This window comes from Salvelinus alpinus, chromosome 14 (assembly GCF_045679555.1).
Source record: "Salvelinus alpinus chromosome 14, SLU_Salpinus.1, whole genome shotgun sequence".
NCBI lineage: Eukaryota > Metazoa > Chordata > Actinopteri > Salmoniformes > Salmonidae > Salvelinus > Salvelinus alpinus.
Genome location: NC_092099.1, coordinates 49,012,555 through 49,156,733, shown reverse-complemented (window position 1 = coordinate 49,156,733; position 144,179 = coordinate 49,012,555). Strand labels below are relative to the sequence as shown.

The 144,179-nt window shown below is 42.3% G+C and overlaps 1 protein-coding gene across 6 annotated transcripts; it reads right to left on the bottom strand.

Annotated features, from left to right (window-relative positions):
• Window positions 1-28,248: 28,248 nt before the first annotated feature.
• On the bottom strand, window positions 28,249-142,932 carry LOC139539009 (contactin-associated protein-like 5). Of its 6 annotated transcripts, none has more exons than XM_071341661.1 (24): window positions 142,730-142,931; window positions 104,967-105,077; window positions 100,309-100,502; window positions 68,902-69,049; window positions 64,952-65,155; window positions 64,062-64,246; window positions 63,764-63,907; window positions 62,333-62,600; window positions 61,313-61,456; window positions 60,973-61,141; window positions 59,029-59,135; window positions 55,198-55,317; window positions 53,946-54,146; window positions 51,408-51,564; window positions 50,779-50,906; window positions 50,452-50,622; window positions 49,365-49,583; window positions 47,017-47,256; window positions 45,940-46,164; window positions 45,724-45,857; window positions 44,184-44,271; window positions 42,040-42,240; window positions 41,712-41,786; window positions 28,249-29,683 (listed from the first exon to the last, which is right to left on the bottom strand). In XM_071341661.1, the coding sequence occupies exons 1-24, from the start codon at window positions 142,902-142,904 to the stop codon at window positions 29,442-29,444; spliced, it is 4,050 nt and encodes a 1,349-aa protein (XP_071197762.1). In that variant the 5' UTR covers window positions 142,905-142,931; the 3' UTR covers window positions 28,249-29,441. The 6 variants fall into 6 exon arrangements, with proteins under 6 accessions (XP_071197762.1, XP_071197761.1, XP_071197764.1 ...); XM_071341660.1 differs by having other exon boundaries at window positions 41,712-41,789; window positions 142,730-142,930; XM_071341663.1 differs by lacking the exon at window positions 28,249-29,683 and adding an exon at window positions 40,228-40,402 and having other exon boundaries at window positions 142,730-142,932.
• Between the last annotated feature and the right edge of the window lie 1,247 nt (window positions 142,933-144,179).

The window sequence follows — 144,179 nt, the reverse complement described above, 5'->3', positions numbered from 1 at the left end:
CTGTAAACCCAGCAGAGAGCAGGACTATGCTACTAGCTGCCTGGATCCTGGAGTCTGCTGCTCCTCTGCTCCATAAAGATGTGTTGTGCTGGATCCCCACAGCTAAACACAGCCCAGCTATCAAGTGGAGGAAACATGATTGGAAAAGAGGTTCATTACTCAACCGCTGTGAGCTGGGGCACAACACCATGGGAGCAGATGAGTGCTGAATATCAAACCACACTCTATCAGGGAGAACATGCAGACCACCCAGGAAATTCCTACCAGTGTGATGAGCAAGGATATTGTGTAATTGCAATTCATTTCACCATGACATGGAACCCATCTATTTTTGTATTTAGACTGAAGGCTGTTGTGCTGGCTTCCTGAGTGGGTCTCAATAAGAGACAAATACAGCAGATGGCAGCATTGCCACGTGGTAGCGCTTGACTTGCAAAGGGCAAAAAGAGGAAGACAATGCTACTATAAATAAGCAATGGAAGACATTATTATGGCAATTCATAGATCTATGCAAATAGCACTTCTGAGTAGAACCAGTATGATACAAAGCACTGCCACAAAATGATTTGTTTGGAGAAAGAGAAGACATGTTTGGTTCAGAACAACCTTTTCTCCAGTAGCTAAGGGAAACCAGTGAGTGCAGAAACAATAGTTACTCCTATACAATGTAAAGCGCTTCTATACCTAGATGCAATAAAAAAGCTATTCATTATTAATTCTCCATTAGCATTATAAAACAATTACTATTCAATGGTTGCATCTTCTATTATGCAAACAAATACAGAAAATGTTTTAATTTAAAGTAACTCAATGTATTACCACTGTCAAGGTTCCCACTGGGCACAGATGTCAATTCAACGTCACTTCCACGTTGGTTTAATGTCATTTCATTTAATTGAAATGACGTGGAAACAATGTTGATTCAACCAGTGTGTGCCCAGTGGGTTGATACTGAAAATAAAAAACACAAGACTGAAATCAACAACCCGTGTTTTCCAGTTCTTGTGTTTTCCAGTTACTGTGTTTTCCAGCTCTTTTGTTTTCAATTTGTAGTGTTTTCCAGTTGTTGTTTTCCAGTTGTTGTTTTCCAGTTGTGTTTCCTTCCAGTTGTTGTTTTCCAGTTGTTGTTTTCCAGTTGTTGTTTTCCAGTTGTGTTTCCTTCCAGTTGTTGTTTTCCAGTTGTTGTTTGTTCTAATTGTTGCGTTTTCCAGTTGTTGTTTTCCAGTTGTGTTTCCTTCCAGTTGTTGTTTTCCAGTTGTTGTTTGTTCTAATTGTTGTGTTTTCCAGTTGTTGTTTTCCAGTTGTTGTTTGTTCTAATTGTTGTGTTTTCCAGTTGTTGTTTTCCAGTTGTTGTTTTCCAGTTGTGTTTCCTTCCAGTTGTTGTTTTCCAGTTGTTGTTTTCCAGTTGTGTTTTCCAGTTGTTGTTTTCCAGTTGTTGTTTTCCAGTTGTTGTTTTCAAGTTGTTGTTTTCAAGTTGTTGTTTAATCTAGTTGTTGTTTTCCAGTTGTTGTTTTCAAGTTGTTGTTTAATCTAGTTGTTGTTTTCCAGTTGTTGTTTTCCAGTTGTTGTTTTCAAGTTGTTGTTTAATCTAGTTGTTGTTTTCCAGTTGTTGGTTTCCATTTGTTGTTGTTTTCCAGTTGTTGTTGTTTTCCAGTTGTTGTTGTTTTCCAGTTGTTGTTGTGTTCCAGTTGTTGTTGTTTTCCAGTTGTTGTTGTTTTCCAGTTGTTGTTGTTTTCCAGTTGTTGTTTAATCTAGTTGTTGTTTTCAAGTTGTTGTTGTTTTCCAGTTGTTGTTTTCCAGTTTTTGTTTTCCAGTTGGTGTTTTCAAGTTGGTGTTTTTTTCCAGATGTTATGTGCTTTCCAATTGTTGTGTTTTCCAATTGTTGTGTTCTGACATGGTGGTTGTGCTGTCGGTCAGCTCCTTTGGCAGGTTGTATAATAGTTTCATTGATAATCTGTCAGCACTGGCCCTTCGATCCTGGGCTCGTATGATGCGTGTTAAGGCCCCCCTGGTCCTATGTCAGTAATCCTGTATACAACTATGACATACATCACCGTTTGTGGCAGGTTAGGTTTCAGGGAGCTTTCAACATGAAATTAGACTGGTTGTTTAATTTCACTTCACAGGCTACTCTGTTGAAAGGAAAAGTTCTAAATAGAATTGTATAAAAAAGCTTTTCACTGCATGGTCAACTAAAAGCTGAGTTTTTGTTTTCGTCCTCAAAGAAACAACTACGTCAAGAATCACGCAGTAGCATCGGCATCAATAATAACATCACACCAGTCATCCCTCTCACCAACACATTACAATTAGTCAGCAGTAATATAAGACCAGGCAACATCAAAAACACCTGAGATAGAGGCAAAGTGGTGTACATAACCTTAACACTTAATTAGATAAGGATTGATTATTGAGAATGGTAAGTGCAAGTTGTACCGAGGGCAGATGCTAAAGCTTCTTCTTGTCCTTCAGTGAGGGATTTTTCAAGGCTACAGGCACATGCAGATTCTTAAGCTTTTGCTTTCAGGAGAAAAATATATATAAAAATGGAGCCGCTGTGCTCTCTTCTAGCAGATATCATCTCACTGTCCAACCTCGCAAAGTTTTATGAAATCCATTTACTTACCATTGAAGTCTACTTTTCACAAAATCAATGATTTAGATGTGCATCTTTGCAGCGCCCCGTGCCAATACAAGTGAAGCAGGGCCATAAATGATTCAGAATTACAACACTTTTCTCTCCGTGTATGGGCATTAGTCACTGTTGTTTTCACTCCCTGACTTTGTGGAGGAGAAGATCCCTCTGGGTGGAGAGGCCAGCATATTCACACGGCTCTGCTCTGACTTCACTGGAGCCTGGGCAGGTTTGGGTATACTGTCTGCAGTCTGTGGGGAGGGATGAAGAACCGTGGCAGTTCTTTGGTGCAAAACCCAGAAGATGAGGGAGAATGAGCTCTCCATAGAGTAATGGAGTCTAATACCATGATACAATGATTGTAGTCTCTATGTATGTCTGTTCAGACAGGAATCCAGGGCATTGGGACATTTCTCATCCCATTGCACATTTCAAAGGATGACTAATCAATATGGTGTCTGGTCCTTTTTGACAAGTGATGAGACTGTGAATGGATTAAGAGCTATAATACTAATGGGGTGAAAGCAATGTCAAGGTGCTGCTCAATAGGAAATGTTTACCTGAATGGTGTGTGCCCTGAGAATAATCTTGGTCTGAAAATGTGTGATCCCTTTCGATGTGATGCAGGTTTAGGATTCAAGTCTCAAAAATACTTGACAATTTTCTGTTAATTATGCACATTGCAATCTTTAAACAGAGCTACTTCACATTCATAACTTCCTGGTCAATCTGGATATGACAAAGATGAAAATGAATAGACGTTTTCCTTATTGTCTTGTGACTGATATGAATGATCACATGGGGAAAATGTCATTTCCTTATCTGTTACGTCTCACCATCTGTCATTAGCTCTCACGCATGAGATGAATGACGATGAAGCATCTCTTTCTTCTGATAATTGGGGCTGTGGGTGGATTTTTCATTTCTCCTCATCTGAGCTCTTAAACGAGGCAGGATCTAACGCTGACTCCTCATTTGTCCTCAAGGACTCTAGAGGGACGTTTGAAAAAAAACGTGCCTGCCTATTGAACGTACTTCTGAAATAAAGAGCCATCTTACATACTGTAGACAGAGAACAAAGCATAGGTTTGCTTCCTGTGGAACAGGAGCACTAAGCTCCATGACTGACAATGTACAGCACTTTTCCCAGCTCCAATGCGTGCTCTCCCAGCTCTTTTTAATTAACCCATCCCATGTGGAGCTTGGGATATTAATGCTGGTCGAGCTGTCATTAGACATAGGAAGAATTGAGTGTGAGGCTTCCCACTGGGCACATTACATAATTTCAATGTGGATAATTGGATAATATTTGGTTGAGACATTGAACAATGAGATTACAACTGATATTCACCCACTCAAAAAGACAGCTTAAAATTAGTTGAATTTCCAATCAACTTGCTTTCAACTATTTCAAACCATAGAAAAGTTATTTTGTATTTATACAACAGATTAATGTACAGGGAACTCAGCTAAATTCTGGAAAGCTGTTAAATCACTTAAGTGTTGTGTCTCCTCTTCTCTCCCCCGAAATTAATTTAGATTCTGGCCTATTACTGACAAAATTTGATATCATTAATGCATTTAATCACCATTTATCTCTGCAGGCTTTATATTTGAATGTATTTCAAAACCAGCTCTTGAAAAGAGTAGTTTGGATGTAGATGGTCAAAATATATTGAATGATTCTGAAAATGCTAGTCAGGAGTTTTCAGAAATTCACTGATATAAAGAAGTCCTGGATGCTTTGTTAACATTAGACAAAAACGGATCCACAGAGGCTGATCATTTGGAGCCTTGTCTGCTTAATGTACAACTTCCTTCCTTTTTATCTGATAATTATATTCTTAATATTAAGCAATCAGGGTTTAGGCCTGGGCGTAGTACTACCACAGGAATCACGCTAGTTGTTAATGATCTTGTCAATGCATCGGATGCTAAAAAGAGCTGTGCTGCCTTGTTCATTGACCTGTCAAAGGCGTTCGACACTGTTGATCATTCTGTTTTGCTGAAGAAATTATCAAGAATATGCCTGGGATATACAGCCTGTTTAAGGTTTCAGAATTATCTTAGCGACAGAACTCAGGCCATCTTGATAAATGGGGTTAAATCCGAATTTCTTGAGATTGAAAAAGGTGTTCCTCAGGGTTCGATTTTGGGTCCATTATTGTTCACTTTGTATATTACTGTCATGGGAAACACTTGTAATACTTGTAACATTCATCTCTATGCAGATGACACAGTTTTGTATTCCTGTGCCACCTCGGTGCAGCAGGCAATTTGTGACTTTGATTCAATTCAAAAACCACTTACAGATCTTAAGTTCGTTTTAGTAAAACCATGCTCATGCTGTTCTCTAGGTCATGAAATGTTGAGCTTGAGGACCTGCATATCTGTGCTATAAATGGAGCCCAAACTGAGCTTGCTTCTCAATATAAGTACCTGGGTGTCTGGATTGACGACAAGTTGTCCTTCGTAACGCATATAAAAATATCTGACTAAGAAGCTAAGATTGTTTTTTTATATCGAAATAAATCATGCCTTAATATTAAAAATAGGAGAAAGATTGTTCAAACAACGCTTCTCCCTGTATTGGATTTTGGTGATATTGTTTACATGCATGCGGCAACCTCTGTTTTAAAACCCTTGGACGCAGTCTGCCATTCAGCAATACGTTTTATCCCAGGGGACAATTTTAGGACTCATCATTGTAGTCTGTATAAAAATGTGGAATGGACCTCTTTGTCTGTAAGAAGAGAGCTGCATTCTTTTATTTATTTACAAAGCAATCTGACAGAAACTCCCTTTATATGTAACATCATTAATTAAGATAAAAATCATCACTTACCAAACCCGTTCACAGGAATGGATAACACTAGAGGTCCCTCCAGTCTCTACGGATTTGGGAAAATCTGCGTTTTGTTTTTATGCCCCAGATTTGTGGAATAATCAGCAAAGCTCACTGCAGTTAGATGTGCTGGTGCCACTCAGGCAGTTTACATGATTGATTGAGGACCTCTATGTAGTTGAATATGATTGCTTTTATACACATGTGTATGTTGTTTTAATATTCTGTTTTTATTGTAATGTGTATAGGGCTCTCTTGTAAAATAGATTTTTATAGATTTTAATCTCAATGTGACTCCCTGTTTTAAATAAAGGTTAAATAAAATAATGTGTTATCACTGTGCTTCATCTCATAGCAAAACCAAATAACTTGGATTGTAGTTGAGATTGCATTAAAGGTACATGGCGCAAGTGAGCAATGTTGATTATTGCAGCAATTGTGAAGATCTCTACAGACCTGTGACTACCTACTGTATGCATGCTATCTTTATTTAACATGCATGCTTTATATGATTACATAACAAGAAATGTGTAGTTACAGTAACCTCAACATGTGACCATGGATGTGTTACTCATTTTAAGGTTGAATGTTACATTAGTTTGTAAGATAGCCTTAACTTTAGTCTATTTACTGTATTACAAAAGTAATCATGAATTGTGTTTGGTTGACAATGCAACCAAATATCAAGGAGATGTATCTACTTAAAGGAGATGTATCTACTTAAAGGAGATGTATCTACTTAAAGGAGATGTATCTACTTAAAGGAGATGTATCTACTTAAAGGAGATGTATCTACTGCTTGGATAGTTCCGTCGCTCAGATGGAACTATCTTAAACTGGCTTAAACCCATTCTGTAATTGTTATTTTTGCTTGAGTTGGAGACGTGATTCCAACAAATAATTTGATAATATATTGACAAGTTAATAGGCTATTTATTGTATTGTGCATGGTTGTCAACACAACCAAATATCAACATTTGAAGGCAATTTAAAATCTGGTAGAGTTCAATCTCTGCCACTGACTTGGTCTGCCATAATTCCAGTTTGTCTACAAATTAATTATTTATATGTTAGATTCACATCTCCTTCTCAACCGAAAATCTTAATCACTAAATCAAATCAAATCAAACTTTAAATGTATCAGTGTTTCACAACCCTGGTCCTTGAGTACCCCCAACAGTACACATTGTTATTGTAACCCAGGACAAGTATACCTGATTCAACTTGTCAACAAATCATCAAGCCCTCATTGAGCTGAATGAGATGTGTTTGTTCAGGGCTACAACTAAAATGTGTACTGTTGGGGCCAGGGTTGGGAAACACTGCTTTAAATACATTTTGATTTGATTTAGTCCTATTATTTAAATAGTATTTTTGGTTTGGATGGAGACGTGAATCCAACATATGAATTATTAATTTGCAAACCTAACTGGAATTAAAGCCAGACTAAGTCAGTGGCACAGATGATACATGTCCTTCAAATGTTAATATTTGGTTGCGTTGACAACCAAACACAACTCAATCTCACTAAATATCATTACACTTTAAATCAACCAGAGCTTGAAACTCTAGGCCTATTTTATTGTATAGTTTTAGTTTAATTATGGGTTGAATTGAAACAATAGCTGTTGATGATTTTGCAAATGTTATATACTGTAGGCCTAAATAGCATCATTGATGATGTATGAGTGATTTAATTTGCTCTGTTATTAAACATAACCTTTGGAAGGACATCTACAGCAACAGTGAATCTATAAAGTGTTTAAGTGGATATTTCTCAACAATCATTCACACGATAGCAAATTGGTAATAGTCAGTGCCAAATATCATAGCTAAGCTGGGCTTCGTTACAACCCTGGATGGGAGACCAAAGAGTAGCTGTGGATTGATCAAATCTCCAGTAGGAGGTGCTGACCAGCCTAATGTTTTTTTATTTCCTGATAGTGGATATAACGTTGAAGATCTGATGTTGTTTTAAAGGTCCAAATTCAAAAGATTTTAAACAAGGTTTGTCTATTTTGAATTGTAATTACCATGATGACATAATCCTGTGGTTGAAATTTCACCCTCAAAACAACAGTTTACATTGATGACTTTATTCAATCCAATGTATTTTCCACATGGATTCTGCATCACAATACGTTTACAAATTACGTTGAAACAACGATGATTCAACCAGTTTTTGCCCAGTGGGTTGGGACTGTGTGCTGATTTAGCACATGGGGATGTGTGCAACTCATTCCTCAGCCTGCATGAAGTGTCCACACTTGCGTCATCAAATAGCTAGCTTGTAGGTGGTGCCGACTGGTAAGACGCTTCGGGAGGGCGGACATGTGTGCAAGCAAGGCAGAGTTCCTTGGTGTGATCTGAATCAGGAGGAAGTGGTACTCGATAAGCAAGCATCGTGACAGCAGTTACAAATGGTGCCGTAACCCACTCAGCCCAACACTGGGGTTGCTGTGGAGTAAGTCTGTGGGGTGAATGTACTGTAGCACATGGGGATTTATGAAACTCACTCCTCAGCCTGAAATGTCCCCATTTGCACCGCCGAATAGCTGGTAAGACGCTTGGGAGGACAAGTCACTTGTGCAGAGGTCTTGGGTTCGAACCTTGGTGTGAGTCGAATCAGGAGGAAGCGATACTCTCTAAGCAAGCAGCATGACGTGATTGAGATAGAATATGGTAGCGCCAAATGTACGTGTTTCACTTACTATACATTATTTAGTATTTCACTTATTTTGATGTAAAGTGTGAGGTCAGAGTTCCTTAGTGAGTTAGGATAACTTTAATCCAAATGTTTAAAATTCACAGATTATCATGATAAATACAATGGCAGAAAGTAGTATGAGAAATGGCAGTCTACCGAGTGGCACTGGGATATCTATAATGGATCAATTTGGCCCGATGCCATTCTCTGATGTCAAATAACGAATCGAAAGCCTATGGAAGCATATCATGTGCTATCTTACATATCTTACATTATTTGACCTTCTCATTCCAGAGGGGATTTAGCAAGGATGGAGGAGAAATATATAGAAAATCAATAAGACATAATGAATAACATAATATCCATCAGTGTATTTCATAAAACAAATCTAAACGTATGCATCATGTTTCTTTTTTATTTTGACACAAAAGAAAGAAAACATTGTCAAAAATATATGCATGGACACTACAGAGATGTACAAATGATGTGTATAAGAGATCAATAAGGAACAAGAGATTGTAATACACTGTGCGCATATAGTCACATCTGAACGTCTAGATTGCCACTAGGCAAACATATTCTTATCTCAATCTGTTTCTCACATTATGTGTTTCAACAAAGTTTTATTCAAATTAACCTTGAATTCAGTTTTCAAACTGAATTTTTATGTCAGGTGATTAGAGACTAGAGAGATGCGTCATACTTTTAGTTGATATGATTGTAAGTTAGTCTAAACATACAAACCCATCGGTTTGGTGAAACATGCAGTGAAACCATCTCTGTCTCTGCTCTCTCCTCTAACCATCTCTGTCTCTGCTCTCTCCTCTAACCATCTCTGTCTCTGCTCTCTCCTCTAACCATCTCTGTCTCTGCTCTCTCCTCTAACCATCTCTGTCTCTGCTCTCTCCTCTAACCATCTCTGTCTCTGCTCTCTCCTCTAACCATCTCTGTCTCTGCTCTCTCCTCTAACCATCTCTGTCTCTGCTCTCTCCTCTAACCATCTCTGTCTCTGCTCTCTCCTCTAACCATCTCTGTCTCTGCTCTCTCCTCTAACCATCTCTGTCTCTGCTCTCTCCTCTAACCATCTCTGTCTCTGCTCTCTCCTCTAGCAGCGTGCTGATCTCGTCTAAAAATACCTGCCTGAGCAGAAGTGATGTGTTTCCCCTCTGGTGGCGATGGACGTCACTTTGTCAAGTTGTCACATTTTCAACAGGGGTGGGGACACATGTGGAGGGCCCACAGAGGTATTGAGTCCTATGCACATTGTGTTTACAAGAGCACTTGGTTGTTGTATGGCCTACCATTTATGGACTAGAATGTACTGTATGGCCTAGCATGTTTGGCCTAGCATGTATGGACTGGTATGTACTGTATGGCCTACCATGTATGGACTAGCGTGTGTGGACTAGCGTGTATGGCCCAGCATGTATAGACTAGCATGTACGGACTAGTATGTACTGTATGAACTAACCTTATATGGCCTAGCATTTATGGACTAGCTTGTATGGACTAGCATGTATGGCCTAGCATGTATGGACTAACGTGTATGGACTAGTATGTATGGACTAGCATGTATGGCCTAGCGTGTATGGACTAGTATGGACTAGCTTGTATGGACTAGATTGTTTGGACTAGTATGTATGGACTAGCTTGTATGGCCTAGAGTGTATGGACTAGTGCATATGGCCTAGCATGTACGGCCTAGCGTGGATGGACTAGTAAGTCTGGTATGTACTGCATGAACTAACATATACGGCCTAGAATGTATGGCCTAGCATGTATGGCCTAGCATGTATGGGACTAGCATGTATGGACTAGTATGTATGGACTAGTATGTATGGACTAGCATGTAAGGCCTAGTATGTATGGACTTGCATGTATGGACTAATATGTATGGCCTAGCATGTATGGCCTAGCATGTATGGACTAGCATGTATAGACTAATATGGACTAGAATGTATGGCCTAGCATGTATGGCCTAGCATCTATGGACTAGTGTGTATGGACTAGCATGCATGGCCTAGCATGTATGGATAATACTGTATGAACTAACATATATGGCCTAGGATGTATGGACTAATATGAACTAGAATGTATGGCCTAGCATCTATGGACTAGCGTGTATGGACCAGCATGTATGGCCTAGCATCTATGGACTAGCGTGTATGGGCCAGCATGTATGGCCTAGCATGTATAGACTAATAAGGACTAGAATGTATGGCCTAGCATGTATGGATTAGCATGGACTAGAATGCATAGACTAGCATGTATGGACTAGCATGTATGGACTAGTTTGTATGGACTAGTTTGTATGGACTAGCATGTATGGCCTAGCATGGACTAGAATGCATTGACTAGCATGTATGGACTAGCATGGACTAGAATGCATGGACTAGCATGTATGGACTAACGTGTATGGACTAGTATGTATGGACTAGTATGTATGGCCTACCATGCATGGCCTAGCATGTATGGATAATACTGTATGAACTAACATATATGGCCTAGAATGTATGGACTAGCATGTATAGACTACCATGTATGGACTAGTATGTATGGACTAGCATGTATACACTAGCATGCATGGACTAGCATGTATACACTAGCATGTACAGTTGTTATTCTGTCTCTCACTGTTCAAATTAACCTACCATTAAAATTATAGACTGATCATTTCTTTGTCAGTGGGCAAACGTACAAAATCAGCAGGGGATCAAATACTTTTTCCCTCACTGTATGGCCTAGCATGTATGGACTAGTATGTATGGCCTAGCATGTATACACTAGCATGTATGGACTAGCATGTATTGACTAGCATGTAAGGCCACTATAATCATCAACAGTCACACATCGCTTGGCAACCGTTTGAGTAATATTATTACAAAGATGACACACAAAATTGGTCACCAAGTTTTGATTAGACTATTGATAGCCTATTGAAAGCTTTAGTCTCTTCATTTCCCTCTCTTTCTTTATCATTCTTTCTCTCCTTCTCTCTCCCCCTCTTTCTCCATCTCCCTCTCTCTCTCTCTCTCTTTCTCCCTCTCCCTCATACATAAACATGAACCATCTCTTTCCATTCTTGGCCTCTATAAGTACATTTATATGCATGTCTGACAACGACAGAATATGAAATTATGACCCAAGGTATAATTACTTTCCCACTTCAATATTGCTGAGCCTCTTTCCACCCCTAGTAAAAGCCTTTTTTATTCAAGTCAAATGAACCTGTTGAAAATGATAAACAATGCAATGAGGCTGAACTTCAACTTGATGAATAGCCCTGCAATCTTCCCTGCTTTAATGTCTTCCAGCTTTAATCAGATGCGATTTTAAAACACCCAAAACAATTAGACCCAGATGAACAAGAGAAGCAGCTGGTACCCCTGACATATAGCTGCCCTGTAACCTACCCTGTACATTACAGATTGAAATGGCTGTCCCCTTTTCATTTGGTCACAAATTTAGTGAAAGTTAGTATATGCATAAAACACCATATAGGTCTATTTACAGAGTGTACTAAAAGGAGTATCTATTTGCATGGCTCGCCTTTTCAGTGCCACTTGATAGTGTGTGCAGGCACTCCTTTGTGTTATTTAATTTCCTTAATTGTAAATATATCAAATGCAGTTCTGACTAAGGATTTGTCCTTTTCTGTCTGACAATTTGGTAGTTGTTATAGCCTGTTGTAGCATGTTTTGTATAGAAGTCCTAATGCTTTTTTTGTCAGAGTATGTATCACTCTGCTGCTAGCAAACTGGTGTTTATGTCAATATACCAATACACTTGATTATCCAACCAACGTTCAGGTTTTTGGCTGCATAATTTTGCCTCATCTGTAGCATTAGTGCAGTCTCCACATGCATTAGATGGATGCTTGTTTATTGCAATGACTGAAAACAACAAGTGCTACATTCCCATGGACAGACAGGCCCCGACAGACCTCTGATTGGCTATCTCAGAGGATTACACACGGATGCACGCACGCACGCACACAATGTTGTCACACCATGTGTGTGTGGGTGTGTGTTTGTTTGTGCCTGCCTGCCTGCCTGCCTGCCTGCCTGCCTGCCTGCCTGCGTGCATTCCACAGCGTGCGTGCATTCCACAGTGTGTGTACATGCTTGTCAGATAGAAACTCATTAACACCTGAAAAGGTATTTAATTGCATGTTGCTCACCCATCTACAACGCTGAATATATTAGTTACATGAATTGTAAATTAACGACAGAATATTTGTAGTTAAGAGTCATTATATGGGATCCTGAGTGGTGCAGGGGTCGAAGACACTGCATCTCAGTGATTGAGGCGTCACTACAGACACCCTGGTTCGATTCCAGGCTGTATCACAACCGGATGTGATTGGGAGTCCCATAGGGCGGCGCACAATTGGCCCAGTGTCGTCCGGGTTTGGCCGGTGTAGGCCGTCATTGTAAAAAATAATTTGTTCTTATATACCATTTAAAATATTGCATGACATAACACTTTTCACAATTCATTAAGTGTGTGCCCTCAGGCCACTAGTCTATCACATATCTACAATACCAAATCCATGTGTACTTGTGTGTTTGTTCTTCACAGTCCCCACGGTTCCATAATGTGTATTTTTATATATTTTTTTTCTCTGATTCTTACATACTATATGTTACATACTATATGTGTACAGGCACCAATCAGATAAAATCATTGTGATTGTGCTACACTTTACGGCATACATTAGAATCTGTTATTTCTGTCTGAGACTCTTCTGCTGCTTTCCATGAGGAGATATTTTATATTTCTTATCTCAAATAAGTCTTTCTCATGTTATGTTGCTACCACAGTGTGTGGAGTGCTTTTCCAATCCCTTTCAGAAAGTGCTACATTTTTCAATTTAGAGGCTGCGGTTTGAATATATGTGATGGTCTCAACACTTTTCCTACAGTGTAATTTCCGGACTTTGTTTAATTGTGTTAGAAAACGTTAAATCTATTATTTAAATAATTGTGGTGTGTGCTAACGTATAATGTAAAACTTTCCATTTCTTTAAGTGCAGACTCAAACATGTCCTTGATATGTTAATGTGACATCAACGGTAACAGTGAAACCACACAGCATTTCTGTCAGAACTCAAAACGTAATTAAATTACATATATAATGGGTATATATATTAGACTACGTCAACCTTATACATATTATTTTAATTGAACCTTTATTTAAAACCTCTTAAGGATCAAACTTTTTTCCAATTTTCACCTAAAATGACCCCAATCTAATTGCCTGTAGCTCAGGCCCTGAAGCAAGGATATGCATATTGTTGATTCCATTTGAAAGGAAACACTTTGAGGTTTGTGGAAATGTGAAATGAATGTAGGAGAATACAACACTATATATCTGGTAAAAGAAAATACAAGAAAAAAATAACATTTTTTGTTCTGTTTTTTGAAATGCAAGAGAAAGGCCATAATGTATTATTCCAGCCCAGGTGCAATTTAGATTTTGAAAATAAAGGAGAGCCGCACACTCTAGGAGCTCAGATGCAAAAAATGTAATATCCAACGTTTCGACAGCCAAGCTGTCTTCATCAGGGTGTAATCACAAACACTGTGGGATGACTCGTTTATATAGTGTCAAAAGACACACAGGTGTCTATAATCATGGCCAAGAGTGGCCTAATATCATTGGTTAATTCTCAAATATTAAAATGGCATACAAAAAACAAATGGATAGCATACGATCATAGATTAATTTTAGACTACACAAGCTTACAAACAATTACAATGGCAAAGTCACAATAATCACAAGAATGGCTTCAGATCAAAGTCTACGTTGAGACCGAAGGGAGCAAGGGTCTTTAAGTTAAAGATCCAAGCAGCCTCTCGTTTTAACAATAAATTATCAAGGTCACCCCCTCTCCTAGGGAGGGTGACATGTTCGATGCCAATATAACGCAAAGACGAAATCGAGTGGCCTGCCTCCAAAAAGTGTGCCGCAACTGGGTAAGTCAAGTTTTTGCACCTAATGGTGCTACGATGCTCTGAGATACGCTTTAATTCGTGCTTTGTTTTACCCACATAATTTTTACCACAAGGACAAGTTATAAGATAAATAACTGCCTTAGTGGAGCACGTAATAACACCTTTGATTGGGATTGATTTCCCTGTTTGTGGGTGTTTGAAGGATCTGCATTTATAAGTGCCATTGCATTGAGCACAGCCATTACACTTGTAATTTCCATCCAGTAGAGGCGCAAATAGACGTTGTTCAGGAATATCTTGGGGTGGTAAATCAGAGTGTACCAATTGGTCTCTGAGATTTCTGCCCCGCGAGAATACGACCAAGGGAAGGTCCGAAAACACATTACCGAGACTATCATCGGATTTTAGAATGTGCCAATGTTTGTGAACGATTCCCTTAATTTGTTCAGAGCGCTTTGAATAGTGGGTAGTTAGAATGCAAGAATGTGTCTTTTTGCGAGACTGCCCTTGAAAAAGGTCATGTCTCGTTTTGTTTTGAATTTTCTCAATGGCAATATTAATCTGATCATTTTTGTACCCCCTCTCCTTGAACTTTCTTTGCGTCTCAGCCATATTTCTGTCGAAATCTGATTGTTTTTTGCAAATTCTTTTGAATCGACAGAATTGGCTGTATGGCAAACTATTTTTCAAGGGAAGTGGGTGACAACTGTCAGCCCTCAACAAACTGTTACGATCAGTAGGTTTCCTGTAAAGATCAGTGTATAGAACATTATTTTCACACAAGATCAGAAGATCAAGAAAACTGATTTGACGTGTATCAGATTGCATAGTAAAACTAAAATGTTCAGAACAGGAGTTTAACTAGGCAAGTAATTTAAGAATTCTTATTTACAATGACGACCTACGGGGAACAGTGGGTTAACTGCCTTGTTCAGGGGAAGAACGACAGATCTTTACCTTGTCAGCTTGGGGATTCGATCCAGCAATCTTTTGGTTACTGGCCCAACACTCTAACCACTAGGCTACCTGCCACCCCATATGTGAAATAGATATGTGTTAAGCAACTCCATGCAAACTTTGCTAAAGTTAATGGGAGCTGCTATTTGAACCATAGCTAATTAATCAGAATATCCGCGTGTGTGTGTATGCGTGTGCGTGAAAAAAAGTTCAATTTATATAAACCTATAAACTGTGTATTTGTACAGCAACAGTTGGTGGTATAACAGATGTAGAAATAGGCATGTCAGCCTTCAGGATTTAATTTTCTAAAGAGCGCCCAGTTGTGCAATTGATTTAGTCTTATTGTGATGTATAGCCTACACCACATAACACATCCTACCAATGCAATCCATATAATATTGTTACTAAGACAGACAAGTTTTAAATACCAAAAATTGCCTTCAGACAGAAATGTTATCAGAGTATATAACGAGAAGTGTGTTTCTTATTTTTGAAATCTGTAATAGAATGCATATAATACTTACTTAAACCCTGAAACAAAACAAACCTAATGGAAAGCATATTTTAAATATTTCACACAATTCTACATTTACAGGCAATCCACCTAATTCCATTCGCCAATCATTTGACTAACACAATCTTGGTAAAACTGAAGGTACTTTAAAACTGTTAGTTCTAAAACAATGTTACATGGGTGGATTTGACATACTCATAACCTACAACAATTAAACATTTTGTACTAAGGTAGAGTGTGTCAACAATAAGGCCACTGTAGACAGCTGCATTGATGTTCCTCCTCACCCAGACGGAGAGCGGTCGCTGGTTTGGGACGATCTTGGTGTGGTAGAAGACGCTGGTAGAAGACACCATACGCACGAGGACATGCAAGCCAACATGACCAACCTCACCAAATATTCCAGAATGTTGTAGTACCGCGCCACAAAGAGTATCACAAGCTCAGACATTCAAAGCACCAAACTGCATCCCACTTCTAAGAAAAATAGGAGTTTCACGGGCTGACGCAAAGTTCTCTCTGCGTCCTTCCCAGCTGCCAGCATAAAGAGGAGATAGAAAACGTTCACCAGAAGACCCATTCTCTTTGTCTCACTTTGTCTCTCAAAAATTCAAACTTTATGACTGAAACCTGGTGGAATTTAGTCCTAACTTACAGTATTTACATACTAATTTACCAAAGACAAACTCTAATATGTAAATCCTGACATCAAATGAAATTCATGAGGCATGTTGTTACACTTCAACTCAACCTGAAGTTTTGCATAGTTTACTACAATAAAAACAAATTACCAGATGTGCCTTCTGTAAAATAAACATACCTTTTTTGTCTGGGCTAGTTCTAATGCTAATACAAACAATCGTCTGTGACTTGCACCCATCACCACAATTAATTACCAAGAAAGTTCATTCATGTACTATTTAGTGCCAATTTCCCGGACACTGATAAGACATAGTCCTGTAGAATCTCCATTGAACATGCTTTTTCATCTACTAGTAGACTTAAACGGTGTCTGGGAAACAGCCCTTTAGAGTAATGGAAATTCTATTCTTAAAATAGAACACAAAACATTTACACATTAAGATTATTACATTGCTTGAAAACTCCCTCTAAAAGAGATACCACCCTCTGTCTGAAGACAGATTGAGAGAATCCCAGGCACACAGAGCTGCACAGGCCAAACAGTGAGGAAACTGTAGTCTGGATGTTATCATTGGGATCAAAGTTATTATAACCTGGCAGACTGTGCGTAACTACCAGAGTAATTATTAACAGACAGTAGGGGAAAAACAGCGCTGCCTGGACTAAACCTGTTACTGTGACCCTCATCTGGCTCTGAAGCTGGGGCTGGGAGAAAGAGCTGCTACTCTCCTCCATCCTCTTCATGTGCCTTCGCAGGTAGATGTAGGTGCTGCTCCAAGACAGAATCATAGTCCCAAAAGAGATGAGGAGATGAAATGAATATATTACAGTGCATATTTTCCCCAGATAGAAAAATACATCCCTATCACTGCTTAATTCTGCAGTGACGTTGAAAGAGGACGATGAATTCAAGGGTTGTTCTTCTGGCCTGAGTGTAGACACATAGTCCAATACCCCTGCAGTTAGAACAATACCCCGGTCTGCAACCAGACCAAAGTACACCACATTCTTGATGTGTCTCTTTATCCAGATGAAAAGTTGTCCGTTGTTAGGCACAATGTTGACGTAGTAGAGGATGCTGAGCCAGGTCACTGAAGACAGGTTGACCACATTGGTGAAGTAGAATAATTGCTTCAGGGTCAAATAAAGTCCATAGACAAAAGGAGCGATTGCAACTTGACAAACAAAGAACATTATCGTTGTTTGGTGTAAAAAACTAAACATCACCATAGAAACCAGGAGGACTTTTAGAGGCTGCTGAAGGTTCACCCCCTGCACACTTGGAGGACATAGGAGACAAAAAGAGAAGACAATGTTCAGTACTATAGCAGAAAAAGAAATGGGTCCACTTATTGCTGCGAAGACATGGTCATCCATCTTCAAACATCTGCTTTCTGGAGATCTCTCTTGAATAACTCAATCATGGAATGAATAATGGCTCTCTCAGTTTACCATCCCAAGGTCTTGATGATGAGATTATTTTACATACAGTGTCAACAGAGGCATGTTTTTTAGGTGGCTAGTGACCTAGTTTACTTATTTTAAACTGACCGTATCGTACTTCCATTGAGCATGTAAAGTGGGGGGTGTTTTGCATCTATTTGTCTGGAGGCCTACATAGCTTGCTAAAGAGAGGGCATGCAGCTACTGAAATATAATTAGCCAATAAGCTATAAACAATTAGCCTAGCATTAGTATTAGCTATCTAGCACACCACATTCAAATTATGGTCCGACCAAGGATGTCTTACTAAAATAAAATAAATGTTGAATACAGTGAACAGTTCATGGCATTACAGTATAACCCTCTTATTACATAGCTTGAAAACTCCCTCTAAGAGAGACACAACCCTCTGTTTGAAGACATATCGAGAGAACCCCAGGAACACACAGAGCTGCATAGGCCAAACACAGAGGAAAATGTGACCGAAATAAAACGACGAGAATCAAAGTCCTAATACTGTACATCAACAAACATCACCCTGATTGTCCATAAAGAGCAGTCTGGACTAAACCTGTTACCCTCATCTGGCTCTGTAGCACTGTGTCAGAAGAAGGCCCCCAAAAATCACCCTGGTCATATACTGTTCTCTCTGCTACCACACGGCAAGCGGTACCGGAACATTCAAGTCTAGGTCCTAAAGGCTCCTTAACAGATTCTACCCCCATGTCATAAGACTGTTGAACAAATAATCAACTGGACACCTGGACATTTTGCATTGACAACACCCCCCCCCCCCCCCCCCCCCTCCCTTTTTGTTTTTACACTGCTGCTACTCACTGTTTATTATCTATGCATAGTCACCTTACCCCTACCTACATTTACAAATTACCTCGACTAACCTGTACCCCCCCACATTGACTCAGTACCGGTACCCCCTGTATATAGCCTCATTATTGTTATTTTATTTTGTTACTTTTTATTTAAAGTTTTACTTTAGTATATTTAGTAAATATTTTCTTAACTCTATTTTCTTAAAACTGCATTGTTGGTTAAGGGCTTGTAATTAAGCATTTCACGGCGGATGTGACAAATACAATTTGATGTACCTTCTCAGGTAGATGTAGAAGCTGCTCCAAGACAATAGTCCCAAAAGAGATGATTAAGAAAATGGCATACATCGCGATGCCAGCTTTCTCCAGATAGAAACATCCATGTATGTATGTTGGTGCCTAATTCTGCAGTGATGTTGGAAGAGGATGAACTGAGCCAGATCACTGAGCTTGATCAAGAAATCTTTAAGATTTGATAGTCTATTTCAGACTTTGTAACATAGATATCGGTTGTTTTTCCTTTCTAAAGTAAGAATGGAAATGACAATCTTTTCAAAATTATAGTTTTTGTGTTCAGCCTTTCTTTCAAAATGGCTGTCCATGTTTTGACCTAAGACTTACAAATTCACAGACTTTTGCTAATATGCTTATTCTCCCTAAAAGATTGTCCACTGTAACAACTGTTGAATTTCATGTTGTATAATTACACACAATGTGAATAGTTCCATGCCCGATATTGCTGTACATTCCCTTTGTTGTTGTAAGTGTCCTTTTTAATGTTGCACATTTCCTTCTCCTTCTGTATTTCCCCTCATCAACATCCTGACCCCTTACCCCTTCCCTGTCTACTGCATCCATGTGGAAGAGAAAAATTACTGTAAAATTGTTCCATGAAATCATAATCAATCCTATGTGTTACACTTACAGTATAATGAGTTGATATGGTCACTGACTGTTTATTATAATGGCCTCCCACCATTAAATTGTGATATGTATGCATTCCAGTCATTTATGAACTTTTTATCTGTTGATTTGTGAATCCTGTACATGCTAGCTAGTTACTGTACTATTCTCTGTACATGCTAGCTAGTTACTGTACTATTCTCTGTACATGTCATCATTGGGCTACATGACGTCTTTCGTTGTTAACTTGTAGAGGAGTTGGTGCATAAAGGGCAGCACAACATTTTAGTTGTGGAAGTCTTTCCTGTCATTCAAATCAAATCAAATCATATGTTATTGGTCACATACACATGGTTAGCAGATGTTAATGCAAGTGTAGCGAAATCCTTGTGCTTCTAGCTCCAACAGGGCAGTAATATCTAACAAATAATCTAACAATTCCCCAACAACTACCTAAAACACAAATCTAAAGGTATGGAATAAGAATATGTACATACTGTATAAATATATGGATGAGTGATGGCCGAGCAGCATAGGCAAGATGCAATAGATGGTATAAGACACAGTATATAGATATCAGATGAGTAATGTAAGATATGTCAACATTATTAAAGTGACTAGTGAGTTTCTATGTAGGCAGCATCCTCTCTGAGTTAGTGATTGCAGTTTAGCAGTCTGATGGCATTGAGAAAAAAGCTGTTTTTCAGTCTCTCGGTGTCACGACTTCTATCGAAGTCGATGCTTCTCCTTGTTCGGGCGGTGTTCGGCGGTCGACGTCGCCGGTCTTCTAGCCATCGCTGATCCATTTTTCATTTTCCATTTGTGTTGACTTGTTTTCCCACACACCTGGTTTAATTTCTCTCATCATGTGTTGTGTATTTAGCCCTCTGTTTCCCCCGTGTCTTTGTGATTGTTTATTGTTAGGTTGGTACGTTTCCGGCTGGTTTATTCCCGGGTGCTGTTTTACCCGTGATTAGTGGCAACCGTTATTTTGTTTGCACATTGGGTTTGTTACTTTGTGCTTTTGCCTTTATTAAAGTGCGTTGTTCACTTATCTCTGCTCTCCTGCGCCTGACTTCATGCACCAGCTACACCCACCGCCTGACACTCAGTCCCAGCTTTGATACACCTGTACTGACCTCGCCTTCTGGATGGTAGCGGGGTGAAAAGGCAGTGGTTCGGGTGGTTGTTGTCCTTGATGATCTTTTTGGCCTTCCTGTGACATCGGGTGCTGTAGGTGTCCTGGAGGGCAGGTAGTTTCCCCCCGGTGATGCATTGTGCAGACCTCACCACCCTCTGGAGAGCCTTGGGGTTGAGGGCGGTGTAGTTGCCGTACCAGGCGGTGATACAGCCAGAAAGGATGCTCTAAATTGTGCACATGTAAAAGCTTGTCAGGTTTTTAGGTGACAAGCCACATTTCTTCAGCCTCCTGAGGTTGAAGAGGTGCTGTTGCACCTTCTTCACCACACTGTCTGCCGGGTGCCCTCACCTCCTCCCTGTAGGCTGTCTCGTTGTTGTTGGTAATCAAGCCTACTACTGTTGTGTCGTCTGCAAACTTGATGATTGAGTTGGAGGCGTGCATGGCCACGCAGTCATGGGTGAACAGGGAGTACAGGAGGGGGCTGAGCACACAACCTTGTGGAGATGTTGTTTCCTACCTTCACCACCTGGGGACGGCCCGTCAGAAAGTCCAGGACCCAATTGCACAGGGTGGGGTTGAGACCCAGGTTCTCCAGCTTAATGATGAGCTTGTATGGTACTATGGTGTTGAATGATGAGCTGTAGTCAATGAACAGCATTCTTACATAGGTATTCCTCTTGTCCAGATGGGATAGGGCAGTGTGCAGTGTGATGGCGATTGCATCGTCTGTGGACCTGTTGGGGCGGTATGCAAACTGAAGTGGATCTAGGGTGGCCGGGAAGGTGGAGGTGATATGATCCTTGACTAGTCTCTCAAAGCACTTCATGATGACAGAAGTGAGTGCTACAGGTCTATAGTCATTTAGTTCAGTTACCTTTGCCTTCTTGGGTACAGGGACAATGGTGGCCATCTTGAAGCATGTGGGGACAGCAGACTGGGATAGGGAGTGATTTAATATGTCGGTAAACATACCAGCCAGCTGGTCTGCGCATGCTCTGAGGACGCAGCTAGGGATGCCGTCTGGGCCAGCAGCCTTGCGAGGGTTAACACGTTTAAATGTCTTACTCAGGTTGGCCACGGAGAAGGAGGGGGGTGCAGTCCTTGTTAGCGGCACTGTATTATCCTCAAAGCGGGCAAAGAAGGTGTTTAGTTTGTCTGGAAGCAATACGTTGTGTCCGTGACGTTGCTGGTTTTCTTTTTGTAGTCCGTAATTGCCTGCAGACCCTGCCACATACGTCTTGTGTCTGAGCAGTTGAATTGCGACTCCACTTTGTCTCTATACTGACATTTCGCTTGTTTGATTGCCTTGCGGAGAGAATAATTACACTGTTTATATTCAGCCATATTCCCAGTCCTCTTTCCATGGTTAAATGCGATGGTTCACAATTTCAGTTTTGCGTGAATAACTCCATCCATCCATGGTTTGTGGTTAGAGTAGGTTTTAATAGTCACAGTGAGTACAACTCACTCACCAAGTCAGCGTATAGATCAACGCTATTCTCTGAGGCTGCCCGGAACATTTCCCAAACTGCGTGATCAAAACAATCTTGAAGCATGGATTCTGATTGGTCAGACCAGTGTTGAATGGTTCTAGTCACAGGTACATCCTGTTTGACTTTCTGCCTGTAGGACGGTAGGAGTAAGATGGAATCGTGGTCGGATTTGCCGAAGGAAGGGTGAGGGAGGGCCTTGTATTCATTGCGAAGTTAGAGTAGCAGTGGTCCAGTGTATTGCACGCGCGAGTGCTGCAATTAATATGCTTATAGAATTTCGGTAGCCTTGTTCTCAAATTTGATTTGTTACAATCCCCAGCTACAATAAATGCAGCCTCAGGACATATGGTTTTCAGTTAACATAGAGTCCAGTGAAGTTCCTTGAGGGTGTATATACACAGCTGTGATGATCACTGACGAGAATTCTCTTGGGAGATAATATGGTTGGCATTTGATTGTAAGGAATTCTAGGTGAGGTGAACAGAAGGACTTGAGTTTCCTGTTTCTTCCCAGAGAGATGTTTATTTCTGTCGGCGCGATGCATGAAGAAACCCGGTGGCTGTACCGACTTTGACAACAATGTTCCGAGAGAGCCATGTTTCCGTGAAACAAAGAATGTTACAATCTCTGATGTCTCTCAGGAAGGCAACCCTTGCCCTAATTTCATGTGCACGCCTTTGAAGCCTGACCAGGAGGCCGCTCCGTCTACCTCTTCTGCGGAGACTTTGTTTTGGGTCGACCTGTGGGATTAGATCCGTTGTCCTGGGTGGTGGTCCGAACAAAGGACCCGCTTCGGGAAAGTCGTATTCCTGGTCATAATGTTGGTAAGTTGATGTCGCTCTTATATCCAATAGTTCTTCCCGGATGTATGTAATAACACTTAAGATTTTCTGGCCTAACAATGTAAGAAATAATACATAAAAAAACTAAATACTGCATAGTTTCCTAAGGACTCGAAGCAAGGCGACCATCTCTGTCGGCGCCATCTTGCCATTATCAGGAATGGCATGTGTTTTTGTTTGTTAAGATATTTTGACGAAATTGGACTGACTGTTAGTTGTTCGTAAGTACACATCACATCACTGTGCATAATGCCTGGCTATCATTGAGAAAGTTGTCAGGCCTACGCCCATACTCATTGAGGGCTTGATAATTAGTTGACAAGTTGAATCCTGTGTGCTTTTTCATGGTTACAATAAAAATGTGTACTGTTAGGGGTCTTTCAAGGACCAGGGTCGTGAAACACTGGGCTATGCTGTACAATTCTATTTCAGACTGTCCATTGCATTTACCTTATAATATTATCTTATGTGAAACAAGATTATTGTTATATTGGGCTCTTTCTACTGTATCCATGTGGAAGAGGAGTAGACGTAAAAGGGCAGCATAGCATTTTTTTTAAGGAAGTATTTCCATCATCAGAAAACTAAACCTCATTAGACCTGATCCTCTGGTCATCTGTTCGCTGATCAAAACACAAAGCAGTGTGTTTTTTCATGTGACTGGCAATCTACGCCAGTCACATGAAGATGGCAAGATGGTGCCGACAGATAGGGCAGCTCTGCTTCTAGCAGACTTTGCAGTATTTATATTTTTTGGTGTTATTTCTTACATTATTAGCCCAGGATTTGTTTTGTTTTATTACATACAGCCGGAAATAACTTATATATTTTTAAATTCCATTCTTTTACTTTTAGATTTGTGTGTATTGTTACATATTACTACACCTTTGGAGCTCGAAACACAAGCATTTCGCTACACCCGCAATAACATCTGATAAACATGTGTATGTGACCAATAAGATTGTTACCTGTTAGGTTTTTACAGGTAATTAGAACCTGTTAGGTATTTACAGGTAATTGGTGCATCATTACTGATTGGGTAGAGTGAGTATCCTCACCCGTCCGTCACTGGTCCCCGTGTTTCTGAATGCTTCTACGCTGCCCTAAAATTTGACATCCATACCGCCTCTTATTAGCTTTATGTCTCTTACATGCCAATGTTAAGAAGTCAGCATTTTGGGGGGTGTATACACTCCCCCCAAAGGGAACTATACACACACCAGCATGTTATTTATACTTGGTTTGTCCATTCTGGGAGACATTAAAGTTGCTGCTTTGCGTGCAAATGTTAATTAGATCAAGCGTTAACAGGGGATAGCGGACAGCCACATAGTGGATTTGTTTTTGGCAGTGTCGGAGGTGTAACTGCAGTGGATCCGTTAAAAATCGCTGAGCAGCTGTTCTTGCGATCACTTGTCAAGAAACCACACCAGTTCCACTTGCGTTAGAAGTCCAGAGTGAGAAAGTGTGTTATATAGAAATAATTACGCTGAAATTGAGCCGCTTGTGGACTTGACATCTCTAATTTAGTTTCACCTCCAACACTGCCAAAACAACTGCCAAAACGACCGCTATGTGGACGTCGGCTAAAGAGGATCTGATTGAATAAAGCCCTAAAGGACCATGTTCAGCACTAACGCATCTTGAGATCTCTCTTGAACTAATCAATCATTGAATGAATGACAGAGCTCTCAATTTATTATCCCAACACAGCCCAACTTTCATCTCGATTAACTTATGCACAGTTCTGACACTGAATTTATGGCGTGTGGAACTGAATAGAAATTAAGAGCGGGCTGACACGGTTGAGAGCTTTGGCTTGACATAAAGGGGGAATTTAGAAAGAGTGGGACATCATATAAACTGGAACAGCGTAATCCTGACGCATTTATTTCTTGGTCTGACCTTGGTCTGACGAGAGAAAATCTAAACTATTGTTACTAATCCCTTGCAGAGAAACCACGTGATCAAAATCACATCACTTCATTAGCGTAACGACAGAGGAGTTTTTTTTCATTTTGATGTTAAACTGTCAGAAATAATGCACTGTGCCAAATTGTGATGTAAATGTGCATACTATGTACTGGTCCCAGTTTATCTAACCTGCTGTCCCAGTCTAACAAATGCGAACTGAAAGTATGGTTTTGCCTATGTGTACACAAATGGGTGTCATGCCCTACTACAAGTTATTCTTCAGATTCATTTTTAGATTCATGCAGAGCATCATCATCCTCTGACCTCTTGTGTTAAAGAAACCTCAACGTTGAAGAAACCTCAACGTTACAAAAACCACAACGTTACAGAAACCTCAACGTTAAAGAAACCTCAACGTTAAAGAAACCTCAATGTTAAAGAAACCCCAACGTTAAAGAAACCTCAACGTTAAAGAAACCTCAATGTTAAAGAAACCCCAACGTTAAAGATACCTCAATGTTAAAGAAACCCCAACGTTAAAGAAACCTCAACGTTAAAGAAACCTCAATGTTAAAGAAACCACAACGTTAAAGAAACCTCAACGTTGAAGAAACCTCAACGTTAAAGAAACCCCAACGTTGAAGAAACCTCAAAGTTAAAGAAACCACACCAATACAAAAACCACAATGTTAAAGAAACCTCAACGTTAAAGAAACCTCAATGTTAAAGAAACCCCAACGTTAAAGATACCTCAATGTTAAAGAAACCCCAACGTTAAAGAAACCTCAACGTTAAAGAAACCTCAATGTTAAAGAAACCACAACGTTAAAGAAACCTCAACGTTGAAGAAACCTCAACGTTAAAGAAACCCCAACGTTGAAGAAACCTCAAAGTTAAAGAAACCACACCAATACAAAAACCACAATGTTAAAGAAACCTCAACCTTAAAGAAACCACAACGTTAAAGAAACCTCAACGTTAAAGAAACCTCAACGTTAAAGAAACCACAACGTTTATTTCACTAAAAATACAAAAGACGTCTTCACGCACCTGTGCAGCGCTGAAGTTGATGTTTGAAACAGTGAATATTATTGGTTTAATGTGTCTTGGTTAACGTGACATGTCTTCCGGTTTCAGAACTCCCTTTTACTAAGGAATCCCAAAACGTCTAATTAAAGCCTTTCTGCAATATCTGAAATAATTGGATAGCCTATTCTGTGATGAATACTGTGTAGCCCATGCAAACCTCACCGGAAAGCATTGCATTCTTAAAAAAACAAACATATTCAATCATTTCACCCACACTGCTCGCGTGTGAATGAGTATCTGTGTAGCTAGGAGCTAAAATATAACTTGGTTCAGTTTGAGCTGTTCTGCAAGTCCTCTATATAACTGGGTTCAGTTTGAGCCATTCTGTGCGCTGCAAGTCCTCTATATAACTGGGTTCAGTTTGAGCCGTTCTGTGCGCTGCAAGTCCTCTATATAACTGGGTTCAGTTTGAGCCGTTCTGTGCGATGCAAGTCCTCTATTGGATATCAGGAAGATACAGACCCACGTGGATACTTGAAAGACCAACGAGGAGAGAATAATTAAAGATAACTAACTAGGTTTCCCTTTTTATCTGTGAATTAATCATTGGAGTAGAGAAACACATATACAAAGAACCAGATACAAAGAGGACCATACTGTATGCGTGTCAGGTAAAATAACACCTCAATAACAACCCATCTCCCAGGACAAACTAACTAGCAATAGCTAGCGAGCTAAATGTCCATGCTGTTTCATGCCTGTTTCGACCTGCTCCCAAATTAATATAGTTGGTTCACAGTTGGTTTTGATATTTTAACCTGCGTGTCATCATTCTATCTGGTGAGGATGGACAAAATCAGGTGGATGCAAGTGCATGGCTGGTGTAGTCAGCATTTGGAAACTGTGTTTCAGATATCTCCTTAAAGTAGTAGAGCTGCTCCTCTCCTCACAGAAGTCCTCCACCTGCAAATCCGAGGCCCTAATTGTGCTTCTGTTGCAGGTGTGGTTGCGAATCAACCTTTATTTGCATGCAATTACCATATACTGAACAAAAATATAAATGCAACATGCAACAATTTCAAATATTTTACTGAGTTACAGTTCAAATAAGGAAATCAGTCAATTGAAATAAACTCATTAGGCCCTAATCTATGTATTTCACATTACTGGGAATACAGATATGTATCTGTTGGTCACAATTACCTTTAAAAACACTTCTAGCACTGAGATGCAGTGCCTTAGACAGCTGTGCCACTGAATTTGCCTAGTTAAATAAAGGTACATTTAAAAAATAAAAAATAATTGCTTACACCTGCCCATACCATAACTCCACCACGACCATGGGTCACTCTGTTCACAACGTTGATATCAACAAGCCGCTCACCCACACGACGCCATACACGTGGACTGCGGTTGTGAGGCCGGTTGGGCGTACTGCCAAATTCTCTAAAACGACATTGGAGGCAGATTATGGTAGAGAAATGAACATTACATTCTCTGATAACAGCTCTGGTGGACATTCTCGCTATCAGCATGTCAATTGAATACTCCCTGAAAACTTGAGACATCTTGACACAGTGTTGTGTGACAAAACTTCACATTTTAAAAGTAGCCTTTTATTGTCACCAGTACAAGAGGCACCTGTGTAATGATCAAGCTGTTTAATCATCTTCTTGATATGCCACACCTGTCAGGTGGATGGATGATATTGGCAAAGGAGAAATGCTTGCTATCAGGGATGTAAACAAATTTGTGCACAAAATTTGAGAAATAAGCTTTTTGTGCGTCCCACGTTCATGAAATGTGGGACCAACACTGTACATGTTGCGTTTATATTTTTCTTCATCGTATATTAACATGCATTGCCATTTCTCCCGACAGTGGAAAAACTGCTCTGGCTCTCTGCATGAAACAGAGGCGTGCTTCCCCCACGCTGAAAGAATGGCAGACGCTGCCGAACTAATAGTCCAAAGTCAGATGAGTATTCTATGGTTTCAAACGGCACTCTATCCCCGCTCTTCGGAAGAGACAGTGATGTATTTTTAAGTTTGGTGCAGCGATAGAGTGGTGTTTGAACTAGGGATTCTTTTACATCCACAGTGACATTTAAGATGACTCATTGTATGGTTCTATTTCCAACTGACTGTTTCATACCTCTATTGAGCATGTACATTGAGTATGTATCTATTTGCCTGAAGGATCACGAGAGGTTAGATGAAGACACAGGGCATTTTAAATCATGCAATTGGACATTGATTTTACAATCAACACATTTTAAATATAAGTTACTATATTTCGGGAAGATCAGATTGACTTGCAAAGCTCAGAATTTTAATTGACATCACAGTCAACTGAACTATTACAAGGATGGGAATAAGCCACATTAAAACATATAATTAATAAAGTCTTCAATTTATTAATAAATATACATCTATACAATATATCTGTACAACTGCAACTATACACAACATAAAGAAGTTAAGGTAAATAAATGTAAAACATTGTTATAAATCAGAAAAATCTGATTATTAGAGATCCTCTCTTCAGACACACCTTTGTGACTTGAACTTTAGCACAACCATACATTGATTAGAATGGCAGATGTATTAAGATAAATTCCAGTCACAGGCATTTCTCTAAAGGATAGGATCTGGTCCTATCAGGCTGTTATGTTTCGTCTTTATTTTGTTATTTTTTTGTGAAACATTTACATCAGTGATTTTAATTGGCGGAACATACTAATCTTTCTACTTTACATCAAAATGTTCACCTTTGAGCGTTATCCATCTTTGAAATATTACTTAGATAAATTACAGCATTGTGTAATACACCAAATTACACTATCCATTTGTTATAGACTTGAACAGAGGATGATTACGGTACAGGTGGTTCATGTTCAGATCTATTCCCTTAGCACATAAAGGAAACACAAATGAACACTAATTCATTAAAACAAAGATGTAAAGGGTTTTGAAAAAAAGAGGTTAAAACAATATATAGAGGCACTCTAACAGAAGGCAGTAAAGTCCCATTCTTTCATTCTCTCATTTCAATGTTCGGTCATTGTCACACGGCAGAGTTCACAGTTCACTTACATGCTTGACCTACATCTTTCAGATGTCATTTAGGACGTTCCACAGAACTATGTGGAAAATCTTGAAGAATATTGGGGGTCACAAGAAGAATGATGTCTTCAGGAGTTTGTACTACACATTCAGACGGTGTGACAGGTGACATTCAATGTTCTCATGGTTCCTTTCCTTCCTTGTGTCGGTCCTTTCCTCTGCCGGTTGAAAGATTGCTCCGAAATCACACCTGCATATTCGCTCCATATTGTCTGACAGTTTTACTGACCACATGATACACCTACAGCCCTAAAAACCTGCTAAACGTGTAGTCCACTACATACATGTTTTGTAATAATCAGACAGTGGGCAAATTCCCGAGCAGAATCCCTGGGGAAGGGTTCTGGGCTCGGCCTCTTGGCTATTTTCTTGTCCGGAATTCTGCAGTGACATCTCCACCTCCCAATCCACATTCAGAGGAGAGGCCTTCCCTGATGACCAGGGGACTGGGACACAGGTGGTCAGATGTAGTACTCCCTGTTGTCCCTGAGGGTGGAGCTATGACTGTCATGGAGGTGGCACTCTGTCCGGTAGGCTGGTTCTGCCTGGTAGGCTGCTTCTCTCCGGTAGGCTGTTTCCAGGTTGGTTCGGTGCTCCTTCTCCTTGATGCTGGCGTCTCTCCGGGCCTGCCGGTGCTGGTACAGGAAACGGGTCATCACCGCCACTACACACAGAGTGATGAAGACTACTGCTGACACAACACCTGCGGGGGAGCAAGGGCAGCCATCTTTATTGGACTATTGAATAAGTTATTTCGTGGATTATATAATAAGTTCTTAGTGGACTATATAATAAGTTCTTTAGTGGACTATAGAATAACCTTTTCTCAATATAGGGGGTGCTGTTTCCACTTTGGAAAATATCGTCTCCAAATTAAACTGCCTCATACTCAATTCTTGCTCGTACAATATGCATATTATTATTACTATTGGATAGAAAACAATCTCTAGTTTCTAAAACCGTTTGAATTATGTCTGTGGGTGAACCAGAACTCTTTCTGCAGCGAAATCCATGACAGGAACTGCGAAGGTCTGAAAACGAGGCTCTGTTCTCAGATCAGTTTAAAGCTCTGTATGTATCCTATGGGTCGACATGAACTGCACCCGCCTTCCCCTGGATGTCAGTAACCAATGAGAATTGGAATGGAGTTTCTACGTAGATCTCAGACTTTATAAAAGGCCAAGGAACGAAGGGAGCTCTCTTTTCGACGTTCGTCATTGCGCAAAGCAAGACCTCAGGATGGCATTTTGAAACGCTCAGTTATCGACCTTAGATATATCCGTCTGTAATTTAATTCGATATAGGTGTTAGAAACATCATAACAAAGTTATTTTAAACCGAGTTATATCAGTTTATGCGAGTATATTGCTATTTTCGGAATTTCCTTAGTATTGCGTTTTGAGGATTTGCGCATGTTGTGGCCACATAGCTATTGTTAGCTGCTAATTCCGAAGTTGAAGACGACGTTTTACAACCAAGCAACGATTCTTTTGGACAAAGGACCACTTGCCCAAGATTCTGATGGAAGCTCGTCCAAAAGTAAGAGCTATTTATTATGATGTTATTCCGTATTTATGTGGAAAAATGTAAACGGATTTGTCCGCCATTATTGCGGCACTAGTCTGGCTGTAACGTTAATTTTAAAAATCTAACTCAGCGGTTGCATTAATAACTAATGCATCTTTCATTTGCTGTCCAACCTGTATTTTTTTGTCAAGTTTACGATTATTTATTGATTAGATTAGGTGCCTTTCCAAGATGGCGCCGGCCAGAATGCATGACCTGTTGCCACTGATCACATTGTATAACCACGATTTGTGCTGCTAAATATGCACATTTTCGAACAAAACCTATATGCATTGTGTAATATGATGTTACAGGACTGTCATCTGATGAAGTATATCAAGGTTAGTCCAAAATTATATATCTTTTGCTGTATTGTTACGATCGCTAACCTGTGCTGCTGGTAAATTGCTTGTGTTTCTGGCTATTGTGCTAAGCTAATATAATGCTATATTGTGTTTTCGCTGTAAAACACTTAAGAAATCTGACATATTGGCTGGATTCACAAGATGTTGGGCTTTCATTTGCTGTACGCTGTGTATTTTTCAGAAATGTTTTAAGATGAGTAATTAGGTATTTGACGTTGGTCTCTGTAATTATTCTGGCAGCTTCGGAACTATTTCAGATTGCAGCTGCAATGTAGAACTGTGATTTATACCTGAAATATGCACATTTTTCTAAAAAAACATATGCTATACAATAAATATGTTATCAGACTGTCATCTTATGAAGTTGTTTCTTGGTTAGTGGCTATATATATCTTTATTTGGTCGAAATTGTGATAGCTACCCATGCAGGAAAAAAATGGTGGAAAAACAAAGTTGTGTCTTTTGCTATCGTGGTTAGCTAATAGATTTACATATTGTGTCTTCCCTGTAAAACATTTTAAAAATCAGAAATGATGGCTGGATTCACAAGATCTGTATCTTTCATCTGGTGTCTTGGACTTGTGATTTAATGATATTTAGATGCTAGTATTTACTTGTGACGCTATGCTAGGCTATGCTAGTCAGCTTTTTTACTGTGGGGGGTGCTCCCGGATCCGGGATGCGTAGCAAGTAGAAGATAAGTTCTTTAGTGGACTATAGAGAAAGTTCTTTAGTGGACTATGGAGGAAATTCTTTAGTGGACTATAGAGGAAGTTCTTTAGTGGACTATAGAGGAAGTTCTTTAGTGGACTATAGAGGAAGTTCTTTAGTGGACTATGGAGGAAGTTCTTTAGTGGACAATAGAGGAAGTTCTTTAGTGGACTATAGAGGAAGTTCTTTAGTAGACTATAGAGGAAGTTCTTTAGTAGACTATAGAATAAGTTATTTAGTGGACTATAGAGGAAGTTCTTTAGTGGACTATAGAGGAAATTCTTTAGTAGACTATAGAGGAAGTTCTTTAGTGGACTATAGAGGAAGTTCTTTAGTGGACTATAGAGGAAGTTCTTTAGTGGACTATAGAGGAAGTTCTTTAGTAGACTATAGAGGAAGTTCTTTAGTGGACTATAGAGGAAGTTCTTTAGTGGACTATAGAGGAAGTTCTTTAGTGGACTATAGAGGAAGTTCTTTAGTGGACTATAGAGGAAATTCTTTAGTAGACTATATAGGAAGTTCTTTAGTGGACTATAGAGGAAGTTATTTAGTGGACTATAGAGGAAGTTCTTTAGTGGACTATAGAGGAAATTCTTTAGTAGACTATAGAGGAAGTTCTTTAGTGGACTATAGAGGAAGTTCTTTAGTGGACTATAGAGGAAGTTCTTTAGTGGACTATAGAATAAGTTCTTTAGTGGACTATAAAGGAAGTTCTTTAGTGGACTATAGAGGAAGTTCTTTAGTGGACTATAGAGGAAGTTCTTTAGTGGACTATAGAGGAAGTTCTTTTTGGACTATAGAATAAGTTCTTTAGTGGACTATAGAATAAGTTCTTTAGTGGACTATAGAGAAAGTTCTTTAGTGGACTATAGAGAAAGTTCTTTAGTGGACTATAGAGAAAGTTCTTTAGTGGACTATGGAGGAAATTCTTTAGTGGACTATAGAGGAAATTCTTTAGTGGACTATAGAGGAAGTTCTTTAGTGGACTATAGAGGAAGTTCTTTAGTGGACTATAGAGGAAGTTCTTTAGTGGACTATAGAGGAAATTCTTTAGTAGACTATAGAGGAAGTTCTTTAGTGGACTATAGAGGATGTTCTTTAGTGGACTATAGAGGAAGTTCTTTAGTGGACTATAGAGGAAGTTCTTTAGTGGACTATAGAGGAAGTTCTTTAGTAGACTATAGAGGAAGTTCTTTAGTAGACTATAGAATAAGTTCTTTAGTGGACTATAGAGGAAGTTCTTTAGTGGACTATAGAGGAAGTTCTTTAGTAGACTATAGAGGAAGTTCTTTAGTAGACTATAGAATAAGTTCTTTAGTGGACTATAGGGGAAGTTCTTTAGTGGACTATAGAGGAAGTTCTTTAGTGGACTATAGAGGAAGTTCTTTAGTAGACTATAGAGGAAGTTCTTTAGTAGACTATAGAATAAGTTATTTAGTGGACTATAGAGGAAGTTCTTTAGTGGACTATAGAGGAAGTTCTTTAGTGGACTATAGAGGAAGTTCTTTAGTGGACTATAGAGGAAGTTCTTTAGTGGACTATAGAGGAAATTCTTTAGTAGACTATAGAGGAAGTTCTTTAGTGGACTATAGAGGAAGTTATTTAGTGGACTATAGAGGAAGTTCTTTAGTGGACTATAGAGGAAATTCTTTAGTAGACTATAGAGGAAGTTCTTTAGTGGACTATAGAGGAAGTTCTTTAGTGGACTATAGAGGAAGTTCTTTAGTGGACTATAGAGGAAGTTCTTTAGTGGACTATAGAGGAAATTCTTTAGTAGACTATAGAGGAAGTTCTTTAGTGGACTATAGAGGAAGTTCTTTAGTGGACTATAGAGGAAGTTCTTTAGTGGACTATAGAGGAAGTTCTTTAGTGGACTATAGAGGAAGTTCTTTAGTAGACTATAGAGGAAGTTCTTTAGCGGACTATAGAGGAAGTTCTTTAGTGGACTATAGAGGAAGTTATTTAGTGGACAATAGAGGAAGTTCTTTAGTGGACTATAGAGGAAGTTCTTTAGTGGACTATAGAGGAAGTTCTTTAGTGGACTATAGAATAAGTTCTTTAGTGGACTATAGAGGAAGTTCTTTAGTGGACTATAGAATAAGTTCTTTAGTGGACTATAGAGGAAGTTCTTTAGTGGACTATAGAGGAAGTTATTTAGTGGACTATAGAGGAAGTTCTTTAGTGGACTATAGAATAAGTTCTTTAGTGGACTATAGAGGAAGTTCTTTAGTGGACTATAGAGGAAGTTCTTTAGTGGACTATAGAATAAGTTCTTTAGTGGACTATAGAGGAAGTTCTTTAGTGGACTATAGAGGAAGTTCTTTAGTGGACTATAGAGGAAGTTCTTTAGTGGACTATAGAGGAAGTTCTTTAGTGGACTATAGAATAAGTTCTTTAGTGGACTATAGAGGAAGTTCTTTAGTGGACTATAGAGGAAGTTCTTTAGTGGACTATAGAGGAAGTTCTTTAGTGGACTATAGAATAAGTTCTTTAGTGGACTATAGAGGAAGTTCTTTAGTGGACTATAGAGGAAGTTCTTTAGTGGACTATAGAGGAAGTTCTTTAGTGGACTATAGAGGAAGTTCTTTAGTGGACTATAGAATAAGTTCTTTAGTGGACTATAGAGGAAGTTCTTTAGTGGACTATAGAGGAAGTTCTTTAGTGGACTATAGAATAAGTTCCTTAGTGGACTATAGAGGAAGTTCTTTAGTAGACTATAGAGGAAGTTCTTTAGTGGACTATAGAGGAAGTTCTTTAGTGGACTATAGAGGAAGTTCTTTAGTGGACTATAGAGGAAGTTCTTTAGTGGACTATAGAGGAAATTCTTTAGTAGACTATATAGGAAGTTCTTTAGTGGACTATAGAGGAAGTTATTTAGTGGACTATAGAGGAAGTTCTTTAGTGGACTATAGAGGAAATTCTTTAGTAGACTATAGAGGAAGTTCTTTAGTGGACTATAGAGGAAGTTCTTTAGTGGACTATAGAGGAAGTTCTTTAGTGGACTATAGAATAAGTTCTTTAGTGGACTATAAAGGAAGTTCTTTAGTGGACTATAGAGGAAGTTCTTTAGTGGACTATAGAGGAAGTTCTTTAGTGGACTATAGAGGAAGTTCTTTTTGGACTATAGAATAAGTTCTTTAGTGGACTATAGAATAAGTTCTTTAGTGGACTATAGAGAAAGTTCTTTAGTGGACTATAGAGAAAGTTCTTTAGTGGACTATAGAGAAAGTTCTTTAGTGGACTATGGAGGAAATTCTTTAGTGGACTATAGAGGAAATTCTTTAGTGGACTATAGAGGAAGTTCTTTAGTGGACTATAGAGGAAGTTCTTTAGTGGACTATAGAGGAAGTTCTTTAGTGGACTATAGAATAAGTTCTTTAGTGGACTATAGAGGAAGTTCTTTAGTGGACTATAGAATAAGTTCTTTAGTGGACTATAGAGGAAGTTCTTTAGTGGACTATAGAGGAAGTTCTTTAGTGGACTATAGAGGAAGTTCTTTAGTAGACTATAGAGGAAGTTCTTTAGTAGACTATAGAGGAAGTTCTTTAGTGGACTATAGAGGAAATTCTTTAGTAGACTATAGAGGAAGTTCTTTAGTGGACTATAGAGGAAGTTCTTTAGTGGACTATAGAGGAAGTTCTTTAGTGGACTATAGAATAAGTTCTTTAGTGGACTATAGAGGAAGTTCTTTAGTGGACTATAGAATAAGTTCTTTAGTGGACTATAGAGGAAGTTCTTTAGTGGACTATAGAGGAAGTTCTTTAGTGGACTATAGAATAAGTTCTTTAGTGGACTATAGAGGAAGTTCTTTAGTTGACTATAGAGGAAGTTCTTTAGTGGACTATAGAGGAAGTTCTTTAGTGGACTATAGAGGAAGTTCCTTAGTGGACTATAGAATAAGTTCTTTAGTGGACTATAGAGGAAGTTCTTTAGTGGACTATAGAGGAAGTTCTTTAGTGGACTATAGAGGAAGTTCTTTAGTGGACTATAGAATAAGTTCTTTAGTGGACTATAGAGGAAGTTCTTTAGTGGACTATAGAGGAAGTTCTTTAGTGGACTATAGAGGAAGTTCTTTAGTGGACTATAGAGGAAGTTCTTTAGTGGACTATAGAATAAGTTCTTTAGTGGACTATAGAGGAAGTTCTTTAGTGGACTATAGAGGAAGTTCTTTAGTGGATTATAGAATAAGTTCTTTAGTGGACTATAGAGGAAGTTCTTTAGTGGACTATAGAGGAAGTTCTTTAGTGGACTATAGAGGAAGTTCTTTAGTGGACTATAGAGGAAGTTCTTTAGTGGACTATAGAGGAAGTTCTTTAGTGGACTATAGAATAAGTTCTTTAGTGGACTATAGAGGAAGTTCTTTAGTGGACTATAGAGGAAGTTCTTTAGTGGACTATAGAAGAAGTTCTTTAGTGGACTATAGAGGAAGTTCTTTAGTGGACTATAGAGGAAGTTCTTTAGTGGACTATAGAGGAAGTTCTTTAGTGGACTATAGAGGAAGTTCTTTAGTGGACTATAGAGGAAGTTCTTTAGTGGACTACAGAGGAAGTTCTTTAGTGGACTATAGAGGAAGTTCTTTAGTGGACTATAGAGGAAGTTCTTTAGTGGACTATAGAGGAAGTTCTTTAGTGGACTATAGAGGAAGTTATTTAGTGGACTATAGAGGAAGTTCTTTAGTGGACTATAGAGGAAGTTCTTTAGTGGACTATAGAGGAAGTTCTTTAGTGGACTATAGAGGAAGTTCTTTAGTGGACTATAGAGGAAGTTCTTTAGTGGACTATAGAGGAAGTTCTTTAGTGGACTATAGAGGAAGTTCTTTAGTGGACTACAGAGGAAGTTCTTTAGTGGACTATAGAGGAAGTTCTTTAGTGGACTATAGAGGAAGTTCTTTAGTGGACTATAGAGGAAGTTCTTTAGTGGACTATAGAGGAAGTTCTTTAGTGGACTATAGAGGAAGTTCTTTAGTGGACTATAGAGGAAGTTCTTTAGTGGACTATAGAGGAAGTTATTTAGTGGACTATAGAGGAAGTTCTTTAGTGGACTATAGAGGAAGTTCTTTAGTGGACTTTAGAGGAAGTTCTTTAGTGGACTATAGAGGAAGTTCTTTAGTGGACTATAGAGGAAGTTCTTTAGTGGACTATAGAGGAAGTTCTTTAGTGGACTATAGAGGAAGTTCTTTAGTGGACTATAGAGGAAGTTCTTTAGTGGACTTCTACACCTGCATTGCTTGTTGTTTGGGGTTTTAGGCTGGGTGTCTGTACAGCACTTCGAGATATTAGCTGATGTACGAAGGGCTATATAAAATAAACTTTATTTGATGATTTGATTTGATGACTACAGAGGAAGTTCTTTAGTGGACTACAGAGGAAGTTCTTTAGTGGACTACAGAGGAAGTTTTTTAGTGGACTATAGAGGAAGTTCTTTAGTGGACTATAGAGGAAGTTCTTTAGTGGACTATGGAGAGAGTTCTTTAGTGGACTATGGAGAGAGTTCTTTCAGTTGTGAAGATATTTATATTATATTTATTAAGTATTTATTCATTTGGCTGTTTAGACTCAGAAAAAGTACATTTCATATATTAATTTAACTGGCACTGAGATAATTGTGAGCTAAAACTTAAAATCCCTTGCCAAATATGATTCTTACACTTTAAGAATTTACGGTAACACTTTATTTGGCACCTAGTGTCAGAACACGTTATGACACGGTCATAACCATGTCATAATATTTCATAAGAGCTGACATAATCTGTCATAACGCTGTCATTATATGGTCATGACACACATTTAGATGTGTTGTGACATATTGCAATATTTTATGGCTGCTTATGACACCTACATAAGAGTGTCAAAGCCCACAAATCCTACCACACAAGGCAAACCATTCCATTCTACTTGTAAATAGTATGTTATATAACATTTCTCAAAATGTCCCATTTTATTACCATTGTAATTGTACACACACTGATGTCAAACATGTGCCTAGCCCAGTGCTGTGTCGCTGATGACGGGGATGAATATCGGAGCAGGACAAAACACCCTTTTTGGGATTTATGACTGATATGTGGTCATGTACGTGATAGGCCTATATGGCTAACAGTATATTATTACCCGTATATTATTACCCGAGTTTTGACTGGACACTATTTAAAAGAGGATTCTAGAATGATCATGCCCCCCGTATTTCTTGCTCAATTCTTAAAATTAAGCACATTAATCCGCTTTACAACGTGTTAAAACTTTAAACATTTAAAACATTTTTTTACATTTATAATAAAGCAATCTATGCATCATCACATTTGCAGACTTATGTAATATAGTCTACCATTCGTAATGTGATGAGTAGATTGCATAGTCATAATTTAGGCTAATAATATAAATTAATCACTGTTCGCAAAAAAAGCATGGCTGAGGCATGTAGCGTAGAGTAGGCCTAGGCTATGTATCAGATACGTTTCTTCTTTATTTGCATTGGAAAAATGTGGCCTTTTATAAACCCATTTCATGGAATACTACAACACTTTATATGACTGGAGACATTAGCAGAATCTTTTTTTAATATGACACATTACAGGGTAGCCTACTCTGCTGACACTTACAAGCAGATCAATAAAAACTATGTTGTCCTTATAATAGGCCTACGAGAAGGGGAGACACAAATATAATATGACGTCCATCTAAACTGGAGGAGGAAATTATTGTCAAACAACAAACGTTTAAGTAGCACTGACCCAACAATGATAAGTAGTGAATATGCAAAGTGCAACACTCAGCAGAGATATTGCCAATGCTCTCTGATGGTGCCAATAAGATTTTGATAAAACAGATTAGGTTTTCATTTTCTTCTCTTTACGGCAATAACCATTTGCTTTCCAAACTAGGTTATCCTGAGATTGTATTTTGAAATATTTTGATATGCCTGGCTTGTCCTCTACTTTTCACAACACAGCACTAATCTCCCCAAATTGCCTGCACCGTCTTTCCTTCTGACTGTAGGAAATACGATTTAAAACAAAGAAGCTAATGATCCTCTGTGGCCAAATCATGCTTTAGTAGCCTATTTTTTTATAATTGTATTTATTTCTGTATAGACAGGAGAAAGCTAATTAGGCTGTATAATTTTGGCAATTTAACTCAATTTACTTTAGCAAAAGTTTAGCTTCCCCTAGCATTATGGACACACTGCCTATGCTTACATATTAAAGAGGTAACCACTCGTAACATCCCTATTCGATTGCAGGCTACGGATTATGTTTTTTTGTGGGCCATTATAAATACAAATTAATCTTGATGGGTGAGAATATTATCAAGTGCATGTCAAATTGTTTATGTTGATGTTAATTAATGGGCAATTACCACAGTTATTTGCATGACAATCACCGGCTGCCAGAATGTCATGACCACCACAGCCCTAGGTGAGCATACATTTATGGGCTGAAGGAGCCTTTATGTGATGGTCAGTCTCAGCGGAGGAAGAAGCCAACAGGGTCCGCCTCTCAACACCCTCTGCTCTCCCTTTCCTCAATGACCATCTTCCAGCTGTTAGCAAAACTTGAGTTGTACCGTATTATTTCTGCTTCACGCACAAATTCATGTTGTTTCTCATATGATCAGAGAAAATGAAATATTCCTCAATAAAAAAAAATACCAAAGCTGATAATAATAACAATGCAAGCTTATCAATACATTTTCCTACTCATTCATTGCAGCTGCAGTGCTTGTTGTAGCGCAAGTGGAAGTAGTGTGAATGCACATTTTATGGCTTAAAAAAGTGTTGAATAGAAAGTGTTGACAGTGCAGAGTAAAAACGTAAACATGAACTCACTCATAAAAACAGCAGCTCTTTGTTGTAATTGTTGACAGTCTCTCTCTAAAAGTTCAGAAAACTCACAGCATCAACTTTGCTGTAGCTGTCTTTTACGCCTGCTACGTTACTGCAGACACAATAATCTGAGCCATCCGATTGGCCAGTGGTAGGCCTATAGTCCACTTGAATTGCTCCCCAACAGGAAGGCTGAGTTTGTGCCTTAAGACATATGAGATGGTTCAAAACGGGAACACGTTTTATACCCGGCACGACACAAATTAAAGAAATAGGAACGCAAGGCTTATCTTTGGGTTTTTCACAGAAATGTTTGGCTATCGACCAGGAATGCCTTGTTGCTCAACCAGTCAATCGCGATCGACCCATTGGTGACCACTTAACTAGATGGTAGCTAACTGTTAGCTAGCTAGCTATATGAATAGTTGAGAGCTAGCTTTAGCTATGTTATGAAAACAATGAGAAAACTGGATTGTAATGTATTTGATAATGTGTGAAAGTGTTTGCTATTGCCATAATATATTTGGTATAACGTTTTAGTTTTCAGCTTTCTTTAGCGGTGTCACTGCATTGTAGCAGACTCTATTCTGATTTCTGTCTATACTTATATTTTTCAGAGAAAGTAATGCATCTACTGCATCCAGGAGTGGAGGTGAAGACCTTGAGGGAAGCTGCAGAAACAAACTTTCAAATGAAAGGAAACTTCTTCACAGGGAAAAAACAGATTTGAATAAATAATACAATTTAGAGTTAAATCCTTGTTGTTGTAATTAATTCTTTACAGTCATGTTTTTTCCCATTTTATTTTGAAAAACTTGTAGAAAATACACTTTATGACAGTGTCATGGAGCATTATGACCATCAGAATCATATAAGCCAGATGGACCTATCACGTACATGCCCTCATATCAGTCATCAGTCACAAAGAGGGTGTCTTGTCCTGCTCCTGAAATCTGCTCCTGCATTCATCCCGGTCATCAGCAACAGAGCATTGGGGAAAGTACATGTCTGAGATCAATGTGTACGCAATTACAATGATTATTTAATATGGTCAATAACAGAAAAAGTTCTATAAGATAAACATACTGTTTACAAGTAGACGATGGTGTAATGGATTGTTTTGCTTTGTGCTGTATGTTTTGACACTCTTATGTAGGTGTCATAACCAGCCATAAAATAACACAATATATGTCACAACATGTCTAAATATATTTGTCATGACAGTGTTATTACCATATTATGACAGGTTATGACATGTTATGTCAGCTGTTATGACATATTATGACACTAGGTGTCAAATAAAGCGTTCCCAAATTTAATTAGGAATGGTAGTCTACTGTTGTAATCTTTATCAAAATCAAGTGTGTGAGGGAAATAAAAGTAGTGATGGAAATTTCACAATTCTTTACCTAGGCAGTTTTACATATTTTAAGAGGCCATTCTACACAATGCAGATTAAAAGTTGGGTTCACAGAAATTGAACAGTCTTCTTTAATTCCCTTTTTTTTATCCATTAGCTTCATTATCTACAAACATATCTGACTTAAAGTCAATTCATAAGACCTTTTAAATCAAATCAAATTGTATTTGTCACATGCGCCGAATACAACAGGTGTAGACCTTACCCGTGAAAAGCTTACTTACAAGCCCTTAACCAACAATGCAGTTCAAGAAATAGAGTTAAGAAAATATTTACTAAATAAAAAAAAAAAATAATAATAATAGTAAAGTAACAAGATATATACATACCAATAACGAGGCTATATAAAGGGGGTACCGGTACTGAGTTAATGTGCAGGGGTACAGGTTAGTCGAGGTAATTTGTAAAGTGACTATGCATAGATAAGGAACAGAGAGTAGCAGCAGTGTAAAAATAAAGGGGGGTGTGAATGTAAATAGTGCGGGTGGCCATTTGATTAATTGTTCAGCAGTCTTATGACTTGGGGGTAGAAGCTGTTAATGAGCCTTTTGGACCTAGACTTACTTTACAGTGCAAATAACAGCCCTTCTGGGTAATTACTTTGGAAGTCTCTCCAGTGCTGACTTACTTTACAGTGCAAATAACAGCCCTTCTGGGTAATTACTTTGGAAGTCTCTCCAGTGCTGGAAATGTCTAAATTGTGGCATGTTATCCTGTCTTGACAGACACACATTATTCCAAGAAAACGTCTGAGGAGAGAGCAAGAGGCAGAGATAGCCGGGGCTCATTTCACAGGACACTGACTTTGGCAATTGAGCACTTTAACAACTCTGAATTGGAAATCTCACCTCCAATTACCGCATAGTTGCTTTGTGAAGCGTTGCTTAATGGCCCCCTGCCTCTGCCGACTGTCTCTGAATGATCTACTGGAAGAGGGAAGAGAGTGCGGTGACATCATGGGGAATGTATTACATCATTGATCTGTCATTTGTTTGAGGACTGGGGACCGACATAAAACAATGAGCAACGTTCCCTTGGGAACCATCATTGTGACAATGGAAGAATCTGTAGACTGAAAACTCTCGGCTTCGGTGTTGACAGTGTACAATATTAAAATGTTAGACGACATCGTCCACAGAAATACACTATATTCTGAATATATTCTACATTCCTCACCTGATTGAGAGTGAAATATTGTTGAGTCAGCCAGCGCACCACAGTTAGACTCCACCAGGTGACCCCGTACACTGACCAATGAGCTGCCACGGTTCAGTAGCGCTGCCTTCAGTGGAGCCATGTGATTGAACTGGACGGAGGACAGGCAGCCAATGAAGCCCTTAGATCCTGCCTGCATCACTTCCTCATCCATAGCACCCACTATGTAAACAACAAGGAAGGTACTAATCAAACTCCCAGATTTACCTGATTAATCAGAATGGTAATAAAGCAATCACACGTCCACCGACTGCCACAACGACGTCTGTATCTCACCTTGACTAATGCACATGTTGGATAGAATCCCTCAAAGCAATCTCTATCTCTTTGTCAATGTGAGATAGCATGGACCACTGAGCAGGCACTCTTGAGACTGTATTGTCCCTGCTTGTTGTGTTCAATGAGACAGTCTGAAAATACATATGAACTCTATACAAATCCAATTAGAGCTCCAGTAAAATCAAATCCAATGTTTATTTGTTCACATGTGCCGAATACAACAGGTGTAGACCTTACCGTGAAATGCTTACTTACAAGCCCCTTAACCAACAGCGCAGTTTTAATAAAAATAAGTTAAGAAAATATTTACTAAATAAACTAAAGTTTAAAAAAATAAAAAATAAAATAACAATAACGAGGCTATGTACAGGGGGTACAGGTTAGTCGAGGACAATACATTTATTTAAAGATTTCTCAGCATTTGCAGGAAATTAATCATAACGACTGCCACATATGTAGATAGGATGCTGGCTGCTTAGAGCACTTGAATATCATTAAATCAGAGATACGAGCTCTGAAAACAATTTGCTATTTTGATTTGTGTTAAGGACAAGAGTAGATGGGCATAAGATACAAGAGAGATCAGTGTGTGCCTGTAATTTGTCTAAAGATTTTAAATATAATGGAGCTAATCAGACCACGAGGGTCAACATTCAACAGCTTCTTCCCTTTAAAGTAATATTGCATCTAATTGGTTTGAAATCTATAATTACCATACTTCCCATAGAAGGCAATTTACTGTACAGGAAGTAGTGTAATTGACCCCCAAAAAGTTTAACGATGATCATCGCCACTATGTTCATCATTGGTCTTTGTTTGTGGTGCTGAAGCATTCCTTTGACTTAATAGATCCCTAGGAGACATAACCCAGCCAAGAATGTATTTCCTTTCATCCTGCAGAAAACACGTTGGAAGTAGTGGATGCTGTTGTGCTGTGCTGGAGTCATATGAATACAGTATGTGTGAAAGATACAGGCATACTAGAGGAAATTGATGTTTTGTCCTATATACACTAACCCAGATTTAGCATACATAATGTTGTTTAGATTTTGTGTGTTTAACTTTACTTTCATGACTTTTCATGAGTTTGATGAACAATTGGAAATCATTTAAAATGATTGATGCTTAGGCCTGCCTATGTTGAGTATTTTTGATTCAAGCCTTCTAAATATCTAATACATCGCCAACGATCAATGTCTAAAAACAGTGTTCTTCTCAAAAGAATGTATAGACAGCATCTATTCGTACATATATGCATCCTCATCCAACAGGAGATCCCCAGTACCATAATGATAAAATGAATACATTTGTTATGAAATGCAAATGATGTTGTTAATTAGCATAGATTTACTCGTTCCCTAAACTATTGTGAATCTCTGTGTTAGACAAATTACGCTTGGTTTACTTAACGGTTCTATTTAGCTCCTGACTAATGTGTGAAGTGATACGCTTGAGTACAACACTCCCAAGATTTGTGATGCGTGCAATATGTGAGACAGATTATTAGACAGATACAATGTCCTTGTGGGGTGGCTGACAACCCTCCCCATCAGCCTGTCAAATCTATACCAGATGCGAGAAGTGATTATTTGACCAAATCTAGTGCTTAGATTGTCTATTCCACGTTATATCACAGACACGTCTCGTCTATCTCTTCCAGCTTACAAGCTTTGCCTTAATTGCAAAGACTGATTCTTCTAAGCCCTGCACTGTGGTAGGCTGTTCATTTCCTCCATTTACAGTAAAAACCATGACTGTAGCCTGCAGTCATTTAATCATTTCAAACTACCTCAAAAAGCACGTCCTAATTTCTCTGGTGGGCTCACCTGTGATCTTCCCCAAGGTCAGTGATTTGATGGAGATGAACTCTGTGTCTGATGACAGGCTGTACTTTAGGTTCATGTCCTTGTCAATCTAGTGGAGGGAAAAAAGAACATGGAGGTGTGAAGAACACACACAACCCCCCTGATCCTCACACTCTTCACCCCCTGCTCCTCACCCTCTTCACCCCCTGCTCCTCAGCCTCCTGCTCCTCACCCTCTTCACCCCCTGCTCCTCACCCCCTGCTCCTCAACCTCTTCACCCCCCTGCTCCTCACCCCATTCACCCCCTGCTCCTCACCCTCTTCACCCCCTGCTCCTCACCCCCTGCTCCTCAACCTCTTCACCCCATGCTCCTCAACCTCTTCACCCCCTGCTCCTCACCCCCTGCTCCTCAACCTCTTCACCCCCTGCTCCTCAACCTCTTCACCCCCTGCTCCTCACCCTCCTGCCCCTCAACCTCTTCACCTCCCTACTTCTCTCTCCCCTGCTCCTCACCCTCTTCACTCACCCCTGCTCCTCACCCTATTCTCTATCCCTTGCTACTCACCCTATTCTCTATCCCCTGCTCCTCACCCTCTTCACTCTCCCCTGCTCCTCACCCTCTTCTCTCTCCCCTGCTCCTCACCCTCTTCACTCTCCCCTGCTCCTCACCCTCTTCACTCTCCCCTGCTCCTCACCCTCTTCACTCTCCCCTGCTCCTCACCCACTTCACTCTCCCCTGTTCCTCACCCTCTTCACTCTCCCCTGCTCCTCACCCTCTTCACTTTCCCCTGCTCCTCACCCACTTCACTCTCCCCTGCTCCTCACCCTCTTCACTTTCCCCTGCTCCTCACCCTCTTCACTCTCCCCTGCTCCTCACCCTCTTCACTCTCCCCTGCTCCTCACCCTCTTCACTTTCCCCTGCTCCTCACCCACTTCACTCTCCCCTGCTCCTCACCCTCTTCACTCTCCCCTGCTCCTCACCCTCTTCACTCTCCCCTGCTCCTCACCCTCTCCACTCTCCCCTGCTCCTCACCCTCTTCACTCTCCCCTGCTCCTCACCCACTTCACTCTCCCCTGCTCCTCACCCACTTCACTCTCCCCTGCTCCTCACCCTCTTCACTCTCCCCTGCTCCTCACCCACTTCACTCTCCCCTGCTCCTCACCCATTTCACTCTCCCCTGCTCCTCACCCTCTTCACTCTCCCCTGCTCCTCACCCTCTTCACTCTCCCCTGCTCCTCACCCTCTTCACTCTCCCCTGCTCCTCACCCTTTTCACTCTCCCCTGCTCCTCACCCACTTCACTCTCCCCTGCTCCTCACCCACTTCACTCTCCCCTGCTCCTCACCCTCTTCACTCTCCCCTGCTCCTCACCCACTTCACTCTCCCCTGCTCCTCACCCTCTTCACTCTCCCCTGCTCCTCACCCTCTTCACTCTCCCCTGCTCCTCACCCTCTTCACTCTCTACTGTTCCTCACCCTCTCCTGCTCCTACATTTCTATTTCATACATCAAATGTAGGAATCCCATTTGTTGTAAACATCCCATGTTAATCCTTTGCTCACCTGTAGGTAGACGTCTTTTCCCTCACGGTGGATTCTGATACGGTGGAGGCGTCCGTCTGCCAGGCTGGAGGGTCTGGGACTGAACACATCTGGTCTCCTGTCCACATGGAGATGGTACCAGATCTGGATACTCCCTGTAGACCACAACACAAGCTGGGTTAAACCGTGAATTCAAAGGGTTGAATCCTACCTTGATAATCCTAGACGTGTCCCTACCGTTGCGTGTCAGGATGACTGCTATGTACTGCTGGCTGAAGGTGCTGACAGTGAGCAGCATGGCAGGGCTCTGTGTGGTCATGAAGATGAAAGCCATGTTCTCTCTGGCCCTGCTGTTCTCTCTGTAGACACTGGAGGCCTGGAAGCTCCTGTTCTGCATCACAGAGAAAGGCTCCTGGGAGGTGTAGGTCACCGACGACTCTGTGTTAAACGACACAGACACCTCTGTATGGACACAGAGAGAGAGTATGGGTTAGGTAATGCATTGTATCATGGGTGACAGTCCAGCACAATATGGTCCTCTCTTACTTGTTGCTAGCCATCAATAGTATCTCCATTCATGCTATAGTAACTGCCCCAGAGGCCCCAGAGGCCATTCTGCTAATATGTTTATGGCCATCTAAAAGTAAAAAGAAAAACGCTAAAAAAAATAACAATATTGTCTAAGTTCTGTGTTCCAGATGCTACAGTAGTGGGATTGGATCAAAGGGAGACTATTGTATTTCAGACCAGTGGAATATTTCAGGCTTGTCTGCTCCATGATAATGGAGGCCTAGATTAGTGTGAATGTGAGAGCAGAGACAGACCAGAGACAGCGGAGGAGGAAGGATCTGTCATCTCATCTCATCCCTCTTTGATCTCTTCTTCAGATGGACTCCAATCTGCACTCTGCCACTGATCTCAACACCTCTACTTCAATACTTCAAGAGCAAGTGAACATTAGGACTGAGGCAGCCTAAGATCTTTGCTGGCATCGAATATTTCACTTGAAAACACTAAATATTCAAGGTTTTCATCACCTCTGAGCGATGTTAGATTTCTGTAAAAGGGCTGTTGTGACATAGCTCTATGTTAATCAACTTCTCCTGACTGCAGCAGATTGCACTTCGCGAGGGAACTTTTCACCCAGCTGTTAAAATGATACTATACAAACTGGAAGTGCATGTTTTGTATGTATACTTGAAGTTAAAGGTTAGAATCATAGATTCAGCATCAGAATGAATAGATGAAACAACATTACAGCTAAATCAACCCCAAGGCTTAACCTCTGTGATGGAGTTACTATGCGTTTCACACCTTCCTTGCAGGAGGGCCCCCCGTAGGCAGACTGAGAGCAGTCACAGACGTAGCCGCTGTTCTTCTCGATGCACCTCCCGCTGTTGTGGCAGAGACTGCTGGAGCCACTGCAGTGGCCGGGGCAGCCAGCGCTCACCCCCGGGGTCATCTTAGCCCGCTCCTCCAGGTTAAAGGTCACACCGTTTATAGTCAGAGTTCTGATGCAACCCAAGAAGCCCCTCTGCCTAGCCGCCGTTCCCCCTGGAGGAGGGATGACAGATTATAACTAGTTAATATGTTTATTACAGTGTTATAACACAATTAGTATATAATGCATCATATTCTACTGAGTACTAGCTGTTGTTCCCCCTGGAGGAGGAACCACACATTATAACTAGTTAATATGTTTATTACAGTGTTATAACACAATTAGTATGTAATGCATCATATTCTACTGAGTACTAGCTGCTGTTCCCCCTGGAGGAGGGACAACAGGTTATAACTAGTTCATATGTTTATTACAGTGTTATAACACAATTAGTATGTAATGCATCATATTCTACTGAGTACTAGCTGTTGTTCCCCCTGGAGGAGGGACAACAGGTTATAACTAGTTCATATGTTTATTACAGTGTTATAACACAATTAGTATGTAATGCATCATATTCTACTGAGTACTAGCTGTTGTTCCCCCTGGAGGAGGGACAACAGGTTATAACTAGTTCATATGTTTATTACAGTGTTATAACACAATTAGTATGTAATGCATCATATTCTACTGAGTACTATCTGCTGTTCCCCCTGGAGGAGGAACCACACGTTATAACTAGTTAATATGTTTATTACAGTGTTATAACACAATTAGTATGTAATGCATCATATTCTACTGAGTACTAGCTGCTGTTCCCCCTGGAGGAGGAACCACACGTTATAACTAGCTCATAATGCTTGTTACAATGTTACAACCAGACCTGGGTTCAAATAATATTTCAGGTATTCAGATAACAATTATTTGAATAAATAAGTAGTTGAATATTGGAATGTATTTGGAAATACACTTGTAAAGTATTTGAAAATACTCAAATACACTCCCACGCATTTAACTCAGTTATTAGAAACTATTATCTGAAAAAAGTATTTTGAAATACTTACAGATACAATTTGGTTGACAATTTTGTAATTATTTTTTATACAAATAACCATTCAAATACAATTTTTTTAATTTAACCTTTATTTAACTAGGCAAGTCAGTTAAGAACAAAATCTTATTTACAATGACAGCCTATCCTGGCCAAACCCGGACGACGCTGGGCCAATTGTGCGCCACCCAATGGGACTTCCGGATGTGATGCAGCCTGGATTCGAACCAGGGACTGCAGTGACGCCATTTGCACTGCGATGCAGTGCCTTAAACCGCTGCGCCACTCGGGAGCCAAACAATTGTAGAGATGCCGGGGATTGAAACCGAGGCCGCATAAATAAAAGTACTTGCTTTGGGCTGTGTATTTGAAAATACTATATTAGTTACAACTAATTTATATGGTTTATATGGTATCACATTTATAACTGCTCTATGCACATATTAATCCACAGAGGGGCTGTTCACCCTAGCCCTACCAACACACAGCTGGCTGTTGAGACTGAGACTATGAGGCCAGTCCTACCCACAAACAGCTGGCTGTTGAGACTGAGACTATGAGGCCAGCCCTAACCACAAACAGCTGGCTGATGATACTGAGACTATGAGACCAGCCCTAACCACAAACAGCTGGCTGATGATACTGAGACTATGAGGCCAGCCCTAACCACAAACAGCTGGCTGTTGAGACTGAGACTATGAGGCCAGTCCTACCCACAAACAGCTGGCTGTTGAGACTGAGACTATGAGGCCAGTCCTACCCACAAACAGCTGGCTGTTGAGACTGAGACTATGAGGCCAGTCCTACCCACAAACAGCTGGCTGTTGAGACTGAGACTATGAGGCCAGTCCTACCCACAAACAGCTGGCTGTTGAGACTGAGACTATGAGGCCAGTCCTACCCACAAACAGCTGGCTGATGAGGCTGAGACTATGAGGCCAGTCCTACTCACAAACAGCTGGCTGTTGAGACTGAGACTATGAGGCCAGTCCTACCCACAAACAGCTGGCTGTTGAGAATGAGACTATGAGGCCAGTCCTACCCACAAACAGCTGGCTGTTGAGAATGAGACTATGAGGCCAGTCCTACCCACAAACAGCTGGCTGTTGAGAATGAGACTATGAGGCCAGTCCTACCCACAAACAGCTGGCTGTTGAGAATGAGACTATGAGGCCAGTCCTACCCACAAACAGCTGGCTGTTGAGACTGAGACTATGAGGCCAGTCCTACCCACAAACAGCTGGCTGTTGAGCCGGAGGCGGAGGTGTCCCTCAGATGGAGCTTCCAGGAAGCGCATGGGTAGTTGGTCCACCTGCAGTGAGGCCTCCTTCACGCTGCGCTCCGCCCTCACATAGTGCCACTGCCTGTCATTCAGGGGCACGTGGGACTTGACGGCCAGGACCACCGGCCCGTTTCCCACGTCAAAGGAGAACGTCACCACGGACGGTGCTGAGGGAACAGAACGGGGACACAAGCTGACAGTCATTCAGGTCAGTAGTGAATCTGAGACTCCTCTTTTCTATGGGTCACCATTTCGTTTTATGTCGATGAGTTGCAATGTGATGCATTGATCTTCAAAGGCTTTATTTGTGACCAAATCTTTATACATTTAGTTATTTTCTTGTTGGGGGGAGGCGGGGGCTATAGGTGCAATACACAAATGAATATCATTGAATAGCTTGCATCCACCTGTATGTAAATAAAAAGAAGTGAGCCTCCACCCACAACCTCATCCTACGTCTCCATCCATCCAACCACCCACAGTGACTTACAGTCATATTATATATGCATACACGCTGCACTTGTTTCAGAGCTCCAAATGGAATATTACGAAAGACTTCAAGATAAGCTTTTACAGACTAATTTTGAACTCGGTGCTAGTCAGTACATTCACAATGTAGTTTGATCATTATTTTCTTCAACAGCCGCTGTTTTTGGCTGCCAAGGAAAATGTTATTAGAGGCTTGACAGCTTGATAACAGAGCACTGTGTGTGTCATTAGTATTAAATTATGCAGTGCAGGTCAGGAGTGACATCTTGCACATTTTTCTAACTGCATGTCAAATGTAGGCTACTGTAGCTGGGAAGTGCTTTCATCAGAAAACAGAATATTTATGATTTCAAACCACTGGCCTCCTCCAAATGGATCCTTGTGTGTGTGTGTGTGTGTGTGTGTGTGTGTGTGTGTGTGTGTGTGTGTGTGTGTGTGTGTGTGTGTGTGTGTGTGTGTGTGTGTGTGTGTGTGTGTGTGTGTGTGTGTGTGTGTGTGTGTGTGTGTGTGTGTGTGTGTGTGTGAGAGTGCGGCTAACAGACTCACAGCTGAGCTCCACTCTGATGAAGTCCTTGAGGCCCAGGTTCTCCAGGAAGACTCCTGAGGGAGCGCTGGTCTTGAAGTAGAAGGAGATGTCAGTGCTGAGCTCTGCCTGGAGGGTGGGGAAGTGCAGGTAGGATGACTCCTGGTAGAAGGACGCTGCATTCCACACAGACTCTAGAAAACAGGAAATACAAGTATTTTCTATGATTTTGAACACAGTCAATATTTAATCAGCATTTTGCCTGGAAAAACAAGGATGTTCAAAGGGACCATCTGTAAGATAAAAATGTTACAAAATAAAAATGTTACAAAATAAAACAGTTCACCTACTGTCACCATAACAACGCAGCGGGCCGATTCTGTAGAGCGCCTCAGAGTCAGTTCTGTTGGTGTCCCCAATCACGATCTCACTCACTGGTAAGTGCTCTTTGTAGGAGAGGACTCCTGTGTCATTAGACCTGCAATAAACAGAGAGAGAGAAGCCTCTTAATTTCACTACAGATAAACTAATCCAATCCTCAGTCAGCATTGAAACTTCAGAGTAAACACTATAAAGATGGAGTGATCGATCAAGGTCTGGACTGTATCTCAGGAGATATGCAAATTAGGTTCCCCAAATGCAAAATTACATGGGGGCACACAGGGTGAGAATAAATGTTAAAAAAAAGAATGTACACAACAGAATTCAAGTTTAAAACAACTTATGTAATAAAGAATATTATCCTAAGAACTGCAGTTGAATATGTTTTATAGTTATTTATACCTTCGTATAGTAAATGTTTTCCAGCAGTTGAATTGTGATGAAGATATCCCTGTATTTAAAGTTCTATATGGAAAGTAAGTAATGCGCCAAAAACATTTTTATTATGATCAAAAAGACAAACGCAAAGGTCTGTACAGCTTTGATATTGATCAATGAACAGCCCAGTAGATACACAGAGAAATATTTGCCTAGTTACCATGAGTCTGTGTCGGCATCACAGTTGCAGAAGTAGTTCATGTCCATGCAGTTCTCATCCAGGCTGCAGGAGCACTGCTGAACACCTGGCAGGAAGCCTCCCCAGTAGGTCCGTCTCTCTCCACCCTGGTCCACCCACCAGGACAGCGGGCTGCCATCTGGACCAGTCACAGGATTACAATTAGGTCCACATTGTAGAGAAACAGAATCTGCACAGTGAATGTGATTAGAGCCCTCGGCATCTTTTGGTATCCCATGGCATTGTGTCAATGAGTCCTCAGTGATGTCAGTTAGACTCGCAGGGCTCATTTCCTGGAGCATCTGCAAGTGGCCCTGCTACAGTCTTCTGTCCCACAACATGACTCTGCCTGAGAGACACTACAGGCCTGCAGGAACTAGATTCTGTTACATTTCAAACCCGCACACATTACAGATGCCCTCTCATGGAACTTACTTTGAGGTCTTGAAATAAACAGAGGTACAATATTGACAATTAAACAGTCTTCTTTGGCTCCAGTGTTGCTTGCTTATTTAATCAGAATACGTTCCAGTGTTGGGCAAACATTTGAGAGCTTAATACTATACAAATTAGTTGTTGTTTATTGTTCTGTTTTTGTAGTCATGACAAATAATGTGCCAATGTGCATCCTAAGTACTGAAACGGTACATTTATACAGTGCATTTGGAAAGTATTTAGACCCCTTGACTTTTTCCACATTTTGTTACGTTACAGCCTTAGTCTAAAAATTTATTAAATATTTTGTTTTTTATCAATCTACACACAATACCCCATAATGACAAAGCGAAAACAGCTTTTTATAATTTTAGCAAATGTATTCAAATTAAAAAACAAGAGTTGCTCTGTGGAGATGGGAGAACCTTCTAGAAGGACAACCATCTCTGCAGCACTCCACCAATCAGGCCTTTATGGTAGAGTGGCCAGACAGAAGGCATTCCTCAGTAAAAGGCACTTGACAGCCCGCTTGGAGTTTGCCAAAAGGCACCTAAAGCGTCTCAGACCAGATGTTTTTCAGCAGCAGGGGCTGGGAGACTAGTCAGGGTCCAGGGAAAGATGAACGGAACAAAGTACTGAGAGATCCTTGATGAAAACCTCCTCCAGAGCGCTCAGGACCTCAGACTGAGGCGAAGATTCACCTTCCAACAGGACAACAACCCTAAGCACACAGCCAAGACAACGCAGGAGTGGCTTCGGGATAAGTCTCTGAATGTCCTTGAGTGGCCCAGGCAGAGCCCGGACTTGAACCCGATCGAACATCTCTGAGAGACCTGAAAATAGCTGTGCAGCAACGCTCTCCATCCAACCTGACAGAGCTTGAGAGGATCTGCAGAGAAGAATGGGGAGAAACTCCCCAAATACAGGTGTGCCAAGCTTGTAGCGTCATATTGAAGAAGACTCGAGGCTGTAATCGCTGCCAAAGGTGCTTCAACAAAGTACTGAGTAAAGGGTATGAATACTTATGTAAATGTTCTATTTCAGTTTTTTAATTTTAAAACATTTGCTAATTTCTGAAAATATGTTTTTGCATTTATCATTAAGGAGTATTGTGTGTAGATTTATGAGGAAAAATAAGAATTTAATACATTTTAGAATAAAGCTGTAACATAACAAAATGTGGATAAAGTCAAGGGGTCTGAATACTTTCCGAATGCACTGTAGATGAAACGTTATAATGAATCGAGAAGACGAGTCAAAATTACAGTGTCATTGTAGATGCTAACTGGCCTTTTCTTGTCATATTACAAGCTGCAGCCTGTGCCCAACACTACAGACACATAATTAAACCAATTAAAATCACAAACAAATTAAAAACAATCAAACATATTAAACTAATGTGAACCATATTCCATCAATGCATGCAGGTTACACATTCATGACGGTGTGATGTATGAGTTCACAAAAATAAACTTTTTAATATCATGCAAATTTACATAAATCCATTTGCCAAATTGGTCTAATAATAAACAATTATTGATCGCTATATTTATTGAACAGCTAAGTAACATGGTGTGTATGACAGAGGGGTTGAACATCATTAATCTTCTATAGAGAGAATATATGGGTTGAAGCACGACAGCCAGCAGAAAACAACCTACAGTATTCATGTTCCATCTGACACTGTTCATATATAGCCCATGAAATGACTTGTTTCCTGTCTCTTATTGATCCACTGTGAAAATTAACTTGTTTGTTTGCGCACACATGACAGCCAGGGAATCAGGGAATTCAGGACTTCATGAATGTTTCATGATTTAGGAGCAAATGTGGGATGCCTGGGAGACCGTTTGCTCTCAAAGCAATTGAAGATTGATGCTCAGAGACATGCTGGGCGGTAGCCTTTCAAGTTATTGCAAGATAATGGGATCAATGTTTAGAGGATTGAGCGTATATTAACACGCTCAGGTCAGAGTCAGGTTCATTCTTAGAATACTAACCAGTCATATTACGGAACAGGTCCATCTGGGAACATGTCTAAGTTTGACTTCATAAGGTGAACAGGACGCTATCAACCCAACTCACCTCTGGTGTTGAAGAGGCGGGACTTCCTGCAGCTGTACATAACTTCCTGTTGACACTGCTCTGACCTGGCCACGAGGGCCATCAGTTGTTCAGGTGAGGCGCTGTAGTTAAACTTCATAATGTAGGGCTTCTGTAGTGTCGAACCCTGGACCCTGACTGGATCTGTGCTGTTGTGGGTCACTACTGTCCACACCTTGTTCTCTACAACACAACACAACATAGAACAAAACACAAACCTGAAGACATTTTGACCTGTAACATGCTGTACATGATGTGCAGAGCCGGTTGGTTGTGTAATTTTGAACTTTTTGATTATAAACCCTTGGATACATTCACAAGCTTTGACTTAGTACAAGCCAATATCCAAATAAACATGTTGAATTAATTATTAGATTGATTAAAAAGGGGCTTCCTGCATGTACAGTAATCCACAGTCAAACATAAGACTTCCTGTAGGCTCTCTAACCAAGGGTGAATAGTTTGTATGATTCAATGAGGTGAGAACTTCTATTCATTACCATCCCCCTATTTGATGTACTATGGGGGAATTGGTGTTTACCTTGCCTGAGAGAAAATCCTCTTCCACTTTGTGATTATTCACATCCCAGGTTGTCAAGCTGAGAGTTATTTACATCTCTAATAGATTCCTTAATTGAGGTCAACCTGAGGCGACTCAATGCAAAATTATTAGGATTTGTGGAGGGCAAAAAAAAAGGCAAACATTGTGATCTTGAGCCAGACTATCAACAGGCAGCAGCCAGACTATCAACAGGCAGCCAGCCACCCAGCCACCCAGCCAGCCAGCAACCTCCGTAATTACTTAAATGTTGCATTTACCTCCGGAAAGGTCAGAGCTGAAAGCTCATGACAGCAAGTGATGGATATTGTCTTGAGTGCCAGCGTTGAAGCATCAAGCTCTCATTCCTTTACTCTGTCTGTCAAAAGTCTAAAGCCCTGAAGACATGAGACACAGACTTGAATCAGAGCCTTGATCATTTTGTGGATTCACTTTTGTTTTTGAGTAACTTTGCACACTTTTACACAAATAATTTCTTATTTACAGCAGAGATTTACCCAAATATTTACTTGAAGCTCTCATTGTAACCAAAGGGCGGGTCCATATCGAGTAACCCTAATGATTTTCCACATGATAGCTTGGCTGTCAGTTGTGCTGTGGGTCAAAGCAATGTGATCTGTCAGTGACTGAATCGGATATTGCTTACCAAGACTGGGGGCTCCGGTGGCAGCTCACCTGTCATGTTGCAGTAGACCTGTGTGGGCGCCAGAGGACCACTTCCATCTGGATCAATGGAGAAGAGGCCTGAGGAGCTGCCAGTCAGCCGGTAGGCCTCACATGATGCCTCATAGATGGCTACAGAGGAACACAGGGAAACATGATGCCTCATAGATGGCTACAGAGGAACACAGGGAAACATGATGCCTCATAGATGGCTACAGAGGAACACAGGGAAACATGATGCCTCATAGATGGCTACAGAGGAGCACAGGGAAACATGATGCCTCATAGATGGCTACAGAGGAACACAGGGAAACATGATGCCTCATAGATGGCTACAGAGGAACACAGGGAAACATGATGCCTCATAGATGGCTACAGAGGAACACAGGGAAACATGATGCCTCATAGATGGCTACAGAGGAACACAGGGAAACATGATGCCTCATAGATGGCTACGGAGGAACACAGGGAAACATGATGCTTCATAGATGGCTACAGAGGAACACAGGGAAACATGATGCCTCATAGATGGCTACAGAGGAACACAGGGAAACATGACGTCTCTTAGATGGCTACAGAGGAACACAGGGAAACATGACGTCTCTTAGATGGCTACAGAGGAACACAGGGAAACATGACGTCTCATAGATGGCTACAGAGGAACACAGGGAAACATGACATCTCATAGATGGCTACAGAGGAACACAGGGATACATTATGCTCTCAAATGTCTGACAGAAATTTGATGAGAAAGTTTTAAAATGATTGTATTGACTAGCATGTAACATAATTGAAAGTGGCTGGAAAATTTGCGATAGTTCTGAGTGGATATTAGTTGAGAAACTCTAAAACACAGACATCTACCTTTGAAAATAGGAATATAATATATGGTACATAAATATACATGCTTTATACATGCTTTATATGAACCATAGTAATTTTGAATTTCGTAAAGTTAGTGTGGAAGAGGTGAACAAATTATTGTTGTCTATCAACAATGACAAGCCACCGGGGTCTGACAATCTGGATGGAACATTACTGAGGATAATAGGGACGATATTGCCACTCCTATTTGCCATCTCTTCAATCTAAGCCTATAGGAAATAGTGTTCCCTCAGGCCTGGAGGGAAGCAAAAGTCATTCCGCTACCCAAGAATAGCAACGCACCTTTCACTGGCTCAAACAGCTGACCAATCAAATCAACCTGTTACCAACACTAAGTAAACTTTTGGAAAAGAATATGTTTTATCAGATACAATGCTATTTCACAGTAAACAAATTAACAAGAGATTTTTCTGCATGCTTATAGGGAAGGGCATTCAACATGTATGGCACTTACACAAATGGCTGATGATTGGCTGAGAGAAATTGATAACAAAAAGATTGTGGGAGCTGTTTTGTTAGACTTCAGTGCAGCTTTTGACATCAGCAATAATAATCTGATGCTGGAAAAACGTATGTGTTACGGCTTTACATTCCCTGATACTGTATGTTGTGGATCAAGAGTTACCTGTCTAACAGAACACAGAGATTTCTTTAATGGAAGCCCCACCAACATAATCCAGGTAGAGTCAGGCATTCCCCAGGGCGGCTGTCTAGGCATCTAACTTTTTTCAATCTTTACTAATAACCTGCGACTGGCTATGAGTCAAGCCTGTGTGTCTATGTATGGTGATGACTCTATACACGACACACGTCAGCTACCACAGCAAGTGAAATTACTTAAAGAGCTGCAGTCAGTATCAGATTTGGTGGCAAGAAATAAGTTAGTGCTAAATATTTCAAAACCTAACAGCATTGTATTTGGGACAAGTCATTCACTAAATCCTAAACCTCAACTACATCTTGTAATGAATAACGTGGAAATTGAATGAATAATGTGGAAATTGAGCAAGTTGAGGAGACTAAACTGCTTGGCATAACCCTGGATGGTAAAACTGTTATGGTCAAAACATGTTGATGCAACAGTAGCTAAGATGGGGAGCTGAGAACTGTCCATAATAAAGCGCTACTCTGTCTTCTTAACAATGCTATCAACAGGGCAGGTCCTAGGCCCTAGTTGTGTCACAACTGGAATACTGTCCAGTCATGTGGTCAGGTGCAACACAGAATAGGGCAGAACAGGGCAGCACGGCTGGCCCTTAAATGTACATGAAGAGCTAACATTAATAATATGCATGTCAATCTCTCCTGGCTCAAAGTAGAGGAGAGATTGACTTTACTACTATTTGTATTTGTGAGAGGTATTGACATGTTGAATGCACCTAGCTGTCTGACACCCATGCATACCCCACAAGAAATGCCACCAGAGGTCTCTTCACAGTCCCCAAATCCAGAACAAACTATGGAAGGCGCACACAGTACTACATAGAGCCATGACTACATGGAACTCTCTTCCATATCAGGTAACTGATGCAAACAGCAGAATCAGGGGGGAAAAAACAGATAAAAAAACACCTTATGCACTGCACTCTACACACACATACACATGGATTTTGTGTTGTAGATATGTGGTAGTAGAGTAGTGGCCTGAGGGCACACACTTAATGTGTTGTGAAATCTGTTGTGAAGTTTTTAAAATTGTATAACTGCCTTGATTTTTTGGGGACCCCAGGAAGAGTAGCTACTGCCTACGTAGGAACTAATGGGGATCGATAATACATAGAAATACAATTGGACCTTGTCCTAGCCTTCCCATATTGCATGTCATATTGCACACATACGCATACTGTAACTAAGAAAAGGTAGCAAGCCAGGCACCATTATACATTAAAAAGAGTATGTTCGAAGTAAGTGGGGGCATTTTCAATCATGTGGTGCACATTCATATCAAAGTGCACTGCATCCGCTGGCGAATAAACAACAAATCAGTATTCAGGAGCAGAGGGTTCTGAGAGCGCTCAGTGGTGAATATCGAAAAGGGTATCTGTACATGTCTGGAGACGACAGATGAGAGGAGAAACTTCCATGTGTCAGACTGAGGATCTTGATGTACAACTAACAGGGATTACCTGAGACCCAGATAGTTAAGCCAGGGGACTGATCACTACAGGTTCACTCTGGCTTTAAACCATCTCATGTTGTTACCCCTTTGAATTACACTTTATAAGGAGGGCAGCACATGTATAACAGCTCTATGTGATTGTGAGATGCATTTTAATATAGTGCATATCCCGTCATGGGGTGTATTGTGCAGTATCTGTCATGTTTTGTCTTTGATCATCATGTCTTGTCCCTGTGCTTCCCTCTGCTGGTCTTATTAGGTTCTTTCCCTCTTTCTATCCCTCTCTCTCCCCCTCCCTCTCTCCCTCTCTCGCTCTCTCTCTCTATCGTTCCGTTCCTGCTCCCAGCTGTTTCTCATTCTCCTAACTACCTCATTTACTCTTTCACACCTGTCCCCTATTTTGCCCTCTGATTAGAGTCCCTATTTCTCCCTCTGTTTTCCGCTTCTGTCCTTGTCGGATTCTTGTTTGATGTTTGCTGTTCTGTGTCCTTGTTCCGCCCTGTCGTGTTTTTGCCTTCTTCAGATGCTGCGTGTGAGCAGGTGTCTATGTCAGCTACGGCCTGTGCCTTCCCGAAGCGACCTGCAGTCTGTGGTCGCGTCTCCAGTCGTTCCTCTCTACTGACGAGAGGATTTCAGTTTCCTGTTTTGGATTTACCTATGATAATATCCAGGAGTATCATTGTTTGTTTAAGACTGGAATAAAGACTCTGTTTCTCTTAAGTCGCTTTTGGGTCCTCATTCATCAGCATAACAGTATCGTCAAGAACACATTTGAGAAAGGAGTGGTGAGTGTTATATACTGTATATAGTGTAGCTAAGAAGAGCAGGTGGGGACTCACAGTTGTGGCAGGTGGCTCCAGTGTATCCTGTCCCAGAGCAGTCGCAGTAGAAGCGGCTCCAAGACTGGGAACACTGCCCTCCATGTTCACAGAAGTTGGGCAGACATCTGGAGATAGGCAACAGCAGAAATATACATGACGTTATCATGTATATAAATATCTATACTATGCATGAGCAAATGTCAGGGTGTACATAATAAAAATAATAAAACATTCTAAAGATTTGATAAGGTAGAAAATCAACTGCAAATCTGTTTTTACAATCTCAGAGATTTATGATATATACATATACTAGTTATTTATTTGAAAGATTCTGAACTTGTTTCCCCAGTAATAAACACAAACAATCACACAATGAAAAGTCTCAGAAGGATAAAGTGTTGGCAACCAAAGAAATGCAATCAAAGCCCAAACACGTATCTGTAAGATCTCACAATCCTTTTTGTAAAGAAGGGTAAAAATGTGCTTTGTCTTTGTGTCGAGGCCTACTATCCTGAACCTTGCATTATCTGCTAAGGAGACTCCCTCCCAATATATTTTTCATTTCCTTGTCATTATCAAGGCACGGTCTGACACGCAAGTACTCAAGAGGTGAGACGACACAGTTTGTGCATTTTTCTTTTGCCGTTGTTTATTTATGATTTACAAGACTGCTCGGTAAATCCCAAATTAATTGGTACCCCTCCAACTCAGATTGTTTGGGCAACTGGTAAACAAACACAGTACTGTGTTATTATGTTTGAAAAAAATAAACGGCGGCATAATCACATCAAACCCGGAACATGTGTTTATGGGATTTGAACACCCAGCGCTTCACAGCAATTCCTCTGCTAACCACAATTTCCTGATTAATAGTATTTTCCTCAAGCCTCCTTCAGTTTTGCGTAATTGCCCGGCTTCCAAGCACGCAGCTATACAAGCAGGCATCTACAATGTCATACACTTTCGTCTTTCTACCATGAATTGCTATGGAGCGGAGTGACCGCGGCGTGGATAAGGTAACAAGCCATGGTTTCATCACCATACTGCTGTTTCTATTGTTGTGTTCACGGCTGCCCTCACAGGTCATGGAATTAGAACCCGCGGCACAGAAGTGAACACTTGAAAAAAAACTGTAGTCATGAAGTTTGATTGGACACAGAGAAAAGAAGATTAGCACTCGTAAAGGTTAACCTTCCAATCCTTTAATGAAGCATAGTTCTGGTAGTTACATCAAGACACGCCACTCCGATGGACGATGACACATTTCCAACGGACTGCTTGCACTAGCCTCCCTAAATAATATTGCATGGCAGTGAAATCTACAACACACTCAGCGTACTCTTTGTGGAAGGCTCCATGAGACGCAGCCAATTACACACAGACATCTGTTTTGTTGTCACCAAGCATCTAATTTCCTCTTTTTACACATTCCATCGCTTTAACTAACATCAACTAACATTTAATCTGTAAATGTTGCACACACTCCAACATCATCTCAATCTGCCGGGTCGCATTCCGAACAGAACAATCAGGTATAGCTGTGATCTGACATCAGAGGATTCCCCTCAGGGTGAATACAAGGAGAAACGCCTGCTCTCTTGTTAGTCTCTTCCCTGTAAGTGTTCCGGGTTTCCACAACCTTGCCATGACATCCATTCAGCGTGTACTAATTCCACCCATTGGTTCCACAACAGAGTGGGGCAATAACGGAATGAGAGGACGCCACGCCCCACACAGGAAGCAGCTTGTTAGTAGGGCCCTCGACCAGGATGATGAGGCTACAGTACCAGGCTCCATTGCATGGTCTAATTGGCCGAGCCTAACTGTAAGCCTATCTCTATTGGCTGTGGTGGAGAGAATAACTGCCGTTTTGTTTTAGTTTGTCATCCAAACACACCAACATTTGGGGATTGGAGCCCCACCTTACTTGGTATAACGTCTGCAGAAACCCTAAAGTCCAACCTGTCATGGATGCTACATGTGTCAAACTGCAGCTCCTTGTAGTCTCCTAGTCGTCCTTGGTGCACCAGGTTCAGGTCCATGGGCTGGCTGTTGATGGAGAAGAGACGCATGCACCCCTGGAACGCCAACGTGGGGTTCTCACAGCCCGAGACGTTCAGAGACGGACAACCTGTGACACAGATTGAAAAACTGTTGCTAAATCGTCGTATTTTCATCATCCAGCATTTCCTGTATACATCTCCAGATAATGTCTTCAGAAGCTGCAGCAAAACCTGACCACCAAGACCTGGTCTCATGAGACAGTTATGCAGACAAAAAGACTCATTGTGTGTGGCCTTACCTCCGAAGTAGAGGGTGTCTCCTGCCTCCATGTGGTCTCCCAGCTCCATAGTTGAGGACGGCTCGTTGTCCAGAGTCATGGTGACCTGGAGACCTCGGGAACTGAGACTCGCAGAGTGCCACAGTCCATCATTCACTCTGTGACCTGTGGACACAGCGAGGTGTCATTTCTGTGCACGTCACATTTCAATGAGACACCACCAATCTCTATTACAGGCTTATCAAACATCACTTGCAGGTTTTTTCAGGGACTGTTGGGATTGTGATCTCCAACATGGGTCATATTTCAGATTACATTGTTTGTGCTAGGCCTACATATTGCAAATCAGAGCCTGTCATTGGCTGTGTAATCTATGGTCACGCGCTACGACATACTACACTGTACTAAGAAGGGAAGAGGACATGGAAATACAAATGAATGACTATGTGGTTGGTCAGATTGAAGCTAAATCATTGCCAGAGGACAAAACGTAATGCTGTGACTGTACTGGTAGTTATTGTTGGATGAAACATTGATTTGGCCGTCGGTTCCAACTCCAAATAGACGTACAGTAACAGTGGATTGTGGGATATTAATTTTGATTGTCCTTTATAGTGAAGGGCTTCCAAGCTGTGGCAGTCTTTCTGTGGGTCTATAATTCCCTCTGTGCCTGCCATCTGCTGAAAGTCTGGGCTCTGCAATCCAATATTAATTCTACATGTTATTTCTGTCTGACTGCAATCCTGCAGAACTGGCATCCAAAATACAAGATATAAAGGATTGCATTTTAACTCAAGCCATTCAAAGAAGATGAAGCGTCCTCTGAGTTTATAGGGGGCAAAAGGTAATAGAAATGATGTAGATGAAATGTGCAAAACCAAACACAGACGGTCTCTGCCTAGATGATGGATGAGTTTTTCACTGTCTGCCTGTTTCACTGGAACAAAGAGCCTTTTCTACTCTGAGTCCCCATAGACAGAACCACTGATTCCAGCTTAGAGTGGGTCTGGGTCAGCTAGACTAGGGGCTGTTGGTCCTCACCGGTGGAGACCTCTTCTTTCTGCTGGGCTGACATGTGGTGGGTCAGGCGCAGCCGACTGTTACTGATCTGCAGCTCCAGTCTCTGGGGCTCCAGGGCCAGCCGGGTGGAGAGCAGTAGCCCGTCTGGGTTCCACGTTCTGAACTGGAAACGCACAGCGAAGCCCCCCGAAGCAGACGGCGTGGCCGGGAGCGACAGGAAGCTGCTGCTGGAGCTCAGGAAGGTAGTGGACACCAGCTGAGGCTCAGAGCACGAGAAGGTCACATTGCCCTGGTGACACAAATGGAACACAGTCTTACAGTCACCTTGCCCTGGTGACACAAATGGAACACAGTCTTACAGTCACATTGCCCTGGTGACACAAATGGAACACAGTCTTACAGTCACCTTGCCCTGGTGACACACACAGAGCACACAGATGGCAGAATGATTTACTCACACCATCATCAACATGATGAATACATAATGAATCTCATGTTGGGTTTACTGTACGTTCATCTGAGCAGAATGACAAACAGTGGGCTGGTAAAGGAAGGTATCAACTGAATATGGTACTTAGATAACTAAATTGCCTGTAAGAACAAAATAAATCCTTGAGAATGCCATATAAAGCCAAATGACTATCTGAAATTCAAAAGGTGCATTACAAGACCACCACAAATGCAGAAATGTAATACAATATCAAACTATGACATTTCTGAGTTTCTCCGCTCCAATCTAGGTCAGCCGTCAGGTGGGCAAAGAAAGAACACACTAATTCCAAGTGGTCCAGAGGCCTTGTGTGGTACATGGAGCTAAAGAGCAGCCATGTCAATTGAGGTCAGCAGCCCATCAATCCCAGAGCCTCAGAAGCAGGGAAGAGCAATCGGCAGCACTTCACTCTCAATGTGATCCCTCGCCACCAGACCACCACCTCAGGTACTATTCCACATTGAAATTCCATTACGGATTCCATCATGGCAGTCAGTGAGCAAAATTGCTCACTTTCTCAATTGTAAGTAAAGGCCTTTTAACATAGCAATCAGAATTTCAAGGGAAAGAAATGTGCCTGTGATGCAATTATGTGGCACTTAGGCTTCTGTCTGATTTGATGGGGGGGGGGGGGGAGGGGGGGGGGGGTCTATTCATGTGTTTAGAATTAAAGACATAGTAGTGAGGGTCAGATATAACTTAAACGGTAGAGAGAATATAGATTGGTTTTCTCACTCAATGTTTTCCTCTACGGACAGAAAGCTATGTGACTAACTCAAATACAAAATGTGATTAAACATAGTCGAATCACATTGTAGGCAAACGTGAAATCTCACTGCAACAGTGCAATTAAAACAGTCTGAGTTCACAGAGGCCTTGGTTGATTAACTACTTTGTCCCCATACTATTTTAAGGATGTACTAATAATCTATGGTACGTTTGGATGAGACTGGTTGTCTTACCACGCTGTAGATCTGAGGCTTGCGTCGCTTGGCTAGGTCGATGATGTTGATCCCATTGTAGTAGAGGTTCTCAATGCAGCCATGGAAGTTCTTCCTCAGGAAGGTACCAGGCTTACCTGGCAGTGGGATGCCCCCGAAGCTGAGCTTTGATGAGGAAAAAGGGTGAAACGTTGACATCATTATTAAACGTATACAGGATTAATTCAAATTGCCACAATTAGTAAGATAACTTGGTTGAACTATTTACTTGGTCTGAAGTGTCTGACTATTCTACAGTAAGGTGTTTGGATAGACACACCTCATAGTCCACCTCCAGGGAGTCTCCTTCCCCCTTGGTCCTGAAGTGCTGTGTGTGGGTGTCCACGGTGAGGTTGACCTGCTTGTTGAAGCGCTCGATGAGGACAGAGTGCCAGTGCTGGTCATCCAGAAGACTGCTGAGAGTGACCGCAACACGACCACTGCTGAACCGCAGCCTTGTGTCATCTGAAGACAGAGAACAAGATAATATGGTTACTTTGATATAGATCATAAAGCAGTCCAGTATATTGAGGAAAGAAGAGATCTGAAAGAATGTGCTCACAAGACATTCCCAAAACGGAGCACTAGAACAGTCTTCCCCAGACTCAGCTGTTCACGATGTGGATCTTTATGGTTGATAACATTGATCGTTATACAGTTGCCATAGGGACCGTATTGATTTGATTGGTATTGAAAGAAGAGGTGATCTCATAGGAAGTGTAGACAAGACAGTCATTTAAGAATCCTCTTTCCCAGCTCAGCTGCTCACAATGTGGATCCTTAACAGTCTGAGTCTATTTTGTAAATGGAGCTCAGGATCAGTGGTAACTGGAAGGGTATCAGAACACAAACATCCAGTTACCCTCCCAGACTGCACCCCAGTCTGCTTTTAAATAGTTCAAATGACTATTTAATCCTTACCCAGAAACCCTTGTGTCCTGTTACACATGACCTTTGACTCATTGACCTCTGCGAGATTACCTTTACCAGGTTGAGGTAGAGGGCCAGCCTGGCCCGGTGTGGCTAACTCACCCAGGTTGAGGTAGAGGGCCAGTCTGGCCCAGTGTGACTAACTCACCCAGGTTGAGGTAGAGGGCCAGTCTGGCCCGGTGTGACTAACTCACCCAGGTTGAGGTAGAGGGCCAGTCTGGCCCGGTGTGACTAACTCACCCAGGTTGAGGTAGAGAGCCAGCCTGCCCCGGTGCAGCTCCAGTGTGATGTAGTCGCCCCTCTGACCCTCTCCATGGAGCAGCACCCCCTCAGCCTGGCGGCTCTTGAAGCTCAGCGAGATCACATCCTTCACCGTGCTCATGGACTTCTGGTTAAACCGGTAGAGCAGCGAGCTTCTGCCATCAAAGTCTGCCACGTCTGATTCTGAAGGCAATCAACAGACAGTTAAATGGTTTGGCATTGGATTATTTGCTCCCTGTCACAAAGAGCCTATTATGAACAGACTGCTATAGCTCTCAGCACTTCATACCTATGAAGGAAATTCTAGTGTCTACATCAATGGTAGTATTTAAATGTACACTGAACAAAAATATAAAAGCAACATGTAAAGTGTTGGTCCCATGTTTCATGAGCTGAAATAAAAGATCCCCGAAATGTTCCATACGCACAAAAAGCTTATTTCTCTCAAATCTTATGCACAGAATTGTTTACATCTGTCAGGTGTGGCATATCAAGAAGCTGATTAAACAGCATGATCATTACACAGGTGCGCCTTGTGCTGGGGGAAAAAAGGCCACTCTAAAATGTGCAGTTTCGTCACACAACACAATGCCTCAGAAGTCTCAAGTTTTGAGGGAGTGTGCAATGTGTCGTGTGGGGGAGCGGTTTGCTGATGACAACGTTGTGAACAGAATGCCCCATGGTGGCGGTGAGGTTATGGTATGGGCAGGCATAAGCTACGGACAACAAACACAATTGCATTTTATCTATGGCAATTTGAATGCACAGCGATACCGTGGTGAGATCCTGAGGCCTTTGTTGTGCCATTCATCCGCCGCCATTACCTCATGTTTCAGCATGATAATGCATGGCCCCATGTCGCAATTCCTGGAAGCTGAAAATGTCACAGTTCATCCATGGCCTGCATACTCACCAGACATGTCACACATTGAGCATTTTTGGGACGCTCTGGATTGACGTGTACGACAGCGTGTTCCAGTTCCTGCCAATATACACCAACGTTGCACAGCCATTTAAGAGGAGTGGGACAACATTCCACAGGCCACAATCAACAGCCTGATCAACTCTATGAGAAGTGTCGCGCTGCTTGAGGCAAATAGTGGTCACACCAGATACTGACTGGTTTTCTGATCCATGCCCCTACCCTTTGTTTTAAGGTACACTATACAGTATATACAAAAGTATGGAGACACGCCTTCAAATTAGTAGATTCGGCTATTTCAGCCACACCCGTTGCTGTATAAAATCGAGCACACAGCCATGCAATCTCCATAGACAAACGATGGCAGCAGAATGGTCTTACTGAAGAGCTCATTGACTTTCAACATGGCACTGTCATAGAATGCCACCTTTCCAACAAGCCAGTTTGTCAAATTTCTGCCCTGCTAGAGCTGCCCCGGTCAACTGTAAGTTATGTTATTGTGAAGTGGAAACGTCAAGGAGCAACAACGGTTCAGCTGCAAAGTGGTAGGCCACACAAGCTCACAGATGGAATCGCAGAGTGCTGAAGAGCGTAGCGTGTAAAAATCGTCTGTCCTCATTTGTAACACACTACCGAGTTCCAAACTGCCTCTGGGAGCAATGTCAGCATAATAACTGTTTGTCGGGAGCTTCATGAAGTGGGTTTCCATGGCCGAGCAGCCGCAAACAAGCCTAAGATCACCATGCGCAATGCCAAGTGTCGGCTGGAGTTGTGTAAAGCTTGCCCCCATTGGACTCTGGAGCAGTGTGAATGTGTTCTCTGGAATGATGAATCATGCTTCACCATCTGGCACTCTGACGGATGAATATGGGTTTGGCGGATGCCATAAGAACGCTACCTGCCCGAATGTACAGTACCATCTGTAAAGTTTGGTGGAGGAGGAATAATGGTTTGGGGCTGTTTTTCATGGTTCGGGCTAGGTCCCTTAGTTCCAGTGAAGGGAAATCTTAATGCTACAGCATTCAATGACATTCTTGACGATTCTGTGCTTCCAACTTTGTGGCAACAGTTTGAGGAAGGCCCTTTCCTGTTTCAGATGCCCCCGTGCACAAAGCAAGGTCCATACAGAAATGCTGTTGAGATCGGTGTGGAAGAACTTGACTGGCCAGCACAGAGCCCTGACATTAAGTACATCGAACACCTTTGGGATGAATTGGAAAGCCGACTGCGAGCCAAGGCCTAATCGCCCAACATCAGTGACCGACCTCACTAATGCTTATGGCTGAATGGAAGAAAGTCCCCGCAGCAATGTCCCAACATCTAGTGGAAAGCCTTCCCAGAAGAGTGGAAGCTATTATAGCAGCAAAGGGGGGACCAACTCCATATTAATTCCCATTATTATGGAATGAGATGTTCGACGAGCAGGTGTCCACATACTTTTGGTCATGTATTGTACTTGGTTTTTACCTGCATTAAGTACCAATTTCAGTTCAACAAAGGCTTTCTGCAGGGCAATAAAGGCAGATTGAAACTCTGACAGAGCTTTATCAGCTGTGGGAGCAATAGCATACACCACAGTGTCATCTGTATACAGTATAAAGTTACAATTTTGTACAGATAAATGAATATTGTACATTTAAATATTGAAAAGAACCTGACCAAGAATCGATCCCTGTGGTACACCTTTTGTTATGTCCATAAAACATGATTTAACACCATCAGTAAATACTCATTCACATACATGTTTGTTTGAACTCATCCAAGATTGATTTAGACTGTATTTTTCTTTCAGGCCACATACTTTTATTGTTGTAGTGTATCTGTGACCAACAGATGCATATCTGTATTCCCAGTCATGTGAAATCCATAGATTAGGGCCAAATTAATGTTTAAATTGACTGATTTCCTTATATGAACTGTAACTCAGTAAAATCTTTGAAATTGTTGCAAGTTGCGTTTATATTTTTTTTCAGTATATATTATGCTGGAAGCCATTTCCATGTGTAACTGGATAGGGAAAATCTCTGACATAGACGTGTTATTTTTCTTAGATAATTGCAGTATCTAGCTCTTGTGCTCACCCCTTTCGGTCATACACAATTGATTCCTGTAAGTGCTCAAAAAGGCAAGTTATTAGTTTGCCATAGGGGGAATTGTCAGCCTTACCCATTGAATTTATTCACTGAGAGACCTGGAGGACTCATGCATAGATACATTCATCTGTACTTACATATCCATTAATGTAATGACGTGAACATTGCAGAACAAAACTCTTTTTCATCTCTCTCCCTCTCTCCCTCACTCGCTCTTTTCTCTCTGTGTCATGAATTGATCGACCTATTTTATAGTTCAACATTAAGATGTCTATTGTCCCTCCTTTTATTTATTTTTACTTTGAGCTGTATTTATTAGCAGCGCACACACGCATCCACCATGAATACAGGGATCATGCTGTGGAACCATTCGGCATGATGACAAGTGCTCACTCAGGGATAATTGTAACTGTCCAGTAATACACTAAAAATATATATATTAGTAGTATGATAGTAATTCACTTGTTGATCAGAGTATTTTAATTTATTGTTGGAGCATTTTGCTGCACCTGTTGTAACACCTGCAAAATCTGTGTACACGGCCAATAAACGTTAATTTGATTAGATTGATTAATTTAGCATTACCCTGGATCTCAACTGGCACGCCTGCCTGGCTGTTACTGTCTATCTCTATTGGTCGGCATTTTTCTTTAATCATTTGTGATAAAAGAGAGAATTGCATCAATATCAAAATCCTATATACTATATTTTTGCAGTTGTCCTCAAACATCCTGCTTTCATTAAAGGTTATACACAGAAGTAGGGTGTTCTGGATGTAATGGGTGGAGGGGCCACTTACTGTAGGCATTATATTAGCTGAACGTGTTTGGTCTGACTGTAAGGGATGGTGGTCACTTTAATGTAGTCACTGTCTATATGGTCTGAATGTAAGGGCTGGTGGTCTGATCACTCACTGTAGGCACAGCCGTAGACTTCCACTCTGAGTCCCACCCAGCCACTGGGGTTCCAGTCCAGGGGGACGAAGCGCAGGAAGCGGCTTCTGATAGAGTGAGACAACTTGTGGTGGACGACACTGTCAGCATTCACATTCCCCACAAACCTCTGCAGACAGATAGAGAGAGGAGGAAGCGAGTAGGGAGAGGACGAAGAGAGGAAGGAGGGAGACGAGTAAGAGGGGAGGGAGAGGAGAACAGGCAGCAGGGCAACGCCAAGCATAAATATATCAATTATTTTATATGTATAAATACGTATATAATATATACACTATGGTCAAAAGTTTAAGAACACCTACTCATTCAAGGGTTTTCATTTTCTTTATTTTGACTATTTTCTACATTGTAGAATAATAGTGAATACATCAAAACTATGAAATAACAGGGCCTCCTGGGTGGCGCAGTGGTCTAGGGCACTGCATCGCAGTGCTAGCTTTAAACCCCAAATCTATTTTGCATGAAGAAACAACCTGTCATTCATCACAAACTTTGTGAATATCTGGGTTGTCCCTCTTCACAATGCAGAAAGACTGCATTTAAATCAGTGGAAACCACTTTACTACAACACATCTGTTATGATTGTTTTCTTTACTAAAGCAGAGGTTTATTATTATTATTGCTATTATTATTATTATTGCATAGGTGTAAACATACATTTTTTTAGTAAGAGAGCACTTGTATAGTCTAAGAAAGTAGCAGAAATTTGCAAAAAGTAGTTTTAAATGCATTTTATTGAAGGGAAACAATAACAGTCTTGAACTTTATTTGGCAACATAGCGATATATTCTTATATACTGTACAATGAGGAATTCATCTACAAAATACTAGTCTTCTCCCATTTTTTGAGCCATTGCTCACACCCACAAGGTGTATAAAACAACAACAATAAACAAGAATAAAATAATATAGATACAAAACAAAAACGTGAAGAACATAAATCAATCAACTCTAATTAGCACATGTAGGACAATATGCAAGTGTGTGTGCATGGACTTTGCAGATGTATTTCTCACATGTGCAGCACATATTTGTTTTCCAGTCCTTCTTTGGGGGACATAATTGGCATCTCCTCCTCTTGCCTACCCCAGCTGCAGCCTCAGGTGGATCAGGACAAGATTCAGCCCCCTGAACAGATTTCATAAGCACTGCAGAGGCTGATGTGCAGGGGAGGCGCTCCCTTCTTTGAATGTGTGGGGTTACAAGTGCCTTTCCCAGCTGTTCCATGAACACCCTCCTCTTTTTCCAGCAATTTTTTTCAGGCATCCAGGTAGGGTTGAACTTGTTCCATATCACAAAGTTATTGTATGAGGACACATCAATGATGTTATGGAAGATAACCAGAGGCCAGTCATCCTCCTGCAGCTGTAAGTTCCAATCACCTTGTCCAGGTTGTCCACGCCTCCTTTGTTGTGGTTGTAGTCCAGGATGATGGCTGGCTTCCTGTCCTCACGATCACTGATCTCAGCCATTTTGTGCAGTGTGCTCAGGAGGACCACATTCTTGTTCCTTTTTGGAAGGTAAGAAACTAGAGTGATGGTGAAGGCAAACTTAGATGAGAAGGCCTCTCTCCCCCTTGTTGCGAGGAGTGCAGGGGGGAGCTCAGGCTTGTTCTTTCTAACTGTGCCAACCATTGTGATCTTCCTCTTCAGGAGCTGCTGGCTGAGTTCAATCAGTAGCACACATAATCTCAATGTGTGTGTGTGGTTTTTGTGGTGTGTAAATGATTTTATAACTGCTGGGTCAAAAATGACACTAAGACAATCTTTGTACCCTGGTGGTGTACAGCTTTCATGGAAATATGAACAAAGGCAAAGTTTCACTTTTTCTAATGTTGTGGGTCACCCTAGGAAAAGTCATCAAACTTCAAGTTGAAAAAAATATAATTTATGGGGTTTTCTCTGATGATAAACATAGTGGCGGGTCATTTTCTACCCCTAAGACAGCACAAGGGTTAATGCGTTTGAGCCAATCAGTTATGTTGTGACAAGGTAGGGGTGGTATACAGAAGATAGCTCTATTTTGTAAAAGACCAAGTCCATATTATGGCAAGAACAGCTCAAATAAGTAAAGAGAAATGACAGTCCATCATTACTTTAAGACATCAAGGTCAGTCAATTACGGAAAATGTCAAGAACTTGAAAGTTTCTTCAAATGCAGTCGTAAAAACCATCAAGCGCTATGATCAAACTGGCTCTCATGAGGACCACCACAGGAATGGAAGACCCAGAATTACCTCTGATGCAGAGGATACGTTCATTAGAATTACCAGCCTCAGCAATTGCAGCCCAAATAAATGCTTCACAGAGTTCAAGTAACAGACATCTCAACATCAACTGTTCAGAGGAGACTGTGTGAATCAGACCTTCATGGTCAAATTGCTGCAAAGAAACCACTACTAAAGGACACCAATAAAAAGAAGATACTTGCTTGGGCCAAGAAACACGAGCAATGGACATTAGACCAGTGGAAATTTGTCCTTTGGTCTGGAGTCCAAATGGATGATTTTTGGTTCCAACCGCCATGTCTTTGTGAGACGCAGTGTGGGTGAAAGGATGATCTGTATTTCCCACCATAAAGCATGAAGGAGGAGGTGTTATGGTGTGGGGGTGCTTTGCTGGTGACACTGTCTGTGATTTCTTTAGAATTCAAGACACACTTAACCAGCGCAGCTACCACAGCATTCTGCAGCGATACGCTATCCCATCTGGTTTTGGCTTAGCGGGACTATCATTTGTTTTTCAACAGGACAATGACCCAACACACCTCCAGGGTGTGTAAGGACTATTTTACCAAGAAGGAGAGTGATGGAGTGGTGCATCAGACGACCTGGCCTCCATAATCCCCCGATCACAACCAAATAGAGATGGTTTGATGTGAGTCAGAACCCAGAGTAAAGGAAAAGCAGTGGGAACTCCTTCAAGACTGATGGAAAAGCATTCCAGGTGAAGCTGGTTGAGAGAATGCCAAGAGTGTGCAAAACTGTCATCAAGGCAAAGGGTGGCTATTTGAATAATCTCAAATATAAAATATATTTTGATTTGTTTAACACTTGTATGGTTACTAAATTATTCCATTTGTGTTATTTCATAGTTTTGATTTCTTCACTATCATTCAACAAAGTAGAAAATAGTAAATATAAAGGAAAACCCTTGAATGAGTAGGTGTTCTAAAACTTTTGACCAGTAGTGTACATATATAATATACAGGAAATATATGATATTCAGGAAATGTATAATATAAATATATACTATCCAGGAAAAATCGAATATATATATATATATACACACACACATATACAAATATATAGAAATATACACAGGAAATATATTTAAGTGATAATGCCCGAGAAGCCGGTGTTTGGATATATATTGACACAAATGTTGCATTATCACTTTGATCCCATTTGATCTTCAAATAATGATAGACATACACTGCTCAAAAAAATAAAGGGAACACTTAAACAACACAATGTAACTCCAAGTCAATCACACTTCTGACCTGCACATTTGTGACCTGCTGGAGGTCATTTTGCAGGGCTCTGGCAGTGCTCCTCCTTGCACAAAGGCGGAGGTAGCGGTCCTGCTGCTAGGTTGTTGCCCTCCTACGGCCTCCTCCACGTCTCCTGATGTACTGGCCTGTCTCCTGGTAGCGCCTCCATGCTCTGGACACTACGCTGACAGACACAGCAAACCTTCTTGCCACAGCTCGCATTGATGTGCCATCCTGGATGAGCTGCACTACCTGAGCCACTTGTGTGGGTTGTAGACTCCGTCTCATGCTACCACTAGAGTGAAAGCACCGCCAGCATTCAAAAGTGACCAAAACATCAGCCAGGAAGCATAGAAACTGATAAGTGGTCTGTGGTCACCACCTGCAGAACCACTCCTTTATTGGGGGTGTCTTGCTAATTGCCTATAATTTCCACCTTTTGTCTATTCCATTTGCACAACAGCATGTGAAATTTATTGTCAATCAGTGTTGCTTCCTAAGTGGACAGTTTGATTTCACAGAAGTGTGATTGACTTGGAGTTACATTGTGTTGTTTAAGTGTTCCCTTTATTTTTTTGAGCAGTGTATTTTCATGAAGAATGTTATTTTGATGAATTTATTCATACTATTTCATCATTCTGCAAGATATAGTCCCGACACAAATCTACGGTTGCTACCCAAGCCGGATGGTCATTCGTTCTATTGGTTTGGTTGCCAGAGACGTAACCCAGTTATTCAGTATCTATGGACACAACCCAGTCATTCGTTTACATTTTTCATTACCATACTGGCTGGCAACGTTCTTATTCCTTGCATGCTAGCTTGCCGACTACAGCTAACTTACAGTCATGTCAATAGCCAGAATAACAGCAAGTAGCTGCACTTGCACTTGTTTAAGCTTAACAGCTAGTAACATTTATTTGGACATATCCATTACAATGATCTAATGAGGCGCGATTTCGCCTGGCATAGAAAATGTGCTCAATCATAAGGACACTGTTGTTCAGAGGAGCTAGTCAACAACACAGCAAACACAATGACTTCAAACTGAAGCTGGAAAGATTGCAAACTAGCTGCAATTTGTTTCGTTTAACTTTTTTTTCAATTGACATTTCTTTGTATATATCCATAAAAATTATGCCAGATAATTCATGATTTTGACAGGTTGAGAATTGCCAGTAAAGCTCTGAGACATGAATTTGTCGAGGCACAGATTTGGGGAAGGGTACCAAAAAATCCTGCAGCATTAAAGGTCCCCAAGAACACAGTGGCCGCCATCATTCTTACAGTGGCTTGCAAAAGTATTCACTCCCTTGGCATTTTTCCTATTTTGTTGCCTTACAAACTGGAATTAAAATAGATTGTTTGTGGGTTTGTATCATTTGATTTACACACATGCCTACCACTTTGAAGATGCAACATATTTTTTATTGTGAAACAAACAAGAAATAAGACAACAAAAAATAAACTTCAGCATGCATACCTATTCACCCCCCCAAAGTCAATACTTATGCATCAATTACACCTGCAAGTCTCTTGGGGTATGTCTCCATAAGCTTGGCACATCTAGCCACTGGGATTTTTGCCCATTCTTCAAGGCAAAACTGCTCCAGCTCCTTCAAATTGGATGGGTTCCGCTGGTGTACAGCAATCTTTAATTCATACCACAGATTCTCAATTGGATTGAGGTCTGGGCTTTGATTAGGCCATTCCAAGACATTTAAATGGTTCCCCTTAAACCACACGAGTGTTGCTTCAGCAGTATGCTTAGGGTCATTTTTCTGCTGGAAGGTGAAGATCCGTCACAGTCTCAAATCTCTGGAAGACAAACAGGTTTCCCTCAAGAATTTCCCTGCATTTAGTGTCATCCATCATTCCTTCAATTATGGCCAGTTTCACAGTCCCTGCCGATGGAAAAACATCCCCACAGCATGATGCTGCCACCACCATGCTTCCCTGTGGGGATGGTGTTCTCGGGGTGATGAGAGGTGTTGGGTTTGTGCCAGACATAGCATTTTCCTTTATGGCCGAAAAGCTCAATTTTAGTCTCCTCTGACCAGAGGACCTTCTTCCATATGTTTGGGGAGTCTCCCACATGCCTTTTGGCGAACACCAAATGTGTTTTCTTATTTATTTATTTTAGCAATGTTTTTTTTCTGGCCAGTCTTCCGTAAAGCCCAGCTCTGTGGAGTATACGGCTTAAAGTGGTGCTATGGACAGATAATCCAATGTCCGCTGTGGAGCTTTGCAGCTCCTTCTGGGATATCTTTGGTCTCTTTGTTGCCTCTCTGATTAATGCCCTCCTTGCCTAGTCCGTGAGTTTTGGTGGGTGGCCCGCTCTTGGCAGGTTTGTTGTGGTGCCATATTCTTTCCATTTTTTAAGAATGGATTTAAAATGGTGCTCCGTGGGATGTTCAGAGTTTATGATATTTTTTTATAACCCAACCCTGATCTGTACTTTCCACAACTTTGTCCCTGACCATTTTGGAGAGCTCCTTGGTCTTCATGGTGCTGTTTGCTTGGTGGTGCCCCTTGCTTGGTGGTGTTGCAGACTCTGGTGCCTTTCAGAAGAGGTGTGTATATATACACTGAGATCATGTGACAGATCATGTGACACTTAAATAAAGTCCACCTGTGTGCAATATAACTAATTATGTGACTTCTGAAGGTTATTGGTTGCACCAGATCTTATTTAGGGGCTTCATAGTAAAGGGGGTGACATTTTTTATTTTTTTTTAAACAGGTTTTTTTTTTTCATTTCACTTCACCAATTTGGACTATTTTGTGTATGTCCATTACATGACATCCAAATAAAAAATCTATTTAAATGACAGGTTGTAATGCAACAAAATGGGAAAAATGCCAAGGGAGATTAATACTTTTGAAAGGCACTGTAAATGGAAGAAGTTTGTAACCACCAATACTCTGACTAAATCCGGCCAAAATGAGCAATTGGGGGAGAAGGGCCTTGGTTAGGGAGGTGACCAAGAACCCAATGGTAACTCCGACAGAGCTCCAGAGTTACTCTGTGGCCATGGGAGACCCTTCCAGAAGACAACCATCTCTGCAGCACTCCACCAATCAGGCCTTTATGGTAGAGTGGCCAGACGGAAGCCATTCCTCAGTAAAAGGCACATTACAGCCCACTTGGAGTTTGCCAAAAGGCACCTAAAGGACTCAGACCATGAGAAACAAGATTCTCTCGTCTGATGAAACCAAGAATGAAGTCTTTGGCCTGAATGCCAAACATCACGTCTGGAGGAAGCCTGACACCGACCCTACGTTGAAGCATAGTGGTGGCAGCATCATGCTGTGAGGATGTTTTTCAGCAGCAGTAACTGGGAGGCTAGTCAGAATCCAGGGAAAGAGGAACGAAGCAAATGAGAGAGATCCTTGATGAAATCCTGTTCCAGAGCGCTCAGGACCTCAGACTGGGGCGAAGATTTACCTTCCAACAGTACAATGACCCTATGCACACAGCCAAGACAATGCAGGAGTGGCTTCGGGACACGTCTCTGAATGTCCTTGAGTGGCCCAGCCAGAGCCCGGACTTGAACTCGATCGAACATCTCTGGAGAGACCTGAGAATAGCAGTGCAGCAACACTCCCCATCCAACCTGACAGAGCTTGAATGGAGCTGAAGAGAAGAACGGGAGAAACTCCCCAAATACAGGTGTGCCATGTTTGTAGCATCATACCCAAGAAGACTCGAGGCTGTAATCGCCGCCAAAGGTGCTTCGACAAAGTACTGAGTAAAGGGTCTGAATACTAATGTAAATGTGATATTTCTATTTTTTATTTGATAGATTTTCAAAGATTTCTAAAAACTATTTTTGCAAAAGGGTTTTCTCATGATCAATTAGCCTTTTAAAATGATAAACTTGGATTAGCTAACACAACGTGCCATTGGAACACAGGAGTGATGGTTGCTGATAATGGGCCTCTGTACGCCTATGTAGATTTCCATTAAAAATCAGCCGTTTCCAGCTACAATAGTTATTTACAACATTAACAATGTCTACACTGTATTTCTGATCAATTTGATGTTATTTTAATGGACACATTTCTTTTGCTTTTCTTTCAAAAACAAGGACATTTCTAAGTGACTCCAAACTTTTGAACGGTAATGTATACTATACAGGAAAAACAAAAATCTTGAGGGAACTGTGTTCATTAAACAAAACCGGAGCGCAATTACAGCTCTGTTATCAAGGGAGTCAATGTTAACCACGTATGTCTGAACTGACCTTGTGTCTTGTCTAGGAAAATGCCTTTCAGCAAAGAGTTGAAAAGGGTTTTGTGTCTTCCAGGACAAATGTTTTGGATCATAAATATAAATGGATGTAGTTCCCACGAAATGTGAAAGGTATGAAACATTACTATGTTGCGACAAAACAAAACTCTCTCCAAATGACTCTGCTTTAAGATGAAAAAGATCAAATGTGTTGCATGGGTCATGTTGCGTGGGTTGGAATGGTGAGAATTTCCACCAGTGCTACTCAGAGGGAGAAAAGAAAGCACAAAAAAACACTACTCAGAGGGAGAAAAAAAAGCAGTATGTGGCAAGTAGTGACTGAAGAAAAAAAAAAAATGGTACCACATATCGTCTGCTTCCAGGGAGATAAAAATGACCTTTCTCTGAGAATGTGAGATGTCATTATTCTTCTTCATTTCCATCCCCCTATCCCTGTAACCTCCACTGCATCAACAATCTGTATTGGGAGGCTGAGGGTGATGAACGGAGTGAAAGAGAACGAGAGAGTAGAGAAAAAAAAGAATAGAAACTGGGATGACAGATCACAAGCGACCGTCATAACGGATTCAAGGCAGGTGACGAACTAAATGGATAATGATGTGTATCACAGAGTAAAGGAAAGATGGATTGTTGACACCGGAGCTCCAGACTTTGTGAATAGTCCAACAGGGTCATTAATTCACTTCTCCCTGCAGTTGAAAACACAAAATCACATGGAGAGGTAGTATAAGAGGCACAAATTACACACACATGGAATGCATGCAGTAGAATGGAGGTGGAGTGTTACCTCTCTGAAAGAGAGTGCATAAAGACTGGTCTCTTGGTAGACAAAGAGACAGTCCTGCAAGTTAACTATTTAGGCTGTTATTGTGATTTATGCACATGCTTTTCTGAGTCCATTTAAGTGGAGCCTGGTGACAGTATTTTAGAAGAGGTGCAAGCTAAGCACTTACAAATGCATTCTAACTCATGTCTATGCAAGATAAGCATTTGGAAACTCGCTAGGGTTTACTCATCCATTCAGACCATGCAGGCTACTGCAATGCATATCCTCCACAATGTAAAGTAACTTATTTAGCAAATGAAATTAGAAAATTGTTTGCTTCACCAAAATATGGCATACATATTCATTACTGAGAAAAATATACTTCTCAATATCCATGAGATGATTACAGCAATTTACCACAATAACCCCCAAACACAGGCCTACTATTATTAGAGAGACAAATCTGCTAAACAAACCCTTATATCCTGCAGGCAGGCAGTATACAGTAGCTCAAACTATAATAGTTGAGGTTTTCTGCACAGAATATCGACCAGGATAAAGCCAGAGTTTAGAAGAAATAGTGAAATAGTATTTGATGACAAATACATGTCTCCTCTTTATTGCAATTCCAGATAATTGCTTTCCAGGGAGGTTGTTTGAAAAGTGTGTAGACCTTTTGTTCTTCGGTATTTATATAATACCTGTGAGGAAGCAACAAACGAATGGACCCTGAAACAATTCCTATTTTTTTAAAGGGAAAATAGCTGAAACTGAGCTCATCCAGTCAAAACAATTAAATCTCTAATTTCCCAAAGGTAGTTTGGGAAATACATTTTGACTGTACATTAAATATTAAATAGTACCCTTTATTGCAATCAATAGTTGAGTTGTACTTCATAAGGTGTCAATATATCCATTTCCTATGTAGATGGACACCGCACTTCAAAGATGACATGTTCTTTTCCAGGTTAGAGGTTCCGTCCAATTACTGTGCAGATGTAAACCAAAATATCTGGAACTCTTGAGAGGACAAAAGACCTCCCATTGGACCAGAGCTTCATGTTAGTCACAGTCCACATAAACAGCTCCTAACCCCACAGTGACTTCATTATTTCTATCCTGTATCCATTCTGAACCGACGGCCTCCCTCCCTGTTCATTACGACTCTACTCTTCCTCGCTCATGACGAGGTCCCTAACGTCACGTACGTCAGCTAAGAGTACATACACTCCAATGTGAAACATCCCTATTGAAGGCTTGAATGCCAGGAAATCAACATTAATTGGTGATCAAGTACATATACAGTACCAGTCAAAAGTTTGGACACACCTACTCATTCAAAGGATTTTCTTTATTTTTACTATTGTAGAATAATAGTGAAGACAATGAAATAACACATATGGAATCATGTAGTAATAAAAAAAAAGTGTTAAACAAATCAAAATATATGATATATTCTTCAAAGTAGCCACCATTTGCCTTGATGACAGCTTTGCACACTCTTGGCATTCTCTCAACCAGCTTCACCTGGAATTATTTTCCAACAGTATTGAAGGAGTTACTACAAATGCTGAGAACTTGTTGGATGCTTTTCCTTGATTCTGTGGTCCAACTCATCCTAAACCATCTCAATTGGGTTGAGGTTGGGTGATTGTGGAGGCCAGGTCATCTGATGCACAACTCCAACACTCTCCTTCTTGGCCAAATAACCCTTACACAAACAGTGTGTTGGGTCATTGTCCTGTTGAAAAACAAACGGTAGTCACACTAAGCGCAAACCAAATGGGATGGCGTATTGCTGCAGAATACTGTGGTAGCCATGCTGGTTAAGTGTGCCTTGAATTTGAAATAAATCACAGACAGCATCACCAGCAAAGCACCCCCACCATGCTTCACGGTAAGAACCAGAGATACGAACATCATCCGTTCACCTACTCCGCGTCTCACAAAGACACGGCGGTTGGAACCAAAAATATAAAATTTGGACTCATCAGACCAAAGGACAGATTTCCACTGTTCTAATGTCCATTGCTCATGTTTCTTGGCCCAAGCAAGTATCTTCTTCTTATTGGTGTCCTTTAGTAGTGGTTTCTTTGCAGCAAATCGACCATGAAGGCCTGATTGATGTGGTCTCCTCTGAATAGTTGATGTTGAGATGTGTCTGTTACTTGAACTCTGAGAAGCATTTATTTGGGCTCCAATCTGAGGTTCATTTAACTCTAATAACTGTATCCTCTGCAGCAGAGGTATCTCTGGGTCTTTCTTTCCTGTGGTGGTCCTCATGAGAGCCAGTTTCATCATAGCGCTTGATGGTTTTTACGACTGCTCTTGAAGAAACTTTCAAAGTTCTTGAAATTTTCCGAATTGACTGCCCTTCATGTCTTAAAGTAATGACGGACTGTTGTTTCTCTTAGCTTATTTGACCTGTTCTTGCCATAATATGGACTTGGTCTTTTTTTTATTTTTTTTATTTCACCTTTATTTAACCAGGTAGGCTAGTTGAGAACAAGTTCTCATTTGCAACTGCGACCTGGCCAAGATAAAGCATAGCAGTGTGAACAGACAACACAGAGTTACACATGGAGTAAACAATAAACAAGTCAATAACATGGTAGAAAAAAAAGAGAATCTATATACAATGTGTGCAAAAGGCATGAGGTAGGCAATAAATCGAATAATTACAATTTAGCAGAATAACACTGGAGTGATAAATCATCAGATGATCATGTGCAAGAAGAGATACTGGTGTGCAAAAGAGCAGAAAAGTAAATAAATAAAAGCAGTATGGGGGGTGAGGTAGGTAAATTGGGTGGGTAGTTTACAGATGGACTATGTACAGCTGCAGCGATCGGTTAGCTGCTCGGATAGCAGATTTTTAAAGTTGTTGAGGGAGATAAAAGTCTCCAACTTCAGAGATTTTTGCAATTCGTTCCAGTCGCAGGCAGCAGAGAACTGGAAGGAAAGGCGTCCAAATGAGGTTTTGGCTTTAGGGATGATCAGTGAGATACACCTGCTGGAGCGCGTGCTGCGGGTGGGTGTAGCCATCGTGACCAGTGAACTGAGATAAGGCGGCACTTTACCTAGCATAGCCTTGTAGATGACCTGGAGCCAGTGGGTCTGACGACGAACATGTAGCAAGGGCCAGCCGACTAGGGCATACAGGTCGCAGTGGTGGGTCGTATAAGGTGCTTTAGTAACAAAACGAATGGCACTGTGATAAACTGCATCCAGTTTGCTGAGTAGAGTATTGGAAGCTATTTTGTAGATGACATCGCCGAAGTCGAGGATCGGTAGGATAGTCAGTTTTACTAGGGTAAGTTTGGCGGCGTGAGTGAAGGAGGCTTTGTTGCGGAATAGAAAGCCGATTCTTGATTTGATTTTGGATTGGAAATGTTTGATATGAGTCTGGAAGGAGAGTTTGCAGTCTAGCCAGACACCTAGGTACTTATAGATGTCCACATATTCTAGGTCGGAACCGTCCAGGGTGGTGATGCTAGTCGGGCGTGCGGGTGCAGGCAGCGAACGGTTGAAAAGCATGCATTTGGTTTTACTAGCGTTTAAGAGCAGTTGGAGGCCACGGAAGGAGTGTTGTATGGCATTGAAGCTCGTTTGGAGGTTAGATAGCACAGTGTCCAAGGAAGGGCCGGAAGTATATAGAATGGTGTCGTCTGCGTAGAGGTGGATCAGGGAATCGCCCGCAGCAAGAGCAACATCATTGATGTATACAGAGAAAAGAGTCGGCCCGAGAATTGAACCCTGTGGTACCCCCATAGAGACTGCCAGAAGACCGGACAACATGCCCTCCGATTTGACACACTGAACTCTGTCTGCAAAGTAGTTGGTGAACCAGGCAAGGCAGTCATTAGAAAAACCGAGGCTACTGAGTCTGCCGATAAGAATATGGTGATTGACAGAGTCGAAAGCCTTGGCCAGGTCGATGAAGACGGCTGCACAGTAATGTCTTTTATCGATGGCGGTTATGATATCGTTTAGTACCTTGAGCGTGGCTGAGGTGCACCCGTGACCGGCTCGGAAACCGGATTGCACAGCGGAGAAGGTACGGTGGGATTCGAGATGGTCAGTGATCTGTTTGTTGACTTGGCTTTCGAAGACCTTAGATAGGCAGGGCAGGATGGATATAGGTCTGTAACAGTTTGGGTCCAGGGTGTCTCCCCCTTTGAAGAGGGGGATGACCGCGGCAGCTTTCCAATCCTTGGGGATCTCAGATGATACGAAGGAGAGGTTGAACAGGCTGGTAATAGGGGGTGCGACAATGGCGGCGGACAGTTTCAGAAATAGGGGGTCCAGATTGTCAAGCCCAGCTGATTTGTATGGGTCCAGGTTTTCCAGCTCTTTCAGAACATCTGCTATCTGGATATGGGTAAAGGAGAAGCTGGGGAGGCTTGGGCGAGTAGCAGCGGGGGGGGTGGGGCTGTTGGCCAAGGTTGGAGTCGTCAGGAGGAAGGCATGGCCAGCCATTGAGAAATGTTTGTTGAAGTTTTCGATTATCACGGACTTATCAGTGGTGACCGTGTTACCTAGCCTCAGTGCAGTGGGCAGCTGGGAGGAGGTGCTCTTGTTTTCCATGGACTTTACAGTATCCCAGAACTTTTTGGAGTTAGAGCTACAGGATGCAAATTTCTGCTTGAAAAAGCTGGCCTTTGCTTTCCTGACTGACTGCGTGTATTGGTTCCTGACTTCCCTGAACAGTTGCATATCGCGGGGGCTCTTCGATGCTATTGCAGTTCGCCACAGGATGTTTTTGTGCTGGTCGAGGGCAGTCAGGTCTGGAGTGAACCAAGGGCTATATCTGTTCTTGGTTCTGCATTTTTTGAACGGAGCATGCTTGTCTAATATGGTGAGGAAGTAACTTTTAAAGAATGACCAGGCATCCTCAACTGACGGGATGAGGTCAATATCCTTCCAGGGTACCCGGGCCAGGTCGATTAGAAAGGCCTGCTCGCAGAAGTGTTTTAGGGAGCGTTTGACAGTGATGAGGGGTGGTCGTTTGACCGCGGACCCGTGGCGGATACAGGCAATGAGGCAGTGATCGCTGAGATCTTGATTGAAGACAGCAGAGGTGTATTTGGAGGGCAGGTTGGTCAGGATAATGTCTATTAGGGTGCCCATGTTTACGGATTTAGGGTTGTACCTGGTGGGTTCCTTGATGATTTGTGTGAGATTGAGGGCATCAAGCTTGGATTGTAGGACTGCCGGGGTGTTAAGCATATCCCAGTTTAGGTCACCTAACAGAACAAACTCTGAAGCTAGATGGGGAGCGATCAATTCACAGATGGTGTCCAGGGCACAGCTGGGAGCTGAGGGGGGTCGGTAGCAGGCGGCAACAGTGAGAGACTTACAGTGGGGAGAACAAGTATTTGATACACTGCCGATTTTGCAGGTTTTCCTACTTACAAAGCATGTAGAGGTCTGTAATTTTTATCATAGGTACACTTCAACTGTGAGAGACAGAATCTAAAACAAATATCCAGAAAATCACATTCTATGATTTTTAAGTAATTAATTTGCATTTTATTGCATGAAATAAGTATTTGATACATCAGAAAAGCAGAACTTAATATTTGGTACAGAAACCTTTGTTTGCAATTACAGAGATCATACATTTCCTGTAGTTCTTGACCAGGTTTGCACACACTGCAGCACGGATTTTGGCCCACTCCTCCATACAGACCTTCTCCAGATCCTTCAGGTTTGGGGGCTGTCGCTGGGCAATACGGACTTTCAGCTCCCTCCAAAGATTTTCTATTGGGTTCAGGTCTGGAGACTGGCTAGGCCACTCCAGGACCTTGAGATGCTTCTTACGGAGCCACTCCTTAGTTGCCCTGGCTGTGTGTTTCGGGTCGTTGTCATGCTGGAAGACCCAGCCACGACCCATCTTCAATGCTCTTACTGAGGGAAGGAGGTTGTTGGCCAAGATCTCGCGATACATGGCCCCATCCATCCTCCCCTCAATACGGTGCAGTCGCCCTGTCCCCTTTGCAGAAAAGCATCCCCAAAGAATGATGTTTCCACCTCCATGCTTCACGGTTGAGATGGTGTTCTTGGGGTTGTACTCATCCTTCTTCTTCCTCCAAACACGGCGAGTGGAGTTTAGACCAAAAAGCTATATTTTTGTCTCATCAGACCACATGACCTTCTCCCATTCCTCCTCTGGATCATCCAGAGGGTCATTGGCAAACTTCAGAAGGGCCTGGACATGCGCTGGCTTGAGCAGGGGGACCTTGCGTGTGCTGCAGGATTTTAATCCATGACGGCGTAGTGTGTTACTAATGGTTTTCTTTGAGACTGTGGTCCCAGCTCTCTTCAGGTCATTGACCAGGTCCTGCCGTGTAGTTCTGGGTTGATCCCTCACCTTCCTCATGATCATTGATGCCCCACGAGGTGAGATCTTGCATGGAGCCCCAGACCAAGGGCGATTGACCGTCATCTTAAACTTCTTCCATTTTCTAATAATTGCGCCAACAGTTGTTGCCTTCTCACCAAGCTGCTTGCCTATTGTCCTGTAGTCCATCCTAGCCTTGTGCAGGTCTACAATTTTATCCCTGATCTCCTTACACAGCTCTCTGGTCTTGGCCATTGTGGAGAGGTTTGAGTCTGTTTGATTGCGTGTGTGGACAGGTGTCTTTTATACAGGTAACGAGTTCAAACAAGTGCAGTTAATACAGGTAATGAGTGGAGAACAGGAGGGCTTCTTAAAGAAAAACGAACAGGTCTGTGAGAGCCGGAATTCTTACTGGTTGGTAGGTGATCAAATACTTATGTCATGCAATAAAATGCAAATTAATTACTTAAAAATCATACAATGTGATTTTCTGGATTTTTGTTTTAGATTCCGTCTCTCACAGTTGAAGTGTAACTATGATAAAAATTACAGACCTCTACATGCTTTGTAAGTAGGAAAACCTGCAAAATCGGCAGTGTATCAAATACTTGTTCTCCCCACTGTATTTCTGGAGAGATTAATTTTTAAAATTAGAAGTTCGAACTGTTTGGGCATAGACCTGGAAAGTATGACAGAACTTTGCAGGCTATCTCTGCAGTAGATTGCAACTCCTCCCCCTTTGGCAGTTCTATCTTGACGGAAAGTGTTATAGTTGGGTATGGAAATCCCAGAATTTTTGGTGGCCTTCCTAAGCCAGGATTCGGACACGGCAAGGACATCAGGGTTGGCAGAGTGTGCTAAAGCGGTGAGTAAGGCAAACTTAGGGAGGAGGCTTCTGATGTTGACATGCATGAGGCCAAGGCTTTTTCGATCACAGAAGTCAACAAATGAGGGTGACTGGGGACATGCAGGGCCTGGGTTTACCTCCACATCACCCGAGGAACAGAGGAGTAGTAGGATGAGGGTGCGGCTAAAGGCTATCAAAACTGGTCGCCTAGAGCGTTGGGGACAAAGAATAAAAGGAGCAGATTTATGGGCGTGGTAAAATAGATTCTGGGCATAATGTGCAGACAGGGGTATGGTGGGGCACGGGTACAGCGGAGGCAAGCCCAGGCACTGGGTGATGATAAGAGAGGTTGTATCTCTGGACATGCTGGTCTCAATGGGTGAGGTCACCGCATGTGTGGGGGGTGGGACAAAGGAGGTATCAGAGGTACGGAGAGTGGAACTACGGGGTCCATTGCAAACCAAAACAATGATAATGATAACTAGCCTGAACAACAGTATGCAAGGCATATTGATATTTGAGAGAGACATACAATAAGGCATAAAGTGATTGCAGGTCTTGATTGGGAGAGCTAGCTAAAACAACAGGTAAGATAACAGCAGCAATAACAGGGTGCTAGTCTAACACAGCAACAACAGGTAAAAATGGCGACGACTAGGCAGAGAGGGTCGGATTAACTACACACAGATCCTGAGTTAAAGCACAGAGCCGACAGATAAAACACAAATAAACAGAATGGAGTACCGTGAATTAATGGACAGTCAAGCAGGCATCAGCTATGTAGCCAAGTGATCATAGTGTCCAGGGGGCAGCCGTAGATGGAGCAGGGAGGCCTCCACTAAGCTAGCACGCAGCGTTTAAAGTTAGTAGCCCGGGGGGTGGTCTGCTCAGACGGAGGGGGTCTGCTCAGACGTGGTCGTGTCGACAGAGAATCCAAGCCGGATGGCGATGGCGAAAGAGAGGTTGTGAATTGTAGAATTGTGTTTGCTAACTGGTGCTAGCTTCGTGGCAGTGGCGCTAGCTGCGCTAGCTGCAAGCTAGCTGTGAGGATCAGAAGTAGTGGCTCAGGGATTACGGCAGGAATCCGGCGTTGTTGTCGAGAGACAGTCCGATGCTGGTAAATTGGTGAGTAATATCCAGGCTAATAACAGGGCTGGTGTCTGTGCAGAAGGTAAAAGCTGCTAGCAGCGGCAAAAAATGGCTAAATTAGCTTGTAGCTGATTTAGACCAGTTGTGATGGATTGGCAGGGCTCTGTGTCGGCAAAAAAAGGTCCAGTCCAATTGGCAAAAGAGGTATTGTAGCCCAAGAATTCGCTGGTAGACCTCTTCGGCTAGCCGGCAGATGGGCCTAGCTCGAGGCTAGCTCAAGGCTAACTGGTGCTTGCTTCGGGACAGAGGTGTTAGCCAGTAGTAGCCACTCGGTTGCAGCTAGCTAGCTGTGATGATACGGTGTAATTGTCCAGAGCTTGCGTCAGGAATCCGGTGATGTGGTAGAGAAAAAGCAGTCCTATATGCTCTGGGTTGATATCGCGCTTGCAGACTGGCAGGTATTGGCCCGAGCTGAAGCTGGCTGTGTCCGAGTTAAGGGTGAAGACCGCAGCAGTGGCTAACTGACTACTAGCTAGTAGCTAGTTATCTGGCTAGCTTCTGATTGGGGTTACGGTTCTAAAGTATAAAAAATAGCAGGTCCGTACCACATTGGGTGAGGCGGAATGTAGGAATGTATATTCAGTTCCTAGATGGAAAGTGAAATTAAAATATATACGAAATGTATACGAAAAATACGAGGACTATTTACACGGGACAAGACAAGACAAACACACGTCCGACTGCTACGCCATCTTGGATTATAACCCTATTTTACCAAATAGGGTTATCTTCTGTATACCTTGTCAGAACACAACTGATTGGCTCAAACACATTGAGGAAAGAAATTCAACAAATCAACTTTCATCAAGGCACACCTGTTAATTTAAATGCATTCCAGGTGACTACCTCATGAAGCTGGTTGAGAGAATGCCAAGTGTGTGCAAAGCTGTTATCAAGGAAAAGGGTGACTACTTTAAAGAATCTCAAATATATTTTGATTTGCTTAAAACCTTTTCGGTTACTTCATGATACCATATGTGTTATTTCATGATTTTGATGTCTTCACTATTATTCTACAATGTAGAAAATAGTCAAAATAAAGAAAAACCCTTGAATTAGTAGGTGTCCAAACTTTTAACTGGTACTGTATATATCTCCCTGATAATCTTCCTATTGCAATGGGTTCTTGTATTAGCAAATCAGCCTACATTTTAAAATCACACATTTTACATTACACAGTAGCTAATCAAGCATCTTGTAATTTACTCAACATTCACTTACATTCTGTTCACCAAAGTATTTAGACTATAGAGAAGATATGGCACAAGGGCAATTTCATCAATTACCCAAATGTTACAGAATCCTTCTGCCGAGGGCGCTGTTCGATTCATTTCCAGTGTGTGTTGTTGTTTATACCAGGCTGTGTGTCAGTGGGTCACAAACCAGTAAAATACATAGAGCCGGGTGGCTCTTTTTCACCAAATTTTGACTTAATATTCATAGCTAACAGGCATGTCAATCAATGATTAAAAATACACTGAGAACACAAAACATTAAGAACACCTGCTCTTTCTATGACATACTGTACGCTGACCAGGTGAATCCAGGTGAGAGCTATGATCTCTTATTGATGTCACTTGTTAAATCCACTTCAATCAGTGTAGATTAAGAAGGATTGTCAAGCCGTGAGACAATTGAGACATGGATTGTGTATGTGTGCCATTCAGAGTGTGAATGGGCAAAACAAAATATTTAAGTGCCTGTGAACAGGGTATGGTAGTAGGTGACAGGCGTACCGGTTTGTGTCAAGAATTGCAATGCTGCTGGGTTTTTCACACTCAACAGTTTCCCATGTGCATCAAGAATGGTCCACCACCTAAAGGACATCCAACCAACTTGACACAACCGTGGGAAGCATTGGAGTCAACATTGGCCAGCATCCCTGTGGAACACTTTCGAACATCTTGTAGAGTCCATGCCCCGACAAATTGAGGCTGTTCTGAGGGCAAAAGGTAGGAAGGCGTTGTTAATGTTTTGTACACTGAGTGTATATACGGCAGGAAGTAAAGAAGGATACAAAAACAGCACCTCAACAGCCTCTTCCTGAAGGATCGTAGAGATGATATCTGAATAAGGTTTATATCCCCTCATTACTGTGGAGCAGCTGTAACAGTGTGTTTTCAACAGCACAACACACCAAGCTCATTAGATTGTGTTCTACACATTGTTTCACTCCAGGGGTAGAACAATTGGCAAATTGATGGAACAATTCTACTTTCTTAACAAGCTCACAGGGGTTTACGTGAACATACATTAACATTAGAACTGCACACATAGCTTTATGCTATAATGCACATTTGGAGCAGATGGCATACATTTTCTCTGAAAACCAAAGACTGTACTGAGCTTACATCCTCAAATGAACGGATTGGAAACACAAAAACCAAAAGTGAACTAATTTCCAACACACCACAGGTACAAATAATATCATTAGACCTTATTACACAAAATAATACAAGATTTCATCACCTAATAGCTAGCTGGTCACTCACAGTCAGTCTTTCATTTTCTTTTCTCCCTGACTTTTTCTAATAGGATCAATAGCAGTTGGTTCATGAGTGCCATCCTGTTGTTCCTAACTTTAAGAACTATACTCCGTGTTGTGCCATTGCGGTGCTGGCCTGGCTGTGTGACTCTAAAAGACAATGACAGCTGAGAGTAGCAAGAATAGATAATCATGTTGTCCTTGTGACCTGGTCTGGCACAGGGCAGAGATAAAAGGACTGAACCTTTGTCTCTGTCTTGTGGCTGCGGGTGTTGGTGTGGTTGTGTACGTGCGTATGTGTGTTTCTGCAGTGCATGCACGTTATTATGTGTGTGTCACAGAGAGTGAGAGAAAGGAGAGATTGAGAGTGTTGAGAAAGTGCCTATGTCAATGTGTGTATATCTTTAGTGCTGCTATTTTCATACGCAGCACATAATACCATCTAAAATTACAGGTGCAGAGTTGCTGCAACCTGGCAGACGCAGGCAGCTGCTGGTATCTCATTAGCCCTCTCAGCCAGCACCACCATCAGCAGGCCATTACCTTTCAACTTCCCTTCCCAGACGGATGTCAATTCTCTGTGTGGAGTACAGTGTCAAACTGTGGTCGCCCACCTTTGGTCCGCTTTCATTAGGGACGTCTCACTAATTAGCTGCCACTGCTGTTTCTGTAGGCAGTTTTCAAAACCAAATGACACCTGTTGTCTTCTTACATTAACAAAGAAGTGAATGGCATGACTATTCAACAGATGTCTCCTCTGTGTCTTGTTGATTGACACCAGGCAACTGGCATGTTCTTAGTTTTCAATTAACTAACTGAAAAATCATTAAAAACTATGACTGATTTCAAAGCAGCACATTGCATTTACAACAAGAGTAGAGAGGTTAGGGGTAGGTTTGATGGCTAAAAATCTATAGGCTGCATAAAAGAAATGGAACAGTTATCATCTATTTTGCTAGCATAGACTGGAATATGTTCCTTGATTCATCCAATGGTATTGAGGAGTATACCACCTCAGCCTTCATCAAAAAGTGCATCTACGACGTCGTCCCCATAGTGACCATACGTACATATCCCAACCAGAAGCCATGGATTACAGGCAACATCCGCACCAAGCTAAAGGCTAGAGCTGCCACTTTCAAGGAGCAGGACACTTATCCGGACGCTTATAAGAAATCCCGCTATGGCCTCAGACGAACTATCAAACAGGCAAAGCGTCAATACAGGACTAAGATTGAATCCTACTACACCGGCTCTGATGCTCGACAACTATGAAACAGCCTATAGGAAGGAGGGCAGAGACCTGACAGTGTGGTTCCAGGACAACAACCTCTCCTTCAATGTGAGCAAGAAAAAGGAGCTTATCGTGGACTACAGGAAAAGGAGGGCCAAACAGGCCCCCATTAACATCGATGGGACTGTAGTGGAGCTGGTTGAGAGTTTCAAGTTCCTTGGTGTCCACATCAACAACAAACTATCATGGTCCAAACACACCAAGACAGTCGTGAAGAGGGCATGACAACACCTTTTCCCCTCAGGAGACTGAAAAGATTTGGCATGGGTCCGCAGATCCTCAAAAAGTTCTAGAGCTGCACCATCGAGAGCATCCTGATCGGTTGCATCACCGCCTGTTATGGCAACTGCTAGGCATCTGACCGTAAGGTGCTACAGCGGGTGGTGTGTGCGGTCCAGTACATCACTGGGGACAAGCTTCCTGCGATCCAAGACCTATATACTAGGCGTGTCAGAGGAAGGCCCAAAAAATTGTCAAAGACTCCAGTCACCCAAGTCATAGATTGTTCTCTCTGCTACCGCACGGCAAGCGGTACCGGAGTGCCAAGTCAGAGCCAAAAGGCTCCTTAACAGCTTCTACCCCCAAGCCATAAGACTGCTGAACAATTAATCAAATGGCTACCCGCACTATTTACATTCACACCCCCCTTTGTTTTTACACTGCTGCTACTGACTGTTTATTATCTGTGCATAGTCACTTTACCGCTACCTACATGTACAAATTACCTCGACTAACCTGTACTCCCGCACATTGACTAGGTACCGGTAACCCCTGTATATAGCCTCGTTATTGTTATTTTACTATGTTAGTTTTTATTTAAAAAAATTACAACACCTGTTGTATTCGGCGCATTTATCCATTATTTTTTTTTTTTTACTAGGCAAGTCAGTCAAGAACAAATTCTTATTTACAAAGACGGCCTAGACCGGCCAAACCCGGACAACGCTGGGCCAATTGTGTGCCGCCCTTTGGCACTCCCACTCACAGCCGGTTGTGATACAGCCTGGGATCAGAACTGTCTGTAGTAACGCCTCTAGCACTGAGATGGAATGCCTTAGACCTCTGCGCCACTCAGGAGCCCCAACATGTGAGCTCTCATTCTTATTCTATTGGCTCCACATAAACTTCATGTAACTCACTCTACATCCACTTCACGTAACTCCCTCTACATCCACTTCACGTAACTCACTCTACATCCACTTACTGTAACTCACTCTATATCCACTTACTGTAACTCACACTACATCCACTTCACGTAACTCACTCTACATCCACTTACTGTAACTCACTCTACATCCACTTACTGTAACTCACTCTACATCCACTTACTGTAACTCACTCTACATCCACTTACTGTAACTCACTCTACATCCACTTCACGTAACTCACACTACATCCACTTCACGTAACTCACTCTACATCCACTTCACGTAACTCACTCTACATCCACTTCACGTAACTCACTCTACATCCACTTACTGTAACTCACTCTACATCCACTTACTGTAACTCACACTACATCCACTTCACGTAACTCCCTCTACATCCACTTACTGTAACTCACTCTACATCCACTTACTGTAACTCACTCTACATCCACTTACTGTAACTCACTCTACATCCACTTACTGTAACTCACACTACATCCACTTCACGTAACTCACACTACATCCACTTCACGTAACTCACACTACATCCACTTACTGTAACTCACTCTACATCCACTTAGTGTAACTCACTTTACATCCACTTCACGTAACTCACACTACATCCACTTCACGTAACTCACACTTCATCCACTTCACGTAACTCACACTACATCCACTTCACGTAACTCACTCTACATCCACTTACTGTAACTCACTCTACATCCACTTACTGTAACTCACTCTACATCCACTTACTGTAACTCACTCTACATCCACTTACTGTAACTCACTCTACATCCACTTACTGTAACTCACACTACATCCACTTCACGTAACTCACACTACATCCACTTCACGTAACTCCCTCTACATCCACTTACTGTAACTCACTCTACATCCACTTACTGTAACTCACTCTACATCCACTTACTGTAACTCACTCTACATCCACTTACTGTAACTCACTCTACATCCACTTACTGTAACTCACACTACATCCACTTCACGTAACTCACACTACATCCACTTCACGTAACTCCCTCTACATCCACTTACTGTAACTCACTCTACATCCACTTACTGTAACTCACTCTACATCCACTTACTGTAACTCACTCTACATCCACTTACTGTAACGTACTGAAGAAGCATTCCAATTAACACCGCACACCCTTTGTAGCCCGTTTTGCTGGTAACGCCAGGGTAGTGGGAGCATGGTGCTGGTAACTCCAGGGTAGTGGGAGCATGGTGCTGGTAACTCCAGGGTAGTGGGAGCGTGGTGCTGGTAACTCCAGGGTAGTGGGAGCATGGTGCTGGTAACGCCAGGGTAGTGGGAGCATGGTGCTGGTAACACCAGGGTAGTGGGAGCATGGTGCTGGTAACGCCAGGGTAGTGGGAGCATGGTGCTGGTAACACCAGGGTAGTGGGAGCATGGTGCTGGTAACACCAGGGTAGTGGGAGCATGGTGCTGGTAACGCCAGGGTAGTGGGAGCATGGTGCTGGTAACACCAGGGTAGTGGGAGCATGGTGCTGGTAACATCAGGGTAGTGGGAGCATGGTGCTGGTAACGCCAGGGTAGTGGGAGCATGATGCTGTTAAAGCCAGGGTAGTGGGAGCATGGTGCTGGTAACGCCAGGGTAGTGGGAGCATGGTGCTGGTAACTCCAGGGTAGTGGGAGCATAATGCTGTTAACGCCAGGGTAGTGGGAGCATGTTGCTGGTAACGCCAGGGTAGTGGGAGCATGGTGCTGGTAACTCCAGGGTAGTGGGAGCATGATGCTGTTAATGCCAGGGTAGTGGGAGCATGGTGCTGGTAACTCCAGGGTAGTGGGAGCATGATGCTGGTAACGCCAGGGTAGTGGGAGCATGGTGCTGGTAACACCAGGGTAGTGGGAGCATGGTGCTGGTAACTCCAGGGTAGTGGGAGCATGGTGCTGGTAACTCCAGGGTAGTGGGAGCATGGTGCTGGTAACACCAGGGTAGTGGGAGCGTGGTGCTGGTAACTCCAGGGTAGTGGGAGCATGGTGCTGGTAACTCCAGGGTAGTGGGAGCATGATGCTGTTAATGCCAGGGTAGTGGGAGCATGGTGCTGGTAACTCCAGGGTAGTGGGAGCATGATGCTGGTAACGCCAGGGTAGTGGGAGCATGGTGCTGGTGACGCCAGGGTAGTGGGAGCATGGTGCTGGTAACGCCAGGGTAGTGAGAGCATGATGCTGGTAACGCCAGGGTAGTGGGAGCATGGTGCTGGTAACGCCAGGGTAGTGGGAGCATGATGCTGGTAACGCCAGGGTAGTGGGAGCATGGTGCTGGTAACGCCAGGGTAGTGGGAGCATGATGCTGGTAACGCCAGGGTAGTGGGAGCATGGTGCTGGTGACGCCAGGGTATACTTTCAGAATGTACTGTATAGCATATAAACTCTTCAAATGCACTCTGTCTGAAAACAGAAAAGCTATGGGACTATTCCAAGGCCCAACCTAACATTCACCCAACAGTATGTTAGAGTACAACAAAAAATACAATGCACTTCACTACTATATCCCAATTCAGTCACAATCAATCATTGAGAACAATTGCAAAGCATGTCAAGTAGGGTTCATACACTACACCATTATTTCTACATTATCCCACATTTGAGTGTAAATAATGTATTTTTAAAGACATAGAAGAGAATGAATAATTCAATACATATTGCCATAGTGGACTGGACATGCTGTCTGCACTTGTAACTTCAACTACTGTAAATTATACACCATGTGATAGAAACTCTTGAGTATTGCTAATGTGCAAACACATTTGTCCCCGAGACATCTCAAGAAAAATTCTGAATGGCAGAAAATGCAAGAATGTTGAGTTGTATTTGACAAAAATGGAGTGAACACAACAGCTTTTAAATAATGTATGTCCACTAAAACATCATGAACAGTCTACTTTTTGTTGTTGATGTTAATTCAATTATGTACACATGCTAACCAAGCACTAGCGATACAATCATATTAGAGGGCGAATAGGATGAATGCGGAGTGAGTCAGTGAGTAGAGTACAGCCACACTTCCCACACTACCGTCAAACTTAACAAAATGTCTCCTTCACAAGGATTTTAAACAATGAGATAAAAAGCAAGATACAGTCTGAATTCTCCTAATGGTTTTCCCCACAAAGCATCTCTGATGAGAGCAGAACAAGAACAGAGAGGTTTAACCTTCCGCTCGCTCTCACACCTCAGAGGCTAAGGACAAAAAGGGCATTTTCACACCTCTTTCTGAGCTATAGTTCAAATCAGAACTTGATTATATGTTACACTGTATTTTTTAAATTTTGTCCTGTTGGTTTCACATTGCCAAATGTCAAACGAACTAAAAGGCCTGAACAATACCATATGGTCATGTGACTAATTTATTGATTGGAGAAAAATGAATCCATCTATGATTATCAAAAAGCATGACTTGTCCCAAACATCATATTACTTTGGTCTTCAAATCAAATCAAAGTTTATTTGTCACGTGCGCCGAATACAACAGGTGTAGACCTTACAGTGAATTAACTAACCAATAGTGCAAAAAAGGTGTTAGGTGAACAATAGGTAAGTAAAGAAATAAAAACAACAGTAAAAAGATAGGCTATATAGAGTAGCGAGGCTATAAAAGTAGCGAGGCTACATACAGACACCGGTTAGTCAGGCTAATCGAGTTAGTATGTACATGTAGATATGGTTAAAGTGACTATGCATATATGATGAACAGAGCGTAGCAGTAGCATAAAAGAGGGGTTGGCGGGTGGTGGGTAGGACACAATGCAGATTGCCCGGTTAGCCAATGTGCGGGAGCAATGGTTGGTCGGCCCAATTGAGGTAGTATGTACATGAATGTATAGTTAAAGTGACTATGCATATATGATAAACAGAGAGTAGCAGCAGTGTAAAAAGAGGGTTTGGGGGGGGGGTGGGGGGAGGCACACAATGCAAATAGTCCGGGTAGCCATTTGATTACCTGTTCAGGAGTCTTATGGCTTGGGGGTAAAAACTGTTGAGAAGCCTTTTTGTCCTAGACTTGGCACTCCGGTACCGCTTGCCATGCGGTAGTAGAGAGAACAGTCTATGACTGGACTGGCTGGGGTCTTTGACAATTTTTAGGGCCTTCTTCTGACACCACCTGGTGTAGATGTCCTGGGCGGCAGGCAGCTTAGCCCCAGTGATGTACTGGGCCGTACGCACTACCCTCTGTAGTGCCTTGCGGTCAGAGGCCGAGAAATTGCCGTACCAGGCAGTGATGCAACCAGTCAGCATGCTCTCGATGTTGCAGCTGTAGAACTTTTTGAGGATCTCAGGACCCATGTCAAATCTTTTTAGTTTCCTGAGGGGGAATAGGCTTCGTCGTGCCTTCTTCACGACTGTGTTGGTGTGTTTGGACCATTCTAGTGTGTTGTTGGATGTGGACACCGAGGAACTTGAAGCTATCAACCTGCTCCACTACAGCCCCGTCGATGAGAATGGGGTATGCTCAGTCCTCCTTTTCCTGTAGACCACAATCATCTCCTTAGTCTTGGCTTCGTTGAGGGATAGGTTCTTATTCTGGCACCACACGGCTAGGTCTCTGACCTCCTCCCTATAGGCTGTCTCGTCATTGTCTGTGATCAGGCCTACCACTGTTTTGTCATCTGCAAACTTAATGATGGTGTTGGAGTCGTGCCTGGCCATGCAGTCGTGGGTGAACAGGGAGTACAAGAGGGGACTGAGCACGCACCCCTGTGGAGCTCCAGTTTTGAGGATCAGCGTGGCAGATGTGTTGCTACCTACCCTCACCACCTGGGGGCGTCCTGTCAGGAAGTCCAGGATCCAGTTGCAGAGGGAGGTGTTAAGTCCCAGGATCCTTAGCTTAGTGATGAGCTTTGAGGGTACTATGGTGTTGAACGCTGAGCTGTAGTCAATGAATAGCATTCTCACATAAGTGTTCCTTTTGTCCAGGTGGGAAAGGGCAGTGTGGAGTGCAATAGAGATTGCATCATCTGTGGATCTGTTTGGGCGGTATGCAAATTGGAGTGGGTCTAGGGTTTCTGGGATAATGGTGTTGATGTGAGCCATTACCAACCTTACAAAGCACTTCATGGCTACGGACGTGAGTGCTACGGGTCTGTAGTCATTTATGCAGGTTGCCTTAGTGTTCTAGGGCACAGGGACTATGGTGGTCTGCTTGAAACATGTTGGTATTACAGACTCATTCAGGGACATGTTTAAAATGTCAGTGAAGACACCTGCCAGTTGGTCAGCACATGCCCGGAGCACACGTCCTGGTAATCTGTATGGCCCCGCAGCCTTGTGTATGTTGACCTGTTTAAAGGTCTTACTCACGTCAGCTACGGAGAGAGTGATCACACAGTCGTCCGGAACAGCTGATGCTCTCATGCATGCCTCAGTGTTGCTTGCCTCGAAGCAAGCATAGAAGTGATTTAGCTCGTCTGGTAGGCTCGTGTCACTGGGCAGCTCGCGGCTGTGCTTCCCTTTGTAGTCTGTAATAGTTTGCAAGCCCTGCCACAGAAGACGAGCGTCGGAGCCGGTGTAGTATGATTCAATCTTAGCCCTGTATTGACGCTTTGCCTGTTTGACGGTTCGTCGCAGGACATAGCAGGATTTCTTATAAGCTTCCGGGTTAGAGTCAAGCACCTTGAAAATGGCAGCTCTACCCTTTAGCTCAGTGCGAATGTTGCCTGTAATCCATGGCTTCTGGTTGGGGTATGTACGTACAGTCACTGTGGGGACGACGTCCTCGATGCACTTATTGATAAAGCCAGTGACTGATGTGGTGTACTCCTCAATGCAATCGGAAGAATCCCGAAACATGTTCCAGTCTGTGATAGCAAAACAGTCATGTAGTTTAGCATCTGCTTCATCACTGGTGTCACTGGTGCTTCCTGCTTTAATTTTTGCTTGTAAGCAGGAATCAGGAGGATAGAGTTGTGGTCGGATTTACCAAATGGAGGGCGAGGGAGAGCTTTGTACGCGTCTCAGTGTGTGGAGTACAGGTGATCTAGAATTTTTTCCCCTCTGGATGCACATTTGATAGATTTGGTAGAACTGATTTAAGTTTCCCTGCATTAAAGTCTCCGGCCACTAGGAGCGCCTCTGGGTGAGTGGTTTCCTGTTTGCTTATTTCCTTATACATCTGACTGAGTGCGGTCTTAGTGCCAGTATCTGTCTGTGGTGGTAAATAAACAGCCATGAAAAGTATAGCTGAAAACTCTCTAGGCAAGTAGTGTGGCCTGCAATTTATCACAATATACTCTACTTCAGGCGAGCAAAATCTAGAGACTTCCTTCCAACAACATGCGAGAGGAAACAGGGCAATAGCCCCTCTAACTGCCATGTGAATAGCCTATATTCAGTAGCCTATGGGAGAATCTCAATTGCAGACTCCTCACATCCTCATCTCCTTCTCAAAACCCATCCAACCAATGGGGAAAACACACCAGAGGTAAGAAAAAACACTCCAAAACAAAGCCTCCTAATTCATGTCTAATTTCCTTGCAGCTTTGCCGTACTCTGAGTTACAGCTCAATACTCAGCTACTCTCTCATCCCAGTGTGCCGAGTGAAAAGAAAAGTCAGAACGTAGATGCCTTTACATTTTTAAATGTTTTATTTATTTATTTAACCTTTATTTTAACTAGGCAATTCAGTTAAGAAAAAAAAATCTTATTTACATTGACGGCCTACCCCGGCCAAACCATAACCAGGGCGACGCTGGGCCAATGTGCGCCGCCCTATGGGACTCCCAATCACGGCCGGTTGTGATACAGCCTGAAATCGAACAAGGGTCTGTAGTGACTTCTCTAGCACTGAGATGCAGTGCCTTAGACCGCTGCGCCACTGATTAAGTTAAAGTTCATGTGACCGACTGGGTTGAAACCCGGCTATCCTGCGCTTCTGTATTAGCCCATTAAGCTATAGCCAAGGCATTTCCTCAGGAAATAGCACAGCAGTGAAAACAAGTCTACAGTGGATGGTGTTCAGTGATAGATGAGAGGGGTTGAGTGGAGCTGAAGGATGGGACTAAAAACAAAGAAAAGATAACTATTATAAAATATACTCTCTTTGTAAAATGCATATAGTATGTATAAGCTGGAAGTAGAAGCCTAAGAGTTGTTGTCCATTAGTTTACTCCAATTAGGGGAGGGATGGTAGGGTTAGGGGAAAATAATAAACTAAAATATATTTAAAAAAAATATATATATATAAACTCAGCAAAAAAAGAAACGTCCCTTTTTCAGGACCCTATCTTTCAAAGATAATTTGTAAAAATCCCAAAAACGTAAAAGATCTTCATTGTAAAGGGTTTAAACACTGTTTCACATGCTTGTTCAATGAACCATAAACAATTAATGAACATGCACCTGTGGAACGGTCGTTAAGACACTAACAGCTTACAGACTGTAGGCAATTAAGGTCACAGTTATGAAAACGTAGGACACTAAAGAGGCCTTTTTACTGACTATGAAATACACCAAAATAAAGATGCCCAGGGTCTCTGCTCATCCGTGTGACTGTGCCTTAGGCATGCTGCAAGGAGGCATGAGGGCTGCAGATGTGGCCAGGGCAATGAATTGCAATGTCCGTACTGTGAGATGCCTAAGACAGCACTACAGGGAGACAGGATGGACAGCTGATCGTCCTCGCAGTGGCTGACCACGTGTAACAACAGTTGCACAGGATCGGTACATCCGAACATCACACCTGCGGGACAGGTACAGGATGGCAACATCAACTGCCCGAGTTACACCAGGAACGCACAATCCCTCCATCAGTGCTCAGACTGTCCGCAATAGGCTGAGAGAAGCTGGACAGAGGGCTTGTAGGCCTGTTGTAAGGCAGGTCCTCACCAGACATCACCGGCAACAACTTTGCCTATGGGCACAAACCCACCTTCGCTGGACAAGACAGGACTGGCAAAAAGTGCTCTTTACTGAATTGTCACGGTTTTGTCTCACCAGGGGTGATGGTCGGATTCCCGTTTATTGTCGAAGGAATGAGTGTTACACCGAGGCCTGTACTCTGAAGCGGGATCGATTTGGAGGTGGAGGGTCCATCATGGTCTGGGGCGGTGTGTCACAGCATCATCGGACTGAGCTTGTTGTCATTGCAGGCAATCTCAACGCTGTGCGTTACAGGGAAGACATCCTCCTCCCTCATGTGGTACCCTTCCTGCAGGTTCATCCTGACATGACCCTCCAGCATGACAATGCCACACTTCTTTACTGCAAGACAGGAATGTCAGTGTTCTGCCATGGCCAGCGAAGAGCCCGGATCTCAATCCAATTGAGCACGTCTGGGACCTGTTGTGTCGGAGGGTGATTGCTAGGGCCATTCCCCCCAGAAATGTCCGGGAACTTGCAGGTGCCTTGGTGGAAGAGTGGAGTAACATCACACAGCAAGAACTGGCAAATCTGGTGCAGTCCATGAGGAGATGCACTGCAGTACTTAATGCAGTTGGTGGCCACACCAGATACTGACTGTTACTTTTGATTTTTGACCCCACCTTTGTTCAGGGACACATTATTAAATGTGTTAGTCACATGTCTGTGGAACTTGTTCAGTTAATGTCTCAGTTGTTGAATCTTGTTATGTTCCTACAAATATTTACACATGTTAAGGTTGCTGAAAATAAACTCAGTTGACAGAGAGAGGACGTTTCTTTCTTTGCTAAATTATATATACATATATGCGGCGGCAGCGTAGCCTAGTGGTTAGAGCGTTGGACTAGTAACCGAAAGGTTGCAAAATCTAATCCCCAAGCTGACAAGGTACCAATCTGTTGTTATGCCCCTTAGCAAGGCAGTTAACCCACTGTTCCTAGGCCGTCATTGACAATTAAAAAAAATTCTTAACTGACTTGCCTAGTTAAATAAAGGTAAAATAAAAAAAAATGTACAGGTCAAGTCGGAAGTTTACATACACCTTAGCCAAATACATTTAAACTCAGTTTTTCACAATTCCTGACATTTAATCCTAGTAAAATTCCCTGTTTTAGGTCAGTTAGGATCACCACTTTATTTTAAGAATGTGAAATGTCAGAATAATAGTAGAGAGAATGATTTATTTCAGCTTTTAGCCTTGCACAAGCTTCCCTCAATAAATTGGGTGAATTTCTGCCCATTCCTCCTGACAGAGTTGGTGTAACTGAGTCAGGTTTGTAGGCCTCCTTGCTCACACACGTTTTTTCAGTTCTGCCCACACATTTTCTATGAGATTGAGGTCAGGGCTTTGTGATGGCCACTCCAATACCTTGACTTTGTTGTCCTTAAGCCATTTTGCCACAACTTTGGAAGAATGCGTGGGGTCATTGTCCATTTACTTGTGTCATGCACAAAGTAGATGTCTTAACCGACTTGCCAAAACTATGGTTTGATTACAAGACATTTGTGGTGTGGTTGAAAAACGAGTTATAATGACTCCAACTGTTCTCTCTCTCTCTCTCTCTCTCTCTCAAAAAATCAGGGAAATGATGGAGACAATTACATTGATTGAAGCCACAAACAATATGCAATATTAAAGCTGATCGACCCCCTCACAAGTAACAGTAAATCTACAGTATGATGCAACTCACCCCCACCCCGTCCTCCTGTCGGTACTGCTTCCAGGCTCGGCCTGTGTCACTGAACAGGAGCAGGTAGCCGCTGACCCAGTCTGAGCCTCCGTAGCGCCCCTGTGTGGAGATGGCCGTCACCTCTATCCTGTCCCTGAGGTCCAGCTGCAGCCACGGCTGCCTGTCTGTCACCTGGGGAGACCAGCCTCCCGCTCCTCGGGAGACCAGAGAGAGAAACATTCCTTTTAGAATTCAGTCAATGAACAGTTTGGATCGAATTATTCTGTCTTGAGTCAAGATAACCTTTACCCCTGTGGGCCTCCCCTAACTGCAATGCAATTGCTGCTAAATTCTTGCATTGCTGTCTGCATGGAGAGTATCATGTGTCTGCTAGGATCCTCTGTATAGCATGTGAAGTGATTGTTGTGCAATATGAACTAACCCCCTCTATCACGCGGCATAAACTAATCCCCTCTGTCACGCGGCATAAACTAACCCCCTCTGTCACGCGGCATAAACTAACCCCCTCTGTCACGCGGCATAAACTAACCCCCTCTGTCACGCGGCATAAACTAACCCCCTCTGTCACGCGGCATAAACTAACCCCCTCTGTCACGCGGCATAAACTAACCCCCTCTGTCACGCGGCATAAACTAACCCCCTCTGTCACGCGGCATAAACTAACCCCCTCTGTCACGCGGCATAAACTAACCCCCTCTGTCACGCGGCATAAACTAACCCCCTCTGTCACGCGGCATAAACTAACCCCCTCTGTCACGCGGCATAAACTAACCCCCTCTGTCACGCGGCATAAACTAACCCCCTCTGTCACGCGGCATAAACTAACCCCCTCTGTCACGCGGCATAAACTAACCACATCTGTCACGCGGCATAAACTAACCCCCTCTGTCACGCGGCATAAACTAACCCCCTCTGTCACGCGGCATAAACTAACCCCCTCTGTCACGCGGCATAAACTAACCCCCTCTGTCACGCGGCATAAACTAACCCCCTCTGTCACGCGGCATAAAAGAACCCCCTCTGTCACGCGGCATAAACGAACCCCCTCTGTCACGCGGCATAAACTAACCCCCTCTGTCACGCGGCATAAACTAACCCCCTCTGTCACGCGGCATAAACTAACCCCCTCTGTCACGCGGCATAAACTAACCCCCTCTGTCACGCGGCATAAACTAACCCCCTCTGTCACGCGGCATAAACTAACCCCCTCTGTCACGCGGCATAAACTAACCCCCTCTGTCACGCGGCATAAACTAACCCCCTCTGTCACGCGGCATAAACTAACCCCCTCTGTCACGCGGCATAAACTAACCCCCTCTGTCACGCGGCATAAAAGAACCCCCTCTGTCACGCGGCATAAACGAACCCCCTCTGTCACGCGGCATAAACGAACCCCCTCTGTCACGCGGCATAAACTAACCCCCTCTGTCACGCGGCATAAACTAACCCCCTCTGTCACGCGGCATAAACTAACCCCCTCTGTCACGCGGCATAAACTAACCCCCTCTGTCACGCGGCATAAACGAACCCCCTCTGTCACGCGGCATAAACGAACCCCCTCTGTCACGCGGCATAAACGAACCCCCTCTGTCACGCGGCATAAACGAACCCCCTCTGTCACGCGGCATAAACTAACCCCCTCTGTCACGCGGCATAAACTAACCCCCTCTGTCACGCGGCATAAACTAACCCCCTCTGTCACGCGGCATAAACTAACCCCCTCTGTCACGCGGCATAAACTAACCCCCTCTGTCACGCGGCATAAACTAACCCCCTCTGTCACGCGGCATAAACTAACCCCCTCTGTCACGCGGCATAAACTAACCCCCTCTGTCACGCGGCATAAACTAACCCCCTCTGTCACGCGGCATAAACTAACCCCCTCTGTCACGCGGCATAAACTAACCCCTCTGTCACGCGGCATAAACTAACCCCCTCTGTCACGCGGCATGAACTAACCCCCTCTGTCACGCGGCATAAACTAACCCCCTCTGTCACGCGGCATAAACTAACCCCCTCTGTCACGCGGCATAAACTAACCCCCTCTGTCACGCGGCATAAACGAACCCCCTCTGTCACGCGGCATAAACTAACCCCCTCTGTCACGCGGCATAAACTAACCCCCTCTGTCACGCGGCATAAACTAACCCCCTCTGTCACGCGGCATAAACTAACCCCCTCTGTCACGCGGCATAAACTAACCCCCTCTGTCACGCGGCATGAACTAACCCCCTCTGTCACGCGGCATGAACTAACCCCCTCTGTCACGCGGCATGAACTAACAACTCTGTCACGCGGCATAAACTAACCCCCTCTGTCACGCGGCATGAACTAACCCCCTCTGTCACGCGGCATGAACTAACCCCCTCTGTCACGCGGCATGAACTAACCCCCTCTGTCACGCGGCATGAACTAACCCCCTCTGTCACGCGGCATGAACTAACCCCCTCTGTCACGCGGCATGAACTAACCCCCTCTGTCACGCGGCATGAACTAACCCCCTCTGTCACGCGGCATGAACTAACCCCCTCTGTCACGCGGCATGAACTAACCCCCTCTGTCACGCGGCATGAACTAACCCCCTCTGTCACGCGGCATGAACTAACCCCCTCTGTCACGCGGCATGAACTAACCCCCTCTGTCACGCGGCATGAACTAACCCCCTCTGTCACGCGGCATGAACTAACCCCCTCTCTCACGCGGCATGAACTAACCCCCTCTCTCACGCGGCATGAACTAACCCCCTCTGTCACGCGGCATGAACTAACCCCCTCTCTCACGCGGAATGAACTAACCCCCTCTATCACGCGGAATGAACTAACCCCCTCTATCACGCGGAATGAACTAACCCCCTCTATCACGCGGAATGAACTAACCCCCTCTATCACGCGGAATGAACTAACCCCCTCTGTCACGCGGCATGAACTAACCCCCTCTGTCACGCGGCATGAACTAACCCCCTCTATCACGCGGCATGAACTAACCCCCTCTATCACGCGGCATGAACTAACCCCCTCTATCACGCGGCATGAACTAACCCCCTCTATCACGCGGCATGAACTAACCCCCTCTATCACGCGGCATGAACTAACCCCCTCTATCACGAGGCATGAACTAACCCCCTCTATCACGCGGCATGAACTAACCCCCTCTATCACGCGGCATGAACTAACCCCCTCTATCACGCGGCATGAACTAACCCCCTCTATCACGCGGCATGAACTGAACTACTCTATCATGATGCATGAACTAACCCTCTATATCATGCTGTATGAACTAACCCTCTCTACAATGCTGCATGAACTAACCCCCTCCATCATGCTGCATGAACTAACCCCCTCTATCTGGAGAGATATGGAGTGTGAAAACACACCATTAGGCTTAAATAACATTTCAGATGCATCAGTGCACTTCATACACTGGTGAATAAAAAAACGGAAGCTACTTCCAAACACTAATGTGAAAGTGTGATATGGCAGTGCTGTGTACAATTAGTAGAGTCAGACCCCACAAGCCACCCAGCTATCGAGCTGAAGAAACAGGTTAGCTCTGGCAGGAAGGTTCATTACTCAGCTGCTGAAGGCTGGTACACACCACCATGGGAGCAGATGAGTGCAGCATATCAAACCAGAGTCTGAGCCACAGAGGAAGCATCGTTTACGGACCCCCACCCCCCCTCCCCAAGAGAGCAGGATCATTCTGGTTGTTATAGACACACGTACTGTAGCCAAGGTCCAAATAACCTGGGTTCAATCACACTCCAAGTCATTGAAAATCTAGTTACAGAACGTAGATTTATATGCAGATTAATTTACTGACCTGTGAGCCTTGTTGTTAGAGCTAAGAGCAACATTTTAAAATTGTCTAAAACGGTGCTGACGTGCAAACAGGACCGCATCAGGGATTTATCTGAAAATATCTCTTTATAAGATGCCCATGAGGTGGAGATAGTTTATCTCCATCTTAATTCAATAATAGCATTATAGTTAACTAATCCTGGATGAAGATCTTTTGAATATGATCTCCTAGTATTACAGCCAACAAAACTACCCGGCGGCTCTGAAATCAGTAACACTTTATTTTATTTACCTTTTTGTAATACAAGTAAATGGTTTTAATTCGCCAAATTAAGCATATATATATATATATATATATTTTTTTTTACATATTCATAGTAACATTTGATGTTTAAAAATGGTGTCATCTGACTTTTAGCTCTAACTATGGAGCGTGATGGGCTATCAACTCAGTTCCAACTGCATCTGAAAGAGAAGACTCCCGACCTGGTATAGACTATTGACTGGAAGGTTAATATATATATATATATATTATTATTTATTTTTTTATGTTGTAGTTATAGTGGCTGCCACGCCTCCCAGGGGGCAAATCTGGGGTGGCTCCATATATATATCATTTTTTTTCAGGGTACATAGATCTATCTACCTCTGGTGCTTATATCACAAAGTGCATTATTGTTTCAATATTTTTAGCTTTGTATATAAAAGAGAGCATTTTTATTCCTCAATATTAACACAGAAGTAATTTTTTTGTCGGTAACTAGTTACTGAACAAAGTCCTAACATTTTTGAAGGATAGCGCATTCAGGGTTAAGACTGCTACAAGAAATTAAAAAAAGATAACTTTCCATTGTAACTCACCATCTCTTCTGTTGATCTTGGAGAAGTGTGGAGCATAACTGACAGAGGACTGAGAGGAGCTCACAAAAGAGCCCTGGGGCAGCATGGATACCAACGGGCCATTGCAGATATCTGTAAGAATAAAATAGAGAGTACATTAGTTCATGGTTGGGTACAATATGTAGAGCTTTAGGACCAGCATCATCTGATAGAGCAAGGGTGACAAACATAAAAAATGTATATATATACACACAATGTGTGTATGTGAAAAACCCCTTGGCGTTTTTCCTATTTTGTTGCATTACGGAAAAGTGGTGAGTGTATATGTATTCACCCCCTTTGCTATGAAGCCCCTAAATAAGATCTGGTGCAACCAATTACCTTCAGAAGTCACATAATTAGTTAAATAAAGTCCACCTGTGTGCAATCTAAGTGTCACATGATCTGTTACATGATCTCAGTATATATATACCTGTTCTGAAAGGCCCCAGAGTCTGCAATACCACCAAGCAAGGGGCACCACCAAGCAAGCGGCACCATGAAGACCAAGGAGCTCTCCAAACAGGTCAGGGACAAAGTTGTGGAGAAGTACCAACCAGGGTTGGGTTATAAAAATATATCCAAAACGTTGAACATCCCACGGAGCACAATTAAATCCATTATTAAAAAATGGAAAGAATATGGCACCCCAACAAACCTGCCAAGAGAGCCGCCCACCAAAACTCACAGACCAGGCAAGGAGGGCATTATTCAGAGAAGCAACAAAGAGACCAAAGATAACCCAGAAGGAGCTGTAAAGCTCCACAGCAGACATTGGATTATCTGCCCATAGCACCACTTTAAGCCGTACACTCCAAAGAGCTGGACTTTACGGAAGAGTGGCCAGAAACAAAATCATTGCTTAACTTCTCTGCGCTACGGATCCCTTTAGCGGGATAATTTTCCTAAACAACCGCTGAATTGCAGGGCGCAAAATATTACTAAAAATATTTATAATCATGCAATCACAAGTGAAATATACCAAAACACAGCTTAGCTTGTTGTTAATCCACCTATTGTGTCAGATTTTGAAAATATGCTTTGCAGCGAATGAAATCCAAGCTTTTGTGAGTTTATCAATCAATGCTAGAACAGCTAGCCCCAAATTAGCGAAAGTCAGAAAAGCAATAAAATGAAATCGCTTACCTTTGATAATGTTCGGATGTTTGCACTCACGAGACTCCCAGTTACACAATAAATGTTATTTTTGTTCGATAAATATTACTTTTATAACAAAAAAATGCCATTTGGGTTGCGCGTTATGTTCAGAAAACCAAAGCCTCGTTCCGTTCGAAGAAAATTCCAAAAAGTATCCGTAATGTTCGTAGAAACATGTCAAATGATTTTTATAATCAATCCTCAGGTTCTTTTTAACAAACATAATCGATAATATTTCAACCGGACCGTAACCTATTCAATAAAAGAGAGAAAGAAAATGGAGAGCTACCCCTCTCGCGCGCAGGAACTAATCAAAGGACACCTGACTACTTTTTAAAAATATCGCTCATTTTTCAAAATAAAAGCCTTAAACTATGTCTAAAGCCTGGTCAGAAGCCATTGGAAATGGCTTAATCGGAATGGCCGATTTAAATCGGGGCCGATTTCAAGTTTTCATAACAATCGGAAATCGGTATTTTTGGGCGCCGATTTGCCGATTTTTTTTATATATTTTTTATTTATATATATATATATATATATAAAAATATATATATATATTTTTTTTTACACCTTTATTTAATCTTTATTTAAGGAATCTGGTTGATACCCCTTTAAATGGAAGAAAGACGGGCAAGGAAACACAGATTTAAAAAAAGAAAATCACGTCCGGGTTAGATTTCCTCAGGTTTTCGCCTGCAGAATCAGTTTTGTTATACTCACAAAACAATATTTTGACAGTTTTTGGAAACTTTGGAGTGTTTTCTATCCTAATCTGTAAATTATATGCATATTCTACGATCTGGACCTGAGAAATAGTCAGTTTACCTTAGGAACGTTATTTAAAAAAATAAGAAGAGGTTAAAGAAAAAATTAGCAAACACGTTTGGTGTTTGTGGGAGACTCCCCAAACATATGGAAGAAGGTCCTCTGGTCAGATGATACTAAAATGTAGCATTTTGGCCATCAAGGAAAATGCTATGTCTGTCGCAAACCCAAAACCTCTCATCACCCCGAGAACACCATCCCCACAGTGAAGCATGGTGGTGGCAGCATCATGCTGTGGGGGTGTTTTTCCATCGGCAGGCACTGGGAAACTGGTCAGAATTGAAGGAATGATGGATGGCGCTAAATACAGGGAAATTCTTGAGGGAAACCTGTTTCAGTCTTCCAGAGATTTGAGACTGGGACAGAGGTTCACCTTCCAGCAGGACAATGACCCAAAGCGTACTGCTAAAGCAACACTCGAGTGATATAAGGGGAAACATTTAAATGTCTTGGAATGGCCTAGTCAAAGCCCAGACATCAATCCAATTGAGAATCTGTGGTATGACTTAAAGATTGCTGTACACCAGCGGAACCCAGCCAACTTGAAGGAGCTGGAGCAGGTTTGCTTTGAAGAATGGACAAAAATCCCAGTGGTTAGATGTGCCAAGCTTATAGAGACATACATCAAGAGACTTGCAGCTGTGATTACTGCATACGGTGGCTCTACAAAGTATTGACTTTGGGGGGGATGAATAGTTATGCACGCTCAAGATTTCCGTTTGTTTTGGTCTTATTTCACAATTAAAAATATTTTGCATCTTCAAAGTGGTAGGCATGTTGTGTAAATCAAATGATACAACCCCCCAAAAATCAATTTTAATTCCAGGTTGTAAGGCAACAAAATAGGAAAAATGCCAAGGGGGTGAATACTTTCGCAAGCCACTGTGTAAATATATATATATATATATCATTGTTTTTTTAAGGGAAAAATGCAAACAATCTAAAATGACTAAAACCAAATCGAAACTGTGTATTAATGATAATGGACCTACAGTACCAGTTAAAAGTTTGGACACACATTCTACATTATAGAATAATAGTGAATTGAAATGCATTTCCCGGTGACTACCTCATGAAGCTGGTTGAGAGAATGCCAAGAGTGTGCAAATCTGTCATCAAGGCAAAGGGTGGCTACTTTGAAGGATCTCAAATATAAAATATATTTTAATTTGTTTAACACTGTTATGGTTTCAAGAATGATTCCATATGTGTTATTTGATTGTTTTGATGTCTTCATTATTATTCCACAATGTAGAAAACAGTAAAAATAAAGAAACATCCTTGAATAAGTAGGTGTGCCCTAACTCTTGACTGGTACTGTACATTTATACAATCTTAAAATAATTGACTCTGTCCTGCTAACTAAAAATCACAGAAATGACAGTCAGAGAGCGTCAAATATAAAACCAAATATGGATAGAGGAATATTTTTAGTAAATATTGATGGCTAGAAAATATTAACAATTATTACAGACAGGACCTTGATTAAGACTGAATACAGCAAAAAATGAGGTTGACACCCTTGTACTAGAATATGATTTGCCTGCAAAACTGCACCGCTCAGTTCATCTACTACTTGTTAGACAGAGCATTTTAACAATAATGCTACTTTAAGAATAATAACTGAAACGGAATTATCATCTTGACTTCTGTTCACCATTTTGTGGAAAAGAATGTTTGACTGCAAGTACAGCACACTATGGGGTCTAAAGCCATGTATTGCTAAAATAGGGGGGGTTGCCTCACTTATCCACTTCATAAATCTCTCCCCAGCAGTCCATTAACTCAAGCAGTGACCCTTCAAAAGAGGACAGTAGAATTCACAACACAATCGGCAGCCCTGTGTGTATGTGTCTGTATGTCAATCGTGTTCCCCTAATCCATCAGTGTGAGATTAGAGTACTTCCAACAGGCAGAAGGAGATTAAGAGGCCAGTGATCTGAACGTGTCGGCCTCATCTTCCACTGATACAGCCTTGCCCGCCAGGCCCCAAAAAGAGCAGTGAGCGAGGCTGAGCTAGCCCTGCCCGCCAGGCCCCAATCATCCCCCTCTTCAAATGGGGAAACACTCTAGACCCAAACTGTTACAAACCTATATCGATCCTGCCCTGCCTTTCTAAAGTCTTCGAAAGCCAAGTGAACAAACAGATCACCGACCATTTCGAATCCCACCGTACCTTCTCCGCTATGCAATCTGGTTTCCGAGCTGGTCATGGGTGCACCTAAGCCACGCTCAAGGTCCTAAACGATATCATAACTAGAGGTCGACCGATTAATCGGAATGGCCGATTTAATCGGGGCCGATTTCAAGTTTTCATAACAATCGGAAATCGGTATTTTTGGGCGCCGATTTGCCGATATTTTATATTTATTTTTAATTTTTATATATATATATTTTTTTTTTACACCTTTATTTAATCTTTATTTAACTAGGCAAGTCAGTTAAGAACACATTCTTATTTTCAATGTAGGCCTAGGAACGTTCTGCCTCAGATTTTTAACCTTGTCAGCTCGGGGGATCCAATCTTGCAGTTAACTAGTCCAATGCTCTAACACCTGATTACATTGCACTCCACGAGGAGCCTGCCTGTTAGCGAATGCAGTAAGCTAAGGTAAGTTGCTAGCTAGCATTAAACTTATCTTATAAAAAACAATCAATCAATGACTGTCATTGCTCCAATGTGTACTTAACCATAAACATCAATGCCTTTCTTAAAATCAATACACAAGTATATATTTTCAAACCTGCATATTTAGCTAAAAGAAATCCAGGTTAGCAGGCAATATTAACCAGGTGAAATGGTGTCATTTCTCTTGCGTTCATTGCACGCAGAGTCAGGGTATATGCAACAGTTTGGGCCGCCTGGCTCTTTGCGAACTAATTTGCCAGAATTTTACGTAATTATGACAGCATTGAAGGTTGTGGAATATTTAGACTCATGGATGCCACCCGTTAGATAAAATACGGAACGGAATAAACGTTTTGTTTTCGAGGTGATAGTTTCCGGATTAGTCAAAGGTATATGGTTTAGAGAGAAATAGTCGACGCGTTATAATTCCTGTAATAACTTGCGGCTGAATTTGAAAGGGGTTCCTTCGTTATTTTACCGTTCATGTCTTCCATAGAGAATGTCTTGATCTACTTCAAATAAGGTCTGTGTTTCGTGCAGGCTTAAACCGCCTCGACGTTTTGATACCCGTGTAAATCTCACTAGGATAAGGTAACGTTTGTCAACATATTTTCATAAATCCACTCTACAATTTTTTTTATCTTCGCTTATATTTAGCCAATATTGATCAGAGTTACCTTGTCCTATGGATATCTACACAGTTATAAAATTGGCACGGTGATGTAAGCCTACACGAAACACAGACCTTATTTTAAGTGAATCTAGAAATATCCTATGGAATAAATGAAGGAACCGCTTTTCAGATTTTGCTAAAAGGTGTCATGGGAATTATGACTCGCACTTTGGTTGTTAATTCTTACCTGCATATAGAAATTAAAGTTTTTGTTTTCAACATTCATCACAGGTAACTTAAACTCTATTTTTATTCAAACAGTTGAGAGTATTTGTCTCCTAAGCAGACTCTTCAGTATCATTGTCACTTCAGAGCTGTGTGCGTGTGTGTATTTATGTATTATATTAAGTTAAAATAAAAGTGTTCATTGTTCATTCAGTATTGTTGCAATTGTCATTATTACAAAAATGTGTGTGTGTGTATGATATATATATATATATATGTATTTTTTTTTATAAATCGGCCGATTAATCGGTATCGGCTTTTTTTGTCCTCCAATAATCGGTATCGGTATTGAAAAATCATAATCGGTCGACCTCTAATCATAACCACACTCGATAAAAGACAGTACTGTGCAGCCATCTTCATCGACCTGGCCAAGGCTTTCGGCTCTGTCAATCACCATATTCTTATCGGCAGACTCAACAGCCTTGGTTTCTCTAATGACTGCCTCGCCTGGTTCACTAACTACTTCTCAGACAGAGTTCAGTGTGTCAAATCGGAGGGCCTGTTGTCCGGAACCCTGGCAGTCTCTATGGGGGTGCCACAGGGTTCAATTCTTGGGCCGTCTCTTTTCTCTGTATATACCGCTCTTGCTGTGGTTCATTCTTTGATCCACCTCTACACAGATGACACCATTCTGTATACATCTGGCCCTTCTTTGGACACTGTGTTAACAAACCTCCAAACGAGCTTCAACGACATACAACACTCTTTCCGTGGCCTCCAACTGCTCTTAAATGCTAGTAAAACGAAATGCATGCTCTTCAACCGATCGCTGCCCGCACCCGCTCTCCCGACAAGCATCACTACTCTGGACGGTTCTGACTTAGAATATGTGGACAAATATAAATACCTAGGTGTCCAAAGTTAAATCCAGAATTGGCTTCCTATTTCGCAACAAAGCCTTCTTCACTCATGCTGCCAAACATACCCTCGCAAAACTGACTATCCTACCGATCCTTGACTTTGGTGATGTCATTTACAAAATAGCCTCCAACACTCTACTCAGCAAACTGGATGCAGTCTATCACAGTGCCATCCGTTTTGTCACCAAAGCCCCATATACTACCCACCACTGCGACCTGTATGCTCTCGTCTGGTCCTCGCTACATATTCGTCGCCAAACCCACTGGCTCCATGTCATCTATAAGTCTTTGCTAGGTATAGCTCCACCTTATCTCAGCTCACTGGTCACCATAGCAATACCCACCCATAGCACGTGCTCCAGCAGGTATATTTCACTGGTCATCCCCAAAGCCAATACCTCATTTGGCTGCCTTTCCTTCCAGTTCCCTGCTGCCAATGACTGGAATGAATTGCAAAAATCACTGAAGTTGGAGACTTATATCTCCCTCACTAACTTTAAGCATCAACTGTTAGAGCAGCTTACCGATTGCTGCAGCTGTACACAGCCCATCTGTAAATAGCCCATCCAACTACCTACCTACCTCATCCCCATATTTGTTTTTGTATTTTTCTGCTCTTTTGCACACCAGTATTTCTACTTGCATATCCTCATCTGCACATATATCACTCCAGTGTAAATTGCTAAATTGTAATTACTTCGCCACTATTGGCATATTTATTGCCTTACCTCCTGACTTCATTTGCACACACTGTATATATATACTTTTTTTATTGTGTTATTGACTGTACGCTTTTTTTATCCCATGTGTAACTCTGTGTCGTTGTTTTTGTCGCAATGCTTTGCTTTATCTTGGCCAGGTCGCAGTTGTAAATGAGAACTTGTTCTCAACTGGCCTACCTGGTTAAATAAAGGTGAAATACATTTTATTTTTAAAGAGCGGGGTGGAGCTAGCCCTGCCTGCCAGGCCCCAATAAGGGCAGTGAGCGGGGTGGAGCTAGTCCTGCCTGCCAGGCCCCAATAAGAGCAGTGAGAGGGGTGGAGCTAGCCCTGCCTGCCAGGCCCCAATAATGGCAGTGAGCGGGGTGGAGCTAGTCCTGCCTGCCAGGCCCCAATAAGGGCAGTGAGCGGGGTGGAGCTAGCCCTGCCTGCCAGGCCCCAATAAGGGCAGTGAGCGGGGTGGAGCTAGCCCTGCCTGCCAGGCCCCAATAAGGGCAGTGAGAGGGGTGGAGCTAGTCCTGCTTGCCAGGCCCCAATAAGAGCAGTGAGAGGGGAAGAGCTAGCCCTGCCTGCCAGGCCCCAATAAGGGCAGTGAGAGGGGTGGAGTTAGTCCTGCCTGCCAGGCCCCAATAAGAGCAGTGAGAGGGGAAGAGCTAGCCCTGCCTGCCAGGCCCCAATAAGGGCAGTGAGAGGGGTGGAGCTAGCCCTGCCTGCCAGGCCCCAATAAGGGCAGTGAGAGGGGTGGAGCTAGCCCTGCCTGCCAGGCCCCAATAAGAGCAGTGAGAGGGGTGGAGCTAGCCCTGCCTGCCAGGCCCCAATAAGGGCAGTGAGCGGGGTGGAGCTAGTCCTGCCTGCCAGGCCCCAATAAGAGCAGTGAGATGGGTGGAGCTAGCCCTGCCTGCCAGGCCCCAATAAGGGCAGTGAGAGGGGTGGAGCTAGCCCTGCCTGCCAGGCCCCAATAAGAGCAGTGAGAGGGGTGGAGCTAGCCCTGCCTGCCAGGCCCCAATAAGGGCAGTGAGAGGGGTGGAGCTAGCCCTGCCTGCCAGGCCCCAATAAGGGCAGTGAGAGGGGTGGAGCTAGCCCTGCCTGCCAGGCCCCAATAAGAGCAGTGAGAGGGGTGGAGCTAGCCCTGCCTGCCAGGCCCCAATAAGGGCAGTGAGAGGGGTGGAGCTAGCCCTGCCTGCCAGGCCCCAATAAGGGCAGTGAGAGGGGTGGAGCTAGCCCTGCCTGCCAGGCCCCAATAAGGGCAGTGAGAGGGGTGGAGCTCCTTCACTGCACCACAACTCTTCTTTGTTTTTCCACAGAGCAGTGATCACTCCTGGATCATCATTCTGTGGCTGCTAAAGAGGATCCCAGGCCATAATAAGAACTGGTAACATCTTGATTACAATAATCACTGTAGTCTGTCCATCATTTTATTATCCATCACCATACCCATCAGTGGTGGAAAAAGTACTAAATTGTTCTACTTGAGTAAAAGTAAAAATGCATTAATAGAAAATGACTCAAGTAAAAGTAAGTCACCCAGTAAAATATTACTTGAGTAAAAGTCTAAAGGTTTTTGGTTTTAAAAATACTTAAAGTATCAAAAGTAAATGGAATTGCTAACATGTACTTAAGTATCAAAAGTAAAAGTATACAGAATATCTAATTTCTAATATTAAGCAAACCAGACAGCAAATTGACGGATCGCCAGGGGCAAAATCCAACACTCAGATATAATTTACAAATGAAGCATGTGTGTTTAGTGAATCCGCCAGATCAGATGCAGTAGGGATGACCAGGGATGTTCTCTGTTTAGTGAGTCCACCAGATCAGATGCAGTAGGGATGACCAGGGATGTTCTCTGTTTAGTGAGTCCACCAGATCAGATGCAGTAGGGATGACCAGGGATGTTCTCTGTTTAGTGAGTCCGCCAGATCAGATGCAGTAGGGATGACCAGGGATGTTCTCTGTTTAGTGAGTCCTCCAGATCAGAGGCAGTAGGGATGACCAGGGATGTTCTCTGTTTAGTGAGTCCGCCAGATCAGATGCAGTAGGGATGACCAGGGATGTTCTCTGTTTAGTGAGTCCTCCAAATCAGAGGCAGTAGGGATGACCAGGGATGTTCTCTGTTTAGTGAGTCCGCCAGATCAGATGCAGTAGGGATGACCAGGGATGTTCTCTGTTTAGTGAGTCCGCCAGATCAGATGCAGTAGGGATGACCAGGGATGTTCTCTGTTTAGTGAGTCCGCCAGATCAGATGCAGTAGGGATGACCAGGGATGTTCTCTGTTTAGTGAGTCCGCCAGATCAGATGCAGTAGGGATGACCAGGGATGTTCTCTGTTTAGTGAGTCCTCCAGATCAGATGCAGTAGGGATGACCAGGGATGTTCTCTGTTTAGTGAGTCCTCCAGATCAGATGCAGTAGGGATGACCAGGGATGTTCTCTGTTTAGTGAGTCCGCCAGGTCAGATGCAGTAGGGATGACCAGGGATGTTCTCTGTTTAGTGAGTCCGCCAGGTCAGATGCAGTAGGGATGACCAGGGATGTTCTCTGTTTAGTGAGTCCGCCAGGTCAGATGCAGTAGGGATGACCAGGGATGTTCTCTGTTTAGTGAGTCCGCCAGGTCAGATGCAGTAGGGATGACCAGGGATGTTCTCTGTTTAGTGAGTCCGTCAGATCAGATGCAGTAGGGATGACCAGGGATGTTCTCTGTTTAGTGAGTCTGCCAGATCAGATGCAGTAGGGATGACCAGGGATGTTCTCTGTTTAGTGAGTCTGCCAGATCAGAGGCAGTAGGGATGACCAGGGATGTTCTCTGTTTAGTGAGTCCGTCAGATCAGATGCAGTAGGGCTGACCAGGGATGTTCTCTGTTTAGTGAGTCCGCCAGATCAGATGCAGTAGGGATGACCAGAGATGTTCTCTGTTTAGTGAGTCTGCCAGATCAGATGAAGTAGGGATGACCAGAGATGTTCTCTGTTTAGTGAGTCTGCCAGATCAGATGCAGTAGGGATGACCAGGGATGTTCTCTGTTTAGTGAGTCCGCCAGATCAGATGCAGTAGGGATGACCAGGGATGTTCTCTGTTTAGTGAGTCCGCCAGATCAGATGAAGTAGGGATGACCAGGGATGTTCTCTGTTTAGTGAGTCCGCCAGATCAGATGAAGTAGGGATGACCAGGGATGTTCTCTGTTTAGTGAGTCCGCCAGATCAGATGCAGTAGGGATGACCAGGGATGTTCTCTGTTTAGTGAGTCCGCCAGATCAGATGCAGTAGGGATGACCAGGGATGTTCTCTGTTTAGTGAGTCCGCCAGATCAGATGCAGTAGGGATGACCAGGGATGTTCTCTGTTTAGTGAGTCCGCCAGATCAGATGCAGTAGGGATGACCAGGGATGTTCTCTTGATAAGTGTGTGAATTGGACAATTTTCCTGTCATAAAGTAATGAGTACTTTTGGTTGTCAGGAAAAATGTATGGAGTAAAAAGTACATTATTTTATTTCGGAATGTAGTGAAGTAAAAGTAAAATAGTAAAGTAAAGTACAGATACCCCCCAAAAATACTTAAGTATTACTTTAAAGTATTTTTACTTAAGTACTTTACACCACTGATACCCATTACATCACATTTTGTTTTGGATGACGTCCATGTTGGAGCTATCCTCCTAGAAACATTTCCACTGACTAATGACCATTCATTTGGTAGACAACAACGTCATGTTGAAAATGACATCAGAAGGCTGTTTGATACTTTGGAAGTGTCTTTGAGGGCAGCCCACTGCATTTCATCTGACCTACATTTGCAGCACTTAGATCACTTGCGAGCAAATTTTGCTGAATGTTGATTTACAGATTGACTGAAGTGGATCAAGCTGTTTTTTTAGATATAAACATGCAGCGCTATAGCCACAGATGCTCAACATCAGAGAAAAGTCCCAACATAACTTCACAAGGAAATATACATTAAAGTTTTAATCTCAATGTTATTAAACATTTTGTGACAAATCTGTTAAATGTTATCAGTTTCGAGTTTCATTCTTACTTGACATTTTAATCCATGCTCACTACTCACTCTAAGCATGACTCTCTCTCTCTCTCTCTATTGATATCTCTATCTATTTATCTATCTATTGCATCTATGTCTATTTCTATCTATCTCTCTCTCTATATCTATTTATATCTCTATCTATTACATTTCTATATATTTATATATCCATCTATATCGCTATCTATTTATATAGATATCTATATCTCTTATTATCTCTCTCTATCTATTAATATCTCCATCTATTTATATCTCTCTCTGTATCTCCATCTATTTTATTCTCTATCTCTCTAGCCATCCATGTCTTTTCATATAATCTCACACAATCCATCAGGCTCTGGGGGTCATGGGGCCCCTTCCACACAAAGCCACCACCTTTGATCCTGATGGCCTTCTCACAATCCAGGGACTTGGCAACATCCTCATAAATGTCAGGTTAGTCTTTCACCTCTGTAAAAGGACCTGCTCCATTACACCAACATATAAAACACATGCAGTATGAGACCTTGGTACAGTGCAAAGGGTAAACCAATACAACTGTTATGCCACAGCAGCAAACGTAAAGCAATCGGTAAGGACATAACTCTTACAGGTACCTGAATACAAAGACAATATCGGTAGTTCACTTATAATAATACTTGTTTTATGAACAGTGTTTTTGTTTATAGCCTCCATCTAGTTTTTTCCACTGAGATAAAATGCTGGGTTGTCAATCAGGAAGAATTATGGTCAAAGGATGATTTGCCTGTAAAGCTGCTCTGCTCGGTGCCTCCTTGCCCTTGGATAATTTAAAATCTCTCCAAGCTATGAATGTGATCGTGCCACGGCAAACTCGCTATGCAAAGTGGATGAGGTTTAAATCTTAAACCACACACACTCATAAGCGTGTTTGTGCACACACACAATTTGAGAGAAAGGACATAAACATACATAAAGAAAGCCAGGCCTTTCTATAAACTCAGAGCTCAGATCCTGACAGGGCATACTGTAGCAGCACTGTGTGATGTGAGAACGCACAACAGTCAGAGACATCTTGATACCTCCAGGCTAGTAGAACATAGCTGGGGTTATCAGTGATTGTGTTTGGGATAAAAATAAAAGAAGCAGCACTTCTCTTCACCCCCCTATGTTCCCCAAGGTGTGCCATCATGCAGTTATGCATGGTAAGATGGATGGCTGTGAACACATTTAGATGCACACAGTGAGCTCTCTCCTTCCTCTTTGGCCTATACGCTGTACACCAATTAATAACAAGGACCATAAAGGACATATTTTGTCATGTAAAACAATGACCCGTATCTCATTTAGTCAAATCAAATCAAATGTAATTTGTCACATGCTTCGTAAACAACAGGTGTAGACTAACAGTGAAATGCTTACTCGCAGGCCCTTCCCAATAATGCAGAGAGAGGAAACATATAGAAATAATAGAAAAATAATAACTTGGCTATTTACACGGGGTACCAGTACCGAGTAGATGTGCCTGGGTACGAGGTAATTGAGGTAGATATGTAATCTGCTTTACGTTTTAATGTACAGAGTTGCTGGAACACAATTCAAAATACATTTCAATTTGATGTTCTGGTGCTGTTCAGGCAATTTAAAGTATTGATTGGGAACTTATTTGTGGAGGAACATAACTGTTTTTCTGGATGATTTGTGATGTTTTATTTGTGCTTCCCATGACTGTGGTTTTGTATTTAGATTAGATTGATAGATTGATAGATAGACAGATAGGATATAGTTTGGGTATAATGTGTATATTTACGTTGTATATACAGTGCACATTTGTAAAAGAGACCTAGGTCTCAATAAGTCTTCCCTGTTAAAGGTTAAAAACAAATATTAGGTAGGAATAAAGTGACTAGGCACTTTATAGCAGCAGTGTGTGTGATGAGTCAAAATACACAGATAGTTAAATAGTTAACTAATAGCTACCCGGACTAACTATTTAGGTGTCTTCTGGCTGGGGAGTAGAAGCTGTTCAGGCTCCTGTTGGTTCCAGACTTGGTGCATCGGTACCGCTTGCCGTGCGGTAGCAGAGAGAACAGTCTATGACTATTTAAGTGGAAGGATGTTAGGCTATTTGGATGTTGAAAACATCAATATGACTGCAAATGACAGTACAAAAAAACATATTTTGTGAGTTTTACCATCAGGGTTGGAAAAACAACCCCATTATCCAGCAAAATTTGTTGGTCACATTTCGCTCATTAAAATCCACTAAACACTGCCCTTAATTCTACTTTTCACACTATATTTTGTAACTTTTTTTCGGTGGATCTCTATGGTGGATGATGAATTTGGAAACTAGCTTGCTCTCTTCAAAATATGCAAATACTTTTTACAACAAATGCCCCTGAATTGACTTCCATCCCTAACGCGGCTCATTAGCCTGCATTCCCTCCAAACTCTTTGTTCTAAACAAACTGTGCTCCACAAAGAAATCAACAAACTGCAATTTGTAGCGTATGCGGCTGTAATATTTTTTGCTCCGTTTCAGGCCTCTGTCCACCTGACAATGTCTAAGCAGCATGGTGGGAGTGGAGGATGGAGAGCTGTTTAAATACTGACACTAAACAGAAGGAACAACACTATACTGTCTGTTAAGATGCAAGTGAAAGTGTCTCTGTCTCAGTATTATATCTACGGAAGTATAAAGAGAGACTGTCCCCCCTGAGACTTAGACGCTCAAAGGAGCTTCCAGGGTGTTAGGCACAGCAGGTGCTGTCTACCTCCTGTCTACGGTTTCTGTCCACCCCTGTCTCCCCCATGTCCACCCCAATGTCTACGCACTCGTCTACGCATCCACCTACCTGCCCGTCTACCACCCATCTACACCTGTCTACCCCCTCCTCGTCTACCCGGCTACCCCCCCTCCCCATCTACCCCCGTGTCTAGCCCCCTGTCTTCCCATAATGCCTCACTCCCACCAGGATCCAGAGGAACAACGGTATAATCCAGTACAGAATGTGTGTATGCCTCCGGTTGATATCGATAGAGCAGCATCTGATACGTCACATGGATTAATAGACTGGTCCATCTCATCTCTGTTCTGGCAGAGCCACGGCTGAGGTATCAGTTGACAATTAGGCTAGCTACAGACACAGGCTGAATTCGAGAAAGTGCAGGTCGATACATGTGATTGAGAAACACAGCACTGTACTGTATCACTTTATATCCAATAATGTGTTGAATAGAGCGAGCTGCAAAACAGTTCAGAGCGAGAGAGAGAGAAAGTAACGATAACTGATCTGAGGGCTGACATGTGTAGGATTACTTATAGACCGACAGATCACATGACTATCACACACTTCATTAATTTCAAGTAATTTTTCACAGGTGGTGAGAATTCTCAATCAATGCTCAAAGCAGAAGTAACACAGAGGGTTCTATTTTCAGCTGGCGGTAAGGAGGAGCAAAAAACACGTCAATTTGGCAATTTACCTGTCAAACATCAGCTCGTATACGCTGAGGTGGGAGAGGTGGAAATATTTTAGGTGTCCTTAAAAAGTCCTTGGTACCAATATACCAATTTCAGTTAGCGCAAGTAGGGATATTTAAGACCGACCAAAAGCTGGTCGTAGTGGTAACGCAATTGGTTATGACATTGATTTAGCCAGCGTAGGCCCATACAGTAGCCTTATGTATATCACCAATGTTTTATTAAATATCACGAGCAGCAAAACAGACATGACATTTTTTATTAATATTGGACATTATTTTTGTCCAGCTTCTGTGAAAAGTTTGGACTCATTATCAGTGATGCCCATTGCATGAAGAGGTTTCTGTCACATTTAATCCCTCTCCGGCGCTCTAGGTCACCAGGCTGCTCATAATGGCGCAAACCTGTCACCATCATTTACGCGCACCATCATCCTCACCTGTACTCCATCACCTCCCTGATCACCTTCCCTATATACAGTTGAAGACGGAAGTTTACATACACTTAGGTTGGAGTCATTAAAACTTGTTTTTCAACCACTCCACAAATTTCTTGTAAACAAACTATAGTTTTGGTAAGTCAGTGTAGACACTGTTAATGTTGTAAATGACTATTGTTGCTGGAAACGGCAGATTTTTTATGAAATATCTACATAGGCGTACAGAGGAACATTACCAGCATTAGGAACATTACCATCAACCATCACTCCTGTGTTCCAATGGTCCCGTGTGGCTCAGTTGGTAGAGCATGGCGCTTGCAACGCCAGGGTTGTGGGTTCATTCCCCACGGGGGGACCAGGATGAATATGTATGAACTTTCCAATTTGTAAGTCGCTCTGGATAAGAGCGTCTGCTAAATGACTTAAATGTAAATGTTAAATGTAGCTCATCCGTTTATCATTTTAAAAGGCTAATTGATCATTAGAAAAACTAAGCATCAGCATTTGTGGGTTCGATTACAGGCTCAAAATGGCCAGAAACAAATAACTTTCCTCTGAAACTTGTCAGTCCATTCTTGTTCTGAGAAATGAAGGCTATTCCATGCGAGAAAATGCCAAGAAACTGAAGATCTCGTACAAAGCTGTGTACTACTCCCTTCACAGAACAGCGCAAACTGTCTCTAACCAGAATATAAAGAGGGGTGGGAGAACCTGGTGCACAACTGAGCAAGAGGACAAGTACATTAGTTTCTAGTTTGAGAAACAGATGCCTCACAAGTCCTCAACTGGCAGCATCATTAAATAGTACGCGCAAAACACCAGTCTCAACATTAACAGGACTGTATAGAGGCGACTCCGGGATGCTGACCTTCTAGGCAGAGTTCCTCTGTCCAGTGTCTGTGCTATTTTGCTACAGAGTAGCTAACAAATTGTCAGCCAACATAACGTGTAAGGTAACATATTTGAAAAGTCATTACTTTATTACATTGAGTAGCAAGCTACTGCGAGGACGCGCTCTATCGACTCTGAGGTTTGAGCATGCTTTTGGTGCATGCTTTTGGTGCGAGCTGGACTCCGGGCAAGAAGGTTGAGGGTTCGAAACTTGCTCCCTGCTTGTTTCATTTGAAGTCGTGTACAATTATTTGTTTATTATTTAGTGGATGGAGTCGGCAGAAATGGATGGCCTTAAAGGTAAATATTGATACAGTAGAATGAAAAAAATAATTACTTGGATTATGCATATTGTAACGAGTTACTTTCTGTATACAAACCCTTGACATCTCCTCATCAAACCTCCTAAGGCTGCTTTCTGTGCTGTATTGACGTATACTGAAAATGACATCTGCTGCTTTAGAATGAACGGTCATATCTCCGTTATTGTTTGTATATTTTCTTACTTTCAGAGTGCGAGCTGATCATGGGGTCAAAAATGTAGATATTGCCAGATCTATGGTTACTGTCCAAGGAACAGGCCATGGAAGCTTTATTGCTGGCAAAAGTGTCCATAACCAGAGGTAATTAAACTGTTCTGTGTTGTTTTTCTCGCTTCCTCTCTGCCTGTCTTGTTGTACATGGAACCTGTCTCACATGCATTAATTTAAAAGAAACTTAAGATGTCAGCTGCTAATTTTAATATTTACACCACATAAACACTCAGCCATTTTCACTGGACTATCAAGCCCCTGTTGCTGCCAAGTCATGATTTCCCTGGGGGAAATAACCAATAACCAAGTGGTGAGACACATAGCCCTCTATATTTAAATGTTTCAGGTACCCTCAGATAGGTGTCTGCGTCACATACAGTCAGTAACCACTCACAGAGCCACACACAACTTGCATTTCTATAACCTCAGTGTTCACTATTCATGGAGGAGATTAGGTTCCCCCCCCCCCACAAAACCTTTTCTTTCTCTCTGTTAGAGTGGCACGCTTATGGAGAGATGTTTAGAGTGCTGTGACATGTCAGTACTACTGTACTTGCTGCACAGTTTGGAAGAATAAGGCTACCTTGACCTGTCAAATTCTATCCACCTCTTCTGATATGGGATATGTGTTCCTACCTCAACTGCGGGCAGATCTGCAACATTTCACAGAGAGTTGGAATAATCACTCTTTAAGAACAGAGGCAAACCTGACACCTCACCAGCTGTGGCATATCGGAATGCTCCAAAACACCTGTGTCTGAGCCAGACTATGCAGAGGTATGTGTCTGTGTGACATCAAATCAACGTTTATTTGTCACGTGCGCCGAATACAACAGGTGTAGACCTTACAGTGAAATGCTTACTTAGAGGTTCTATTAGGTGAACAATAGGTAAGGTGAACAATAGGTAAGTAAAGAAATAAAACAACAGTAAAAAGACAGTAAAAAAAAACAGTAGCGAGGCTATATACAGACACCGGTTAGTCAGGCTGATCGAGGTAGTATGTACATGTAGATATGGTTAAAGTGACTATGCATATATGATGAAAAGAGAGTAGCAGTAGCGTAAAAGAGGGGTTGGCGGGTGGTGGGACACAATGCAGATAGCCCGGTTAGCCAATTTTAATTATTTATTTCACCTTTATTTAACCAGGTAGGCTAGTTGAGAACAAGTTCTCATTTGCAACTGCGACCTGGCCAAGATAAAGCAAAACAGTTTGACACATACAACAACACAGAGTTACACATGGAATAAACAAACATACAATCAATAATACAGTAGGAAAATCTATATACAGCATGTGCAAATGAGGTAGGATAAGAGAGGTAAGGCAATAAATAGGCCATGGTGGCGAAGTAATTACAATATAGCAATTAAACACTGGAATGGTAGGATGTGCAAGTAGAGATACTGGGGTGCAAAGGAGCAAGATAAATAAATAAATACAGTATGGGGATGAGGTAGATTGGATGGGCTATTTACAGATGAGCTATGTACAGGTGCAGTGATCTGTGAGCTGCTCTGACAGCTGGTGCTTAAAGCTAGTGAGGGAGATAAGAGTCTCCAGCTTCAGAGATTTTTACAGTTTGTTCCAGTCATTGGCAGCAGAGAACTGGAAGGAGAGGCGGCCAAAGGAAGAATTGGCTTTGGGGTGACCAGTGAGATATACCTGCTGGAGCGCGTGCTACGGGTGGGTGCTGCTATGGTGACCAGTGAGCTGAGATAGCAAAGACTTGTAGATGACCTGGAGCCAGTGGGTTTGGCGACGAGTATGAAGCGAGGGCCAGCCAAAGAGAGCATACAGGTCGCAGTGGTGGGTAGTATATGGGGCTTTGGTGACAAAACGGATGGCACTGTGATAGACTGCATCCAATTTGCTGAGTAGAGTGTTGGAGGCTATTCTGTAACTGACATCGCCAAAGTCGAGGATCGGTAGGATGGTCAGTTTTACGAGGGTATGTTTGGCAGCATGAGTGAAGGATGCTTTGTTGCGAAATAGGAAGCCGATTCTAGATTTAATTTTGGATTGGACATGTGCGGGAGCACTGGTTGGTCGGCCCAATTGAGGTAGTATGTACATGAATGTGTAGTTAAAGTGACTATGCATATATGATAAACAGAGACTAGCAGCAGCATAAAAGAGGGGTTGGGGGGGCACACGATGCAAATCGTTCGGGTAGCCATTCGATTACCTGTTCAGGAGTCTTATGGCTTGGGGGTAAAAACTGTTGAGAAGCCTTTTTGTCCTAGACTTGGCACTCCGGTACCGCTTGCTATGCGGTAGTAAAGAGAACAGTCTATGACTGGGGTGCCTGAGGTCTTTGACAATTTTTAGAGCTTTCCTCTGACACCGCCTGGTGTAGAGGTCCTGGATGGCAGGCAGCTTAGCCCCAGTGATGTACTGGGCCGTACGCACTACCCTCTGTAGTGCCTTGCGGTCGGAGGCCGAGCAATTGCCGTACCAGGCAGTGATTCAACCAGTCAAGATGCTCTCGATGTTGCAGCTGTAGAACCTTTTGAGGATCTCAGTACCCATGTCAAATCTTTTTAGTTTCCTGAGGGGGAATAGGCTTTGTCGTGCCCTCTTCACGACTGTGTTGGTGTGTTTGGACCATTCTAGTTTGTTGTTGATGTGGACACCAAGGAACTTGAAGCTCTCAACCTGCTCCACTACCCTATAGTCCACAATCATCTCCTTAGTATTGTGAATCGCCTGACAGATCTTCCTTTATATATGTATCATCACTAATACAGATGTTTATTTTGAGCATTCCAGATTCAGCAGGTGGAGGACCTGCTTTATCAGGAGGATAATGTGGAATCTTGAAACACTGACAATGGGGTCAATGTTCCTGACATCCCATGCCCCCTGTCTACTGAGAATCTTGCTGTGGTGCAACGTCAAGTGAACCCTACAGTACCACTGACTCCTCATCTTTTGGTCAGGACATATACATGGATGCTCTTCGATTAGTTATGAGTCTCCAGCCTTTTTAGGTGCAGTCCTCCCACACTATGTAGGATATTGTTTTAGCCCCAGTGCAACACTTGATAATGGCAACCAAAAAACAATTTTGGGAGGAGGATGAAATGGGAGCAGGCCCAGCTGTCAAAGTGGCAACGTAGACTATTCTGGATAGAGCAGGTACTTTTGTGTAATCTATTTCTTGTGAGGTTTTCTGTCCACAAATACAGAGAGCTGTGAAAGCCTGTGTGCAGATTAAGAGGTCCCAATGAAGAGCAGCTGTTCTCAGTCCTGGTCCTTGGGATTCAGAGGGGTGCACATTTCTGGTTTTGCCTTATTACTACACAGCTGATTCAAATTATCAAAATTTGTGACACTATCCTTGATATGATCCTGCTATTGTCATATGCTACACATGCACATGTATTCCAATGTTATCATGATTTGTTATAAGGGATATCATACAGGAAGTATTATTAAAGAGATACTTTACATTGAAATACAGATAGAGATGTAGTAGTCCCAGAGTTAATGATCCAAGGTCAGTTTTCCATTTCACCTCCTGATGATTATGATGACTGACCGTGTTAGAATAAAAAAAACTAAGCTTAATCATGCTCTCTCTCTATCTATCTATCTGTCTCTCGTCTGCAGGTATGTTTTGATGTGAGAGAGGAAGCCAGTCCCGTCCCTCATCTGCTCTTAAGATACCCTTCGGGCTGTCTGGGAGCCCAAGGCTGGTTAGGGGACACCGCTAGAGACACTATGTAATTGTGATGAACTGAGAGAATATTAGGGTAGCACTGTAATTCATTAATCATATGCTGTCTTCCCTGATCCTCTGTTTTCCCTCTTTCCTTTTCTGTCTTCTACACCTCTCTCCCCACCTCCTCTTTCTTCCTCTCTTTTTATAATGCACACCACATGTGCATTGAAGTACAGATTGAACATGTATTTATAATATACTTTTACAATTATAATATTTATAATGCATTTATAAACACCTGGATAATGAACTTTCAATAAAGCGTTTCACTTTCTCTACTGGTTGAAATTAAGTATCTCATTGAAATACTACACCTATCCTGTGTCCTCAGATTAATGCAGATGAAGGGAGTTAGATATGCACAGGAAGTGTAGTGTACTGTTTTTTTCTCTCTATGTATGAATTACAAATCAGCCTTTACTTAAATCATGTTTCTAGTCTATTGCATAGTTACAATGTGTCCCAGGAGCAGGAGTGGTAAACACTGTTGAAGTGTATAATTGTAATACATACATGCAGACACAGCATCATTCAAAGAACGGAGTTTGATTCACCTGGTATTGGATATGACTGAAAGAGAATGTCTCACAGAGATTCATACCTTATGTAGCCTCGCTACTTTTATAGCCTCGCTACTGTATATAGCCTGTCTTTTTGCTGTTGTTTTATTTCTTTACTTACCTAATGTTCACCTAATACTTTTTTTGCACTATTGGTTAGTGCAAAGTAAGCATTTCACTGTAAGGTTGTATTCGGCGCACGTGACAAATAAACTTTGATTTGATTTGATAACCAACTAATACCCAGGGGCAATCAGGCCTTAGAGAAAACAACAGCATAATAATAACACTTACAGTAGTAACAAAGACAACATATAGGAAAGACAGTTGGCTGACTGAGCTAATTGAGACGTGATGACAGACACTGACATGGTTTTCGATCACAGAGCAGTTTCTCAGAGGAAAATGTATCTCTGCCCAAATATTTCCCAAGCACTACAGTCTCGTTTCTGCAACACCCAGAATACATTGTTGTTTGTTATTAGGCACCTGTGGCTTGTTTTTTACTTTTTCCCCAAAAATCCCAAGGTTAGCCTGCATACTATCAGAACAGCTGCAACAATGCTTTCTCTGTATGATACAGTTTACAGACATGATGAGTATTGTCTTCTGTCTAATGTCCAAACGTCATTTATATACATATGGCCTTCCCACCGTTCTATATTAACCAATCAAGTGGCAGTCTTGTGTGACAATCAAAAGAGGAACTCTCTAGGACCTCCTCCTAAATCTATGTGTTTATACTACTCCGTCATTATCATCCCAGTGTGTATTTTCCTGCGTACATCGTGGTACTAAAGAAGTTTAAGTAAAGTTGTGATTTACTTTCAGTTTGGATGTGCGTACAATCCTCCATAGGGCTTTAATTAAGCAATAAGGCAAATATACCACGGCAAAGGGCTAATCTTATGTACAACGCAACGCAGAGTGCCTGGACACAGCACTTAGCTGTGGTATATTGGCCATATATCACAAACCCCTGAGATGCCTTATCGCTATTATAAACTGGTTATCAACGTAATTAGAGCAGTAAAAATAAATGTTTTGTATACGGTCTGATTTACCACGGCTGTCAGCCAATCAGCATTCAGGGCTCGAACCACCCAGTTTACAATCTTGCTTATCGACAATGTTTGAAATGTGCATGGCTCAGACAAATGTATTTTACAGTAGGCCTATATCAGCGTGAATGCTATGTTCAGAATATTATTTCCACATCGAAGCCATGCTACTATTGTTGAAAAACATATTTTACATATTTAGCAAATATGGGATAGACCTACATTTTGTTATTTTGTTTCAGGTTGGCATACACGGTACTGTCGCCACTCTTTTGATTCAAATCTCTCCTGATTAGTCTTTCTGGTTGCATCACCTCTGTGTGACAGGCTTCTCCACACTGAACTCATCATTAGCCAACACTGTGTGTCACTATGCAAAGAAACCAGAGGTTACTGGCTGATTAGCCCCTGGTGAATACCAGACTGGAGCCAAAAAGGCTCCCGTTGGACGAGAATGACAGCTTGGCTTCCATATCCCAGCAGCCCCAGATGGTGGGTCTGATACGGTTGCCCTCTCTCCTGCCTGTGGAAATGTCACCAGACCACTCACATTAAATACAGGCGTATTGAAGACTCAACTCCATTAGAACTGGGAAATAACTCTTACAATACTGTCTGGAGAAACAGTTTAAAGAACGGCAGACTGTCATAAAAAAAGACAACTGGTTTCCCAATCCCAGATGCACTTATTTGGTTACAGAAACTATGCTGTTATAGCTACCAGTCTGGCTCAATTATGGGTCCTGCTCAAAATGTTTGCAGGATCCACCCTAATCCCTGTATCATCAATAGAATCTGCAGAGTAATAGCTGCTTACAGAAAATGCTTGGCGGTCTTCCCAAGTTTAAAACCTTGCTTCCTGTCTGGTCGGTCTACATTGGCGATGAAAAGTAAAGAAACATACCTTGTTATTCTTGTGACTCAGACAAAGCTCCTGCATCATAGCTCTCTTAATGGCATTGTCAATATTAAGTGGGCGTTTGTAATCCTTTGCCAGTAACACCAGAAATAAATAGAAGATGGAACTTACGGACTTTACTGCTATTTGTAGCATATTTCATTTCACTCTATAAATAGGGAATTCTGTTGCATCAGTGTGTGAGCGATACGATTGGAAATGCAAATGCCTCCACTGGCACCACATTCATCAAATAGATTTTTCCTCTTCTATGGGGCTCCCGAGTTGTGCAGCAGTCTAAGGCACTGCATTTCAGTGCAAGAGGCGTCACTACAGTCCCTGGTTCGATTCCAGGCTGTCACATCCGGCCGTGATTGGGAGTTCCATAGTGCGGCACACAATTGGCCCAGCGTCGTCCGGGTTTGGCCGGGGTAGGCCGTCATTGTAAATAAGAATTTGTTCTTAACTGACTTGCCTAGTAAAATAAAAGTCACATAAAAAAATATACAATTATTTCTCTAAATAGCCTTATATATCTTAAAGTTGTTGCTTTGTTTGTTTGGTTTTAGCATTGACCAATACCAGTTAGCTGACCTCTCCAGACAAAATTAAATATCTTATGATAAACAACCAAGGATAATACAATTTTGACACAATCTGCAGAGAAACATTGGAGATGAATTTACATTGATACATTTGGGTTCATTATCACTCCAGTATTCAGAATATACAGCATACACTATGGGTGGTTGTGAGGAGATAACATAAACAAGCACAGGTGTATGGCAGTAGAACAAAAAAACGACCTTTTACAAAGATAAGGGGTATACTGTCACATAACGGGGTGTACCACAGACATACCTAGGAGGGTACGCCAACATACATAATTGGTTTAATACTGCAATACCCCTTTCCTCATCCATTATGTATAGGGTTTCTCTTTAATGACACCCGTAGCAAGGCATGCCTCTCATCTCTACTATCTCTGAATACGTAAGGCTACATTCAAGGGTGAGTCATTTGTTGACTCCTGTACTAAACGGAACCCGCGTCTACAACACAAGCTGGAGGTTGCCAAGAACAGCTTTCTAAAATGTGAAGAACCAAAGCCTTTTTCCCCTCACATTTCAAATTAGCAACATGCTCCCTGAAGTCACACACCAGAGGAAGTGTAAAACAGACTCCATCCACCCATATCCATCCATCCACATATCTATCCATCCATCCATCCATCCACCCATCCACATCCATCCACCCATTCATCCCTCCATCCATCCATCCACATCCATCCACCCATCCCCCCATCCATCCCCCCATGCATCCACCCATATCCATCCATCCATCCACCCATCCATATCCATCCACCCATTCATCCCTCCCTCCATCCATCCCCCCATCCATCCCTCCATGCATCCATCCACACTCTAAATATAACAAACGACAGAGAAACCTGTTTCATTTCATCAACGCAGTAGTAATTGAATTCTTCAAGGAAACATTTGGAATCTGTATGAATAAGGCGTACTGAAAAGAAAATCAATTGTAATCAACCTGATTCGTTGACTTCTTGTTGCCATTGTGATGTCTTGACTGTGTGTGCCTTCAGAAGGTATTCACACCTCTTTTCCCACATTTTGTTGCATGCGGAATTGAAATGGATTAAATTGAGATGGTTTGTCATTGGCCTACACACAATACCCCATAATGTCAAAGTGGAATTATGCTTTTCAAAAATATTACAAATTAATAACAAATTAAAAGCTGAAATGTCAATACGTTTTTAACCCCTTTGTTACGGTAAGCCTAAATAACTTCAGGAGTAAAAATTTGCTTAACAAGTCACATAATAAGTTGCATGGACTAACTCTGTCTGCAATAATAGTGTTTAACATGATTTTTAAATGACTACATCATCTCTGTACCCCACAAATTATCTGTAATGCAGTGAATTTCAAACACAGATTCAACCACAAAGACCAGGGAGGTTTTACAATGCCTCGCAAAGAAGGGCAGATGGGTAAAAATAAAAGAAGCATACTTTGAATATCCCTTTGAGCATGGTGAATTATTAATTACACTTTGGATGGTGTATCAATACACCCAGACACTACAAAGATATAGAGATCCTTTCAGAGAGGAAGGAAACCGCTCAGTGATTTCACCATGAGACCAATGGTGACTTGAAAACAGTTACAGAGTTTAATGGCTGTGATAGCAGAAAACTGAGGATGGATCAACAACAGTGAAGTTACTCTACAATACTAACCTAAATGACAGAGTGAAAAAAAAGGAAGCTTGTACCGAATATAAATATTCCAAAACGTGCATCCTGTAAGCAACAAGGCACTAAAGTACTACTGCAAAAAAATTGTCAGAACAATTAACTTTATGTTCTGAATAGAAAGTGTTGTTTTGGGGCAAATCCAATACAACACATTACTGAGTACCACTCTCCATATTTTCAGGCATAGTGGTGGCTGCATCATGTTATGGGTATGCTTGTAATCGTTAATGACTGGGGAGTTTCAGGATAAAAAAATAAACGTAATGGAGCTAAGCACAGGAAAAATCCTAGAGGAAAACCTGGTTCAGTCTGCTTTCCACCAGACACTGGGAGATGATTTCACTTTAACAGGACAATAACGTAAAACATCACATATACACAAGTTGATCACCAAGAAGACAGTGAATGTTCCTGAGCAATGATCAACAACAAATTTGACAAAGCTTGAAAAATGTTGAAAATAATAAAATGGGCAAATGTTACACAATCCAGGTGTGGATAGCTCTTAGAGACTTACCCAGAAAGACTCATAGCTTCTAAAGTTGATTCACTTTGTCATTATAGGTTATTGTGTGTAGATGGGTGAGAGAAAAATATATTTAATCAATTTTGAATTCAGGCTGTAACAATAAAATGTGGAATAAGTCAAGGGGTATGAATACTTTCTGAAGGCTCTGCATGTCCACACAGTGAACGATGCATCATATGGATAAGAGCACCTTTGCCTTGAGGACTTTACCAGTCCTGCCAAGCCATGCCAACTCAAACATTCAATAACCCCATCACCAGAGTACCTCATACAAGGCAGGCTTTATCAGTGGCTGCCCTTTTATTTGGGTATTTGGTTGAATGTCAATGTGTTTTGCTGTATGCCATCCATATTGATCTGCCTTTCTACATCTAACTGCCGGTGTGCTGTCCATCTCTGATCCATCCAGATAATCACCAACAGCAGTTATGACTGCACTATACACTGTACAAAATGATCAGAATTGATCCATTACATGACGTCAGATATATGAAGGAAATCCAGAACCATTACCAACAGGGGAAAAAAGAAATTGGATCATTATAACTCAGAGTAGGCTGGTGGAACGAGCTATATGAGAATGGGCTCATTGTAACGGCTGGAATTGGATAGATGGAACGGAGTCAAACACATCAAACATATGAAAACCACGTTTGACTCCGTTCCATTTATTCCATTCCAGCCATTACAATGAGCCCATCCTCCTATAGCTCCTCCCACCTACCTCCTCTGAGTGAATTACATACTTCTACTCCCTCCCATTGCCTTTCCATGTTATTATACATGCACTTTTCATCGACCCGTTCATGTGAGGTGCTTTTGAACATTCATTGCCTATGGTGGTTTGTATATACCAGGTTCTAGCTAGCTGAGATTTTTCTCCATACTGGAGACTTGAGTCTAAACAGTGGAGGTAGCCTTGTACTGCTGTGTTCTGCCTCATGTATCTCTTGATAAATTCATCAACCTTTTATGAATCTCAACAACAGTAGGAGTTCCTTACATTCTAGAGACTGAGTGAGAGCCTGCATTGCATGAATCATCCAGTAGAATATGTTGAGGATTCAGGACTGTTTTCACACCTGCATGCGTCGACAATACGATGCTGTCATCGCAGCTGCATTGTGGGTGGTGCAGTACGAAATGTACTGCAGTAAGTGCCTCAGTCAAGGGATGTCATTTATTCTGAAAGGTCTGTTCAAAGAGCTAATACAAACTGAAACCGAATGGAAAACCAAATCAAATAAAACATAATATGGTGTTGTCCGTGTGACAGTTTATATACGTAGTAGCTGTGATAGAATCGCTGGACAACTGGAGCACTATTCCACCCACAGAACACGTTTTCCTTGGGTTTCCTTGTGTTTCATACCATTCTATTCACTTCATTCCAGTCATTATTATGAGCCGTACTCCACTCACCAGCCTCCTGTGCCACAGAGGCATGGTGAAGTGTGTCACATCAAGAGATAGCCCTGGTAATGAAAGTCCCACTGTTTCCAGCCTGGTAAAGAAAGTCCTGCTGTTTCCAGCCTGTTAATGAAAGTCTCGCTGTTTCCTTGCCTGGTAATGAAAGTCCCACTGTTTCCAGCCTGGTAATGAAAGTCCTGCTGTTTCCAGCCTGTTAATGAAAGTCCTGCTGTTTCCAGCCTGTTAATGAAAGGCCTGCTGTTTCCAGCCTGTTAATGAAAGGCCCGCTGTTTCCAGCCTGTTAATGAAAGTCCCGCTGTTTCCAGCCTGTTAATGAAAGTCCCGCTGTTTCCAGCCTGTTAATGAAAGTCCCGCTGTTTCCAGCCTGTTAATGAAAGTCCCGCTGTTTCCAGCCTGTTAATGAAAGTCCTGCTGTTTCCAGCCTGTTAATGAAAGGCCTGCTGTTTCCAGCCTGTTAATGAAAGTCCTGCTGTTTCCAGCCTGTTAATGAAAGTCCTGCTGTTTCCAGCCTAGAAATGAAAGTCCTGCTGTTTCCAGCCTGTTAACGAAAGTCCCGCTGTTTCCAGCCTGGTAATGAAAGTCCTGCTGTTTCCAGCCTGTTAACGAAAGTCCCGCTGTTTCCAGCCTGTTAATGAAAGTCACGCTGTTTCCAGCCTGGAAATGAAAGTCCCGCTGTTTCCAGCCAAAGCCAAAGTCAACCTTCAAAATCACACTTTCACTCCCGGCAGGAAACTTTCCTTTTCAAGCACAATTCAATAAGATCAAACAAATGATAAAGTCCAAACGCCTGCCGAGCTTCAATGTGTACCATGTGAAGAGGAGGGCCCAGCAGCATAAGCTGATAATCATTGGATGAATTAGGTTATATAGATGCAGGACATTGTGGATATTCAGTATAAATGATGAAGATTTGCTTGTGGAGCCAGATCAGGTAGCCTTCATAGGGCACCAGACCTAAGAGTGCCCCCTTGTTATCTCTCTGTGATAGAGGATTGCATGAGGACATGCTCCTCTGAGAGAATGTGGCTGCCATTATCTCTGTCACCTGACACAGGGGCCACACAAACCTCCCATGATAGATCTATGGCTTCTCCTTTTGTTTCTCAAAGGTAAATATGAGAACAGTCATTTGCTTGTCCTCTAGAAGAATCTAGCCATTTCATCTCTGAGCAGCATGTCAATCCTGATCACTGGATACATTTGAGAACCACAAGAAAGTCATAAATGAATAATGCAGCTGTCAGTTTAGCTCAGTTCACTGGGTTACATGACTAGAATAAATTGCCCATCTTACTGGCGCCAGGTCTCAGAGTAAGCTGCCACCCACCAATTCTATGTTTTAGACAACAATCATAGACTACCAGTATTTTGGTCATGCCTGGTTCTGAAGTTGGATAACACTGAATAAACCGACCATCAGTCATTAGGATAAATAACCTATAGGGCCATAGCTGTGGGAGTTAGGGGTGCTGGAGGTGCTGCAGCACCCCTGGTGGTGAGATGGTCAAACTGCAGTAATTAGTGTTGAAAACTATTAAACTATAAAACTATTTTCCCGTTGCATTATTGATAATGGGATTGGGGTAGGGGAAAGACAAAAACATGGGATATTTATAAATGGACCCCATTGTGCATGGAGAGCTCTCAGCTCTGTTTCGTAAACGATGTGCTATGATATGATATGATATGCTATTATTTGTATTTGTATTTATTACGGATCCCCATTAGCCAAGGCAGCAGCTACTCTTCCTGGGGTACAGCAAAATTAAGGCAGTTATACATTTTTTAAAAACATTACGATACATTTGTACATCAGGCCCCAGATTTCACAACATATTACGTTTGTGCCCTCAGGCCCCTACTCTACTACCACATATCTACAACACGTGTGTGTATAGGTTGGCTATTTGAGCAAGAAAAGTTTTTTTTACTGTCCTTAGGTAGGGGAATGACTTTTGCTTCCTTCCAGGCCTGAAGGCACACACTTTTTAGTAGGCTTAAATTGAAGACATGGCAAATAGGAGTGGCAATATAGTGTGCTATTATCCTCAGTCATTTTCATTCCAAGTTGTCAGACCCCGGTGGCTTGTCATTGTTGATAGACAACAATAACTATTTCACCTCTTCCACACTTACTTTACAGAATTCAAAAGTACAATGCTTGTCCTTCATAATTTGATCAGATATACTTGGATGTGTAGTGTCAGCGTTTGTTGCTGGCATGTCATGCCTAAGTTTGCTATTCTTGCCAATGAAACAATTATTAAAGTAGATGTCATTGGGTTTTGTGATGAATGAGCCATCTGATTCAATGAATGATGGAGCAGAGTTTGCCTTTTTGCCCAAAATTTCATTTAAGGTGCTCCAAAGCGTTTTACTATCGTTCTTTATGTCATTTATCTTTGTTTCAGAGTGTAGTTTCTTCTTCTTTTTATTGAGTTTAGTCACATGATTTCTCAATTTGCAGTACGTTTGCCAATCGGTTGTACAACCAGACCTATCTGCCATTTATTTTGCCTCATCCCTCTCAACCATAACATTTTTCAATTCCTCATCAATCCACAGGGATTTAACCGTTTTTACAGTCATTTTCTTAATATGTGCATGATTATTAGTAACTGGGATAAGCAATTTCATGAATGTGTCAAGTGCAGCATCTGGTTGCTCCTCACGACACACCACAAATATTCTTTACATCAACAACATAGGAATCACTACAACACTTATTGTATGACCTCTTACACACTATATTAGGCCCAGCCTTAGAAACATTGGTTTTCCTAGATATGGCTACAATATTGTGATCCCTACATCCGATGGATTTGGATTATGCTTTCAAACTCATTTCTGAGGCATTAGTAAAGATGCGATCAATACATGTTGATGATTTTATTCCTGTGCTGTTTGTAACTACCCTGGTAAGTTGATTGATAACCTGAACCAGGTTGCAGGCCCTAGTTCCAGTTTGAAGCTCTCTCTGGAGTGGACAGCCTGATGAAAGCCAGTCAATATTTAAATCACCCAGAAAATATACGTCACTAATGATATCACATATATTATTATCAAGCATTTCACACATGTTATCCAGATACTGACTGTTTGCACTTGGTGGTCTATAGCAGATTCCCACCGGAATGTGCTTCAGGTGAGACAGATGAACCTGTAGCCATATTACTTCAACAGTAGTTAACATGATATCCTCTCTAAGCTTTACAGGAATCTGGTTCTGAATATAAAAACAGCGACACCTCCACCTTTGGCATTTCTGTATTTTCTTTAGATCTTAAAACCATGTATTGCTACAACTGTATCATCAACAGTATTATCTAAGTGAGTTTCAGAGATTGTCAGAATATGAATGTAATCTATTACTAGCAAATTATTGATTACATGAACCTTGTTTGTTTAGTTACATATGTTAAGGTGGCTATTTTTAACACCTTTCTGTGATGCTTAAATGTTTTTCTTGCTTTACTGGGATGCTTAGCAGAGCTAGACATGCTCAGGTTTTTTGTGTTAGTGCAGGGTGAGCTGCACACAGTGGACTTCCTGCTTGGGTGATGTAGAGGTTAATCAAATCAAATTTATTTATATAGGCCTTCTTACATCAGCTGATAAATCAAAGTGCTGTACAGAAACCCAGCCTAAAACCCCAAACAGCAAGCAATGCAGGTGTAGAAGCATGGTGGCTAGGAAAAACTCCCTAGAAATGCCAAAACCTAGGAAGAAACCTAGAGAGGAACCAGGCTATGAGGGTTGGCCAGTCCTCTTCTGGCTGTGCCGGGTGGAGATTATAACAAAACATGGCCAAGATGTTCAAATGTTCATAAATGACCAGCATGGTCAAATAATAATAATCACAGTAGTTGTCGAGGGTGAAACAAGTCAGCACCCAACAAGTCAGGTTAATCCAGGACCTGCAGTGCCTAGCTCCCCTCCTACTCCCCAGGTGCTCTCATTTGTTGACTTCTGTAACCGTAAAAGCCTTGGTTTCATGCATGTTAACATTAGAAGCCTACTCCCTAAGTTTGCTTTATTTACTGCTTCAGCACATTCTCCCAACCCGGATGTCTTAGCCGTGTCTGAATCCTGGCTTAGGAAAACCACCAAAAACCCTGAAATTTCCATCCCTAACTAAAACACTTTACACCAAGATAGAACTGCCAAAGGGGGCGGTGTTGCAATCTACTGCAGAGATAGCCTGCAGAGTTCTATCTTACTATCCTGGTCTGTACCAAAACAATTCGAGCTTCTACTTCTAAAAATTCACCTTTCCAGAAACAAGTCTCTCACCATTGCCGCTTGCTATAGACCACCATCTGCCCCCAGCTGTGCCCTGGACACCATATGTGAATTGATTGCCCCCCATCTATCTTCTGAGCTCGTCCTGCTAGGTGACCTAAACTGGGACATGCTTAACACCTCGGACATCCTCTTTCCGGCGCCGAACAGGATGGCTGCCTCGCTTCGCGTTCCTTGGAAAATATGCAGTATTTTGTTTTTCTATGTGTTATTTCTTACATTGGTACCCCGGGTGATCTTAAGTTTCATTACATACAGCCGGGAGGAACTACTGAATATACGATTAACGTCAACTAACCACCCTTCCTACCAGGAATATGACTTTCCCGAAACGGATCCAGTGTCTTGCCTTCCACCCAATACAATGGACCTGATCCCAGCCGGCGAAGCTACACGACGCCGAAAAAGGGGCAAACGTAGCGGTCTCCTGGTCAGGCTTCGGAGACGAGCACATCGCGCTCCACTCCCTAGCATACTACTCGCCAATGTCCAGTCTCTTGAGAATAAGGTCGATGAAATCCGAGCACGGGTAACATTCGAGAGAGACATCAGGGATTGCAACGTGCTCTGCTTCACGGAAACATGGCTAACTGAAAAGACGCTAACGGAGTCGGTGCAGCCAGCTGGTTTCTTCACGCATCGCGCAGACAGAAACATACATCTTTCTGGTAAGAAGAGGGGCGGGGGGGTATGCCTCATGATTAACGAGACGTGGTGTGACCATCATAACAACACTCAGGAACTAAAGTCATTCTGTTCACCTGATCTAGAACTCCTCACAATCAAATGTAGACCGCATTATCTACCAAGGGAATTCACTTCGGTCATAATCACAGCCGTATATATTCCCCCCCAAGCAGACACATCGATGGCCCTGAACGAACTCTATCTGACTCTCTGTAAACTGGAAACCACACACCCTGAGGCTGCATTCATCGTAGCTGGGGATTTTAACAAGGCTAATCTAAAAACAAAACTCCCTAAATTCTATCAGCACATCGATTGTCCGACCAGGGCTGGCAGAACTCTGGACCATTGTTATACTAACTTCCGCGACGCATATAAGGCCCTCCCCCGCCCTCCTTTCGGAAAAGCTGACCACGACTCCATTTTGTTGATTCCAGCCTACAAACAGAAATTAAAACTACAAGCTCCCGCGCTCAGGTCTGTTCAACGCTGGTCCGACCAATCTGAATCCACGCTTCAAGACTGCTTTGATCACGCGGATTGGAATATGTTCCGCACGGCGTCCAACAACAACAATGATGAATATGCAGATTCGGTGAGCGAGTTCATTAGGAAGTGCATTGACGATGTCGTACCCAGAGCAACGATTAAAACATTCCCAAACCAGAAACCGTGGATTAACGGCAGCATTCGCGTGAAACTGAAAGCGCGAACCACTGCTTTTAACCAGGGCAAGGTGACCGGAAACATGACCGAATACACACAGTGTAGCTATTCTCTCCGCAAGGCTATCAAACAGGCTAAGTCCCAGTACAGAGACAAAATTGAATCGCAATTCAACAGCTCAGACACAAGGGGTATGTGGCAGGGTCTACAGTCTATCACGGATTACAAAAAGAAAAGCAGCCCCGTCGCGGATCAGGATGTCTTGCTCCCAGACAGGCTAAATACCTTTTTTGCCCGCTTTGAGGATAATACAGTGCCACTGACACGGCCCACTACCAAAACCTGCGGGCTCTCCTTCACTGCAGCCGAGGTGAGTAAAACATTTAAACGTGTTAACCCTCGCAAGGCTGCAGGCCCAGACGGCATTCCCAGCCGCGTCCTCAGAGCATGCACAGACCAGCTGGCTGGTGTGTTTACGGACATATTCAATCAATCCTTAGCCCAGTCTGCTGTTCCCACATGCTTCAAGAGGGCCACCATTGTTCCTGTTCCCAAGAAAGCTAAGGTAACTGAGCTAAACGACTACCGCCCCGTAGCACTCACTTCCGTCATCATGAAGTGCTTTGAGAGACTAGTCAAGGACCATATCACCTCCACCCTACCGGACACCCTAGACCCACTCCAATTTGCTTACCGACCCAATAGGTCCACAGACGACGCAATCGCAACCACACTGCACACTGCCCTAACCCATCTGGACAAGAGGAATACCTATGTGAGAATGCTGTTCATCGACTACAGCTCAGCATTTAACACCATAGTACCCTCCAAACTCGTCATCAAGCTCGAGACCCTGGGCCTCGACCCCGCCCTGTGCAACTGGGTCCTGGACTTCCTGACGGGCCGCCCCCAGGTGGTGAGGGTAGGTAACAACATCTCCACCCCGCTGATCCTCAACACTGGGGCCCCACAAGGGTGCGTTCTGAGCCCTCTCCTGTACTCCCTGTTCACCCACGACTGCGTGGCCATGCACGCCTCCAACTCAATCATCAAGTTTGCGGACAACACTACAGTGGTAGGCTTGATTACCAACAACGACGAGACGGCCTACAGGGAGGAGGTGAGGGCCCTCGGAGTGTGGTGTCAGGAAAATAACCTCACACTCAACGTCAACAAAACAAAGGAGATGATTGTGGACTTCAGGAAACAGCAGAGGGAGCTCCCCCCTATCCACATCGACGGGTCAGTAGTGGAGAAGGTGGAAAGTTTTAAGTTCCTCGGTGTACACATCACGGACAAACTGAATTGGTCCACCCACACAGACAGCGTTGTGAAGAAGGCGCAGCAGCGCCTCTTCAACCTCAGGAGGCTGAAGAAATTCGGCTTGTCACCAAAAGCACTCACAAACTTCTACAGATGCACAATCGAGAGCATCCTGTCGGGCTGTATCACCGCCTGGTACGGCAACTGCTCCGCACACAACCGTAAGGCTCTCCAGAGGGTAGTGAGGTCGGCAGAACGCATCACCCGGGGCAAACTACCTGCCCTCCAGGACACCTACACCACCCGATGTCACAGGAAGGCCATAAAGATCATCAAGGACAACAACCACCCAAGCCACTACCTGTTCACCCCGCTATCATCCAGAAGGCGAGGTCAGTACAGGTGCATCCAAGCAGGGACCGAGAGACTGAAAAACAGCTTCTATCTCAAGGCCATCAGACTGTTAAACAGCCACCACTAACATTTAGCGGCCGCTGCCAACAAACTGACTCAGCTCCAGCCACCTTAAAAATGGGAATTGATGGAAATTATGTAAAAATGTACCACCAGCCACTTTAAACAATGCCACCTAATATAATGTTTACATACCCTACATTACACATCTCTTATGTATATGTATATACTGTACTCTATATCATCTACTGCATCTTGCCATCTTATGTAATACATGGACCACTAGCCACTTTAAACTATGCCACTTTATGTTTACATACCCTACAGTACTCATCTCATAGGTATATACCGTACTCTATACCATCTACTGCACCTTGCCTATGCCGTCTGTACCATCACTCATTCATATATCTTTATGTACATATTCTTTATCCCTTTACACTTGCGTGTATAAGGTAGTAGTTGCGGAATTGTTAGGTTAGATTACTTGTTGTTATTACTGCATTGTCGGAACTAGAAGCACAAGCATTTCGCTACACTCGCATTAACATCTGCTAACCATGTGTATGTGACTAATAAATTTGATTTGATTTGATTTGAAAAGAATCTAAGCTTGATGCCCTCAATCTCACACAAATGATCTATGAACCTACCAGGTACAACCCCAAATCCGTAAACACGGGCACCGTCATAGATAACATCCTAACTAACTCGCCCTCCAAATACACCTCTGCTGTTTTCAACCAAGATCTCAGTGATCACTGCCTGCATCCGTAATGGGTCTGCGGTAAAACAACCACCCCTCATCACTGTCAAACACTCCCTAAAACACTTCAGCGAACAGGCCTTTCTAATCGACCTGGCCGGGGTATCCTGGAATGACATTGACCTCATCCCGTCAGTAGAGGATGCCTGGTTATTCTTTAAAAGTGCCTTCCTCACCATCTTAAATAAGCATGCTCGATTCAAAAAATGTAGAACCAGGAATAGATATAGCCCTTGGTTCACTCCAGACCTGTCTGCCCTTGACCAGCACAAAAACATCCTGTGGCGTTCTGCATTAGCATCAAATAGCCCCCGTGATATGCACCTTTTCAGGGAAGTTAGGAACCAATATACACAGGCAGTTAGGAAAGCTAAGGCTAGCTTTTTCAAACAGAAATTTGCATCCTGTAGTACAAACTCAAAAAAGTTCTGGGAACCTGTAAAGTCCATGGAGAATAAGAGCACCTCCTCCCAGCTTCCCACTGCACTGAGGATAGGAAACACTGTCACCACCAATAAATCCACAATAATTGAGAATTTCAATAAGCATTTTTCTACGGCTGGCCATGCTTTCCACCTGGCTACCCTTACCCCGGTCAATAGCCTTGCGCTCCCCACAGCTACTCGCCCAAACCTCCCCCACTTCTCCTTCACCCAAATCCAGATAGCTGATGTTCTGAAAGAGCTGCAAAATCTGGACCCCTACATATCAGCGGGGCTAGACAATCTGGACCCTCTCTTTCTAAAACTATCTGCCGAAATTGTTGCAACCCCTATTACTAGCCTGTTCAACCTCTCTTTCGTATCGTCTGAGATTCCCATAGGTTGGAAAGCTGTCGCGGTCATCCCCCTCTTCAAAGGGGGAGACACTCTAGACCCAAACTGCTACAGACCTATATCTATTCTACCCTGCCGTTCTAAGGTCTTTGAAAGCCAAGTTAACAAACAGATTACCGACCATTTCGAATCTCACCGTACCTTCTCCGCTATGCAATCTGGTTTCAGAGCTAGTCATGGGTGCACCTCAGCCACACTCAAGGTCCTAAACGATATCATAACCACCATCGATAAGAGACATTACTGTGCAGCCGTATACATCGACCTGGCTAAGGCTTTCGACTCTGTCAATCACAACATTCTTATTGGCAGACTCAACAGCCTTGGTTTCTCAAATGATTGCCTCGCTTGGTTCACCAAATACTTCTCCGATAGAGTTCAGTGTGTCAAATCGGACGGCCTGTTGTCCGGACCTCTGGCAGTCTCTATGGGGGTGCCACAGGGTTCAATTTTCGGGATGACTCCCTTCTCTGTATGCATCAATGATGTCGCTCTCGCTGCTGGTGATTATTTGATCCACCTCTACGCAGACGACACCATTCTGTATACCTCTGGCCCTTTGTTGGACACTTGTTAACTAACCTCCAGATGAGCGTCAATGCCATACAACTCTCCTTCCGTGGCCTCCAACTGCTCTTAAATGCAAGTAAAACTAAATGCATGCTCTTCAACCGATCGCTGCCCGCACCTGCCCGCCCGTCCAGCATCACTACTCTGGACGGTTCTGACTTAGAATATGTGGACAACTACAAATACCTAGGTGTCTGGTTAGACTGTAAACTCTCCTTCCAGATTCACATTAAACATCTCCAATCCAAAATTAAATCTAGAATCGTCTTTCTATTTCGCAACAAAGCATCCTTCACTCATATATATATATATATATATACACACACACACACACACACACACACACACACACACACACACACACACACACACACACACACACACATATATATATATATATACACACATACATACACACACACACACACACACACACACACACACACACACACACACACACACACACACACACACACACACATTTGTATGTATATATATATATGCATGTGTGTATATATATACACATATGTGTGTATATATATACATATGTATGTGTGTGTATATACATACATACATACATACATACATACATACATACATACATACATACATACACACACACACATATATATATACAGACACATACATACATACACACACACACACACACACACACACACACACACACATATATATATATATATACATACACATATTTACATAAATACACATACACACATACACACACATATACATATACATACATATTTGTAATTGGTTACACAATACACCATTTATCCTCCAACTAAAAACTCAGGTGAGGAATGATGACCTCTAGCGACGACAATATCAAAACAATTGGACTAATACACTTCATTATAAGGGATTCTCGCACAGCAAAGATAAAAAATGAATGTCTGTTATCATACCAGAGAGAAACATATATCAACGATGACGTGAATGACAACAGAATTGAATATAATTTCCACAAAGTGATTTTACTGCTAATTGTGCTGCTGTGACAATTATATAGCGGACTGATATTTCAATAGCCAGGTGATTGAATCATCCGAAGATAAGCAATCTAGAACAATGTATATCACAGCCAAACGACAGTGGGCGAAGAAACCACATTTCTCACTTTATAGCTTCAACAAATGGCCCTACACCTATAGCCTACATAAAAAAGACCCTTAGAAACATTAGCTAGGCTACTGCTTCATCAGGCACATCTGTTTTTTTGTTCATTCGAGTCATACGACTACTGCAAAATGCATGTCACAAAACGCGCGCGGTTTCATTTCCAACTTCTGATACTCACGGTGATTGGCGGCGGATGCAGAGCTGGAGGTGTTCAAAACACAGACAATGAAGAAATATAACCGTGACAACTTTCTCAATTCCATCCTCCCTACTGTGATATATCCTTGTTGTAAGAAGAGATTAAATCTCATGAAAGCGATGCCTCCAAGTGTCTCAAGCGCGGACGGAATCATGCTCTGTGCTTAAAGCGAAGTGAAAAAGTAAACCACTCCCCCGTTAACAGTCCTTCCCAGATGCACAGGGAATATCGAAGAATATCTCTCTCTCTCTCTCTCTATCAATTTCTCTCTTTCAATTTCTCTTTAGGGTGGGTGGGGGTACTGTAGTGTGTGTGTTTACGGTGCATTCAGAAAGTATTCACACCCCTTGACTGTTTCCACATTTTGTGGGTACAGCCTGAATTTAAAATAGAGTAAATTGAGATTTCGTGTAACTGGCCTACACAAAATACCCAAATAATGTGGAATTATGTTTTAAGAAATGTGTACAAATGAATTAAAAATTAAAATCGGAAATGTCTTGAGTCAATAACTATTTAACCCCTTTGTTATGGCACGTTTAAATGTAAGTTCAGGAGTAAAAATGTGCTTAAAAGTCAAATATTGCCTCCTGATTGGCGTAGCTGTCTAAGGCAGTGCATCTAAGTGCTAGAGGCGTCACATCAGACCCTGGTTCAATTCCAGGTTGTATCACAACCGGCCGTGATTGGGAGTCCCATAGGGCGGCGCACAATTGGCCCAGCATCATCCGGGTTAGGGTTTGGCCGGGGTAGGCCTTCATTTTAAATAAGAATTTGTTCTTAACTGACTTGCCTAGTTAAATAAAGGTAAAATAAAAATGAAAAAGTCAAGGGGTAGGAACACTTTCTGAAGGCACTGTAACTAGTTTTAACACTCCTCTAGCTCTGCACTAGACAATTTCAGAACCACATTAGTGGACAGCTCCTCACTGTCAGAGTCTTTTTAATTTTACCTTTATTTAACTAGTCAAGTCAGTTAAGAACAAATTCTTATTTTCAATGACGGCCCAGTTGTTAACTGCCTTGTTCAGGAGCAGAACAACAGATTTTTACCTTGTCAGCTCAGGGATTCAATCTTTTTTATTTGTTCTAACCTCTAGGCTACCATCCACCCCAGAGTATGCCAATATTATACTGTATTGGATTTAAAAAATATATATATTATTGTTTTGATTAAATCCGTTTAAAATATATCTGTGTATGATCAAATAAGATGAGGAAATTATATTCAAGAATTTAGTAGGAAGTTAAGTTTTATGAATAATTATCTCTTCTCCAGGCAGCTATTAGACTAAGGCATCCCTGCTGACACTGTGCCACAGGCTGTATGTTAAACATCCTATAGGCTCTGATTACTGATACAGAACATGGTTTATAAAATAAATATAGCCTGGTCCACTTTTTTATTTCCATGTATCAGCCCAAGTCT

Bases quoted from the DNA above. Each gene is read 5' to 3' on its own strand.
- LOC139539009 (XM_071341660.1), bottom strand. From the start codon at position 142,904: ATGATTCCGTCCGCGCTTGAGACACTTGGAGGCATCGCTTTCATGAGA. The intron at 100,503-104,966 runs GTGAGTTACAAT...TGGTCTCCCGAG, and splicing joins CAAGATCAACAGAAGAGATG to GAGCGGGAGGCTGGTCTCCC. The intron at 44,272-45,723 runs GTGAGCAAAGGA...TCCCTCCACTAG, and splicing joins GAAAAGACGTCTACCTACAG to ATTGACAAGGACATGAACCT.